This window comes from Staurois parvus, unplaced genomic scaffold (genome assembly GCF_062004578.1).
Source record: "Staurois parvus isolate SC_StPar_1 unplaced genomic scaffold, SC_StPar_1.0 ptg000308l, whole genome shotgun sequence".
Classification (NCBI taxonomy): Eukaryota; Metazoa; Chordata; class Amphibia; order Anura; family Ranidae; genus Staurois; species Staurois parvus.
Genome location: NW_028318104.1, coordinates 328380 through 472558, shown reverse-complemented (window position 1 = coordinate 472558; position 144179 = coordinate 328380). Strand labels below are relative to the sequence as shown.

At 46.6% G+C, this 144179-nt stretch overlaps 1 protein-coding gene across 1 annotated transcript; it reads left to right on the top strand.

Moving 5' to 3' along the window:
* The first annotated feature begins 88852 nt into the window (after positions 1-88852).
* On the top strand, positions 88853-126117 carry LOC149457647 (vomeronasal type-2 receptor 26-like). The gene is made up of 4 exons (XM_089683384.1): positions 88853-89028; positions 99193-99439; positions 113761-113884; positions 124586-126117. The coding sequence occupies exons 1-4, from the start codon at positions 88853-88855 to the stop codon at positions 125476-125478; spliced, it is 1440 nt and encodes a 479-aa protein (XP_089539510.1). The 3' UTR covers positions 125479-126117.
* Positions 126118-144179: the final 18062 nt, after the last annotated feature.

Sequence of the window (144179 nt, the reverse complement as noted above, 5' to 3'; positions counted from 1 at the left end):
CGTCTAACTTGCGAAGGACCTTGTAGGGCCCTTCCCAGGTGTGCTGGAGCTTATTCTGGGGGTTGGGGATGATCTTGAGCGCCTGCTGCCCTTCAGTGAACTCATGACCGCATGCCTTGCGGTCGTACCATAATTTCTGGCGTGTCTGGGCTTCCCGGAGGTGGTCGTGGGCCAGCCTCTCCCGCAGGTCGAGAACGTAGGGAACGACGGTGGTACCCGTGTCCTCTATCTGCTCTTCCCAATGCTCCCGAAGCAGGGATAGGGGACCACGGACCTTCCGCCCGTACAGGAGTTCGAAGGGGGAGAACCCCGTTGACTGTTGCGGTACCTCCCGATATGCAAACAGCAGGTGAGGGAGGAGCTTCTCCCAGTCCGCCTCCCCGTCAACGAAGGACCTCAGCATGCTCTTCAGTGTGCCATTGAAGCGCTCGCAGAGGCCATTGGTTTGGGGGTGATATGGAGTGGTCTGGAATGCCCGTACCCCGCATGTGCGCCAGAGGGATTGGACCACCTCGGACATGAACTGGGTTCCCTGACCGGTCAAGATCTTGCTGGGGAAACCCACCCTGGAGAAAACAGTGACTAGGGCCTTGGCCACTTTAGGGGCGGAGATGCTGGACAGGGGAACAGCCTCGGGGTAGCGGGTAGGGTAATCCACCACCGTGAGAATGTACCGCTTTCCGGACTTACTGGGTCGGGCCAGGGGTCCCAGGATATCTACAGCTACCCGCTGAAAGGGTTCGTCAATGATAGGTAAGGGGCGGAGCGGGGCCTTGGGGTGATCCATTCCTCTGACAGATGTCATAGGTCTGACAGAAGTGGGCTACGTCCTGGGTGATACCTGGCCAGTAGAAGGCTTGGGTCAGTCGCAGCCCCGTTCTTCTCTTACCCAGGTGGTCGGCTACTGGAATGTCATGGGCTATCTGGAGTAGCGGGAACCTGAACCGTCTAGGCACTATCAATTGTTTGGAGCTGGCAGAGGGTTGATCCGGGTGGCTTAGGCCTGCCTCGCGGTACAACAGCCCCTGCTCCCACCAAAGCTGGTCTCCACCCCCTTCCTGCCGCCCTGTGGCTACCTCCCGCTTGAAGGTTTCCCGGTCCCAGGTCAGGTGAAGGTCGGGGTCAGGTGGGGATTCACTCACCGAGTCCATGCTGGGGAAAGGTCCTGTGGTGGCTTCGTCTGTAGGAAGACCTCGACCTGCTTGGCTCCAGGTCACCGCCCCGATGTACTGGCATCGTAGCTCCCCTAGGTGATTGCCGAGCAGAACATCCACCCGGAGGCCGCCCATGATGCCGATCTGGCACTGTTGCTCCCCGAACCCAGAGTCGAGGTATACGGATGCTCTGGGGACATCATGTCTGGCTTCTCCCACCAGCTCGATGGCGAATCCAGGGCTGGGTTGGATGGCTTCTGGCCAGATCACTCGGGGGTCGGTGATGGTCAAGAAGGCCCCCGTATCCCGAAAACTGGTGGTGGGTTGCCCGTCCACCCGCATGACCTGCAGGTGGCGGCGTTTCTGGGCGGAGTATGTAGCCTCTGGGGGGTGGACACTGTAAACCCCCTGGAAGTGGTTGTCTTCTGTGAAGCTCATCCATTCGCTGGGAGGTGGGGCAGTGGTTCTTCTGCGGGATGGAGCTCCAGGTAGTGGACTGGGCAGGGGAAGCGGCGGCTTCGGGAGGTGGGGCAGTTGACTTGGAGGTGCCCCGGCCTTTTGCACCTGAACCGGGCTCTGGGTGGTGGTCCTGCGCAGTTGGCAGTGGTAGGTGGGGGGCCCGTTTTGGCAGAGGTGGTGGGGGGCGGGGCCCTTGGCAGCTCAGGGGCCCGCCGTTTCCAATGTGGTTTGATGGTCATGATCTCGTTGGCCAGGGCAGTGGCCTTTGCAAGGGTGGTAGGGGCTTTCTCTCTTACCCATCCGCGCACCTCCTCCGAGCATTGGTTGTAGAATTGCTCCTTCAGAAATGCTTGGATTATTTCTTCTGCGGTGCCACTCAGAAGAAAAAAACAAACCATAGTGCTCTCTATTGAATTCTTAAAACCAGATTGCTTATTAAAAATCCACTCAAAATCCAAGGAGCACCTTTGACCTTTACAGGAACATAAACTATGCATGTCATTTCCTGACTACCTTTCACATTAGTGGAGGCACTGGAGCACCAAGACAGAGGAAACACTTACAAAATTACCCCATTTTGGAAAGCAAATGTCAGGTTTCTATGGTAGTGAGCGGTAGAGTGGTAGAAATCCAACTCGGGGTTCCCAGTCTGCTTCTTCACCAGGGCCCCTAATGGTGGGGATGGACTTGCAGAAAACTGGAAACGGGTATGCCCAGCTGATGAAGCAAAGTCCACTCGCATGTGCAAAGTACAGATGGAAGGAAACAGAAGAAGATCCAAAGAGACATGCTGAACTCAGGAAAATGGTAGACAAAGCTGGGGTTGGTACAGGGGTAGTCAGGCACAGAATACAAGTGTATATAAGAAGCAAAGAGAGGGCGCACGGGCCTAGTGCATTACCTTTAAAAATGAGATTTATTATAAATAGTAAAATACTCACAGGAGAAATAAAATCAAATGGAAAGCATGTCGCAAAGGATGCAATGTGGTCCAAAACCCCTGGAAGTGGTCTGGTGGGGGACTGTAGACCTCTAGATAGCTGGTGGCTGATGCGTTTCGCGGTTGTACCTCTTCCTCAGAGCCAGTGGACACTAGGTAATGCACTAGGGCCGTGCGCCCTCTCTATTTCTTCTATACAGTTCTCTTTGGATATTCCTGGTCCATTGAGGGCAGCAAGGCTTGCATTCCTTTCATACTCGTGGGGATTTTGACATTGTGGAGTCCACTGTCCAGCGCAGGAGTACATGCATTCAGCTACATTATTCTTCTTTACAGAATACAGTGAGGAACAGAAGTATTTGAACCCCCTGCGATTCTGCAAGTTCTCCCACTTAGAAATCATGGAGGGGTCTGAAATTCACATTGTAGGTGCATTCCCACTCTGAGAGACAGAATTTAAAAAAAATTTCAGGAAATCACATTGTATGATTTGTAAAGAATGTATTTGTCTCGAACTGCTGAACAGAAGTATTTGAACACCTAAGAAACAGCAAGAATTCTGGCTCTCAAAGACCTGTTACTGTGCCTTTAAAAAGTCCACCTCTACTCCACTCATTAATCTAACTTAGTAGCACCTGTCTGAGCTCTTTAAAGACACCTGTCCACCCCACAGTCAGTCAGACACCAACTACTACCATGGGCAAGACCAATGAGCTGTCAAAAGACACCAGAGACAAAATTGTGGACCTCCACAAGGCTGGAAAGGGCTACGGGGCAATTGGCAAGCAGCTTGGTGAAAATAGATCAACTGTTGGAACAATTGTTAGAAAATGGAAGAGGCTAAAGACGACTGTCAGTCTCCCTCGGACTGGGGCTCCATGCAAGATGTCACCTCGTGGGGTATCACTGATGATAAGAAAGGTGAGGAATCAGCCCAGAACTACAAGGGAGGAGCTGGTCAATGACATGAAGAGAGCTGGGACCAAAGTTTCAAAGGTCACTGTAGGTAGAACACTACGCCGTCATGGTTTCAAATCATGCATTGCACGGAAGGTTCCCCTGCTCAAGTCATCACATGTCCAGGCCCGTCTGAAGGTTGCCAGTGACCATCTGGATGATCCAGAGGAGGCATGGGAGAAAGTCATGTGGTCAGATGAGACCAAAGTAGAACTTTTTGGTCTAAACGTCAATCGTCGTGTTTGGAGGAAAAAGAAGGATGAGTTACATTCCAAGAACACCATCCCTACTGTGAAGCATGGGGGTGGTAACATCATGCTTTGGGGGTGCTTTTCTGTGAAGGGGACAGGATGACTGCACTGTATTAAGGAGAGGATGAATGGGGCCATTTATTGTGAGATTTTGAGCAACAACCTCCTTCCCTCAGTCAGAGCATTGAAGACGTGTCGTGGCTGGGTCTTCCAACATGACAACGACCCGAAGCACACAGCCAGGAGAACCAAGGAGTGGCTCTGTAAGAAGCATATCAAGGTTCTGGAGTGGCCTAGCCAGTCTCCAGACCTAAATCCAATAGAACATCTTTGGAGGGAGCTGAAACTCCGTGTTGCTCAGCGACAGCCCCGAAACCTGACAGATCTAGAGGAGATCGGTGTGGAGGAGGGGGCCAAAATCCCTGTTGCAGTGCAAACCTGGTCAGGAACTACAGGAAACGTCTGACCTCTGTAATTGCAGACAAGGGCTTCTGTACCAAATATTAACACTGATCTTCTCAGGGGTTCAAATACTTCTGTTCAGCCGTGCAAGACAAATACATTCTTTACAAATCATACGATGTGATTTCCTGAATTCTGTCCTCAGAGTGGGAATGTCCTGCAATGTGAATGTCAGACCCTTCCATGATTTCTAAGTGGGAGAACATGCAAAATTGCAGGGGGTTCAAATACTTCTGTTCCTCACTGTACAAGTGATACAAGGAAAACAAGAATCACAGAGAAACTAGGAAGTCGCTCAGGAAACGCCAGCTGCACTGAGCATGCCTATATACAGGGGGAAGCAGGACAGGAAGTGATAGAAGGGAAGGGGATATAAATCCACAGTAGAGCAGGCGATGCCCATAGGTGAACACAGAAGACAGCAGCGCATGTGAATGAAATTGCAGGTTTAGCAGAACCACTGGAGCAAGGAGGTAATTTTTCACAAACTGGAAACTACAGGCTAGACCGTGACAGCGACAGTGCTGTGAAAAAGTATTTGCTCCCTTTCTGGTTTTTTTTTACATATTTGTTACACTTAAAATATTCATATTATCAAACAAATTTTAATATTACACAAAGATAACCCGAGTAAATACAAAATGCAGTGTTTTAAATTATGATTTCATTTATTAAGGAAAAAAAGCTGCCTAAACCCACCTGGCACTATGTAAAAAAAGTAATTGCCCCCCCCCCCCATGTTAAATCATGAATGTACTGTAATTAACCACATTTTTGGAAAGCTGAGATACATTTGCCACACCAAGGCCTGATTACTGCCAGGCCTGTTGAATCTAGAAATCACTTAAATAGACACTGTCTGACAAAGTGAAGCATGCTAAAAGATCTCAAAAAGCAAAACATCAAGTCATGATCCATGATGAAATAACAGACATGGTCAGAATAGCACCAGTTACACAACTCCCGATGTGCACAGGACAATGTCTTTTGGTACACTGACTTATGAAGGTCGGTGCTCCCTGTGACTGTGCATGCAACCTTGTGCTGCCATCTGTTGGAGTGTTATAAAATTAGTCTTGAAACTTTTTGATACCTTGTAGAAGAGAAATAAACAACAGAATAAAATAGAAATTTGAATTTTGAAAAGAATACATTCAAATTAGAATTCAATGCTTTTCGATTTGGTTGAATTAAATTCAGTTTGAACTAATTTGGAAAACTTCAATCGAATTTGAAAATGAATAAACTAAACTAATTCCAAAAACAAATTAAAGTTAACAAAAAAAAATATTTAAACAATGAATCAAAACCTCATGCTCTATTCTATTCTGTTCTATTCTTTTCTATTCTGTTTCATTATTTTCTTTTATTTTCTGTTCTATTCTGTTCTGTTTTCCTCCAATCTTTTCTATTCAATTTGACTTTACTCCTGTGTTCAAATTCAATTTTGTATTCAGATTCAAATTTCAGACAAAATTTTGAATTGCTGTTTCAAGTTCATTTAAATACATGACTATTGTAGTTCAGACATTTGGATACATCTGAATCTCCGAATAATGATTAATTGATCTGAATTTTGATTCGGAACAAAACGAACCACACATGTCTATAATGTGAAGTAAGCAATAATCAGGAGCATGTCATGTTCAGCCCAGTGTAGGGAGTGCTGTGATCAGAAGCAGGAAAAATGCCAAACAATTTATAGAAGTACGGGTGTACCTCGGTTTACCAACGCCTCGGTTACTGTAATTTTCAGTTTATGAATGAAATCCATTGAAAATAACTCCTCGTGTACAAATGTTTTATGGATTTTTTTCACAATACGAAGTGTATGTCGGTGCCGATTTTTAAATGCAATTGCTGTGACTTTCCCCGGAGTTACAGGAAACATTGTTTCTTTTAGCTGGGGGGGAAGTGACAGCTGAATCTCTGAGCTATAGTGAAGGGAGAAAAATCAGTAATTACATTTAATAACCAGCACTGACCTATAGTGACATCAACTTTTTTTCTACTTTTTTCTGACCTCCGGAACAGATTAATTGGTTTTCCCTGCATTCCTATGGGAACCACATTTCAGTTTAAAAATTGTTTGCAAAATGAAACGTCCCGGAAAACGCATTAAATTCGTAAACCGAGGTACACCTGAATGTAACATACAATAGTAGCAGCAATGTACTGTACAAAACTGCTCGCCCTTGTACCTCCTGCCTCCAACACTTCTCACCTCTGCACTCCCTGGAACCCTAATTCCACACTGCTCCCCCTGCAATCCTCCTCCAACGCTTCTCACCTCTGCGCCCCCTGGAACCCTAATTCCACACTGCTCCCCCTGCAATCCTCTTCCAACGCTTCTCACCTCTGCACTCCCTGGAACCCTAATTCCACACTGCTCCCCCTGCAATCTTCTTCCAACGCTTCTCACCTCTGCACTCCCTGGAACCCTAATTCCACACTGCTCCCCCTGCAATCCTCTTCCAACGCTTCTCACCTCTGCACTCCCTGGAACCCTAATTCCACACTGCTCCCCCTGCAATCTTCTTCCAACACTTCTCACCTCTGCGCCCCCTGGAACCCTAATTCCACACTGCTCTCCCTGCAATCCTCCTCCAACGCTTCTCACCTCTGCACCCCCTGGAACCCTAATTCCACACTGCTCTCCCTGCAATCCTCCTCCAACACTTCTCACCTCTGCGCCCCCTGGAACCCTAATTCCACACTGCTCTCCCTGCAATCCTCCTCCAACACTTCTCACCTCTGCGCCCCCTGGAACCCTAATTCCACACTGCTCCCCCTGCAATCCTCTTCCAGCGCTTCTCACCTCTGCACTCCCTGGACCCTAATTCCACACTGCTCCCCCTGCAATCCTCTTCCAACGCTTCTCACCTCTGCATTCCTTGGAACCCTAATTCCACACTGCTCCCCCTGCAATCCTCTTCCAGCGCTTCTCACCTCTGCACTCCCTGGACCCTAATTCCACACTGCTCCCCCTGCAATCCTCTTCCATCACTTCTCACCTCTGCACTCCCTGGACCCTAATTCCACACTGCTCCCCCTGCAATCCTCTTCCAACGCTTCTCACCTCTGCACTCCCTGGAACCCTAATTCCACACTGCTCCCCCTGCAATCCTCTTCCAACGCTTCTCACCTCTGCACTCCCTGGAACCCTAATTCCACACTGCTCCCCCTGCAATCCTCTTCCAACGCTTCTCACCTCTGCATTCCCTGGAACCCTAATTCCACACTGTTCCCCCTGCAATCCTCTTCCAACGCTTCTCACCTCTGCATTCCCTGGAACCCTAATTCCACACTGCTCCCCCTGCAATCCTCCTCCAACACTTCTCACCTCTGCACCCCCTGGAACCCTAATTCCACACTGCTCCCCCTGCAATCCTCTTCCAACGCTTCTCACCTATGCACCCCCTGGAACCCTAATTCCACACTGCTCCCCCTGCAATCCTCTTCCAACGCTTCTCACCTCTGCGCTCCCTGGAACCCTAATTCCACACTGCTCCCCCTGCAATCCTCCTCCAACGCTTCTCAACTCTGCGCTCCCTGGAACCCTAATTCCACACTGCTCCCCCTGCAATCCTCTTCCAACGCTTCTCACCTCTGCACCCCCTGGAACCCTAATTCCACACTGCTCCCCCTGAAATCCTCTTCCAACGCTTCTAACCTCTACTCCCCCTGGAACCCTAATTCCACACTGCTCCCCCTGCAATCCTCTTCCAACGCTTCTCACCTCTGCACCCCCTGGAACCCTAATTCCACACTGCTCCCCCTGCAATCCTCTTCCAACACTTCTCACCTCTGAACCTGCTGCAATGTTCCTTCAATACTGTCCCATTTTCCCCCTGAAATCATTTTTAAGTACTTTTGATCCAGCACTGCTCATCATGCAATTTCTTCCAAAATTGCTAGTTTTGCAACCCTGCTCTCCCCTTCCCCCCTCTGCACCCCTCTTCCAGCACTTTTCAACTCTGCACCTCCAGGGAACTGGAACATGTTTACAGGATATCATCAGCAGTCTACTGTTTGTCATTTATGCGATCTGCAGTTGCCTATCAAATTACATTTTTTAATAGTTTTCTAAGTGCTAAGCCTAGCACGCATGATCAGAAAATCGTACGGAAATTCCCGCTTTTTAAGCGATCGTACGATAATCTGATCGTCCGTACACAGCTATATGAAGGGGCGAAATGTGTCTCATACGATATCAGATCATAAGATTTAATGTGTACAGTTTTCATCAGAAAATACAATACAAATACATGACATCACTCCCGAAATTTCTTTCTGTTGTACAAGAATGTTCGTAACGTTGGCAGCCTCTTCACTTTCGATATGAGACTAGGATGCAACCCCCCAAAAAACCAGACGATCGTTCGTCCAATATTCTCATTGTGTATACGGGGCTTTAGTTTTGTGGGCTGTGGCCAAACTGTACTCTCAGAAGTAACCATTTTCATTTTTAAAACCTCTCATTATCTGGCAGTGTTGACATTGAAGAGTACAAAAGCATCTTGGCGATGATTACTGCTGTCGATGAGATAAACCAGAACTCCGATCTTCTGCCCAATGTCACCCTGGGCTATCATATATTTAATACTTGTTCTGATCCAATGAAAACTTTGGGATATGTCATGAAGATATTGTCTAGAGAGAAGGAAGCTCCCAACTATTACTGTAAGGGAGACGGAGAAGTGGCCGGTTTTATTGGTGACAGTACTTTCTATTCGAATAATGCGATGGCCCAATTGCTCAGTCTGTATCGGTATACACAGGTAAGTGATCACTTCCATATATCATTTATGTGCAGCACTACAGCAACTTTGTTGGGGTCTAGGGGTATGTGGGATGCCCAAGGAACTGTAGAACTTGAGGACAACTTCTTAGCACACACTGTACAAAATGTGGAACAAACATCAGCAAGAGCTAATTTAAGGAGCTCTGAATCCTCTTTGTTGTATCTCCTGAGACCCCAGATGAATCCTTCCTCTTGCACCCGGCTGTCCTGAGGGTATCTCTTGGGAAGGCATTCTAAGATCTGCAATTAAGTAGTCCCAGATGAGAAGTTCAGTGTTGCATCTGACCGTCCTCTCCCTTCTGTGGCCCAGGGGGTGGAGGAGTACTCATACTGACCTGTCCTGTAGCTCAGTGGGTTGGTAGCTGCTTTCAAGCCTTTCGCTGGGCTAGCTCCTTCCCTGCTGACAGGTTGTCCTCCCTAGGAGACTTGTGGCACAGTGGAGATCCTTCTGTCCAGCATCCAGCCAGTAGGTAGGCTCCACTCCCTGGGGCCTTCTCCCAGGCTCCGCACTCCAGCACCTTCTCAGTCCATCTTCCACCTGACTCGACTCCAACAATAAACTCTGCTGCTCAGGCTCTGCCACATTTAAGGGCTGTCCTTGACCACACTACCTGGCCTCTTGCCTGGGGATTGGCCAAGTTCCCCTAAATATGCAAATCTGGGCCTACTCCCCTCCTTCGCCCCTCTTCCAGAAAGTGCCAGAAGTTTCTGGAAAGATGGGAGAGCTCCAGAAGCCCTGACCTGTAGAGCCTCTCAGCTTGTCCTGAGGTGAACTCACTATCTCATTCCCAAGCTGGCTCATCCTGGCCGCTTCTATAACAAAAATCCTATCTAGCTAGCCTAGAAGGAACTACATATGTATTATGGCGTGTTCAATAGATGGCTCTGTACAGTCTGGGTGGAATATTTTAGATTTACTTTTCCAGAATGAGTGCAGATCAGAATACCGGAAATTTGAACATTTGGTGTACACAGAACATTGCAACTATGGAATTATTCAGTGATTATTATCCACAAATCCTTTTGGGTCCACCATTTTGCTTAACAGGTTTAGTTGCTTGAATGAGAGAACACTCCAGGTGGCATGAACTCAGCATGTTCGTTTGGTAGGTTTATAGAATTGCCTTTGGATCCAGTGCCCAAAATATTAGCTCAGCAATAAGGAGCTGTAAGAAAATAAGCTGTGCCATTTGTGGAAGTCTCCTTTATGTAGTTGTTTTAACACCGGTCAGAATTGTATGTATCTGGACATCTGCCGACATTATTGCTTTGTGTGTGGAAGATCTATACAGAAAGTATTTTAACTCAATAGATTAGTCAGTCACTTTGCATCCTCACCGGATGCCACCATTATTTCCAAATGGAAGCTCACCATCCATGAATGTTAGCTTTAAACAAAGTCTATTCTGAACTGTGAATCAGGAGACAGGCATAGGCCTGTCAGGGACTAGGTATGGGTTCCCGTTAGGAGAGGTGATCCACTCAAGAGAGAGCAGTCCATTCTGGAAAGGAGATTCCATGCCCATCAGGCTGAGGGGGTCAAGGCAGCTAAAAAAGTCTGAGAAAGCCAGGATGACTAGACAAGTCCAGAGGACTGAGGGAATCTGGTGATCTGAGAGGAGTGAGAGAGCCTGGAGTAGGAGAGCCTGGAGTGTCAGGAGATCCCGAATTAAGAGGCCAGGGAGTGGACATGTGCAGCCAAGTGCTGTAACTACAGACTGACTGAGCAAGGAAGAGCTAGGTGAAATGGTCTGAGGGAACAGTGAGGAGAACGTTGGTACTGCTAAAGAGGGAGCCAGGTGTTACTAGTTTTGATGATAGAACCCTGCAAGGGCAAGTTTACTGTTGAACCTTTACTTTGGGGTTTAATAAAAGTGGGTCAACAAGCCCTAAAATGAAGTTTTGATTAGCACAAAAATTACTACTATCACTGAAATAATCATCCCCCAAGACCATACTCAGTAGAGTAGTCAATGACTTCCATCACATTAATCATCCTCACAAGGTGCCATCAATATTTCCAATTTGAAATCTCACCATCCTTGGATGGAAGCTTTAAACAAAGTCCATCTCTCACCTTGAATCCCTTGCAGGTGACATATAGGGATGGTGGGACACAAGTGGTGGGTTCACAGATCCAAGAAGATAAAGTAGAAGTGCTTGCAGTAAAAATCTTAGCTTCCCTGAGGCATAGCACCAGTGTAAATTTGGGCAGCACAGGAACCCATTTATTGTACTGCGAAGCAATGTCCAAACAGTACAAGAAGTAAATTTAGCACAAATTGTGGGGGGGGGGTGTCCAAGATGGCATTCTGAGAAGGTGCACCTTCACAAAGCTCTGTGATATGATCTCAGCTCTTATTAATCCCTGCAATGCATTGTGTCCTCCGTAGCCTGTTTCTGCTCCTCTGTTCCCTGCTCCACAGATTTGCAGAGTGGGCACCGATCTCCGAGTCTGTAGTCTGGTGGGATACACTAGTGACTTGGTGCTGTGAGTCCCATTCAGCCTGTTCTGCCTCAATAACAAGCTTTATCCAGAGATCCTGGCTGGGAGGTGAAGGAAACTAGAGTCTTGTAGAGTGGGAATTGCTCCTCAGTCTAAAGCCCTGGTGGGAGACATTGGAGGCTCTGTGGAGTGGTCTCTGCTGCTCTCTATCCTCCTGAAGCAGTTAGTCCCCCTCGACCTGTGTCAAAATTCTCCTTACCCCACCTCCTCAAGAGACTAGTTGGGAGGGAAGAGACACTGCTGCCTTGAATTGTAGAGTTTCTGTTTAGAGATGGGCTGCATGTTCGAGTCGAACACAAGTTCGCCCGCCATGCCCCACAATGCACTGCGCCCTGACAGTGCATTGTGATTGGTCAAAGCAATGTACCTGACCACAGAACCCCACCCCCTTGTGACACCATGACAGTTTATAAGGATTGTCTTCGCGGGTGCAGCTGTCAGACAGCAGGGGCCGGCATGGAGAGCAGAGCGTTTTTTTTTCTTTTTTTTGGGTAGCGGTGGTGGTAGGCATAATAAAGGACTTTTCAAAAACTGTCGCCTGTCTTTTGTCTTTTTTTTTTTTTTTTTTAAGAGAAATTTTTATTGGCATTTTACAAGGTATGTACAACCATGACAAATCAAATATGACACCAATGTAACATTGACATGACCTCAAAAAATGGTCAGTAGAATAATGGTGATTGGGCGTGTGGTAAGAGATGAGACAATAATGTGTGTAGAGGGAAAAGCTAATAAGCAGAGATAGATGATGAGGATGTATACAGATGTCAGCCGTTAACCATCAGTAAAGAACCAAAGAAGAGAAAAAAAAAAAGGGAGGGGTGATAAGATAGGAAAAGTAAGGAAATGGAGATGTAAATGTTGTCCGGGGACCAGTTAAGGTCATAGAAAGGCGGTAAAAAAAAAGGATAACAAAGAGGAGAGAAGGGACAAAGATAGATGAGATGTGATAAGAGAAGAAAAGAGAAAGAAGTCGGTGTCCTCTGGTTCCATCACAGGTAAATTGGAATGAGGGATAAACCTCATTCCAGTTGCTTCTTGTGGGAATCTGAAACTAGCGAGAGCCTAGTGTATATACAAGGAAGTTGATCAAATGGTCAAAATGTACAAGAAGTAAAAGATAAAGGCAAATCATAATAAAGCAGAGAAGGAGCAAATATGGTAAAAATAAATCCACATATCAGCATAGTTATCAACCCCACATGTGAACAATCATGTTTGCTATGGCCCCTATGACTCAAGACTCATAGGAAAGTATTATGGGCGGCTCAGTAGACTAGAGTTCCGGAGAAAAAATGTTTGTTCAGTTGCAGACATGGATCCTGAGATGTAAGATTCCCATTTACCCAGATATTGGGTCTCTTTTGAGGAGGTCGGGGAGGAAATTAGATCAAGTCTGTCAAGACGTAGAAGAGAGTTGAGCTCTTGTTTGATGTCTAATATATTAGGGGGACAGTTGGAGGTCCATTTTCGGAGAATAGCCCGTCTAGCTATAAGTAGGCATGTGGATATCCAGGGTTGAGGATGATTGAGAAGAGAAGAGACCAATGGCAGGTTGATCCATGTATCCGAAAAGGAGAGGTAGCGGGTGAATGGGGAGTTGAAAGGCAGTGATGATTAATACAAATTTAACTACCTGCTTCCAGAATGCGGAGATATGAAGGCAGCTCCAAAATCTATGATGTAGAGAAGGTTTTTGCTTTCCACAGAGTGGGCAGGTAGACGGAGCCTGGTCATTTCTTGAGTATTGACAGGGCATGTAGGCACGGTGTAGGATCTTGAATTGCTGTTCACGCCAGAATTAGTTGTGGTTGAAGGCACATGTGGAGTTGAGGCCCGCTAGTAAGTGTTCAGCTGTAAATGTATTGTCAAATTCTTTGATCCAGGATTTTACAGCAGTGTATGACTCGAAGGGTTTGGCATACAATAGGTTCAAGGGTCTGTACACATTTGATATTGTATATTTTCGAGAGTTCGCTAGGACATCCAGAAACGTAGTACGAAATCTATTTGCTTTGATAGGTGCAACTGTATTAACATAGTTCCTCACTTGAAGAATATAGAAGAAGTGGTGTTATGGTAATCCATAGGTTTGCTGAATGTCAGTGAGAGATTTTGGGGAACCCGTAGAGGTGTCATATAAGTGTTGTACCAAAGTTAAATTTTGATTTGACCAGGTTACATAAGCATCACAGGATTGCGAAGGAGGGAAGGAGGGATTATGATGAATAGGTAGAAAGCGAGACAGCCACGGAGAGATCCCCAGCTAATGCCTGACTTCCCTCCATGTAATAAGAGTGTCACGGATGAGTGAATTGTATTTTAAGTGAGACGGGAGAGAGTTGACATTGGAGTGTAATAAGGCTGTGAGATCGTAAGGATGTGCTATTGCAGATTCAATGTGGTAGTTGGAAAATTTGGAGGAGTGAGTGAGGCAGTCTAGACCTACGCGTAGCAAGCAGGAGAGATTGTAAGCGCGTACATTCGGGAGACCAGAACCTCCTTCGCTTTGCGGTAAATATAATTTGGCGAGTGCAATACGGGACGCTTGGCTCTCCATAAAAATCTAGAAAGTGCTCGATTTAACTTATTTATGTCACTGTGTTTGAGAAGAAGTGGTATGGTTTGGAGTGGGTAGAGAAGTTTTGGGAAGCTTACCATATTGAATAAATGTGATCTGCCCAAAACAGAAAGTGGTAATTCCCTCCACATCCCCAGTACCTCAATGATTTTGACTATCGTTGGTGTATAATTAAGCGTGTATAAAGAAGAAGCTAATTTCCCTATTTTTATGCCTAGATAGGTGATATGTTTATGAGCAATTTTAAAGATCAAATTTTGAGTCCATGATGGGAGGCGTAATTGATGTAATGGGAGCACCTCACTTTTTGAAAAATTTATTCGGAGACCTGAGCACAGGCGGAAGGAGGAGAAAATATGCTGTATGTATGTCAAGTCCAGAGATGGGTTAGAGGTAAAAATTAAAATATCATCTGCGAATAAGGCAAGTCTCAACTCCTGTTGACCAATTATAATGCCATGGAGTTCAGAGTGAAACAACAGATAGCGTGCTAACGGTTCTAAGGCCAAGTTAAAGAGTAAAGGGGACAGAGGACAGCCCTGCCTAGTGCCCTTGTGTAGCCGAATCGGGTTGGATGTGAGGCCCACTGCTACCACTTGAGCTGTTGGTGACGAATACATGGCTTGGACCAAATGCATAAAAGGGCTCTGAAATCCAAATTTCCATAGTGCTAAGAAAAGCCATTCAAAATGAACGTTATCAAATGCCTTTTCGGCATCTAGGGAAACAATTGCAGCATCTTGGGAAGACTCACCCGAGGCCTGGTTCAGAACCGATATCACTTTACGAATATTAGATGCCGCCGAACGTCCCAGTACAAACCCCGCTTGTGAGGGATGGATGAGAGTGGGCAGTATGTTTGCAAGGCTATAATCTTGGACAGGAGTTTTGCGTCTAGGTTTAGTAGGGATATTGGCTGATATGATCCCGGGTCCGACGGATCTTTATCTTTTTTGGCAATCAATTTTATGTAGGCCTGGAAACCAGAGGGTAAATAACCCCCCCCCCCCTGAATTGATTGAAATACTAATTGTAAGGTGGGAGAAAGGGTTTTGGTCATAAGTTTGTAAAATTCGGCTGTGTAACCATCAGGCCAATGAGAGAGAGAGCTGTAATGGCTAGGGAAATGTCCGATTGCGTCATGGGAGCGTTTAGAGTTTGGAGTGCATTTGGGTCAAGACAAGGCAATGATATTTGATCCAGGAAGGAGGTGGCCCTATCGGTGTCTATAGGGTCCGAGCCGTAGAGATTTTGGTAGAATTTTTCTAATATGAAAATAATGTCTGAGGGGTCACTTTTCAACTTTCCCTGCGTGTCTTTCAAAGATGTAAAGAGGGTGGGTGTGAATGGTTTTTTGCAAAGACGTGTTAGAAGCTTGCCCGGCTTATTGCCAAATTTGTGAAATTGCAGGTCACTATAGGAGTGGCGCGTAGCTTCCTGAGCTGCTGCCCATGTATCAAAGCATTGTTTTGCCTCTGACCAAGCTTTCCTATGTTCATGCGAGATGAGACTTGCTAAATCTTGCTGTGCCTGTCTTAGACTAGCACTTGCTTCTGTGTAATTTCGAAGTAGGTTTTTCTTATAGGTAGAAGTAAATGCAATGATTCTGCCTCGCAACACAGCCTTGCCCGTCTCCCAGAAGAGATTTGGGTTATCTCGGTGCTCTGCGTTAGTTTCACAAAACTCGCTCCAGGCGGCATTTAACACCCGGAGCAGGTCCTGATTATTTGCTAAGTAGGAGGGGAAACGCCATGTAGTCGAGTGTTGATGAGGTTGTGTTAGCTCCACTGCTAAAGAGATCGGGGAGTGATAGGAAATTGCTATGTCATGTATGTTAGAGTCCTTAACGTTGTTTAATAAGATGGAAGTAACAAAGAAGTAATCAATTCTGGTCAAGGTATGATGAACGGGAGAAAAGAAGGTAGACTCTCTTCCTTCTGGATGGTTCAAACGCCATACGTCTGTGAGTTGTAGTGCCTCTGTAAAGTTGTTCAGTATCGTGTGCGCTGGGGGGGTTAGGGGGAGATATAGGATTGGAGGTGATGGATTTTAACTTATCTTCCTGTGTATTCATACACATGTTGAAGTCTCCTCCCAACACGAGTGGAAGATGTAAAAAATTTGCTATTCTCGAGGACAGATCTTGAAAAAAAGGTTTGGGAGAAGAGTTCGGGGCATATATGTTGGCCAGTACCATAGATGAGGAGCCCATTTTCACATGAACAGCAACATATCTCCCGATCCATTAATCGCGCTTCTTAACCTGCGACCACCTGGCATTGCTAAGGCGCATTTCAAACTCATTCTACAAGTCACCACCGCAGCCAAGCAGGTTATCGCTAAATCATGGAAATCTCCCTCGTTGAGTATGACTGCAGTTTCGAATAGGGTCACTCGGGCAATGATTCACGCAAAAATAGAAGCCACTATCCTAGATTCCATCCCTAAGTTCAAGAAGATTTGGAATCCCTGGGTAGAGCATTTCCTCCCATCCAATTTTGATGACTCCCTTCTCAATCCATAATCTGCATCTTTTGTTTGACGGTACCATTCCTTAACCATACTACGGTTTTCCCCCTTCTCCCTCTGCCGTGCAGCCTTATGCCCCTTCCCATCCTCCCCCCCCTCCCCATTTTGTTAGGCCTTAACTGCCATTTGATAGTCCTCTTTATTAGTGATGCCTGACCTTGTATTATTGGGTTTCTTACTGTGCAATTAATGTACACCTTCAATGACCCATACTTTTGCTTATTATTTTGTACTGTTCCATGTTAAGATAATAAAATTATTTGAACAAGAACAGCAACACATATCGTCCCTCATTGTCTGTAGCTAGGGTTATAATGTCTGGAGTGAGACGCTTATGTATGAGAATGATCACTCCCGCTTTACCTCTCTGTGAGGGAGATCCCAACACCTGACCCATCCACAATTTCTTTAACCGCAAAAAGTCTGATTGTGTCAAGTGTGTTTCTTGAAGAAAGGCAATGTCTGTTTTCAGTCTCTTAAGATGGTGAAGAATGGCCATACGTTTGTGAGGCGATCTCAGGCCCTTAACGTTCCACGATACTATACGAGTCATTTAGCTGAGTGGATGAGAGTGTTCAACAGAGAAGTGGAAGCGACGCTATGTGGTAGCAACTCTCTTAAGTTATCTTTGTATGTCCTGATCTCTCCGTGCGTTAATGAAGAAAGAGGCTTTGGAGGGCCCCAAGTACGTGGGAAGTAAAAAGAAGAGGGAAGAAAGAGGAATAGAAGGAGGGAAAAAATACACTTATCAGTGTGACCCAACAGGGGCCCATCAAAAAAATGCTACAATCAACAAATTGTCTAGGCATTAAGGACTTCACATTATTACGCATGTTTACTCCTTTCTTTGCCTGCGTTACCGGAAGTGATGGTGCGTAAATATTGCACCGGGAGCTTACATAGATCAATGCAGTAACAATAACTCGAGTAGACCCTGATAGTCGCGAAGACCATCCATGAAGGAGGGACGGTTCGTCCTAGCCTCATCCCCAGCACCGCAGTCAAAGATCGCACTAAAAATCAGTAGCTATATTAACATGTGATAGCTAGAGAAAAAACAAACATGAAAACCGAACCCATTCGGGTAGAATGAGAACATTGTAAAACACAAGGGAGCGTCAACCTGAGATATTAAATACCTGTAGGCAGATACCTAAGTGGTATAGGCGATAGACATCATGGCGGCCTTTGTTTTGCCAAGGTAAAATTGCGCATTGGCGCTCTGGCGGTTCCTTCCGTGGACTACGCTGATCTCTCAGTGTGTGATCTCGTGGTGAATGCTGTGTTGATTGAGTGCCCATAACATCGGAAAGATTGTTCTGTAGGTACAACAGGGCTTCCTCTGGGTGTGCAAATGATTTAGGTTCTCCTGTAGGCGTAGGGAAGAGGAGTGTAGCTGGATATGCTAGGGTGAATTTGATCCCTTTTTGAAATAGTGTACAACATATTTGTTGGAACGCTTTTCTTTTACGGGAGACCTCTTGAGAATAATCAGCAAATAGTAATAGTTTGTGACCGTCTAGCTGTAAGGAACGGGAGTTGCAAAATGAGTTGAGTATGGCCACCCGGTCAGCGTAGTTGAGATATTTGACAATTGTGGAGCGCGGTGTGCGTCTGTCGTTGGAGGGTGCGCCCAAGCGATGCGCCCTTTTAACTTGGCATGGAGTCATGATACCTAGAGCTGCAGGAATCCGTTTAGAACAGATATCGGTTAATGTGTCCGAATTGTAGGATTCTGGGAGACCTATGACACGCAGATTATTTCTGCGTGAACGGTTTTTAAGGTCATCTAGCTTGTCCAGAATACTCTGTTGCACTCGCTTAGATTGTGTGGCCCTCGCCTGTATAGCTTGAACTTCATCCTCCAAGTTGGGAATACGATGTTCTGCTTCGGTTACGCGTTTAACATTTTCACCCAGGTCCTTTCTCAATTGCTCTATGCCCTGTGTTACAGCCCTGTCTACTGCTTGTGTAATAGTAGGTAACAATAGGGATGACACAGCCTGTGCAATCCTTTCATATTGTTCCGTAGAACTACAGGTGTCAGCATGTCCTGGTGGAGAAGTGTATAATGGCTGTGTCACCCCCCTACCTGCTCCTGGATCTGCCCCTGGGTCTGCCTCAGGCTCTGTGTCCATATTTGGAGTACTGGCATCCACGCTGCTGCTGCTTCTGATAGAAGGAGCGTATGCGGCGGCCATCTTGGCTGCAGGAGGGGGAGAGCTGCTTCCCACTGATCGCATTGCGGGATCAGGGCCAGGTGCCGCCGGCCGCAAATACCGATCCATGGAGGATCGGATGGAGGAGGTTCAGGGGGCACTCCTGTGGTTACCAGGTAAGTCCCCCGGCGCAGGGGGCTGCCTTTATATGCTGAGGTTTCCGGAGCCGCGGGATCCCTTCCTTAGTGCATGCGGCGCCGGATCCGGAAGTCGCCTGTCTTTTTTTACACTACACTTTTTTGTGACTAGGTAGCGGTACCATGTACCCCATACTCATTCACATTAGGGGCGGGATCTGGGGGCCCCCTTGTTAAAGGGGGCTTCCAGATTCTGATAAGCCCCCCACCCGCAGACCTCCACAGCCAAAGGCCACGGTTGTGGGGAAGAGACCATTGTCCCCATCAATATGGGGACAGAGTGCTTTGGGGGGAGACCCAAAGCAGCCCCCCATGTTGAGGGCATGTAGCCTGGTATGGTGCAGGAGGGTGGGGTGCTCAACCCCCCCCTTTCCTGACCTACCGGGCTGAATGCTCAGATAAGGGTCTGGTATGGAATTGGGGGGCCCCTCAAAATTCATACCTGACCCGAAAGGGCTTGGTATGAATGGGAGGGGGGACCCCACGTCATTTAAGAAAAATAAATAAATAAATTGTTGGGCAATGCCGCCAATTCTTTTTCCATTCAGCTGTCAGCCGGGAACCCCACTGACAGCAGAGACATGAATGAATGTTTCTCTACTAGAATACCGCGTGACTTCATCATAGAACTCCTTCCAGATTTTAATAACTGAGCACCACATTCTCAGATGTGCTAAGATACGGCTCAGTTGTTCGGTTCATGTTCAAAGTTCATGGTTCTACATTCAATTGTTTTGGATGTTTAACCACAAACCAAACAGGGGGGTGTCCGGCCCATCACTACTGCTTTTTAGCTTAGGGACCTGTCCAGAATTGTTGGCAGCCACCCATTACAGCTACTTGGGCAGAGCATTATCTGGAGCTGCAGCCTGCTATCTCCTCCTGTTCCAGACCCCCCCATCCCCAGTGCTATGCTCATAGGGAATAGTGTGCTGCTAACCCACTGACAGGTGCCATGCTGAGTTTGGTGAGGGACTCTGCCATTCCTGTCCACGTGGACCCCAAGACTGTACCACCAGCCAATGCTGGGTGTCTGCACTGCACTTTCATCTGGATGCTCCGTGTCCTATATTACCTTGAATTGTTTTGCACTCGTCTGCTTTTTGCACATGGTGGTTTTATGCAATGTCAAGGGTTGGGTCTTAGGCCTCCCAAGGTTTTTGTGGGGGATGGCCAGGTCTGGGGAAGGTGGGATGTTTGGGTATTATATCTCCTGGTTTAGTTTATGTTGATCCTTTTATGCAGCATGTTTTGGGTTTGTTATGTATATTCCACTGTACCTTTTGTGGTCTGGGGCAGTAAGATTTTGTATTTACTGCATTTCCTACATTTGTGGCTACGTTCCAGGCACCCCTGAAGGTGAGAACAGGAGGCCGTGTAGCACTGTATCCTCACAAGCAGTTCCCGGTAGATGACCAGTGCTTCTTTGAGGTCACTTCAGTGACCCTGAGCTTATAGATGTACTATTCATCAGACTCTGATGCACAAAGCAAGCTGACAAGCCAATAATCGCATCCATTTACCTAAAATGTGACCCTCCCCCTCACTGCTGTCACCACTGCTGTGCTTCCCCCGCTTTTCTGTCATCTCCCTGACCGCTCTCAAAATTCCCCCTGCTGCTCTTATTCTCTGAACCTTCTATTTTTATCCTCTCCTTTGCCTCCAGTTTCTCCTTTTCCTCTGATTCCCCATCCCCCTATGGCTTTAGCTGCTGCAGGGGAGCCACAAAAAGATTGGTCTCTGAATATAAGTAACCCCACACTTCTCTGACCCCCTTTGTCCTCAATCTCCCCCAGCACTGATTCCACGCTGCCCCTTCCTCACAGGGCTGCTAGCCAGCTTCCCTTCCTCTCCCTGCTGCCGGCTGTCAGGAGCTGCTGCTGAGGCATTGGGATCATTCAGGATAGAGAGCTTCCTGAATGAACACAGTGAGCAGCTGGTAACAGTCACTCCTTTATTCATTTATTACTGTGGCATAGTATAATATGTGCCTAAACAAATTTATATCTGTAGCAAAGCTAAATCTCTCAACTTTTTTATAAATTGGTACAAGTTTATTAGTATAGTTTGTGAGATTTCCTTTCAAAGTAACACATTACTTCCCCTCCTCTGCCTCCCATCGGCTTTCAGATGCTGGTTGAGCATTGGGATCATTCAAGATAGAAAGCCGGGGGGATGGTAAACATGTCAGGTTTAACCAGCCCCCTTCCTGAATGAACACAGCGAGCAATCGGTACCAATCTCTCTTGTGTTCATTCATTGCTGAAGCACAGTAAACTGTGTATCTAAAGCTGTAGAAAAGCTAAATCCCTCAAATGTATATAAATTGGCCCTGCTACACAAGTTCATTAGTTGAGTTTGTGAGATGCAGTACCACGCTGCATTGTTTTACCAAAAAGCACAAAAACACTTCAGAAAGAGTTCTCCATTGCAAGCTTTTTAATGTATTTGCTTTGACAGCACCGCTGTGACCTGCAGTATCAACCATTGCAAAAGTCCCAGCCATTTGAGTACCACATGCATAATGAAACACGTCTGCTCAGGTGAAGCAAAACCTCAATGAGATCATCAGCAAAAGGACAGCATTCCTTCTCAGTGTTCCTCACTCTCCGCATCCACCCCCTACAACATCATAACATTCTCTATATGGGCTGTCTCTATTGACTGGGAGGGAAGTCTCACAGGAGGTTTCAGTGGCTTAAAACATGCCACAAAAAGCTGGAAAGGGGGCCTTTGGGGCCAGGCCGAGAACGGTCAATGGGCAAGAGAAGGCTTGAACTGCTGGATGATTCTTCTATACTCACCTCACCATTTCCAGAAGCATCATTCCCAAGATAAATTTCTCTTCTTCAGCTCCTGGGGTGCAAGAAAAAGTGTCCCCAATACACTACCATGCCCAACTGCTTCCATTCCAGCTTGTGAAATCAGCCCTTTTTAATGGGTTTTTGGTGTTGGAACAGGAAGAGGCCATCCCCAAACTGTTCCAAAAAATTGGGAGCATGAAAATGTCCAAAATGTCTTGGTATGCTGATGCCTTAAGAGTTCCCTTTAATGGAACTAGGGGGCCAAGCCTTTACACTTGGCACAATGCAGTCAGGCAAGTACTATTCTCCTGGCAACAGCTAAACCCTGACATGTCCATCAGATTGCAAGACAGACAAGCGTGATTGGTCACTTCAGAGAACACGTCTCCACTGCTCTAGAGTCCAGTGGCGTCGTGCTTTACACCACAGCATGGATACTGGTAGCTGCAGCAGCTGGTAGGGGTAATCTTCTTCCTCAGTTGGATACTGGTAGTTGCGGCAGCTGGCAGGGGTAACCTCCTTCCTCGGTTGGATACTGGTAGTTGCGGCAGCTGGCAGGGGTAATCTCCTTCCTCGGTTGGATACTGGTAGTTGCGGCAGCTGGCAGGGGTAATCTCCTTCCTCGGTTGGATACTGGTAGTTGCGGCAGCTGGCAGGGGTAATCTCCTTCCTCGGTTGGATACTGGTAGTTGCGGCAGCTGGTAGGGGTAACCTCCTTCCTCGGTTGGATACTGGTAGCTGCGGCAGCTGGTAGGGGTAACCTCCTTCCTCGGTTGGATACTGGTAGCTGCGGCTGCTGGCAGGGGTAATCTCCTTCCTCGGTTGGATACTGGTAGCTGCGGCAGCTGGTAGGGGTAACCTCCTTCCTCGGTTGTATACTGGTAGCTGCGGCAGCTGGTAGGGGTAATCTCCTTCCTCGGTTGGATACTGGTAGCTGCAGCAGCTGGCAGGGGTAACCTCCTTCCTCGGTTGGATAATGGTAGCTGCGGCAGCTGGTAGGGGTAACCTCCTTCCTGCTGGGGGTGATGGCTGATCTATCCGCTGTGCTGGTCTAAGGAGGAGCCTACTCACGCCGCGACGTCACGCCGTCGGAGCATCGTGGAGCTCTGGTGGCCATTTCTCTTTAGGGACAGTTAGACCCACGTTTTATTACTTTGGATGCATCCACTTTTTTTACCAATAAAATATTTGCTGTTCCTTAACCATACTACACTATGGGCTTCTTTCTGTTTCTGACCCCTTGCGGGGAGCATTTTTCACCCTAGACAACCACTACCCTGTGTATCCAGAGAGGGAACCTCCTGTCTTATCCTGTGAGAGCTGCACCCATTCATCCCTTAAGGGGAACTCTGGACACTCCTGGATTTACAACATTAAAGTCCCTGGATTCCATCATCCTCAGAGGGAGCCTGTTCCACTTGTAAAGCCAAGATGACTACATGTTGATACCAGGATAAATAACTTGCACATTTATAGTGCACGTCCGGTGAGTGCGCATTTCTCATATTTACATCAGATTCCAGCACCGGATTGAAATTTGTGAAACTATTTGCTCCAATAATATTATTAATTTTTGCTTCTGTTACAGACTTTGCTTTTTTACATATTTTATCCAGTTACCCTAATATTTTACTTGTCACCATTTGGGTATATTATAGTGAATTACTTTATCATTTTTCTCTATTTCTAGTAGCGCTGCAGTGTTTTATGTTATATTTGTACTAGGATTTATGTTGGTTTTCCTGAGTGTACAGTGGCTTACAGGGAAAGCGCTCACTTCCATTTTATTTATACCACTTCTGTCACACTGAAGGTTAACCATGGGGACACTAGAGAACTTCCGATGGTTAATCAACCAGAAGAGTCACCTTGTGCTAACCCAGAACCTGGTATACCTAGGCACAGAAATGAACACTTGGGCAGCATCAGTGGTGTTACCGGAGGACAAGATGTCAGGCATCCTGAAAACAATGTCAATAGCCCAGAACAGGCTCTACCTTCCTGCAATAGAATGTATGCAGCTGTTTTCCTCCCCGAAGAATACCAAACTACCTCAATTTTTCTCCAGGATCAGCCACCCACAAGCTATGGAGGTGGATGCGTTAACTATGGCGTGGAACTTCAGGACTGCATACGCTTTCCCTCCAATTCCAGTGATTCTCAGCTTGCTGCACAGAATACACCTGGAGAGGGTGACGGTTTTATCTGTAATACCAGATTGGCCAAAGAGACCCTGGAACCCACTACTCCATTCGTTGAACATCAGAGAACCACACCGTCTGCCAGTAACAATAGATCTGCTCATGCAGGGACTCATTCGGCACCCCGCTCCGGAGAAACTCAGGCTGACGGCCTGAGTCTTGATAGGCAAAGGCTGATGAATCTAGGCTGGTCGACTAAGGTCACAGATACCTTGATGAGAGCCAGAAAGGACAGCACCAACACAGCCTATAGCAGGATATGGGGCAAGTTCGTGGAATTTGCAAACAGGCATGGCTTTCCACCAGATACCCTTAGAATCTGTCACTTATTGGAATTCCTCCAGGTGGGGCTGAATATGTGTCTGTCTGTGAGTACTCTGAAAGCTCACGTTTCTGCCCTCTTGGCTTTTACAGGTACCCTATGGGCACCAGACTCTTTAGTGGTTCAGTTCTGTAAGGCAGCTATCGCGTACCTGGTGTTAGAGGCCAATGGAGAGAGGGCTTCCCTTGCGGCTAAGTTCCAGACTCCCCTGAGAGTGGGACAGCAGGAGTCAGGCCCAAAGTAGCACAGGTTACCTGTAGGAGTGCTTGTTGGTGGTCCACCCAGGAGCACAGCTGATGCACTAAGATCTGCAGACAGGTGGGGCCTATGTAAGGTATGCAAGCCTTCTGGGAAACGGGATCACAGGGTAGCCGGTTCAAAACTGAGGTCATGTACCAGGTGGAGATCAGAGCAGACGTAGTCAGATGGGATACACAGAGGAGCAAGAGAGAATATCCATTAGCAAAGCCAAGGTCAGATCAGGGTTAAGCAGAGAAGACAGGTCCAAGAGCACGCTGAGTCAGTATCAGGAAATCACAGATCACAATAGCACAGGAACAAGGTACTGGGAAGCCAGAGATCAACCAGCACCTGAGAGTAGGGCAGGGATTCCTTATAAAGGCTGTTTGGCACCAAATTAGAGCTGATGTGAACTTCTGCGGTCATGCAAGGTGCCAGGTCTCCTAACACCTCTGCCGAGGACAGAGCCCTGACAGTGCCTCCCCTAAAGGGCAGCATCCGGATGCCTACTTGTGCCATCTTGTCTGGATATTTGGAGTAGAACTCAAAGAGAAGTCTGTGGGCATGTATGTTGTCCTTTGGTTCCCAGGAGATTTCTTCAGGAGAATCAAGAATTGGATTTGCCTTCCCCATTTCCTGCAGTCCAGGATTGATTCTACCTCGTATTCTACCTCCTCCCCAACTGTTATTGGCAGCGGAGGTGGTTCCACTCTTCCTGGAAATGGGTCATGAACTGCTGGCGTGAGCAGAGAGACATGGAAGACTGGATGAATCCTATATGATTCGGGAATCATCTGAATTGATTTCTCATTTGATCTGAAAGGGGCCAATGTATCTTGGACCCAGCTTCCGTGATGGGCAAGGAAGTTTCAGATTCACTGTAGACGACCAAACTTTGTCTACAACCTTCAGAGAAGGATTTCCCCACCGTTTCCTGTCATAGTATTTTTATAGTCTGTTTGCAATCTTTGTATGGACTCTTGGAGAGCTGGATAGTTGTCCTGTATCCTGCTGACTCTGTCCTGTACTGCGGGTATCGAGGTTTCGAGTATGGTATCTGGCAGACAGGAAGGATGGAATCCGTAATTAGCCCAAAATGGTGACTGATTCATAGCTGAATGGACGGAATTGTAAGCAAATTCTGCTAATGGGAGTAGGGATGTCCAGTCATCCTGGGAAAAGGCAGAGAAACATTGTAAATATTGCTCTAACATTTGGTTCATTCGTTCAGTTTGGCCATTACTTTGAGGGTGGTAAGCAGATGATAGGCAGAGTTCCACTTTCAGGGTTTTGCATAGGGCTCTCCAAAACCTGGAGGTAACTTGCACCCCTCGGTCGGAATCAATATTACTGGGCAGTCTGTGTAGCCTACCGATTTCCTTGATAAAGGCATGTGCTGTCTCAGGCGCAGACGGAGTACCTATCATTGGCAAAAAGTGGGCCATTTTGGATAGCCGATCTATCACCACTAGGATGGTAGTAAGCACCTCAGAGTGCAGGAATTCCACAATAAAGTCCATTGCAATCATTTACCAGGGGCGATTAGGAATGGACAGGGGCCTCAGCAACCCCCATGCCTTGGGTTTTGTCTCCCTTGCTGCGTAGACACACTGCAGGATTTTACGTAGGCTCTGCAGTCTTAACTTAAGTTGGGGTACAAAGATCTTATCCTGGTGCTAAAGAAAGCCATCCTGCCTCCTTAATGAGTCCTGTTCAGGTTTGGTGCACCGTGCAGAGGCCTGTTCAATCAAAAACTTCAGACTGAGCTAGATTAACAAAAAATTTTGGCCAGACAGGATGGTATCGGGGGGTGAAGGTTCAACTGAATCATATGGGATAGAGCATCTGCCTTCAGATTTTTGGATCCTGGGCGGTAGGTGATATGAAAATTGAACCTGGAGAAATATAAGGCCCATCTACCTTGCCGAGGTCTTAGGCGCTTGGCGGATCTTAAATATTCCTGATACTTATGATCTGTGAAGATCATAATCGGGTGACTAGCTCCTTCCAAAAGGTACCTCCATTCTTCGAAAGCCATTTTGATCTCCATAAGTTCCCTGTCGCCTACATCGTAGTACCTTTCAGCTTGGCTTAGTTTCCTGGAGAAAAAGGCTACCAGATGTACAGAGCTTTTGGGCCTTGACATTGTGAGAGCACGGCTCCTGTAGCCACCTCTGATGCGTCCACCTCCAGGATGAAGAGAAGTGTTGGTTCTAGGTGTTGTAATACAGGAGCAGATGTAAATTGCTTTTTTAATTGCTCAAGGGCTATTTGTGCTTCCTGGCCCCAGAGAAAACGTGTATGTTGGTGAGTGAGTTGGGTAATAGGGGCAATAATGGTTGAAAAGCCCTTGATAAACTTCCGATAGAAGTTGGCAAAGCCCACAAATCTTTGGACCACTTTCTTGTCAGTAGGTGCAGGCCAATCCAAGATGGCATAGATTTTCTGAGGATCCATGGAGATTCCTTCAGTGGAGATTATGAGCCCAAGAAACTGGATGAACTGCTTCTCAAACTCACACTTTTGCGCCTTAGCGTACAGGCCATACATCCTCAACGTAGTCAGTACCCTCTTAACATGGTCTCGGTGGAGTTCCAATGACTTGGAGAAAATCAAAATGTTGTCCAGGTATATGATCAAGAAGAGGTCGAAATATTACCTGAAGATGTCATTCACGAAGTGTTGAAAAGTCGTAGAGGTGTTGTATAATCCAAATGGCATCACTAGGTACTCAAAGTGCCCAAAGCTCATTCTGAAAGCGGTCCTCCACTCATCACCTTCCCTTGTGCAAACTAAATTGTAGGCCCCTCGTAAATCTAGTTTTATGAACACTAGATTTGCCGAAACCTCTGAAATAACTCGGGAACGAGAGGGAGTGGGTACCGATTCTTAATAGTGTTCTTGTTGAGTTCCCTATAGTCGATGCAGAGACGGAGAGTGTGGCGCAAATGTACAGATTTGAGTAGCTGAAATGTGACCTGTAGCAATATGTAATCGTAAATTTAGTTCAGTCCTTGTTGTTAAAGAAATATTCAGTCATAGGTACTCAGAGACAGATGGTCATCAATTAGCATCTGAAAAGAGACAGAGCTTCCTCAGGCTGGAAGTGGCACCTGGGTGCTAATAAGATTTTGTCACCTATACATAATCAGACTTTGCCATTTTCCTGAAGCATAAAAGAGAAACATAGATGTTTCGGCTTCATGACACCGGGGGGGCTCCGATCTGTCTAGAGAACTCTAAAAGTATATACATACTGTAGATCAAAGGAGTATGTTTCATCCCTTATAAAAGCTAAAATATTAGTTGCAGAGAGATGAAAATACTTCCTTCTGATGGGGAACTCTGTAAGCTACATCGGTATATAAAAACTATATTTGTGGCCTATGTGGAATGCCAGAAAAATGCAGGAAATGGTTGTGTGGCACTGCAGTGCGATGGCGGAACAATGATTGGTACTGTTGCGATCGGACTGATGCGCTGGTGTCAGAAATTCAATCCCCGACTTTGTGATTCAAGCTGGTCTTGGTCCAATTGACTTTCGGCAGTTCAGCACCCAAGACATCCTGTGGGCAGGTATAGGAACACCCCCCAGAGTCAATTGGCCGAGAACTAATGTCCCACTTACGTCCATATCCCCATAAATTGAGGAACCTGACATTAGGACATTGTAGTTCGTATAGAGCTGGTTCGATCGACTAACAGATTACGGACTCTCTGACTTGCTCCAGTCGCAGGATAAATCTTGGTAAAAGTTTTATTTCTGTTTTATTCCCATTTATTTTATAGTGAATAGTCTATGTGTGTCTTCTTGTATTTTTTGTAACTTTTTATACTTTGTACATATTTTATGCACTGCCCACTTTCGGGATATTAAATCTTAAAATTAATAAGTGACTTCTGGGTATTTAAGCTCGGGCTCATATCTCCAGAGAGATTAGATTGCTTTGTATTTTAGTATTTTTATACACTCGGTCAAGTTCATTGCTTGTGTGTATGCAAGTGCACTGTGTGTTGGCAGATTGCGTGCAGATTGTAAAGGTAACAGATCTGCCAGACGGAGATCTGTGTGTGTATGGTGTCCCAACAGGCCAGTAAAGCTGTTGGATAGTGGAAAGCTACCGTTTGTGGTGTGTCTGGTGTGGGGGGGTGTGGACAGTGGAAGAGTGAATAACACCGGGGTTCTAGCTTGTAGGATAGCTGGAAATATTTTATTAGATGAAATCTTGCGACCAGAAACAAAATTTTCTTACAAAAAGGTATAAAATACATGTATACAAAATAAATAAATACAAAAAAAACATACATCTGGTTATAAACAAAGAAAAACCCTATCTAGTTACAACGTCCTCCTAAAATAAAAAACATGTCAGAAACCACAAAAATGCAGCAAAAAGGAATTTCAGGCCTTTATGGCCATACCAGCAAACATAACATAGGGCCCTTATGGCCTATATGTGCCTTAGCACAAAAATAATAAATACATTATCGCACAAAGAAATTAAACAATTCCGTAAATACATTAAAACATGAAAACCCTCATTAGCCTGGTCTTTCGGCCCATCCAAGCATATGACCAACCGTAACCTTTACGGCCATACCCCACTCTATACTAGCAAAAAACATACTACTAACAAACATACAGTAAAGACCAAGAAACAGATCTTCAGATGCACGTAGCCTTTCTTCAAAAAGCTCTTCTCATCAAAATCTAAAGGAGTGAAAACACAGAGGAAAAAAAGAACAGCATCCTCACCCAGAGTTCAACAGACCACGGCTACAGACCTGATATTCCTCCACGCCTCTATCTAGGTCCTTCACCGCTGCATGTCTGTCTCAAGACCCCAAATTTTCCCAACCTCACCAAGAATGTCATACACCACCACCGAGACAGGAAGAATTTTCTGCCGAATGGAAACCTGACACTGTAAGTTCCAAGTGTAGTAATGGACCACTAGACAAACTAGAAAAAGAGTGTCAAAATCAAAATCCACATGTCTTTTGAAAGCCCCATATACCCACTCTGCATAAGACATGCAGTGTAGGAAGGGGATGTCTAGAGCCCTCCCCACCTCTTTGTATACCTCTACATTGAAAGGGCACTGAAGCAAGAAGTGGTCCATAGTCTCCACTTCACCCCCACATTCCGTCCTAGGACAACCATGGTTGTCCAGAGAACGGTACTTCAAGTTTCCTCTCACATATAGCCTGCCATGGAACACGAGCCAGGCCTGGTCCCTAAATTTTAAGGGAATCCTTTCCATATTTATCAATAGACTATGGCCTGGGCAATCCTTCAAGGCCAATGGTGCATGAAAGGTGGAGGCCACGACCCTCTCCCTAAGAAATTTCCCAGGAAGCGATCTGACCTCCTCCGCTGTCACACACCACTGCCTAAGTATTTTCAAGCTCGGGGCAACATAAGCCGGGAGCTTACCGTGCTTGACTCTCAGGTTTCTCGCCGGCCCGCCAGTCTCCCAACAGCTCAGAAAGGGTTTAAACCATGCCTGAAACAAACCTACACATGCAGGTGGCTTCTCTTTCAGCATACTACCAAAATTATGTTTTACAAACATAACAGAAAAGAAAACAATCGGATTGACCATCCCTGGGCCACCCTCCCGCCTGGTAGGTCACATTCCACTTCACGAGGTTCAGTCTGTTCTCCCATAACAACTGGAAGAAACAGCAGTAGACCCTCGTATAGAGAGACTCTGGCAAGAGGCAAACGTAACTGATGTACAAAAAGACCGGAATCAAGTAGGTCTTAATCAGATCGACCCTTTCCCTTAAGGAGAGACGCCACCTCTTCCAGCATCTCACTTTAACCTCAGCATCAGACAACCTGGATTTCCAATTCGATTTACCATAATCATCAGGGCCAAATGTGATGCCTAACACTTTGATCTTTGACTGGGGCTCCGGGAATCCTACGCAAGAGAGAAGTTCTCACCTTCCCTACCCATCCTGAAAACTTCACATTTCTCACTATTGACCTTGGAGCCTGATGCCTCCTCATACTGCTCCATCTCTGAGACCACCTCCTGTGCCTCATCAGTCCCAGAGATAAAAAAAGATACATCATCAGCATAGGCCACGACTCTAAAAGGCGACTCACCAGTAGCACCCACCGACACCCTGCTCAATGCCCCGCCATCTAGTCTTCTGACGAAGGGGTCAATGGCAAAGGCATAGAGCAAGGGACTCAGGGGACACCCCTGGTGCACCCCAGAGCCAACCTCAAAGGGCTGCCCAACCCAACCATTGATCAACATGAAGCTCTCCGCCCCTCTATACAATGTTTTCAACCAGCCAATAAACCTCCCTTCCAGGCCATACCAGACAAGGAAATGCCAGAGGTACTTATGATCTACCCGATCAAAAGGCTTTGCCTGATCCAGTGCCAGCAAATACTTCACACTGCCATCAGCCCTGCATCGATCCAGAACCTCCCGGACAGCTAACACCGCTGTGAATGTACTTCTGCCCTGAACCGAGCAGTGCTGATGCTGTGAAAGTAACCCGTCTGCCACTGATGATAAGCGCTAGAAAAGGATCTTAGCCAGAATCTTCCTATCAATATTGAGAAGGCTAATGGGGCGCCAATTCTCAATCATCGAAGGGTCCTTACCCTTTGACAAGATCACAGCCGATTTCCTCATGGAGGGAGGGAGTGAACCCTCATCCAGACAGCTATTAAAGACCTCCACAAGGCGAGGTGCCAAGCTGGAGTTAAAAACCTTAAAGAATTCTGCTGTCAGGCCGTCTGGCCCAGGCATCTTTTTAATGGCCAGACTATTTCTGGCTTTGACAACCTCTTCAACTGTGATCTCGCTTGTCAAACTTGTGGGTGGAATGTTATTTTCCAGACCTGGCGTAGACTCCAAAAAGCTTGACAACCTTGCCTGGTCGAGGTGCTTCTCCCCAGGAGATCTTCAAAGAATGTCATTGAGACCTCCAAGATCCCTGGCCTGGATTTTGTCAGAGATCCCTTACTCTCTCTCAGACCGGTGACCGTCTTAATCGCTATATCTTGCTTGCAGTTCTGGTAAAGGTCAGGCGAATGGTACTTCCCATAATCCCTCTCCAGAACCAAGGAGGCATGCCGGTCATACTGATACTTCCTCAGGAGAAGCTTAACCTCTGAGATTGCCCCAGAATCTCCACTATCAGAGACAAGGCAATCGAGCCTCCTCCGCAGCTGTTGGTAGGCAACATACTTATCAAATAATTTTTTTCTTACCTAGGGCCTTGAAAAACCTGCCAATCTGCACCTTGGTAAGCTACCACCACTCCGATTTACTGCTGCAGAAATCCAGGATGGTCTCCTGAGCTTGAAAAAAATCCTCAAAGGATCGTCTCACCTCCTCATCATTCAGCAGAGTCAAATTCAATCTCCAGACACCCCTCCCCTTCAGTGGCGTATCTGAAACATTCAAAGACAAGGTCAGCAAAAGGTGGTCAGAAAACTCCACCGCCTGACACACAGGTGCCGAGAAGGCAGAGTCCCCCTTTTTAAATAAACCTATCTATCTATTCTACTCTCACTTCTACCTCGCCTAAAAGTGAATCCCGTACTGTCTGGGCTGCGCTTAATTAAGGCATCCTCCAGACCTGCTTCCCTAACTGTCGCGTTTAAAAAACGCTGTCATACTCCAGCCTGTCATTGGAGCCCTTCCTGTCCTTAAGCCTAGTGACAGTATTAAAGTCTCCTCCAAAGGGGGCGCATGCGCGGCCGGCTCGAGGATGGACGCGCGATAGTTCCCGCTCCGTCCACCCGCCAGCATTGAAGCGGCTCACTCAGACCCCAGGGAGAACTAAGAGCACACGGCAGCTCCCGTGGTGTGCCCGCAGCCCACTAGACATGCCCCGCAGGAAAAAGAGCCCGGGGTAGCCAGGGAAGCTAACAAACTTCTTCCCGGCTGTTATGCCGGGAAACCAAGATGGCGGCCGCCATACAGACATGCGGGGAGGCAGCAACGGCCAGGAGGAGGACTACAGGTCCCAGAGCATGGATCCCAGGCTGCAGCACCGACTTTACACAGGGGACCCTGGTGAGTTGTCACCCCCACTGTCACCCACGACCTGCAGCCCAGCCAAATCACGGCCACGGTTAGAGTGACCCTGAGGACTCTTGCCAGGCCCTAAACCTTCCACCCCAGCCACCACATTCCTCCTTGCCTGACATAGACGCATTTCCAGCGTCTGATCAACCACTGACCGAAATCTGCATGAAGAACATGCTGACATCACTGCGTCAAACTTTACATAATGATATCTCTGCGCCATTAACCCAAATTACTGCTTTAGTGCAAAGACAGGAACACAGAATCCGCCATATTGAGACCAATATAGCAGACATCATAGAAGCACACAATGATTTGACTGATGCTCATACAGATCACGTATCAGACATCGAACAAATTAATCTGAAATTAGCTGACATGAAGGACCGATCGCGACGTAACAATATCAAATTCAGAGGGGTCCCAGAAACAGTGTCTAATGAGGCATTGTTACCGTATCTGCAACACTTCCTCAAGCTTTTAATTCCAACACTCTCTGAAGTAGAGGCCACGATCGATCGGGCACATCGACTTCCTAAGCCTTCATTCCTGTCAGCATCCATCCCTAGAGATGTACTTGTTCGCATACATTTCTACCATGTTAAAGAGAGAATTATGATGGCGGCAAGAAACCCATCTCCACTCCCACCCTCTCATGCAAATCTGCGTCTCTATGCTGATCTGTCCAAGGCCACACTTTCCAATAGGAAAAAGATGATATCAATCACAAAAGCGCTCAGGAATCATGGTATGGCCTATCAATGGGGATTCCCAACAAAATTAATAGTGTGACACCAAGGCAGGATTTATACTATTAAAAATTTGGAGGCTGGATTGGACTTTCTTAAGGCCTGGAGCATTTTGCCTGCAGACTCTCAGAAGCACAAGCCTGATTCCATCCAAAATATGGAAGCGACTTGAAGGGCCTAGCGGCACGGAACGCGTCTATGTGCGCTTATGTTTTTCCCTGGCGGTTCTCTCTGAACACTCCTATTTCTGGCGATCTGCCTATACCTAATGACTTTCATTTGCAAAATTTTTTATAGGTATGACCCCTCCGGTGGTCAAAACCTGTTTGACTCCCCCATTTTTGAAGTAGCGATCTGGGCTACATTGGTTACTTGCGTTCTACGCAAGTTTTTTTTTACTCTTGTTCGTTCCTTTCCACCTATCCCTTCCCATGGCACCATCAGCTATATACCTCTGACACTGGATTTAAGTATTCTGACCCCGAATATTATCAAAGAACACCCCAAATATGCCTCCACTCCGAAAATCAGCCTATAAATGATTACCATTACATCTCTTAATGTACGAGGCCTCAACTCCCCATTCAAGAGATCGATGCTATCAAGAGAAATCTCACTTCGCCACAGAAAAGACTCCTAAATTGTATCTTCATCGATTCTCTCAACAATTCATGGCAACAAATGTTAAAAAGAAGAACGGAGTTATTATTGCTGTTAATGACGCTCTCCCTTTCCAACTCACCTCCACCATAATCGACCCACAAGGGCGATACCTTATTTTGATATGCCAAATTAATGAGCTTACGTATACATTGGTGAACATATACGGCCCGAATAGTAAACAACTAAGATTTTACCGCAAACTCTACAATCTCATCTCCCAACACAAGCGGGGTAGACTCATTATCGGAGGAGACTTTAATGTTCTTAGCAATTCACTTTTAGATTCCTCGTCTAACAAGAAACCCACCAATCTTGACTTCAACCGCTTCTTGCATGACCATGACTTATACGATATTTGGAGATGCCAATATGGTTCGGAGAGAGACTACACCTGCTTTTTGCCCCCACATCTCTCGTACTCTAGAATTGACATGTTCGTCACAGACAAATGGACTTTACAACATGTGTCCTCATCCAAAATCGGTACTATAACTTGGTCAGATCATGCTCCGATCAGCGTCTCTTTGGACGACAACCGACGGTCAGCGATTCCACCCATATGGAGACTTAATTCTACACTTTTGAAACTCCCAGAAAACCAAAAATTTATATTAGATGCTCATCACCTTTTTTTTTAAACTAACACCACTCCGGATATCTCTATTACCACACTTTGGTTAACATATAAAGCTTATATGAGAGGTATCCTCATCCAACTAAATTCTCGCATTAAAAAACAAAGGTCCCAGCAAATTGACCAACTCCTAGCTTCTATACGCAAAAACAAAGACACTAACAAACATAATCCGAACCCCACCACGACCGCGGCTTTAAACCGAGATAGGAATACACTACGTACTATTCTCTTACATGCTTATGATACGAACCTCCAAAAAACAAAATCCCAATTCTATGCGCTAGGCAACAAATCTAATTCTCTTCTTACCAAAATCATCAAACAAAAACGGCTTAAAAACAAAATTTCCACGATCCAACACCCAATCTCACGTACTCAGTTGACTAACCCACAAGACATAGCTAACGCGTTCGCGGATTACTATCATTCTCTCTATAATATAAAAGATGACTCAAATACGACCCAACCAACGACCTCATCGATTGAAAATTTCCTAAGTCATACCAATCTCCCCCATCTTACGCCTTCCCAATTAGCCTCCCTCTCTATGCCGATTTTACCCACAGAGATTGAGAAAACCATAAACAAACTCCCCTTGAACAAATCACCAGGTAACCACGGCTTCATCAATGAATACTATAAAACGTTTGCACCCACTCTCACAACACACCTCTCGGTTCTCTATAACTACGTTGCCTCTAAAGGGGAATTTCCCTCTGATATGCTGCAATCAATAATTTCTACTATCCCAAAACCAGGTAAAGATCTTCAATTAGTTCAGAACTATAGACCAATTTCGATGCTTAACACAGACCTAAAAATATATGCCAAAATAATAGCTCTACGACTGCTTCCATACCTTCCCATTCTAATCCACCCTGACCAAGTAGGATTCATACCAGGTAGACAAGCTCCCGACGCGACTCGACGAATCATATCACTACTACACCACCTTGAATCGGAAAATCAACCCTCACTCCTCCTATCACTGGATGCAGAGAAGGCATTCGACCGCATCCACTGGCAGTTCATGACACTTACTCTCCAAAAATTTGGAATTACGGATTGGATGCTGTCTGCAATTCTATCTCTGTACTCCAAACCCTCCGCTAGAGTTCTCACCAACGGCACGCTTTCACAACCGTTTCAAATCTCTAACGGAACTAGACAAGGCTGCCCTCTTTCCCCCATAATCTTCGCTTTACTCATTGAACCATTAGCATCTAACCTCAGAAATGACCCCAGTTTCTCAGGAATCAAATTTCTTAAGCACGAACACAAAATCAGTCTCTTTGCAGATGACATTATTCTAATGATTACGAACCCTTACAAATCACTTACTTTGATACGCTCTCACATACAAACCTACGCAGACGTTTCATACTATAAACTTAACGAACCCAAGTCTTCTATCTTGAACCTGTATACCCCTACTCCACTCCAAAACCGGCTTACAAAACAATTCCCTTTCCAGTGGGAAAATCACAATATCCCCTACTTGGGGATTAAACTGACTGCCAATACCAAGCAACTCTATACAGCTAATTTTAAACCGCTACTCGACATAATTCCACAGGAGCTTAGAAACCTACGTACGGCTACTTTATCAATGTTAGGCAGAATAGCGACTGTCAAAATGTGCATACTGCCTAAAATATTATATATCTTCCGTATGCTACCCATTCTGAACAAAAATTCTGAATAAATTTATATGGAATTCCAAACAGCCTCGATATGCTACAAACCTTCTGATACGCCCGCCCTCCAGAGGGGGAGCCGGTCTCCCGCATTTAAAATCCTATTACCAAGCTGTCTTATTGGATCAGCTCTTCTACTGGTGGCACCCCACCCAAGACAAAATCTGGACTATCATGGAATCCTCCTTGTACTCACCAGGTATACTAACAGATTTACTTTGTACCCCCAATATAGCTCAGACTAGACCTCTACATACGCATCCATGTATCCAGGCCTCTCTGATGGTTTGGCATGACTTCCTGACTTATACGCATTCCCATAAAGATAATCTACGAATCCCTACTCCTTTATCAACGCTGCACTTCCTTTCCCCCCATTTAAACTTGACATCTTGGAAAACGTGCGGTATATATCATATTGAAGACCTTTATAATACTCAAAAACCAGATTAGTTTCAGACCCTCCAAAAGAGATTCCGTCTTCCTGATAAGGAGCAATTCACTTTTATGCGAGTAATCCACTTGCTCCATAAAACAAACATACCACTTGAAATAGACTTTCCTGCTACAGCACACCATTTCTTTCATAAGACTATTTATCCAAAGAAGGGTATATCCACCTTCTATACATTACTAATTGAAGCGCAATTTACAACCCACACGTCCTCTCTGACTAACTGGGAGAGGATTTTACTTCTCCCAACAACTTCACAATCCTGGCAAACAACGTTTGCCATCACATACAAAGCCTCCAAATGTAGTTCCCACTGGGAATCATATTTGAAAATTCTCCACCAAAGTTATCTAACCCCTGCCAAATTATCTGTGTACTACCCACAACAGTCACACACCTGCTGGAGACATTGTGGCGAAACTGGCTCGCTCTTCCATTTGCTATGGTCCTGCAAATCCATCAAGTCGTATTGGAATAAAGTGTTCCAAATGATTTCTTCAATTATAGACTCACCAATGACCCCAAATCCTGGACTAGCCCTCCTTCATATATCGATAGAAAAAGTCCCCATACACTCACGCACTATCACCGTACATATTCTGGCAGCAGCAAAGCTAAACATCACTAAACTATGGCGATCTTCGTCACCCCCCCTATTGTCCCGTCTTGTTGCTGATCTCAACTTACAATGCGAGATGGAACGAAGAACGGCCCTCCGAAACTCCACCTATCATAAATTTACACTACATTGGTCTCGTTGGTTAAAACACCCCAATTGTTCAATCACCTGATTACTAGTTCTAAATATTATCGGATACTATATTCACAGCTCATTGGTGTCCTCCTTCTTCCCTCCCCCATTCTTCTTGCTCTTTCTCAACCCCCACCTAGTTCCTTATGTTTCACGTTCTGCAACATGGTTCATGAACCACGAGCATACCTCTCATGTAAACTTGATCACATTTAACAGGTCCCCAGCCAGATGGTAGGGATCTATTACCTCTTCTTTCTTCTCATGTCTTGAAAACTTGCATTTGTGAACCTTTTACTTGAATGTTCCTATATGATGTTATCCTGTTTAAGAAAACTGAAAAATTTAATAAAAAATTATTTGAAAAAAAAATCTCCTCCAAAGACAACTTGTCAGGAAGTAAAAAGGAAAGGCTTAATCCTTGTATAGAGGCATTTCCTATCCCATGTAGACTGGGGACCGTGCATCTTCACAAGGACGTCCAAGACCATACATCTTCCAATCTCCACCTCAATGACCCACCGAAACGTTACCATGCCAGAAAAAAGTACCACAACTCCACTGTAAGGCTCGGCCGCAAGAGACCAGAAGGAGGGACCACACCTCCACTCCCTCTTTGCCAGATGGACATCAGTCAGACTGCTGAGCCTGGTCTCTTGCAAAAACAAAACATCAGCACAAATACTGCTGAGCAAAAATAAGGCCGCACTCCTAGCACCTACAGACTTTATGCTGGCAACATTAATGGTTGTCACCTTTATCGGAGCGGGAACTACCATCAAGGTAATTGAGATGGTCGTTTCTTAACCTTTGTTTTCCTCTGCTTTGCAGGGGACCCAACTCTTTTTAGAGACCCTCCAGCCTCCCCCTTATCCATGGGAGAGAGGGTGCCCCCAGAGTTCCCTTCCTCCCCTGGAAGAATATCGAAACAATTTTTGGAAAAAACCTCCTCCACCTCAAAAGAAGAAATTGAGGATGCAGGAGATAACAATACCCTGTTCTTTCCACTCCCCACCACCGACCACCCTTCCCCCTTACCCTCTTTTTGTTCTCTTGACCCACTATCCTCAGGGGCAGGAACTGAAAGCTTCCCTTTCCCAACACCACCAGGAGCCACCCCATCCCCTACAGGATCTTGGCGACATAACGGGAGCAGAACTGGGGGCGGTACCACAGAAAGTGCTGCAAATGCCTTACTGGCCCTCACACCCCAATTTCTCTGGGCAGGGGGGACAGGAAAACTGGGGGCAGGGATACACAACACTGGGGGAGAAACATGGGGAGGCAAAGTTTCAGGGGGGGACTTCACAGAGGGGGGAGGCACAGGCACATTAGGGGTCACATTGGGTGCCTCTGGTGCCAAAGCACCTGAGGTGGCAGGATCACCAGGGGGTGGGGGAGATGGTACCACCTCCATCTCCTCAGCCTCCATCCTATAGAGCTCCTCCATTAATACTGGCAGATTATGAAGGGCCTCAGGACAACGATTATAAGAATGTCCCAGCTGTTGACATAAATTGCACCTACTTAAGTTACATTCACGGGCCGTATGCCCAACACCCTGGCATAGCGAGCATTTGAGCACTTCACAGGTTGCCGCAAAGTGCCCCTTACTGCCACATCTGTGGCATACCTTTGGCCACCCCGCATAGAATATAACTAAACGGTCCTTGCCAATGAAGGCTGAAGTAGGTAGGTGCTTAATTCTATCACCTTCCGTGTGCAGTCTCATTGTCACTGCCCACCCTCCTGTCCAAATCCCCCTGTCATCCAACATTTTCCTCAATGGAGCTAGCACATCACCATTCCTCCCCAGCCAAACGGTTATATCTGCTGGTGGGATCAATTCATTTTGCACCAGAATTGTAACACTCTTCACCAATGACTGCTTTGAGATGACTTTTGGGACTAGCCCCTCCCACCTTGGGGTCCCCTTGCAATCCTTCTCATAATGGATCCAAAACACATCTAAACTTTCCGCCCTCTGAAAGGATATATCATACTCCCCCGTGCCCGCCGGGGCTATAAAAGCAAAAATTTCCTGTGCTCTAAACCCCATTTCCATTATGCAGTCAACCACTTCCCTTCTTATAGGGAGAACCCCTTCCTTCCCAACTCAGTTGGACCACATTCCTCCTTTGTACACCCATACCTCCACCACTCCACTCAGATGACATTGCCACACTCCTTCCCCCTCTCACTGCAGCAGAGAAATTAAGCACCCTGCCACCCACAGGAGGGGGGCTCACCACATCCACCGGACTAGGCAGACTGGCTTTTGCATTAACTGGCAAGCTGACAAGGCTGATATGTGTATTAACCGGCAGCCTACTATCAGTATTAACCTCTTCTGCCCCAGCCACTGCATATATACGTTTGCAGGGCGGCACGGGCAGGCAAAACCACGTTTTAAAACGTAATTTTGCAAAACAGGTAGGGGCGTGCGCGAGGCGCATGCCCGCCCTACCTGTCCCACGGGTGTCAGCAGAGGGTCTCCGCCACCGGGTCACGGCCAGTCATTATCGGCTGTTTCCCCACGATTCACGGTGATCGCTGACACAGAGCAGGGCTGCATTGTTTATACACAACCCTGCTCTGTGTCAGGTCCCTGACAGCTCGTGACAAGCTGAAGAGGGAGAGAAGAGTTTCTCTCCCTCGATCAGCCTGTCCCCGTCCAGCACACACCCCCGTCCCCTAGTAAAACATTCCCCTCACACAGTAAACTCTAAACATGTTAACCCCTTCTTCCCCAGTGCCATTAGTACAGTGTCAGTGGGTTTTTTTTTTTCACTGATCACTGTATTGGTGTCACTGGGGATGTCAGTGACCCCAAGTCAGTTCCCCTCCAGTGTCAAAATGTCTGCCGCAGTCCCGCAGTCCTGCCATAAGTCGCTGATCGCCGCCATTATTAGTGTAAAAAAAATTAAAAATCCAAGTATCTTTCCCGCCATTTGGAAACGCTATAACTTTCATGTAAACCAATTAATTTACACGTATTGGGATTTTTTTTAGCAAAGACATGTCACAGAATGCTTTTTGGATGAAATTTGTGACAAAATTTGATTTTTAAATTTTTTTTTACTGGACATGTTTTATAGCAAAAAGTCCAAAATATTGTTTTTTTTTTCTCAAAATTGTCAGCCTTTTTTTTTATAGCCCAAAAAATTAAAAATGCACAGGCGATCAAATTCCACCGAAAGAAAGCTCAATTTGTGGGAAAAAAAGGATGTAAATTTAATTTGGGTGCAGTGTTGCATGACCGCGCAATTGTCAGTTAATGTAACGCAGCGCCGTAACACAAACCTCTTCTGTAACCGCTTCCTGACCACCCTACAGCAGAAATACTGCTACAGGGTGGCATGGGTACGCAAAATCACACATATATATATATATATATATATATATATATATATACGTGATTCACGCTCCCATGGTTTTCACACCCCTCCCAGATAGCGTCAGATTGCCCTTCAGTACACCAGTCATCACATTTAACCCCTTGATTGCCAGGACAATAAACCTCCATTGCTAGCATAGCGTCTGAACGGGTCAATATCTTTGATCAGATTAGCACTATACCAGCGTTCACATTAGTATAGTGTCCCCAAAAACGCAGCGTTAGCGGGATCAGCCCCGGCACCTTCCAACACCTGCGTTTAGCCCCTACGCTTACCCCCCCTTCTCCCCCAGCAAGTGCAGTGTCAGTAGGTCACACAAAACCTCAGTGTTGGCAGAATCAGGCCTGATCTCTGTTAGCACTTGCCGGTAAATTTTGATGACTCTCATATGCAGCAGAGTGCCAGTACTAGTGCCGCGCTACCTTTTGGTGAACTAGCGATTACCAGCGGTCTAGTACATCCTGGTCTTTCACATACCTCCTTGATTTTTGGAGCTGTTTTTCACAGAATATCTGTATGCGTTGATTGAGGATCAAAGCAGTTTATATGTACAACAATTTATTGCCGCCAACGCAAATTCAAACCTTGCCAGACCATTCGCATTACGGTTTTCAAATTTACATTTTTTTGGGGCCTAACCCTCAACATGGGCATTACTAAAAGAAATGAATTGTGGTTGTATTGGTCCGCAGACCCGATTCATCATATGCCGTGTTCTCTGCTGCCGTGGCCAGGCATAGATATGAGAGTATAATGTGTTTTATACATTTCAATGACAATACACTGTCATCCTCGGGGTGACCCTGAATTTGACCGGCTCCACAAAATTCAGCCCCTCGCAAATCACCTTAACCAAAAATTTGCAGATGTCTATACTCCCCAGCAAAACATCTGCGTTGATGAGTCCCTCATTCAATATTCTGGCCACCTTGCATTCAAACAATTTCTCCCCAGCAAGCGTGCCAGATATGGGGTCAAGATGTATAAGACCTGTGAGAGGACAACAGGCTATACTTCTAAGTTTCAGATTTACAAGGGAAAAGATAATCACGTGGAGCCCCCCGGATGCCCAGACTACATGGGGAGCAGTGACAAGATAGTTTGGGACTTGGCGTCATCATTTCTCCATATGGGGTACCACTTATACATGGACAATTTTTATTCAAGCGTGCCACTATTTAGACATTTGTACAATCTTGGAACTGGTGTATGTGGCACCGCGTGACCTAATGTGTGCCCACCATTAGAAGTGGGTGGATGCAGGGCGGTATATTCTAATGGTGGGCATACCACACACTTTTTCTGGCAGAGATTTCTTCTCATTTTTTCATTCAGTCCACAGGCTGCATACAAAAAAAAAAAAAGAACATAGCATATATGTCAGGGCAGGAACAATGGAATAAGCAGGCAGGCCTATGGTACGGTCACGCCGCAACTGACGACAGCCACTACCCTCAAGGCGCGGAGTCTAAGCCCCAGGCTACCCTTCACCAGGGCCCCTGATGGTGGGGATAGACTTGACGCAGCCTGAGACCAGTTTGCGGCCCCCGAGTTACCCCAGCTGCGGTAATGACTGCCGCCATGGCGTACAGCTGGTGGGAGCTAGATGGAAACACGTGTAGCGTAGTCAGACAGGCCGGGTCAATAACAACGGAGCAGACAGTACTAGATGGTAAGCAAAGAATACTCAGGTCACGGGCCGGGTTCCGCAATGGGAGGTCAGGTAAAGGGTTAAAGCAGCGAATAGTCTTGTCCAAGCCGAGACGGTTACCAGCAGAGCCACGAGAACAGAACAAGAGCTTGCAACAAGGAAACATACAGGACACTAATGCAGAGAGCACTTGCAGACAGCAGGTTCAAATGTGCTCAACCACACCCTTCTGAGGAGGAGCCGCAGAAGCCTGAAGGCATAAAGGTTCCCACCATCCTTTGCAGAAACCCAAGATGGATGCCAGCACATGGAGATGCACAAGCTCTGAAGAAAGGTAGGACTTTGACAGTACCTCCTCCTCAAGGGCCTCTCCCCCTCAACAAAAGGTTTCTGAGGAAATCGGGCGTGAAAAGCGCGGAGGAGGGCAGGAGCATGAACATCCGCGGAAGGAACACAGGAACGTTCCTCGGGACCGTAACCATGCCAATGGACCAGAAACTGCACCCGACCGCGGACCAACCGAGAATCCAAGATGCGGCTCACCTCATACTCCTCATGACTGTCAACCCAGATAGGACGGGGCCAAGACGGAGAGGCAGTAAAGCGATTACAGACCAGAGGTTTCAACAGGGATATGTGGAAAACATTGGAGATACGCATCCCAAGAGGAAGAGCAAGGGCGTAAGCAACCGGGTTCACTCTGCGGAGAATGCGGAAAGGACCAACAAAACGGGGGGCCAGTTTTGGTGCGGGCACCCAAAGATTGAGGTTGCGAGTGGACAACCACACCCGATCTCCGACCTGGTATGAAGGAGCGGCAACCGTCTACGATCAGCCTGGAGCTTCTGGCGCTGTGCTGAGTCCTTCAAGGACCTCTGGATCTGCCCCCACGAGGAGCGCAGGCCAGACAGGTGGTTATCCACAGCCAGAATGTCCTGTGGCGAGAACAACTCAGGGAATACAGTGGGTTTGAACCCATAGTTGACCATGAAGGGGGACATCCCGGAGGAGGAGTTGACAGCCGAGTTCTTCACAAACTCTGCCCATGGCAGGAGATCGACCCAATTGTCCTGATGATCCGATATATAGCAACAAAGGAATTGTTCCAGGGCCTGGTTGGAAAGATCCGCAGCCTCATTGGACTGCGGGTGGTAAGCAGAAGAGAAGGAGATCTCGATACCCAACTGGGAGCAGAAGGTGCGCCAGAACCTGGACACAAACTGGCTCCCACGGTCCGAGACAATCACCTTGGGCAACCCATGCAAGCGAAAGATCTCCTTGGCGAAAACCGTAGCCAGTTCTCGCGCAGTCGGCAATTTCTTGAACGGAACGCAAAGGCACATCTTGGAAAAATGATCGATCACCATAAGAATGACCGTATGGCCTTGAGACGCAGGGAGGTCCACAATAAAATCCATGCCCAGGTGTGACCAGGGACGCTCCCCATTGGGAATGGGTTGCAGAAGGCCCAATGGAAGATGCCGAGATGATTTATTCTGGGCACAAACCAAACAAGCCGCTACATATGAGGCGATGTTAGAACGGAGAGATGGCAACCAGAACAACCGAGAAATGACCCAAGACAATTGGTTACTACCAGGATGACCGGCAGTCTTGGAATTATGGTAGGTACATAGCAAGCGGGTACGCAATCCCTCAGGTACGAAACATCTTCCAGCCGGTCTCTCAGGGGAGTTAGTTTGAGCCGCCAAAATCTGCTCCCCAAGGGGAGAAGTCAAGTTGGTATGAATGGCAGCCAGGATCTGGTTTGGAGGAATGACCGAGGTCGGCTCAGTGTCCTCCCTGGACAGCTCAGAGTATTGCCGCGACAAGGCATCAGCCCTGACATTCTTGGAGCCAGGCAAATAAGAGACCACATAGTTAAAACGCGACAAGAATAGAGCCCATCTGGCCTGGCGGGGTGACAACCTCTTAGCCTCCGAGATATGTCAGGTTCTTGTGGTCAGTGAGAATTAGAACCGGAACCACAGAACCCTCAGGCATCATCCCGGTGTCCTTTTTTTTCAGCCGGTGATCGGCTTTCATGTAAAAGCAATCCTAGTGGCTAATTAGCTGCAGGATTGCTTTTACAAGCAGTGGGAGATGATGTCCCCCCTCCCCCGCTGCCTTCCATGGCCATCTCGGGCAGTCCCGTGCCATCGGGGGAACCTGAGAATGCAGCCAGTGTCTCTGCCAGCTGACCATAGAGCTGATTGGAGACCAGAATGGTGCCAATCATCTCTATAGTCTAAGAATTCGGAAGCTACAAGCATTTAATCACTTCAGTTTCACAGAATGTAAACAGCAGCATTTGTAAATTGGGAAAGCATCTGATCACACTGATCTTGGTGACATGAGATAATGTAAGAGCAGAGGAGATATCCAGAGTCTGATAGACCCCAGATTTCTCAAAAAAGAATATATGACAATGCCCATTGAAGTTATAGGGGATATTTGCATTCCCTCTGATAGCATAAAAAGTGCTAAAAAAAAAAAAATGAAAGGTACATTGTAAAAATGATAAAAAAAAAAATCAAAATAACTAAAAAAAAAAAAAAAAAATGCCCCTCCCATGCGCACAAGCCTTGACCCTGTGCTGTTATGTAAACAGCGGTTGAACCATGCATGTGAGGTATTGCCGTGAACGTCAGATCAAGGGCAGTAATTCTAATACTAGACCTCCTCTGTAAATCTAAAATGGTGGCTTTTAAAGCGCTGCCTATGGATATTCAAAATGTTTGCAGTTTGTCGCCATTGAACGAGGCATGCGCAGTTTTAAAGCATGTCATGTTTGGTATCTATTTACTCGGCATACCATTATGTTTTATATTTTACCAAACAATTGGCCAATATATTGTGTTTTTGTGCATTAAAAGTAAAAAAAGTATTTTATTTAAAAATATTGCTTTTGAAAAATCGCTGCGCTAGTACTATGTGCCATAAAAAATTGTAGTACCCACCATTTTATTCACTAGGGTGTCTGCTTTAAAAAAATATATAACGTTTGGGGGTTTAAATTAATTTTCTAGCAAAAAATACTGATTTTTTTCATGTGAACAAAAAGGGGTTTATTTACTAAAGCTGGAGAGTCCAAAATCAGACTCTCTTCTGCATAGAAACCAATTAGCTTCTAACCTCAGCTTGTTCAATGAAGCTTTGGCAATGAAACCTGGAAGCTGATTGGTTTCTATGCAGAAGGGAGTCTGATTTTGGACTCTCCAGCTTTAGTAAATAAACCCCAAAGTGTCAGAAAAGGCTTGGTCTTCAGGTGGTTAGAAGAGTGAGTGATGTGTGGCATAAACTTCTAATGCTGGGCATAAAACGCCCCCACCCTCCAAAATGACCCCTTTTTGGAAAGTAGTCACCCAAAACTATTTGCTGAGAGGCATGTTGAATCAATAGAAGAATTAATTTTTTTTTACACAAAATTGTCATTTAAATGATTTATTGCTCACACAAGCCATGGTTATATGTGGAATTACTCCCCAAAATACATTCTGCTACTTCTCCCGAGTATGGGGGTACCACACGTGAGAGACGTTTTGGCAGTCTAGCCAAGTACAGGACCCCAAAATCCAATAAGCACCTTCAGGCTTTTAAAGTCTCATTACACTTCCAGACTACATATCACAGTTTCGGAGGCCCTGAAATGCCAGGATAGCACCTAACCCCCCCCAAATGACCCCTTTTTGGAAAGTAGACGCCCCAAGGAATTTGATAAAAAGTATGGTAAGTATTTTGCAGATCTCATTTGTTGCCACAAGTTTTTGGAAAATGAAGAAAAAAAACAAAAACATATTTTTTCTATTTTTTTTATATTTCAAGAAAAAATGTGAGAAAAAATGAGATCTGCAAAATACTCACCATGCCTCTTTTTAAATTCCTTGGGGTGTCTACTTTCCAGAAAGGGGTCATTTGGGGGGAGTTGGGGCTATCCTGGCATGTCAGGACCTTCAAAACTGTGATAGATAGTGAGGAAGTGTAATGAGGAAGTTACGCACCTTCAGGCTTTCAAAGTGGTCATTGGATTTCAGGCTCCTGTATGTGGTTAGGCTCCCAAAAAGTCTCACACATGTGGTACCCCCATACTCAGTAGAAGTAGCAGAATGTATTTTGGGGTGTTATTCCACATATACCCATGGCCTGTGTGAGAAATAAATAATTTAAATGACAACTTTGTGTAAAAAAAAAAAACAACTTTTTGTCATTTTCTAGAAACTTGTGGAAAAAAAATAAATCTTCCATGGACTCAATATGCCTCTCAGCAGATAGCTTAGGGTGTCTAATTTCTGAAAAGGGGTCATTTGGAGGTGTTTGTACTGTCCTGGTATTTGGGGGTGTTTGTACTGTCCTGGTATTTGGGGGTGTTTGTACTGTCCTGGTATTTGGGGGTGTTTGTACTGTCCTGGTAGTTGGGGGTGTTTGTACTATCCTGGTATTTGGGGGTGTTTGTACTATCCTGGTAGTTGGGGGTGTTTGTACTGTCCTGGTATTTGGGGGTGTTTGAACTGTCCTGGTATTTGGGGGTGTTTGTACTGTCCTGGTATTTGGGGGTGTTTGTACTGTCCTGGTATTTGGGGGTGTTTGAACTGTCCTGGTATTTGGGGGTGTTTGTACTGTCCTGGTATTTTAGCACCTCAAGAAATGTGATGAGCAGTCAGAAAGTAAAAGCTGTGTAAATTGCATTATCTATCCCATAGTTTGTAGACACTATAACTTTCACAAAAAGCAATCAATATACACTTATTGGGATTTTTTAAACCAAAAACATGTAGCAAAATACATTTTGGCCTAAATTTATGAGGAAATTTTATTTTTTTTAGATATTTTTTATGACCAAAATGAGAAAATATTGTTTTTTTCAAAAAAAATTTTTTTTCTTCAAACTTTTTTCTAGTTATAGTGCCAAAAATAAAAAGTGCACAGGTGATCAAATACCACCAAAAGAATGCTCTATTTGTGTTAAAAAAAAGGACATAAAGTTCATTTATGTACTGTATTGCTTGACTGCGCAATTGTCCATTTAACTAGCGCAGCGCTGTATAGCAAAAAAATGGCGTAAGTTACCATCAGAATTAACCAGCGGGCTGACATTTGTATTACCTGGCAGGATACCATCAGTATTAACTAGAGATGAGCGAATCGAAGAAGGCGAAGTGGAATTCGTTTCGAATATTAGGAAAATTTCGATTCGCGTCGAATCCGAAAATAAGCAGACTTCGGATGCGCGAATCAAAATTTTTCCTAAAATGGCGGCGACATGTGCGGCGACGGAGCGGGGATGTCTGGGAAGGCGCGCAGACAAGGCGCGCTGACCCATAATGCATTCATTCATGACATGTGATCGCATTAGCCAATCAGCAGCCAGCCAGCCAGCACAGTGTAATGGTCGAGCTATAAATGGCGGCCATTTTAGAATTCTCCATTTGCCTCCAGTCATTCAACAGAGGCAGACCTGGCTGTATTCAGGGAGAGAGTTAGGGACATAGAAACGTTACTTAGGGACAAAGAAACGTTAGTTAGGGCCACAGAATCGTTACTTAGGGCCAGAGAAACGTTACTTAGGGCCACAGAAACATTACTTAGGGCCACAGAATCGTTACTTAGGGCCAGAGAAACGTTACTTAGGGCCACAGAAACGTTACTTAGGGCCACAGAATCGTTAGTTAGGGCCACAGAAACGTTACTTATGGACACAGAATTGTTACTTAGGGACAGACAGAATTGTTACTGAGGGATACAGAATTGTTACTGAGGGCCACAGAATCGTTACTTAGGGCCACAGAAACGTTACTTAGGGCCACAGAATTGTTACTTAGGGACAGACACAGAATTGTTACTGAGGGACACAGATTTGTTACTGAGGGCCACAGAAACGTTACTTAGGGCCACAGAAACGTTACTTAGGGCCACAGAATCGTTACTTAGGGCCACAGTAACGTTACATAGGGCCACAGAAACGTTGCTTAGGGCCACAGAATTGTTACTTAGGGACAGACACATAATTGTTATTGAGGGACACAATATTGTTACTGAGGGCCACAGAACCGTTACTTAGGGCCACAGAAACGTTACTTAGGGCCACAGAATTGTTACTTAGGGACAGACACAGAATTGTTACTGAGGGACACAGATTTGTTACTGAGGGCCACAGAAACGTTACTTAGGGCCACAGAAACGTTACTTAGGGCCACAGAATCGTTAGTTAGGGCCACAGAAACGTTACTTAGGGCCACAGAAACGTTATTTAGGGCCACAGAATTGTTACTTAGGGACAGACACAGAATTGTTATTGAGAGACACAGAATTGTTACTGAGAGCCACAGAACCGTTATTTAGGGCCACAGAAACGTTACTTAGGGCCACAGAATTGTTACTTAGGGACAGACACAGAACTGTTACTGAGGGACACAGATTTGTTACTGAGGGCCACAGAAACGTTACTTAGGGCCACAGAAACGTTACTTAGGGCCACAGAATCGTTACTTAGGGCCACAGAAACGTTACTTAGGGCCACAGAAACGTTACTTAGGGCCACAGAATTGTTACTTAGGGACAGACACAGAATTGTTACTGAGGGACACAGAATTGTTACTGAGGGCCACAGAACCGTTACTTAGGGCAACAGAAACGTTACTTAGGGCTACAGAAACGTTACTTAGGGCCACAGAATCGTTACTTAGGGCCACAGAATCGTTACTTAGGGCCACAGAAACGTTACTTAGGGCCACAGAATTGTTACTTAGGGACAGACACAGAACTGTTACTGAGGGACACAGATTTGTTACTGAGGGCCACAGAAACGTTACTTAGGGCCACAGAAACGTTACTTAGGGCCACAGAATCGTTACTTAGGGCCACAGAAACTTTACTTAGTGCCACAGAAACGTTACTTAGGGCCACAGAATTGTTACTTAGGGAAAGACACAGAATTGTTACTGAGGGACACAGAATTGTTACTGAGGGCCACAGAACCGTTACTTAGGGCCACAGAAACGTTACTTAGGGACACAAAATTGTTACTCAGGGACAGACACAGAATTGTTACTGAGGGATACAGAATTGTTACTGAGGGACACAGAACCGTTACTTAGGGCCACAGAAACGTTACTTAGGGCTACAGAAACGTTACTTAGGGCCACAGAATCGTTACTTAGGGCCACAGAAACGTTACTTAGGGCCACAGAAATGTTACTTAGTGCCACAGAATTGTTACTTAGGGACAGACACAGAATTGTTACTGAGGGACACAGAATTGTTACTGAGGGCCACAGAACAGTTACGTAGGGCCACAGAAACGTTACTTAGGGCCACAGAAACGTTACTTAGTGCCACAGAAACGTTACTTAGGGTCACAGAATTGTTACTTAGGGACAGACACAGAATTGTTACTGAGGGACACAGAATTGTTACTGAGGGCCACAGAACCGTTACTTAGGGCCACATAAACGTTACTTAGGGACACAGAATTGTTACTCAGGGACAGACACAGAATTGTTACTGAGGGATACAGAATTGTTACTGAGGGACACAGAACCGTTACTTAGGGCCACAGAAACGTTACTTAGGGCCACAGAAACATTACTTAGGGCTACAGAAACGTTACTTAGGGCCACAGAATCGTTACTTAGGGCCACAGAAACGTTACTTAGTGCCACAGAATTGTTACTTAGGGACAGACACAGAATTGTTACTGAGGTACACAGAATTGTTACTGAGGGCCACAGAACAGTTACGTAGGGCCACAGAAACGTTACTTAGGGCCACAGAAACGTTACTTAGGGCCACAGAAATGTTACTTAGGGCCACAGAATTGTTACTTAGGGACAGACACAGAATTGTTACTGAGGGATACAGAATTGTTACTGAGGGACACAGAACCGTTACTTAGGGCCACAGAAACGTTACTTAGGGCCACAGAAACGTTACTTAGGGCTACAGAAACGTTACTTAGGGCCACAGAATCGTTACTTAGGGCCACAGAAACGTTACTTAGTGCCACAGAATTGTTACTTAGGGACAGACACAGAATTGTTACTGAGGGACACAGAATTGTTACTGAGGGCCACAGAACAGTTATGTAGGGCCACAGAAACGTTACTTAGGGCCACAGAAACGTTACTTAGGGCCACAGAAACGTTACTTAGGGCCACAGAATTGTCACTTAGGGACAGACACAGAATTGTTACTGAGGGACACAGATTTGTTACTGAGGGCCACAGAACCGTTACTTAGGGCCACAGAAACGTTACTTAGGGACACAGAATTGTTACTCAGGGACAGACACAGAATTGTTGCTGAAGGACACAGAATTGTTACTGAGGGACACAGAACTGTTACTGAGGGCCACAGAACTGTTACTTAGGGCCACAGAAACGTTACTTAGGGCCACAGAATCGTTACTTAGGGCCACAGAAACGTTACTTAGTGCCACAGAAACGTTACTTAGGGCCACAGAATTGTTACTTAGGGACAGACACAGAATTGTTACTGAGGGACACAGAATTGTTACTGAGGGCCACAGAACCGTTACTTAGGGCCACAGAAACGTTACTTAGGGACACAGAATTGTTACTCAGGGACAGACACAGAATTGTTACTGAGGGATACAGAATTGTTACTGAGGGACACAGAACCGTTACTTAGGGCCACAGAAACGTTACTTAGGGCCACAGAAACGTTACTTAGGGCTACAGAAACGTTACTTAGGGCCACAGAATCAATACTTAGGGCCACAGAAACGTTACTTAGGGCCACAGAAACGTTACTTAGTGCCACAGAATTGTAACTTAGGGACAGACACATAATTGTTACTGAGGGACACAGAATTGTTACTGAGGGCCACAGAACAGTTACGTAGGGCCACAGAAACGTTACTTAGGGCCACAGAAACGTTACTTAGGGCCACAGAATCGTTACTTAGGGCCACAGAAATGTTACTTAGGGCCACAGAATTGTTACTTAGGGACAGACACAGAATTGTTACTGAGGGACACAGATTTGTTACTGAGGGCCACAGAACCGTTACTTAGGGCCACAGAAACATTACTTAGGGACACAGAATTGTTACTCAGGGACAGACACAGAATTGTTGCTGAAGGACACAGAATTGTTACTGAGGGACACAGAACTGTTACTGAGGGCCACAGAACTGTTACTTAGGGCCACAGAAACGTTACTTAGGGTCACAGAAACGTTACTTAGGGCCACAGAAACGTTACTTAGGGCTACAGAAACGTTACTTAGGGACACAGAATTGTTACTCAGGGACAGACACAGAATTGTTACTGAGGGCCACAGAAACGTTACTTAGGGCCACAGAAACGTTACTTAGGGCCACAGAAATGTTACTTAGGGCCACAGAATTGTTACTTAGGGACAGACACAGAATTGTTACTGAGGGATACAGAATTGTTACTGAGGGACACAGAACCGTTACTTAGGGCCACAGAAACGTTACTTAGGGCCACAGAAACGTTACTTAGGGCTACAGAAACGTTACTTAGGGCCACAGAATCGTTACTTAGGGCCACAGAAACGTTACTTAGTGCCACAGAATTGTTACTTAGGGACAGACACAGAATTGTTACTGAGGGACACAGAATTGTTACTGAGGGCCACAGAACAGTTATGTAGGGCCACAGAAACGTTACTTAGGGCCACAGAAACGTTACTTAGGGCCACAGAAACGTTACTTAGGGCCACAGAATTGTCACTTAGGGACAGACACAGAATTGTTACTGAGGGACACAGATTTGTTACTGAGGGCCACAGAACCGTTACTTAGGGCCACAGAAACGTTACTTAGGGACACAGAATTGTTACTCAGGGACAGACACAGAATTGTTGCTGAAGGACACAGAATTGTTACTGAGGGACACAGAACTGTTACTGAGGGCCACAGAACTGTTACTTAGGGCCACAGAAACGTTACTTAGGGCCACAGAATCGTTACTTAGGGCCACAGAAACGTTACTTAGTGCCACAGAAACGTTACTTAGGGCCACAGAATTGTTACTTAGGGACAGACACAGAATTGTTACTGAGGGACACAGAATTGTTACTGAGGGCCACAGAACCGTTACTTAGGGCCACAGAAACGTTACTTAGGGACACAGAATTGTTACTCAGGGACAGACACAGAATTGTTACTGAGGGATACAGAATTGTTACTGAGGGACACAGAACCGTTACTTAGGGCCACAGAAACGTTACTTAGGGCCACAGAAACGTTACTTAGGGCTACAGAAACGTTACTTAGGGCCACAGAATCAATACTTAGGGCCACAGAAACGTTACTTAGGGCCACAGAAACGTTACTTAGTGCCACAGAATTGTAACTTAGGGACAGACACATAATTGTTACTGAGGGACACAGAATTGTTACTGAGGGCCACAGAACAGTTACGTAGGGCCACAGAAACGTTACTTAGGGCCACAGAAACGTTACTTAGGGCCACAGAATCGTTACTTAGGGCCACAGAAACGTTACTTAGGGCCACAGAATTGTTACTTAGGGACAGACACAGAATTGTTACTGAGGGACACAGATTTGTTACTGAGGGCCACAGAACCGTTACTTAGGGCCACAGAAACATTACTTAGGGACACAGAATTGTTACTCAGGGACAGACACAGAATTGTTGCTGAAGGACACAGAATTGTTACTGAGGGACACAGAACTGTTACTGAGGGCCACAGAACTGTTACTTAGGGCCACAGAAACGTTACTTAGGGTCACAGAAACGTTACTTAGGGCCACAGAAACGTTACTTAGGGCTACAGAAACGTTACTTAGGGACACAGAATTGTTACTCAGGGACAGACACAGAATTGTTACTGAGGGACACAGAAACGTTACTTAGGGCCACAGAAACGTTACTTAGGGACACAGAATTGTTACTCAGGGACAGACACAGAATTGTTACTGAGGGACACAGAATTGTTACTGAGGGCCACAGAATTGTTACTGAGGGACACAGAACCGTTACTTAGGGCCACAGAAACGTAACTTAGGGCCACAGAAACGTTACTTAGGGCTACAGAAACGTTACTTAGGGCCACAGAATCGTTACTTAGGGCCACAGAAATGTTACTTAGAGCCACAGAAACATTACTTAGTGCCACAGAATTGTTACTTAGGGACAGACACAGAATTGTTACTGAGGGACACAGATTTGTTACTGAGGGCCACAGAACCGTTACTTAGGGCCACAGAAACGTTACTTAGGGACACAGAATTGTTACTCAGGGACAGACACAAAATTGTTACTCAGGGACAGACACAGAATTGTTACTGAGGGACACAGAATTGTTACTGAGGGACACAGAATTGTTACTGAGGGACACAGAATTGTTACTCAGCGACAGACACAGAATTGTTACTGAGGGACAGACACAGAATCGTTACTTAGGGCTACAGAATTGTTACTGAGGGACACAGAACCGTTACTTAGGGCCACATAATCATTACTTAGGGCCACAGAAACGTTACTTAGGGCCACAGAAACGTTACTTAGGGACACAGAATTGTTACTCAGGGACAGACACAGAATTGTTACTGAGGGACACAGAATTGTTACTGAGGGCCACAGAATTGTTACTGAGGGACACAGAACCGTTACTTAGGGCCACAGAAACGTAACTTAGGGCCACAGAAACGTTACTTAGGGCTACAGAAACGTTACTTAGGGCCACAGAATCGTTACTTAGGGCCACAGAAATGTTACTTAGAGCCACAGAAACATTACTTAGTGCCACAGAATTGTTACTTAGGGACAGACACAGAATTGTTACTGAGGGACACAGATTTGTTACTGAGGGCCACAGAACCGTTACTTAGGGCCACAGAAACGTTACTTAGGGACACAGAATTGTTACTCAGGGACAGACACAAAATTGTTACTCAGGGACAGACACAGAATTGTTACTGAGGGACACAGAATTGTTACTGAGGGACACAGAATTGTTACTGAGGGACACAGAATTGTTACTCAGCGACAGACACAGAATTGTTACTGAGGGACAGACACAGAATCGTTACTTAGGGCTACAGAATTGTTACTGAGGGACACAGAACCGTTACTTAGGGCCACATAATCATTACTTAGGGCCACAGAAACGTTACTTAGGGCCACAGAAACGTTACTTAGGGACACAGAATTGTTACTCAGGGACAGACACAGAATTGTTACTGAGGGACACAGAATTGTTACTGAGGGCCACAGAACTGTTACTGAGGGCCACAGAAACGTTACTTAGGGCCACAGAAACGTTACTTAGGGCTACAGAAACGTTACTTAGGGCCACAGAATCGTTACTTAGGGCCACAGAAACGTTACTTAGGGCCACAGAAACGTTACTTAGGGCCACAGAATTGTTACTTAGGGACAGACACAGAATTGTTAATCAGGGACAGACACAGAATTGTTACTGAGGGACACAGAATTGTTACTGAGGGACACAGAATTGTTACTCAGGGACACAGAATTGTTACTGAGGGACACAGAATTGTTACTGAGGGACACAGAATTGTTACTCAGCGACAGACACAGAATTGTTACTCAGGGACAGACACAGAATTGTTACTGTGGGACACAGAATTGTTACTGAGGGCCACAGAACTGTTACTTAGGGCCACAGAAACGTTACTTAGGGCTACAGAAACGTTACTTAGGGCCACAGAATCGTTACTTAGGGCCACAGAAACGTTACTTAGGGCCACAGAATCGTTACTTAGGGCCACAGAAACGTTACTTAGGGCCACAGAATTGTTACTTAGGGACAGACACAGAATTGTTACTGAGGGACACAGATTTGTTACTGAGGGCCACAGAACCGTTACTTAGGGCCACAGAAACATTACTTAGGGACACAGAATTGTTACTCAGGGACAGACACAGAATTGTTGCTGAAGGACACAGAATTGTTACTGAGGGACACAGAACTGTTACTGAGGGCCACAGAACTGTTACTTAGGGCCACAGAAACGTTACTTAGGGACACAGAAACGTTACTTAGGGCCACAGAATCGTTACTTAGGGCCACAGAAACGTTACTTAGGGCTACAGAAACGTTACTTAGGGACACAGAATTGTTACTCAGGGACAGACACAGAATTGTTACTGAGGGACACAGAAACGTTACTTAGGGCCACAGAAACGTTACTTAGGGACACAGAATTGTTACTCAGGGACAGACACAGAATTGTTACTGAGGGACACAGAATTGTTACTGAGGGCCACAGAACTGTTACTGAGGGACACAGAACCGTTACTTAGGGCCACAGAAACGTTACTTAGGGCCACAGAAACGTTACTTAGGGCTACAGAAACGTTACTTAGGGCCACAGAATCGTTACTTAGGGCCACAGAAACGTTACTTAGAGCCACAGAAACATTACTTAGTGCCACAGAATTGTTACTTAGGGACAGACACAGAATTGTTACTGAGGGACACAGATTTGTTACTGAGGGCCACAGAACCGTTACTTAGGGCCACAGAAACGTTACTTAGGGACACAGAATTGTTACTCAGGGACAGACACAGAATTGTTACTCAGGGACAGACACAGAATTGTTACTGAGGGACACAGAATTGTTACTGAGGGACACAGAATTGTTACTCAGGGAGACAGAATTGTTACTGAGGGACACAGAATTGTTACTGAGGGACACAGAATTGTTACTGAGGGACACAGAATTGTTACTCAGCGACAGACACAGAATTGTTACTGAGGGACAGACACAGAATCGTTACTTAGGGCTACAGAATTGTTACTGAGGGACACAGAACCGTTACTTAGGGCCACATAATCATTACTTAGGGCCACAGAAACGTTACTTAGGGCCACAGAAACGTTACTTAGGGACACAGAATTGTTACTCAGGGACAGACACAGAATTGTTACTGAGGGACACAGAATTGTTACTGAGGGCCACAGAACTGTTACTGAGGGCCACAGAAACGTTACTTAGGGCCACAGAAACGTTACTTAGGGCTACAGAAACGTTACTTAGGGCCACAGAATCGTTACTTAGGGCCACAGAAACATTACTTAGGGCCACAGAAACGTTACTTAGGGCCACAGAATTGTTACTCAGGGACAGACACAGAATTGTTACTCAGGGACAGACACAGAATTGTTACTGAGGGACACAGAATTGTTACTGAGGGACACAGAATTGTTACTCAGGGACACAGAATTGTTACTCAGGGACACAGAATTGTTACTGAGGGACACAGAATTGTTACTCAGCGACAGACACAGAATTGTTACTCAGGGACAGACACAGAATTGTTACTGTGGGACACAGAATTGTTACTGAGGGCCACAGAACTGTTACTTAGGGCCACAGAAACGTTACTTAGGGCTACAGAAACGTTACTTAGGGCCACAGAATCGTTACTTAGGGCCACAGAAACGTTACTTAGGGCCACAGAAACGTTACTTAGGGCCACAGAATTGTTACTCAGGGACAGACACAGAATTGTTACTCAGGGACAGACACAGAATTGTTACTGAGGGACACAGAATTGTTACTCAGGGACACAGAATTGTTACTCAGGGACACAGAATTGTTACTGAGGGACACAGAATTGTTACTCAGCGACAGACACAGAATTGTTACTCAGGGACAGACACAGAATTGTTACAGAGGGATACAGAATTGTTACTGAGGGACACAGAACCGTTACTTAGGGCCACAGAAACGTTACTTAGGGCTACAGAAACGTTACTTAGGGCCACAGAATCGTTACTTAGGGCCACAGAAACGTTACTTAGGGCCACAGAAACGTTACTTAGTGCCACAGAATTGTTACTTAGGGACAGACACAGAATTGTTACTGAGGGACACAGATTTGTTACTGAGGGCCACAGAACCGTTACTTAGGGCCACAGAAACGTTACTTAGGGACACAGAATTGTTACTCAGGGACAGACACAGAATTGTTACTCAGGGACAGACACAGAATTGTTACTGAGGGACACAGAATTGTTACTGAGGGACACAGAATTGTTACTGAGGGACACATAATTGTTACTCAGGGACACAGAATTGTTACTCAGGGACACAGAATTGTTACTGAGGGACACAGAATTGTTACTCAGGGACACAGAATTGTTACTCAGGGACAGACACAAAATTGTTACTGAGGGACACAGAATTGTTACTGAGGGCCACAGAACTGTTACTTAGGGCCACAGAAACGTTACTCAGGGACACATAATTGTTACTCAGGGACAGACACAGAATTGTTACTCAGGGACACAGAATCGTTTAATTAAAGAGTATGTCAGACAACATGCAGAGGAGTGGCAGAGGAGGCAATGTTTTAGGAGCGAGCAGACGTGGCAGCAGAGGAGGGGGTCGAGGCAGCACTAGTCGCAGCCAGAGGCCAGTGCTCCCGGTGTCATCCAGTGGTCGTGTCTCCACCGACAACCCTGCCGTCATCGATTGGTTGGCTCGGTCGTCTTCCTCTTCCCAGGTCACCTCTGACACCTACAGCCAACGGTCGGTGGGTACGTCAGACACAACCGTTAGTTGGCATGGCCCGGGAGCAAGCCCACTGAAATCACGTGTCCTCTACCTGCCCCTGTCCTTTGGTGTTCCCTCACCAAGCGAAGTATCGCATGCTGTGGGTTCAGCCCCACTGTACAGTGAGGAAGAGCTAACAGAGGGCGGTCAGGAACGGGGGGAGACATCCGCCTCTTCAGCAGTACAGGCGAAGAAGTAGTGGCGAGGAGAGTGGCTCGGTAGCCGGTCTAGAGACAGGTCTGTCTCCTGACCCACACGCAGCCGAGGGGGCTAGTACTGAGGCGGAGACCCTAATTGATGATGATGAGGCTGATCGCACTTGGCAGCCTCGTCGTCATCAGGCTATTGCTTCCGCATCATCAGGAGAAGAGGGTTCCAGCTTGGCAGCGAGCAAAACAGTCGGTGGGATGTCTCCATCGCCACACTCTGCCATGTGCCACTTTCAGGTCTCCTCACACACTGCTGGTGTGTTCCATTTTTTGTCATAGGGTGCTGGCAGATTACGGGCCTCCCATAGCTGCTGCCAGGCCCCTAATCTGCCATGGGCCCCTGTACCGCCTCCTCATGCTGCTGCCAGGTCCACAGTGTCTCATGCCATGTGCCACTTTCAGGTCTCCTCACACTGCTGGTGTGTTCCATTTTTTGTCATAGGGTGCTGGCAGATTACGGGCCTCCCATAGCTGCTGCCAGGCCCCTAATCTGCCATGGGCCCCTGTACTGCCTCCTCATGCTGCTGCCAGGTCCACAGTCTCTCATGGGTCCCTGTACGGCCTCCCATTGCTGCTGTTTCCATCGCCACACTCTGCCATGTGCCACTTTCAGGTCTCCTCACACTGCTGGTGTGTTCCATTTTTTGTCATAGGGTGCTGGCAGATTACGGGCCTCCCATAACTGCTGTCAGGCCCCTAATCTGCCATTGGCCCCTGTACCGCCTCCTCATGCTGCTGCCAGGTCCACAGTGTCTCATGCCATGTGCCACTTTCAGGTCTCCTCATACTGCTGGTGTGTTCCATTTTTTATCATAGGGTGCTGGCAGATTACGGGCCTCCCATAGCTGCTGCCAGGCCCCTAATCTGCCATGGGCCCCTGTACCGCCTCCTCATGCTGCTGCCAGGTCCACAGTGTCTCATGCCATGTGCCACTTTCAGGTCTCCTCACACTGCTGGTGTGTTCCATTTTTTGTCATAGGGTGCTGGCAGATTACGGGCCTCCCATTGCTGCTGCCAGGCCCCTAATCTGCCATGGGCCCCTGTACCGCCTCCTCATGCTGCTGCCAGGTCCACAGTCTCTCATGGGTCCCTGTACGGCCTCCCATTGCTGCTGTCTCCATCGCCACACTCTGCCATGTGCCACTTTCAGGTCTCCTCACACTGCTGGTGTGTTCCATTTTTTGTCATTGGGTGCTGGCAGATTACGGGCCTCCCATAGCTGCTGCCAGGCCCCTAATCTGCCATGGGCCCCTGTACCGCCTCCTCATGCTGCTGCCAGGTCCACAGTGTCTCATGCCATGTGCCACTTTCAGGTCTCCTCCCACTGCTGGTGTGTTCCATTTTTTATCATAGGGTGCTGGCAGATTACGGGCCTACCATAGCTGCTGCCAGGCCCCTAATCTGCCATGGGCCCCTGTACCGCCTCCTCATGCTGCTGCCAGGTCCACAGTGTCTCATGCCATGTGCCACTTTCAGGTCTCCTCACACTGCTGGTGTGTTCCATTTTTTGTCATAGGGTGCTGGCAGATTACGGGCCTCCCATAGCTGCTGCCAGGCCCCTAATCTGCCATGGGCCCCTGTACCGCCTCCTCATGCTGCTGCCAGGTCCAGAGTCTCTCATGGGTCCCTGTACGGCCTCCCATTGCTGCTGTCTCCATCGCCACACTCTGCCATGTGCCACTTTCAGGTCTCCTCACACTGCTGGTGTGTTCCATTTTTTGTCATAGGGTGCTGGCAGATTACGGGCCTCCCATTGCTGCTGCCAGGCCCCTAATCTGCCATGGGCCCCTGTACCGCCTCCTCATGCTGCTGCCAGGTCCACAGTCTCTCATGGGTCCCTGTACGGCCTCCCATTGCTGCTGTCTCCATCGCCACACTCTGCCATGTGCCACTTTCAGGTCTCCTCACACTGCTGGTGTGTTCCATTTTTTGTCATAGGGTGCTGGCAGATTACGGGCCTCCCATAGCTGCTGTCAGGCCCCTAATCTGCCATGGGCCCCTGTACCGCCTCCTCATGCTGCTGCCAGGTCCACAGTGTCTCATGCCATGTGCCACTTTCAGGTCTCCTCACACTGCTGGTGTGTTCCATTTTTTATCATAGGGTGCTGGCAGATTACGGGCCTCCCATAGCTGCTGCCAGGCCCCTAATCTGCCATGGGCCCCTGTACCGCCTCCTCATGCTGCTGCCAGGTCCACAGTGTCTCATGCCATGTGCCACTTTCAGGTCTCCTCACACTGCTGGTGTGTTCCATTTTTTGTCATAGGGTGCTGGCAGATTACGGGCCTCCCATTGCTGCTGCCAGGCCCCTAATCTGCCATGGGCCCCTGTACCGCCTCCTCATGCTGCTGCCAGGTCCACAGTCTCTCATGGGTCCCTGTACGGCCTCCCATTGCTTCTGTCTCCATCGCCACACTCTGCCATGTGCCACTTTCAGGTCTCCTCACACTGCTGGTGTGTTCCATTTTTTGTCATAGGGTGCTGGCAGATTACGGGCCTCCCATAGCTGCTGCCAGGCCCCTAATCTGCCATGGGCCCCTGTACCGCCTCCTCATGCTGCTGCCAGGTCCAGAGTCTCTCATGGGTCCCTGAACCACCTCCCATTGCTGCTGTCTCCATCGCCATACTCTGCCATGTGCCACTTTCAGGTCTCCTCACACTGCTGGTGTGTTCCATTTTTTGTCATAGGGTGCTGGCAGATTACGGGCCTCCCATTGCTGCTGCCAGGCCCCTAATCTGCCATGGGCCCCTGTACCGCCTCCTCATGCTGCTGCCAGGTCCACAGTCTCTCATGGGTCCCTGTACGGCCTCCCATTGCTGCTGTCTCCATCGCCACACTCTGCCATGTGCCACTTTCAGGTCTCCTCACACTGCTGGTGTGTTCCATTTTTTGTCATAGGGTGCTGGCAGATTACGGGCCTCCCATAGCTGCTGTCAGGCCCCTAATCTGCCATGGGCCCCTGTACCGCCTCCTCATGCTGCTGCCAGGTCCACAGTGTCTCATGCCATGTGCCACTTTCAGGTCTCCTCACACTGCTGGTGTGTTCCATTTTTTATCATAGGGTGCTGGCAGATTACGGGCCTCCCATAGCTGCTGCCAGGCCCCTAATCTGCCATGGGCCCCTGTACCACCTCCTCATGCTGCTGCCAGGTCCACAGTGTCTCATGCCATGTGCCACTTTCAGGTCTCCTCACACTGCTGGTGTGTTCCATTTTTTGTCATAGGGTGCTGGCAGATTACGGGCCTCCCATTGCTGCTGCCAGGCCCCTAATCTGCCATGGGCCCCTGTACCGCCTCCTCATGCTGCTGCCAGGTCCACAGTCTCTCATGAGTCCCTGTACGGCCTCCCATTGCTTCTGTCTCCATCGCCACACTCTGCCATGTGCCACTTTCAGGTCTCCTCACACTGCTGGTGTGTTCCATTTTTTGTCATAGGGTGCTGGCAGATTACGGGCCTCCCATAGCTGCTGCCAGGCCCCTAATCTGCCATGGGCCCCTGTACCGCCTCCTCATGCTGCTGCCAGGTCCACAGTGTCTCATGCCATGTGCCACTTTCAGGTCTCCTCCCACTGCTGGTGTGTTCCATTTTTTATCATAGGGTGCTGGCAGATTACGGGCCTACCATAGCTGCTGCCAGGCCCCTAATCTGCCATGGGCCCCTATACCGCCTCCTCATGCTGCTGCCAGGTCCACAGTGTCTCATGCCATGTGCCACTTTCAGGTCTCCTCACACTGCTGGTGTGTTCCATTTTTTGTCATAGGGTGCTGGCAGATTACAGGCCTCCCATTGCTGCTGCCAGGCCCCTAATCTGCCATGGGCCCCTGTACCGCCTCCTCATGCTGCTGCCAGGTCCAGAGTCTCTCATGGGTCCCTGTACGGCCTCCCATTGCTGCTGTCTCCATCGCCACACTCTGCCATGTGCCACTTTCAGGTCTCCTCACACTGCTGGTGTGTTCCATTTTTTGTCATAGGGTGCTGGCAGATTACGGGCCTCCCATAGCTGCTGTCAGGCCCCTAATCTGCCATGGGCCCCTGTACCGCCTCCTCATGCTGCTGCCAGGTCCACAGTGTCTCATGCCATGTGCCACTTTCAGGTCTCCTCACACTGCTGGTGTGTTCCATTTTTTATCATAGGGTGCTGGCAGATTACGGGCCTCCCATAGCTGCTGCCAGGACCCTAATCTGCCATGGGCCCCTGTACCACCTCCTCATGCTGCTGCCAGGTCCACAGTGTCTCATGCCATGTGCCACTTTCAGGTCTCCTCACACTGCTGGTGTGTTCCATTTTTTGTCATAGGGTGCTGGCAGATTACGGGCCTCCCATTGCTGCTGCCAGGCCCCTAATCTGCCATGGGCCCCTGTACCGCCTCCTCATGCTGCTGCCAGGTCCACAGTCTCTCATGGGTCCCTGTACGGCCTCCCATTGCTTCTGTCTCCATCGCCACACTCTGCCATGTGCCACTTTCAGGTCTCCTCACACTGCTGGTGTGTTCCATTTTTTGTCATAGGGTGCTGGCAGATTACGGGCCTCCCATAGCTGCTGCCAGGCCCCTAATCTGCCATGGGCCCCTGTACCGCCTCCTCATGCTGCTGCCAGGTCCACAGTGTCTCATGCCATGTGCCACTTTCAGGTCTCCTCCCACTGCTGGTGTGTTCCATTTTTTATCATAGGGTGCTGGCAGATTACGGGCCTCCCATAGCTGCTGCCAGGCCCCTAATCTGCCATGGGCCCCTATACCGCCTCCTCATGCTGCTGCCAGGTCCACAGTGTCTCATGCCATGTGCCACTTTCAGGTCTCCTCACACTGCTGGTGTGTTCCATTTTTTGTCATAGGGTGCTGGCAGATTACGGGCCTCCCATTGCTGCTGCCAGGCCCCTAATCTGCCATGGGCCCCTGTACCGCCTCCTCATGCTGCTGCCAGGTCCAGAGTCTCTCATGGGTCCCTGTACGGCCTCCCATTGCTGCTGTCTTCATCGCCACACTCTGCCATGTGCCACTTTCAGGTCTCCTCACACTGCTGGTGTGTTCCATTTTTTGTCATAGGGTGCTGGCAGATTACGGGCCTCCCATAGCTGCTGCCAGGCCCCTAATCTGCCATGGGCCCCTGTACCGCCTCCTCATGCTGCTGCCAGGTCCACAGTGTCTCATGCCATGTGCCACTTTCAGGTCTCCTCACACTGCTGGTGTGTTCCATTTTTTGTCATAGGGTGCTGGCAGATTACGGGCCTCCCATTGCTGCTGCCAGGCCCCTAATCTGCCATGGGCCCCTGTACCACCTCCTCATGCTGCTGCCAGGTCCAGAGTCTCTCATGGGTCCCTGTACGGCCTCCCATTGCTGCTGTCTCCATCGCCACACTCTGCCATGTGCCACTTTCAGGTCTCCTCACACACTGCTGGTGTGTTCCATTTTTTGTCATAGGGTGCTGGCAGATTACGGGCCTCCCATTGCTGCTGCCAGGCCCCTAATCTGCCATGGGCCCCTGTACAGCCTCCTCATGCTGCTGCCAGGTCCACAGTGTCTCATGCCATGTGCCACTTTCAGGTCTCCTCACACTGCTGGTGTGTTCCATTTTTTGTCAGGGTGCTGGCAGATTACGGGCCTCCCATAGCTGCTGCCAGGCCCCTAATCTGCCATGGGCCCCTGTACCGCCTCCTCATGCTGCTGCCAGGTCCAGAGTCTCTCATGGGTCCCTGTACGGCCTCCCATTGCTGCTGTCTCCATCGCCACACTCTGCCATGTGCCACTTTCAGGTCTCCTCACACACTGCTGGTGTATTCAATTTTTTGTCATAGGGTGCTGGCAGATTACGGGCCTCCCATTGCTGCTGCCAGGCCCCTAATCTGCCATGGGCCCCTGTACCGCCTCCTCATGCTGCTGCCAGGTCCACAGTGTCTCATGCCATGTGCCACTTTCAGGTCTCCTCACACTGCTGGTGTGTTCCATTTTTTGTCATAGGGTGCTGGCAGATTATGGGCCTCTCATAGCTGCTGCCAGGCCCCTAATCTGCCATGGGCCCCTGTACCGCCTCCTCATGCTGCTGCCAGGTCCAGAGTCTCTCATGGGTCCCTGTACGGCCTCCCATTGCTGCTGTCTCCATCGCCACACTCTGCCATGTGCCACTTTCAGGTCTCCTCACACACTGCTGGTGTGTTCCATTTTTTGTCATAGGGTGCTGGCAGATTACGGGCCTCCCATTGCTGCTGCCAGGCCCGTAATCTGCCATGGGCCCCTGTACCGACTCCTCATGCTGCTGCCAGGCCCGTAATCTGTCATGGGCCCCTGTTGTCGCTTGTTGGCATATTCCGCTCGTTCAGATGCTCCTTCTCCTGCTACTCCTCTTCATGGATTCCGTCAGCAGTCTTTCTTGGAATCCGTTTCCAAGAGACAACAGTTTGCGAGCACGCACCCGACGGTGCAGAAGCTGAACGTCCTCCTGTCCAAGTTGCTGCTGCCAGGCTCGTAATCTGTCATGCGCCCCTGTACCGCCTCCTCATGCTGCTGCCAGGTCCAGAGTGTGTCATGGGCCCCCGTACCGACTCCTCATGCTGCTGCCAGGCCCGTAATCTGTCATGGGCCCCTGTACCGCCTCCTCATGCTGCTGCCAGGTCCAGAGTGTGTCATGGGTCCCTGTACGGCCTCCCATTGCTGCTGTCTCCATCGTCACACTCTGCCATGTGCCACTTTCAGGTCTCCTCACACTGCTGGTGGGTTCCATTTTGTCATAGGGTGCTGTATGGCCTCCCATTGCTGCTGCCTCCACCGCCACACTGTGGCTCCACACTCTGGTTTTGGCCCCGTGACTGCCCAAATGAGTGAAGTGTGCGGTGATTCTAAGATCGACGGCACTCATCTGCATGTCATACTGACTGACAGTATTATTTCTCTTCCCCAGCAGACTCCAAGGGCATTTAAATTAAAGGTACAGTGTTCTGCACTAATATAAAGGCTCTCTGAAGCCTAGAAACACCCTTTTATAAGTTAAATTCGCAGCGAATATATTCGCATCGAATCAAAATTTTTTCACGAATTCGCCGAATCAGTCGAATCGAATTTTTGAATACTTTGCTCATCTCTAGTATTAACCAGCGGGCTGACATTTGTATTACCCGGCAGGCTGCCATCAGTATTAACCAGCGGGCTGACATTTGTATTACCTGGCAGACTACCATCAGTATTAACCAGCGGGCTGACATTTGTATTACCTGGCAGGCTGCCATCAGTATTAACCAGCGGGCTGACATTTGTATTACCTGGCAGGATACCATCAGTATTAACCAGCGGGCTGACATTTGTATTACCTGGCAGGATACCATCAGTATGGACCAGCGGGCTGACATTTGTATTACCCGGCAGGTTACCATCAGTATTAACCAGCGGGCTGACATTTGTATTACCTGGCAGGATACCATCAGTATGGACCAGCGGGCTGACATTTGTATTACCCGGCAGGTTACCATCAGTATTAACCAGCGGGCTGACATTTGTATTACCCGGCAGGTTACCATCAGTATGGACCAGCGGGCTGACATTTGTATTACCCGGCAGGTTACCATCAGTATTAACCAGCGGGCTGACATTTGTATTACCCGGCAGGTTACCATCAGTATTAACCAGCGGGCTGACATTTGTATTACCCGGCAGGTTACCATCAGTATTAACCAGCGGGCTGACATTTGTATTACCTGGCAGGCTACCATCAGTATTAACCAGCGGGCTGACATTTGTATTACCTGGCAGGCTGCCATCAGTATTAACCAGCGGGCTGACATTTGTATTACCTGGCAGGATACCATCAGTATTAACCAGCGGGCTGACATTTGTATTACCCGGCAGGATACCATCAGTATTAACCAGCGGGCTGACATTTGTATTACCTGGCAGGTTACCATCAGTATGGACCAGCGGGCTGACATTTGTATTACCTGGCAGGATACCATCAGTATGGACCAGCGGGCTGACATTTGTATTACCCGGCAGGTTACCATCAGTATTAACCAGCGGGCTGACATTTGTATTACCCGGCAGGCTGCCATCAGTATTAACCAGCGGGCTGACATTTGTATTACCCGGCAGGTTACCATCAGTATTAACCAGCGGGCTGACATTTGTATTACCCGGCAGGCTACCATCAGTATTAACCAGCGGGCTGACATTTGTATTACCCGGCAGGCTACCATCAGTATTAACCAGCGGGCTGACATTTGTATTACCTGGCAGGCTGCCATCAGTATTAACCAGCGGGCTGACATTTGTATTACCCGGCAGGATACCATCAGTATTAACCAGCGGGCTGACATTTGTATTACCTGGCAGGTTACCATCAGTATGGACCAGCGGGCTGACATTTGTATTACCTGGCAGGATACCATCAGTATGGACCAGCGGGCTGACATTTGTATTACCCGGCAGGCTGCCATCAGTATTAACCAGCGGGCTGACATTTGTATTACCCGGCAGACTGCCATCAGTATTAACCAGCGGGCTGACATTTGTATTACCCGGCAGACTGCCATCAGTATTAACCAGCGGGCTGACATTTGTATTACCTGGCAGGTTACCATCAGTATTAACCAGCGGGCTGACATTTGTATTACCCGGCAGGTTACCATCAGTATTAACCAGCAGGCTGACATTTGTATTACCCGGCAGGTTACCATCAGTATTAACCAGCGGGCTGACATTTGTATTACCTGGCAGGTTACCATCAGTATGGACCAGCGGGCTGACATTTGTATTACCTGGCAGGATACCATCAGTATGGACCAGCGGGCTGACATTTGTATTACCCGGCAGGTTACCATCAGTATTAACCAGCGGGCTGACATTTGTATTACCCGGCAGGTTACCATCAGTATGGACCAGCGGGCTGACATTTGTATTACCCGGCAGGTTACCATCAGTATTAACCAGCGGGCTGACATTTGTATTACCCGGCAGGTTACCATCAGTATTAACCAGCGGGCTGACATTTGTATTACCTGGCAGGCTACCATCAGTATTAACCAGCGGGCTGACATTTGTATTACCCGGCAGGCTACCATCAGTATTAACCAGCGGGCTGACATTTGTATTACCTGGCAGGCTGCCATCAGTATTAACCAGCGGGCTGACATTTGTATTACCTGGCAGGATACCATCAGTATTAACCAGCGGGCTGACATTTGTATTACCCGGCAGGATACCATCAGTATTAACCAGCGGGCTGACATTTGTATTACCTGGCAGGTTACCATCAGTATGGACCAGCGGGCTGACATTTGTATTACCTGGCAGGATACCATCAGTATGGACCAGCGGGCTGACATTTGTATTACCCGGCAGGTTACCATCAGTATTAACCAGCGGGCTGACATTTGTATTACCCGGCAGGCTGCCATCAGTATTAACCAGCGGGCTGACATTTGTATTACCCGGCAGGTTACCATCAGTATTAACCAGCGGGCTGACATTTGTATTACCCGGCAGGCTACCATCAGTATTAACCAGCGGGCTGACATTTGTATTACCCGGCAGGCTACCATCAGTATTAACCAGCGGGCTGACATTTGTATTACCTGGCAGGCTGCCATCAGTATTAACCAGCGGGCTGACATTTGTATTACCTGGCAGGATACCATCAGTATTAACCAGCGGGCTGACATTTGTATTACCCGGCAGGATACCATCAGTATTAACCAGCGGGCTGACATTTGTATTACCTGGCAGGATACCATCAGTATTAACCAGCGGGCTGACATTTGTATTACCTGGCAGGATACCATCAGTATGGACCAGCGGGCTGACATTTGTATTACCCGGCAGGTTACCATCAGTATTAACCAGCGGGCTGACATTTGTATTACCTGGCAGGATACCATCAGTATGGACCAGCGGGCTGACATTTGTATTACCCGGCAGGTTACCATCAGTATTAACCAGCGGGCTGACATTTGTATTACCCGGCAGGTTACCATCAGTATGGACCAGCGGGCTGACATTTGTATTACCCGGCAGGTTACCATCAGTATTAACCAGCGGGCTGACATTTGTATTACCCGGCAGGTTACCATCAGTATTAACCAGCGGGCTGACATTTGTATTACCTGGCAGGCTACCATCAGTATTAACCAGCGGGCTGACATTTGTATTACCTGGCAGGCTGCCATCAGTATTAACCAGCGGGCTGACATTTGTATTACCTGGCAGGATACCATCAGTATTAACCAGCGGGCTGACATTTGTATTACCCGGCAGGATACCATCAGTATTAACCAGCGGGCTGACATTTGTATTACCTGGCAGGTTACCATCAGTATGGACCAGCGGGCTGACATTTGTATTACCTGGCAGGATACCATCAGTATGGACCAGCGGGCTGACATTTGTATTACCCGGCAGGTTACCATCAGTATTAACCAGCGGGCTGACATTTGTATTACCCGGCAGGCTGCCATCAGTATTAACCAGCGGGCTGACATTTGTATTACCCGGCAGGTTACCATCAGTATTAACCAGCGGGCTGACATTTGTATTACCCGGCAGGCTACCATCAGTATTAACCAGCGGGCTGACATTTGTATTACCCGGCAGGCTACCATCAGTATTAACCAGCGGGCTGACATTTGTATTACCTGGCAGGCTGCCATCAGTATTAACCAGCGGGCTGACATTTGTATTACCCGGCAGGATACCATCAGTATTAACCAGCGGGCTGACATTTGTATTACCTGGCAGGTTACCATCAGTATTAACCAGCGGGCTGACATTTGTATTACCCGGCAGGTTACCATCAGTATTAACCAGCAGGCTGACATTTGTATTACCCGGCATGTTACCATCAGTATTAACCAGCGGGCTGACATTTGTATTACCTGGCAGGATACCATCAGTATGGACCAGCGGGCTGACATTTGTATTACCCGGCAGGTTACCATCAGTATTAACCAGCGGGCTGACATTTGTATTACCCGGCAGGTTACCATCAGTATGGACCAGCGGGCTGACATTTGTATTACCCGGCAGGTTACCATCAGTATTAACCAGCGGGCTGACATTTGTATTACCTGGCAGGATACCATCAGTATTAACCAGCGGGCTGACATTTGTATTACCCGGCAGGTTACCATCAGTATTAACCAGCGGGCTGACATTTGTATTACCTGGCAGGCTACCATCAGTATTAACCAGCGGGCTGACATTTGTATTACCCGGCAGGCTACCATCAGTATTAACCAGCGGGCTGACATTTGTATTACCTGGCAGGCTGCCATCAGTATTAACCAGCGGGCTGACATTTGTATTACCTGGCAGGATACCATCAGTATTAACCAGCGGGCTGACATTTGTATTACCCGGCAGGATACCATCAGTATTAACCAGCGGGCTGACATTTGTATTACCTGGCAGGTTACCATCAGTATGGACCAGCGGGCTGACATTTGTATTACCTGGCAGGATACCATCAGTATGGACCAGCGGGCTGACATTTGTATTACCCGGCAGGTTACCATCAGTATTAACCAGCGGGCTGACATTTGTATTACCCGGCAGGCTGCCATCAGTATTAACCAGCGGGCTGACATTTGTATTACCCGGCAGGTTACCATCAGTATTAACCAGCGGGCTGACATTTGTATTACCCGGCAGGCTACCATCAGTATTAACCAGCGGGCTGACATTTGTATTACCCGGCAGGCTACCATCAGTATTAACCAGCGGGCTGACATTTGTATTACCTGGCAGGCTGCCATCAGTATTAACCAGCGGGCTGACATTTGTATTACCTGGCAGGATACCATCAGTATTAACCAGCGGGCTGACATTTGTATTACCCGGCAGGATACCATCAGTATTAACCAGCGGGCTGACATTTGTATTACCTGGCAGGTTACCATCAGTATGGACCAGCGGGCTGACATTTGTATTACCTGGCAGGATACCATCAGTATGGACCAGCGGGCTGACATTTGTATTACCCGGCAGGTTACCATCAGTATTAACCAGCGGGCTGACATTTGTATTACCCGGCAGGCTGCCATCAGTATTAACCAGCGGGCTGACATTTGTATTACCTGGCAGGTTACCATCAGTATTAACCAGCGGGCTGACATTTGTATTACCCGGCAGGTTACCATCAGTATTAACCAGCAGGCTGACATTTGTATTACCTGGCAGACTACCATCAGTATTAACCAGCGGGCTGACATTTGTATTACCCGGCAGGTTACCATCAGTATTAACCAGCGGGCTGACATTTGTATTACCCGGCAGGTTACCATCAGTATTAACCAGCGGGCTGACATTTGTATTACCTGGCAGGATACCATCAGTATTAACCAGCGGGCTGACATTTGTATTACCTGGCAGGTTACCATCAGTATTAACCAGCGGGCTGACATTTGTATTACCTGGCAGGTTACCATCAGTATTAACCAGCGGGCTGACATTTGTATTACCTGGCAGGATACCATCAGTATTAACCAGCGGGCTGACATTTGTATTACCCAGCAGGATACCATCAGTATTAACCAGCGGGCTGACATTTGTATTACCTGGCAGGCTGCCATCAGTATTAACCAGCGGGCTGACATTTGTATTACCTGGCAGGATACCATCAGTATGGACCAGCGGGCTGACATTTGTATTACCTGGCAGACTGCCATCAGTATGGACCAGCGGGCTGACATTTGTATTACCCGGCAGGATACCATCAGTATTAACCAGCGGGCTGACATTTGTATTACCCGGCAGGCTACCATCAGTATTAACCAGCGGGCTGACATTTGTATTACCTGGCAGGTTACCATCAGTATGGACCAGCGGGCTGACATTTGTATTACCTGGCAGGCTGCCATCAGTATTAACCAGCGGGCTGACATTTGTATTACCTGGCAGGTTACCATCAGTATGGACCAGCGGGCTGACATTTGTATTACCTGGCAGGATATCATCAGTATTAACCAGCGGGCTGACATTTGTATTACCCGGCAGGCTGCCATCAGTATTAACCAGAGGGCTGACATTTGTATTACCCGGCAGGCTGCCATCAGTATTAACCAGCGGGCTGACATTTGTATTACCTGGCAGGTTACCATCAGTATTAACCAGCGGGCTGACATTTGTATTACCTGGAAGACTACCATCAGTATTAACCAGCGGGCTGAAATTTGTATTACCCGGCAGGATACCATCAGTATTAACCAGCGGGCTGACATTTGTATTACCTGGCAGGTTACCATCAGTATGGACCAGCGGGCTGACATTTGTATTACCTGGCAGGTTACCATCAGTATTAACCAGCGGGCTGACATTTGTATTACCTGGCAGGTTACCATCAGTATGGACCAGCGGGCTGACATTTTTATTACCCGGCAGGTTACCATCAGTATGGACCAGCGGGCTGACATTTGTATTCCCTGGCAGGCTGCCATCAGTATTAACCAGCGGGCTGACATTTGTATTACCTGGCAGGATACCATCAGTATTAACCAGCGGGCTGACATCTGAATTAGCTGGTGGGCTGACATCTGCACACACCGGCAAACCATCCCTTCCCTACACACTCCGGCAAGCTATCACCTGCATTCACTGGCAAGCCGACACCTGCACTGACCGGCAGGCTAATGTCCGCACTCACAGGCAAGCCGGCACCTGCACTGACTGGCAGGCTAATGTCCGCACTCACAGGCAATCCGGCCCCTGCACTGACCGGCAGGCTAATGTCCGCACTCACAGGCAAGCCGGCACCTGCACTGACTGGCAGGCTAATGTCCGCACTCACAGGCAATCCGGCCCCTGCACTGACTGGCAGGCTAATGTCCGCACTCACAGGCAAGCCGGCTCCTGCACTGACTGGCAGGTTAATGTCCGCACTCACAGGCAAGCCGACACCTGCACTGACCGGCAGGCTAATGTCCACACTCACAGGCAAGCCGGCCCCTGCACTGACCGGCAGGCTAATGTCCGCACTCACAGGCAAGCCGGCCCCTGCACTGACCGGCAGGCTAATGTCTGCACTCACAGTCAAGCCGGCCCCTGCACTGACCGGAAGGCTAATGTCCGCACTCACAGGCAAGCCGGCCATTGCACTGACCGGCAGGCTAATGTCCGCACTCACAGGCAAGCCAGCCCCTGCACTGACCGGCAGGCTAATGTCCGCACTCACAGGCAAGCCAGCCCCTGCACTGACCGGCAGGCTAATGTCCGCACTCACAGGCAAGCCGGCCCCTGCACTGACCGGCAGGCTAATGTCCGCACTCACAGGCAAGCCGGCCCCTGCACTGACCGGCAGGCTAATGTCCGCACTCACAGGCAAGCTGACACCTGCACCCACCGGCAGGCTAATGTCCGCACTCACAGGCAAGCCGGCCCCTGTACCCACCGGCAGCCTGACATCTGCAATTACTGGCAAGCTGACTCCTGCACTAACCTATATGCTGACATCTGCCCCCACCTGCACCGCACACTGATCAGGTACATTACTAACAGTCCCTGCATGTGACTCTCCTGCCGGATTCCTTGGGAATCAGCTTGGCAGGCTTTGGGCAGGTATCCTCATCCTCCCCGGACTCCTCAGAAGTGAACACAAACTGCCTTCCACTGAGCGGGGACTCCATTTCTGCAACGAATTGTAAGCTGCCCGCTACTTCATTGGGATCCTCCTGGGTCCCCCCCTCCGGCTGTTTCTTCTGCTGCTGCTGATGAGCAGGGATGGATCCCTGCAACTCCTCCACGCTCGCTGGTCTCCTCCCTCCGGTACACTCCACTGCAGGGGATGACACACCAGGCGGATCAGATTGATCCCCGGACGAGGTCTCTCCTCCAGGCTGTCCCCTGGCCGCGGCTAATGACCGCTCCCGAGCAAGCCTGAAGCAGTCCTCATTCACATACTTTTTGCGGAGGATCCCGCTTGCCTGCTTCAGCGATGTGACAAGGGAGCTCTGCTGGCGGACAACAAGCTCCAGCGAGTCTAGCTCGGGTCTTATTGCCTGTCGCTTGTTGCTCCACACACGGTCATAACTGGCCTTCATCTTCCGTATCTTCAGCTTCAACCTTGTCAGTCTGTCTTCCTCCCTCCCGATACGGGCCACATGAGCTGACACTCATGATAAGAGGTGTACAACTCACCTCCTTTTGGCACATTTCCCAAGTCCTCGATAGCATTAGGACTGGTACTCTGCCCTGGGGGGGTCCCCCACCTGGGTCACGGACCGGCTCGGTCATCCAGCCGAGGGCTTAAACAATAAATCTAGCTTGGTTTTAGGCCTAGAAAGCTGCAGAGCCTCACTCTCTGCTTCACAAGCCGTCTGTGCATCAGCCACACCCACTTCCTCCTAACAAAGCTGTAGGATAGCTGGAGATATTTTATTGAAATAAAATATTGCAACCAGCTTACATTTTATACAAACATACAAAAAGAATACATAAATACATACAGTATTCAATTATCTGGAAACAAGCAAAAACAAAAACAGAATACATCTCCCTAAATCAGATATATACTATTAAAAAAAGGAAACTTTAGCCTTTATGGCTTTACTATCTGGGCAGGTAAGAAAGCATTAATAGAGGCCTTTATGACCTCCAGCCCAACAATATTTGTATATAAGGTCTACTTGACCTTCCATCAGAAAAATCAAACTAAAAATACATTAAAGATTAAACATAAAAACCAAGGCTTCTGCAGCCTCATGCATCTTCATATTTTGGTTATGGCCTTTATGGCCTCCTCCAACCATCAAAAAAATTACATAAAGCAGAAAACAAAAAGTAAAAAACATCACCAAGACCTTTATGGCCCACTTATCAGGCATTACATTTATCCTCCCCTTGCAGGGGAAGCAACTTCCACTGAATAACAGCAGCCTTTATGGCTTTAAAAACACTACTTATCTACACAACCAAAGCTAAGGAACCTAGACCTTCAGGTACACAGAGCCTTTCTTCAAAAAGACTTCTAACCAAAATCTAGGGGATTGAATGAAGAGGAAAAACAGGAAAGCAACCTCACCAAGAGATCAAAAGATTGCAGCTACAGGCCTGATGTTCCTCCACACCTCTATCCAGGCCTTTCGCCGCAACCTGTCTTTCTTTAGACCCCGAATCTCCCCTACCTCACCAAGGATGTCACACACCACCACCTGAACAGGAAGGACCTTCTGCCGCAGGGAAACATGACACCGTGCATTCCATGTGTAGTAACGGGTCACTAGACAAACTAGAAAAAGAGTGTTCAAATCAAAACCAGTATGACTTTCCAATGCCCCATACACCCACTCTGCGTAAGACATGCAGTGCAGGAAGGGGATGTCTAGAGCCCTCCCCACCTCTTTATACATGAAGGGACACTGAAGCAAGAAGTGGTCCATAGATTCCACCTCGCCCCCACACTCCGTCCTCGGACAACCACGGTCATCCAGAGAACGGTACTTCAGATTTCCCCTCACATAGAGCCTGCCATGGAATGCAAGCCAGGCCTGGTCCCTAAACTTCAAGGGAATCCTTTCCATATTTAACAAACGTAGCCCCTCCCAAAAATATGGCCTGGGCAATCCTTCAAGGCCAATGTTGCATGAAACGCAGAGGCCACGACCCTCTCCCTCAGGAGTCTCCCAGGGAGCGATCTGACCTCTTCCGTAGTCACACACCACCGCCTCGGTATCTTCAAGCACGGAGCGACATAAGCCGGGAGCTTACCATGCCTGACTCTCAAGCTTCTCACTGGCCCGCCTCTCTCCCAACAGTTCAGAAAAGGCTTAAACCAGACTTGGAAAAGGCCTACACATGCAGGCGGTCTCTCTTTGAACATGCTACCAAGATTATGTTTAATAAACATAAGAGAGAAGAAAAAAAGTTGGGATGACCATACCTAGGCCACCCTCCCGCCTGGATTGATAAGTCACATCGCGCTTCACAAGGTTCAGTCTGTTCCCCCATAATAGCTGGAAGAAGCAGCTGTAAACCCTCGTGTAGAGAGACTCTGGCAAGAGGCAAATGAAACTGACATATAAGAAAACAGGGACCAAGTAAGTCTTGATTAGGTCAACCCTTTCCCTTAGGGACAGCCGCCACCCCTTCCAGCATCTCACTTTAACATCAGCATCTGCCAACCTGGACTCCCAATTTTGTTTTGTTGTAGTCATCAGGGCTCAAAATTCATCATCAAATTCGATGCCTAGCACTTTTACCTCTGGGAAGACGTCCGGAAGCTCGAAGCCTTCACCTTCCCTGCCCATCCAGAAAACTTCACACTTGTCATGATTAATCTTGGAGCCGGATGCCTCCGCATACTGCTCCATCACCGAGACCACCTCCTGCGCCTCAACGGTCCCAGAGATGAATACAGATATGTCATCGGCATAAGCCACGACCCTCAAAGGTGGCTCACCAACAGTGCCCACTGGCACCCCGCCCAACACCCCGCCATCTAGCCTTCTAATGAAGGGGTCAATGGCAAAGGCATAGACCAGAGGGTTCAGTGGACACCCCTGGTGCACCCTCGAGCCGACCTCAAAGGGCCGCCCAATCCAACCATTGATCAACATGAAGCTCTCAGCCCCTCTGTACAAAGCCTGAAGCCATCCAAAGAACCTCCCTCCAGGCCATACCTGTCAAGGAGATGCCAGAAGTACTTGTGGTTGACCCAATCAAAAGCCTTAGATTGATCCAACGCCAGCAAGTACTTCCCACAGCCATCAGCCCTGCATCACTCCAGAGCCTCCTGGACAGCTAACACAGCTGAAAAGGTGCTCCTGCCCTGAACCGAGCAGTGCTGCTGCCATGAAAGTAACCCGTCTGCCACTGATGACAAGCGCCAGAAAAGGATCTTGGCCAGGATCTTTCTATCAACATTGAGCACGCTAATGGGGTGCCAATTCTCAGTCATTGTAGGGTCCTTACCTTTTGACAGCAAGATCACAGCTGACTTCCTCATGGAGGGAGGGAGTAAACCATCATCCAGACAGCAGTTAAGCACCTCCGCTAGGTGAGGTGCCAAGCTAGATTTGAAAGTCTTAAAAAACTCCACTGTCAACCCATCTGGCCCTGGTGTATTTTTAATGGCCAGACTGTCTATCACTTTGGCAACCTCTTCAGCTGTGATCTCACTTGTCAAACTTGTGGATGGGGTGTTATTCTCCAAACCTGGTGTAGAGTCCAGGAAGCTTGACAACCCTGCCCGGTCAAGGTGCTTCTCTTTCAAAAGATCCTCAAAAAAATCCCTTGAGACCTCCAAGATCCCTGACCTGGATTTCATCAGGGATCCTGTACTATCCCTCAGATCGCTGATCGTCTTAATTGCTATGCTTCGTTTACAATTCTGGTAAGGGTCGGGTGAATGGTACTTCCCGTAGTCCCTCTCCAGAACCAAAGAGGCATGCCGATCATACTGATACTTCTTCAAGAGAAGCTTAACCTCTGAGATTGTCCCAGAATCTCCACCCTCTGAGACAAGGCGGTCAAGCTTTCTCCGTAACTGCTGATAGGCAGTGTATTTATCTTGTTGTTTCCTCTTACCTAGGGCCTTGAAAAACCTGCCAATCTGCACTTTGGTAAGCTCCCACCACTCCGACTTACTGCTGCAGAAATCCAGGATGGTCTCCTGAGCCTGAAGAAACTTCTCAAAGGATCGTCTCACCTCTTCGTCCTGCAGCAGAACAGAATTCATCCTCTAGACACCCATTCCCTTCAGCGGCGTATCTGAGGCATTCAAAATCACAGTTAACAAAAGGTGGTCGGAAAACTCCACCGCCCGACACTCAAGTGCTGAGAAGGCAGAGTCCCCCTTTAAAAAAAACAATCTATTCTATTCTCACTTCTACCTCGCCTAAAAGTGAATCCCGTGCTTTCCGGGCTGCGCTTAATTAAGGCATCCTCCAGACCTGCCTCCCTAACTATCGCATTTAAAAAACTGCTGTCATACTCCAGCCTGTCATTGGAGCCCTTCCTGTCCTTAAGCCTAGTGACAGTATTAAAGGCATTTCCTATCCCACGTAGACTGGGGACCGTAGATGTTAATGAGCCTTAGCTCTTGCCCCTTCACAAGGACGTCCAAGACCATACACCTTCCAATCTCTACCTCAATGACCCGCCAACACGTTACCATGCCGGAAAAAAGTACCAGGGCACCGCACCCTCCTCCTCTGCATCCATCCTGGCCGACTCCTCAGCAATACTAGATAACGAGCATTTCAAAACCTTGCAACTTGAGGCGAAGTGCCCCTTGTTGCCACACCAGTGGCAGACTTCCTTCTGCCCGGAGTAAAAGACTATTAGTCTATCCTTCCCAAGGAAGGTCGAAGGGGGAGTGCGCATGCGCGGCCGGCGGGACGGACATGTCCCGATAAGGCTCCGTCTCCCCGTCGGGTGACAGTGCCTTTTGAGCAGCGGGTCCCGGCCCACAATATATCCTGGGGGGGACCCGATCCCCGAGGCAATCCATCCAGGGTCTGATCCGCCCTGGTTCGCGGCGGATCACCTGCTGCAGAGCGAGGATCTCTGGCAGGGGACTCGTGTCCCCGTGGTGAGCCGCACACAGGCCCACCCACCGCTGCCTACACTGTGCCCAGGCAGAGGAGAGGGAGAACAGGGGGGCTGAAATCACTATAACAGCCCCCCCCACAAACTACACAATGGTTAAGGGGGCACCTTGGCACCAGGTCCCCCCTTCCACCAAAACAATCAAGGAGGCCCTGGCAAAGGCCTCCACAAAGATGGCCACCGCCCCAACACGTGGAAGCAAACAAGCAGCAGGGGCATATGCAGCCCTGCAGGATCCGCAGCCCAGCCATCCCTGCACGTCTGAGGGTGAGTCTGACACTGAAACTGATGTCCCTGCACAAGCCCTGACGCCTGACCTTACATCCCCTGACCTGTTATCACGCTTTGAAAAAATGCTACACAAAGCTTTGAAGCACACCTCGGACCGCATCACTGCCACGCTATCTAGGGAAATCGGTGAACTAGGACAGCGCACCGCGGACCTAGAACAGAGGGTAGATGGTCTTGACACCTCGCTTCAGACACTTACGGATGACCTGGATCTCCTGTGTGACGAAAACGCTACATTATTGATAAGATTGGAGGACTTTGAAAACCGGGCACGGCGCTCAAACCTGCGTATCCGTGGCCTTCCGGAAACGATCGTCGATGTCCAATCAACGGTTACAGCTCTGTTCCAAGAGCTTGCCCCAGCTATCCCAATCGAGAGATTAGAATTGGATAGAGTCCACAGGGCATTAGCGTCACGACGCACAGATGGTCCTCCACGCGACATTATAGCCAAGCTCCACTTCTTCCGCACCAAAGAGCAACTCCTACAAGCTGCCCGTAACGCAGAATCTCTACAGTTCCAGGGACATACCTACCAATTATTCCAAGATCTATGCCCCACAACTATCGCCAAGCGCAGGGCTATGAAACCTCATCTACTAGTGCTCCAACAACACGCTATTCAGTATAGGTGGAGCTTCCCCTTCGCAGTGCGGTTCCGATACCAATCCCGAGATTACACCTGCAAGACTCCAGAAGATCTCCTAGACACCTTGCGGATCCTGCAACTACACTCCCCAGCGATGCCTTCGGAGAGCGCCAAGCGGAGGTCTGCATCCTGCTCACCGCGGAAATCCCTCCCCGCGCGTGCTACTGAAGGCCCACTCAATCTCCACAAATGAGGACGTTTTTTGTCTCCGGGTCTGTCTTCACAAGATACCATGGACTGAACTATATCCCACGATTATTCTTCTTTTTCCCTCATTTTGTTTTGGCTACATACACCAAACGGTGTACCCTCTTGACTGTCGTTGTGGTTACCCCTCTTTCTCCCTCTACCTGGTAATTCTCCCCCCCGGGCTTCATTCTAGCTTAATTTATATTTGGGAGCCTGGGCTTCGACGGCATGTGATGCCACAGCCCTTCCCCCATGATATCTCACTAGTACAGCTACTGCCGTCTGAACCTAGGATACCATGATTTTCTTTAATAAGTTTTTTTTTTTTTATGCACCTGTTCTACCGGGACCTCGCCATCATTTATCAATCTCGTTGCTGTCATCCTTACGGTCCGTGTACCTGCACACTCCAACCTAGCCCCTGTGTTATTGGTTATTTCATAGCACTTGGGCTACTATTGTTCCCTAGCCCGCCCTGACTCGGTGTGTCCTTGGGAACCCACCCTCTAGGCCTTAAATGGCCTCTTATACCCTTTTTTTCCTGTTGCCTCTCACATACCGTACCCCTCCTCCCCTTCTCCAGCGTGACTCCATGACTCTGCACAACACACTCCGCAGCGTTCTCATCTCCCACAGTAACCATCATGCTCCACCCCCGGAGGTAGTGACATGCTACTCTAACCACTATGCACTTTTCCCATGGGCTCGTTAAATATCCTTACCCTGAATGTACAGGGCCTCAATATTCCACAGAAGCGTAATAAGGCCTTCCGAACCTTTGCTACACTCAAAGCACACGTGGTCTGTCTACAGGAAACACACTTCACTCCCAACTCTACTCCTAAGTTTTTCGGCCCCCGATTTCCTCAGGTCTATACAGCCTCTGCCTCCACCAAACGTAGGGGGGGTACTGATTGCCTTTCATCGCACAACACCTTTCACTCTACGTACCGAAATCAAAGATCCGGAGGGTCGTTACCTCCTGTTAGTAGGGCAACTCCTGGACGTAGATGTCACCATTGTTGCATACTATGCCCCAAACCAAGACCCTTTACCATTCCTTTCCCACATACTCTCGGTTATAGACCACCATAAACGCGGAACTTTAATTGCTAGCGGAGATTCTAACAGTGTAATATATCCCTTTCTCGACAAATCCCCTCAACCATCTCCTATCCCTGCCTCTAAACAAACCTTCCAAGCCATGTTATTCTTTGATAGATACATGGCGAGAACTCAACCCGGCTAAACGCCAATACACCTTTTATTCTCATCCCCACCAGTCATTCTCCAGGATAGATCATATTTCCATTACCACCGCCTCTACCTCCCGACTCCTGACTTCTGAAATAATTCCAATCCCCTGGTCTGACCGTACTCACGGCCATGACCTCGCTAGCTCCATCCCCTGCTGAACCCTCCTGGATCATCAATGATAACTTGCTTGCAAACCCAGCTCACTGTCTAGAAATTGAAGCAGGCCTTAAAGACTATTTTTCTCTTAACCAATCGCCTGATATTTCTCCTCTCCTGTTATGGGAAGCACATAAACCGGTATTGCGAGGGTTTTGCATTAGCAAAGCATCCTTCTTAAATAAAACCAAACGGCGACAACGTCTCTCCCTGGAACAGGCCTACGATTGCTCCCACCCAGCTTTCCAGGCGGCTCCCACGCCTGCCAACCGTGAGGCCCTGGAGCGATCTAGATTGGCTCTAGATCTCATTCTCACAGATCAAGCGGAACTCTCACTCTGCAGATCTAGGCACAAATATTACACTAGGGCAAATAAACCCAATACATTCCTGGCCCTCTCACTCCGCAGGCTTGACCAGCTTACTAAACCTATCCGACTACGCACCTCTTCTGGCAACCTCAATAGCAACCCAGAACCCATTCTACAGACTTTCCAAAAACACCTGGCACAGCTTTACTCCTCTTCCACACCTTTTGACCCCGCACAAGCAGAGGCCCTTTCAACTTCCATTTCCTTCCCAAAACTTTCGGAGTGCCAATTAGTGGCACTTGAGCGACCCATCTCCCCAGCCGTAAACGCCCAGGACCAGATGGCTTCTCAGCCACTTATTATAAAAAATGTGCCCATCTCCTTACACCTATCCTCACTAATGCTTTTAATGCCTTACTGTCTGGCCAAACCTTCAACCATGAAACAGTACAAACGAACATATCAATGATCCCAAAGCCGAATTCTGATGACCCGCAGTGGTCCAATTATAGGCCAAGCTCTCTTCTCAACATTGACATCAAACTGTTAGCCAAGATCCTCTCTTCCCGTCTTAACCTGTGTATTGGCTCTCTAATACATAACGACCAAGTGGGCTTTATCCCAACTAGGCAAGCGGGGGATAATATTAGGCGCGCATCTCTATTGGCTGACTTAGCCAGGTCCCGTAATATCCCAGCCTGTTTCCTGTCCCTGGATATCAGGAAAGCATTCGATACAGTCTCATGGCCTTACCTCAGATATATATTGCATCGTTGGGGTTTCGGCCCACATTTTTTAACCTGGGTCTTCTCGCTGTATCGAGAGCCTTCGGCCAGAATTAGGTATCTGGGACATAGTTCAGCTCAGTTCCCAATCTCCAGGGGCACGAGACAGGGCTGCCCTCTGTCCCCTTTGCTCTTTGCCCTGGCTATAGAGCTTCTCGCCCTCTTAATCAAAGCTAATCCGGATATCAGGGGACTGGAGATAGGAGGCATGCATCATAAACTATGTCTCTTCGCGGATGACGTCTTGCTTTCTTACATCTCCACTGACCTCCTCTCCATCCCTACTCCGGCTTCTCAAAGCGTTTGGTTCGCTGTCTGGACTAGTAATAAATCCCCATAAATCAACAGCACTCAACATCTCTCTCCCCCGGTAGAGTTGACGCATCTAAAGCAGATTTTACCATTTCCTTGGTCACAGTGTCATATCCCTTTTTTGGGAATCAAACTGACCCCTAAGTTTTCAGACCTTTTATGCAGCTAACTATCTTTCGATGCTAAACCATCTTTCGGCCCTGTTGACCAAATGTTCTTCCCTACCTCTCGCATGGCTAGGCAGAATAGCAGTTATCAAAATGTCAATCCTCCCAAAAATCCTATATCTACTTAGAGTCCTCCCAGTCCCAGTCCCCCCTCACTACATCCGCACACTGCAGTGTCGCATTTTTTCCTATGTATGGGGCAAAACTCGCCCTCGTATACCTCGCTCCATCCTATACCGTTCTAAGCTCAATGGTGGTCTAGGTTTACCCGACATCAGCAAATACTATCAAGCAGCGCATTTAGCCCAATTACCTAAATATCATGCAACCTTTGAAATCCCACAATGGGTGGCACTAGAGTCGATAGAATGTGACCCCTTATCTACGGCTAACTTACTCTGGTTGAGGCCAATAGACCGCCGCTCTATAACCAACCCCATCACTTCTCACTTTTTATCCATGTGGGACAAGCTGAAAACCCGATATCCCCTTCAATCACTACATAATCCCCTGCTTTCGTTCCTGCGAAACCCAGCTTTTCCCCCGGCCTGGCAGACACCCCTTTTATTCAAAGCCTGGTCCTCTGCTAATTTGCTCCGCACACATAATTTCCTACAGAGGAATAAGTTTAAATCCTTTGCCTTGCTGCGTGAAACGCATAGCCTCCCAGCTTCCGAGATATTCAGATACTTGCAGCTACAACACTTTTACGCCCCCTTAGCTACAACAACTAATCGGCCAGAGGCCATGACTCTCTTCGAACGAGCATGCTACAAAGACCCTCACAGACGTGGGCTTATCTCTTGCTTATATTCACTCTTCACAACTTCGATCACCATGTCCCCCCCTCTGTATACCCATAAGTGGGAAGTGGATTTAGGCAAGAAACTTGACCCATCTGATTGGGATCGCATTTTGGCCGACACAAAATCTTCATCACAGAACATTGTAGCATTGGAAACAAATTATAAAGTTTTAACCCGCTGGTACTTGGTCCCAGCGAGAATCGCAAAATGTACCCCTAATTACTCTCCCAACTGTTTTAGAGGCTGCACAGACCTAGGAACACACTACCATATGTGGTGGAACTGCCCAGTAGCCCAAGTCTTTTGGGATGAAATTTTCACCATGATATCATACACTTAGCACTATCACTCTACGACCCGACCCAACAACAGCCCTACTCAATAGGTGCCCCCCTGGAGTTTCCAATTCACAATTCAAGCTCCTTATGCAAGTTACGACGGCAGCTAAACAAGTTATAGCTAAATCCTGGAAATCCCCCACCCTAAGTGTTGCGGCCGTCAAAACCAGAATAACACAAGCCATGATACATGCAAAGGTGGAAGCCACAATTCTAGACAAGATTCCTAAATTTTTACGCATATGGAGCCCCTGGGTAGAGGATTTCCTCCCGCCTAACTTCGATGAATTACTCCTTCTCCCTTGATTGGTATACTGTGCGCCAAGGCTACTGTCAGTAGCCCTTCATAGGCAGCACCTGAGGTCTGCTGCAAACTTGCTGAATGCTCATGGAGTCACCGTTGCTGTTCCTCTTTCCCTCCCCTATTTTCCACTCCAGTCTGATCCCCCTCCAAACTTTGACCTATTTCTTTTTTGCACCTGGGAGACAATACTCTGATTGGCAGGGACAATGATGTTATCTGTAGTCGACTTTTATATACCTGTTTCCGCTAGAACTATATAGACATTTGTAATGCGATCCTCATTAATTTTTTCTATGTCCTACTGCCACCTCAATGTCCAATGTACCCTAACAAAGTCTCCCTGTTTGTAACATTTGTAACATTATGGTTTATTGTTAATAAAATGTTTGAACAAGGAAGGTCGAAGATGGGAGATGCATTACCATGTTATGCTCCACCCGCAACCTTACGGTCGCCAACCGTCCCCCAGTCCAGATCCCACCATCATCCAAGATTTTATTAAAGGGGGCTAACACTTCCCCAAACCGCTTTAGCCATACTATAATGTCTGCCGAGGGGATTGACTCATTCCTGACCAGAATTGTAATGGTTTTGACAAGGGGCTGCCTAGAAACAACTTTTGGGGTAAGGCCCTCCCACCTGGGGGTCCCCTTCCACTCATTCTCATATTTTTGCCAGAACAAGTCTAGGCACTCCGGCTTCACAAATTATACGTCATATTCCCCGGTCCCTACCGGGGCTATAAAAGCAAATCTGTCAACTGCTTTGAAGTCCATATCAAGAATTCTGTCAACAACCTCCCTTCTATTTGGGGGGGGGGGGCTTCCTCCTTCCCATTTTAGCTGGACAACATTTCTTCTTTTGATGGTTGGTGGTGATCCCCCTGCCTGACCTTCCGGTGGTCTTGCTACCCCCTGTCTATTTTTTAAAGCTGCTGCATAGCTCAGGGCTCCCTTGGCAACCGGGGCTGGGACTGGGCCTGGAGTTGGGGCTGAGACTGGGCTTTGAGCTGGGGCTTGGGCTGGGACTGTGCCTGTAGCTGGGGCTGATACGGGGCCTGTAGCTGGGCCTGAGGCTGGGCCTGTACCTGGGGCTGAGGCTGGGCCTGTAGCTGGGGCTGAGGCTAGGCCTGTAGCTGGGGCTGAGACTGGGCCTGTAGCTGGGGCTGAGGCTGGGCCTGTAGCTGGGGCTGAGGCTGGGCCTGTAGCTGGGGCTGAGGCTGGGCCTGTAGCTGGGGATGAGACTGGGCCTGGAGCTGGGGCTGAGACTGGGCCTGGAGCTGGGGCTGAGACAGGGCTTGGAGCTGGGGCTGAGACAGGGCCTGGAGCTGGGGCTCAGACTGGGCCTGGAGCTGGGGCTGAGACTGGGCCTGGAGGTGGGGCTGAGACTGGGCCCGGAGGTGGGGCTGAGACTGGGTCCGGAGGTGGGTCTGAGACTGGGCCTGGAGCTGGGACTGGGCCTGGAGCTGGGACTGAGACTGGGCCTGGAGCTGGGGCTGAGACTGGGCCTGGAACTGGGGCTGAGACTGGGCCTTGAGCTGGGGCTGAGACAGGGCCTGGAGCTGGGGCTGAGACTGGGCCTGGAGCTGGGGCTGAGACTGGGCCTGGAGCTGGGGCTGAGACTGGGCCTTGACTTGGGGCTGAGACTGGGCCTTGAGCTGGGACTGAGACTGAGTCTTGAGCTGGGGCTGAGACTGGGCCTTGAGCTGGGGCTGAGACTGGGCCTGGAGCTGGGGCTGAGACTGGGCCTGGAGCTGGGACTGAGACTGGGCCCGGAGCTGGGGCTGAGACTGGGCCCGGAGGTGGGGCTGAGACTGGGCCCGGAGGTGGGGCTGAGACTGGGTCCGGAGGTGGGGCTGAGACTGGGCCTGGAGCTGGGACTGGGCCTGGAGCTGGGACTGAGACTGGGCCTGGAGCTGGGACTGAGACTGGGCATGGAGCTGGGGATGGGGCAATGCTGGCCGCAGCAGATACTGCACCAACCAAAGTGGCATCACATGAAGAACCCATATTATTCACATTTGCATTTGCTGCAGATATGTCACAAACAACCAAACAAATGTCGGACACTTCTCTGCCTCATCACCGGTGTCATCAGATGAAAACACAAACTGCCGTCCATGCAGGGGGGACTCTAATGCGGTCACAAATTCCAGGGCACCAACCTCCTGCTCCACCTGGGATCCCCAATCTAGCTGCTGTTGCTGAAAGGGGGATGGGTTCCAACTCACCCTCCGCTATCAAACATTCTCCAGCACGCTGAGAAGTAACTTTGCTTCCTTCCCCGACCTCACATGGGGGTCTGACAGGTCCCCGGATGACACCGCCTCTCCAATTTGGCCCCTCGCGGCCGCTAACGATCTGTTACGGGCCTGCCTGAAACGCTCCTCGTTCATGTATTTCTCCTGCATGAACCCGCTGGATGCTTTCAGGGTCTCCACTAGATCACATTGCTGGCTCCATACACTCCAGCTCAGGCTTCATAGCGGGGATATGATCACCATGTATAATACATAAGGGGGGATATGATCTCCATGTATAATACATAAGGGGGGATATGATCTCCATGTATAATACATAAGGGGGGATATGATCTCCATGTATAATACATAAGGGGGGATATGATCACCATGTATAATACATAAGGGGGGATATGATCTCCATGTATAATACATAAGGGGGATATGATCTCCATGTATAATACATAAGGGGATATGATCTCCATGTATAATACATAAGGGGGATATGATCTCCATGTATAATACATAAAGGGGGATATGATCTCCATGTATAATACATAAGGGGGGATATGATCTCCATGTATAATACATAAGGGGGGATATGATCTCCATGTATAATACATAAGGGGGGGATATGATCTCCATGTATAATACATAAGGGGGATATGATCTCCATGTATAATACATAAGGGGGATATGATCTCCATGTATAATACATAATGGGGGGATATGATCTCCATGTATAATACATAAGGGGGGATATGATCTCCATGTATAATACATAAGGGGAGGATATGATCTCCATGTATAATACATAAGGGGGATATGATCTCCATTTATAATACATAAGGGGGGGATATTATCTCCATGTATAATACATAAGGGGGGATATGATCTCCATTTATAATACATAAGGGGGGGATATTATCTCCATGTATAATACATAAGGGGGATATGATCTCCATGTATAATACATAAGGGGGATATGATCTCCATGTATAATACATAAGGGGGATATGATCTCCATGTATAATACATAAGGGGGGATATGATCTCCATTTATAATACATAAGGGGGGGATATGATCTCCATGTATAATACATAAGGGGGGATATGATCTCCATTTATAATACATAAGGGGGGGATATGATCTCCATGTATAATACATAAGGGGGGATATGATCTCCATGTATAATACATAAGGGGGATATGATCTCCATGTATAATACATAAGGGGGGATATGATCTCCATGTATAATACATAAGGGGGGATATGATCTCCATGTATAATACATAAGGGGGGATATGATCTCCATGTATAATACATAAGGGGGGGATATGATCTCCATGTATAATACATAAGGGGGGGATATGATCTCCATGTATAATACATAAGGGGGATATGATCTCCATGTATAATACATAAGGGGGATATGATCTCCATGTATAATACATAAGGGGGGATATGATCTCCATGTATAATACATAAGGGGGGATATGATCTCCATGTATAATACATAAGGGGGGGATATGATCTCCATGTATAATACATAAGGGGGGGATATGATCTCCATGTATAATCCATAAGGGGAGGATATGATCTCCATGTACAATACATCAGTGGTTCATATAGTGACACTGTACTAGTAATGGGGGGATCAGTGACCTATAGTGTGCGGGTATTCTAACACTGGCTGACCCTGGCTGGGAGGGGCGATAACTGACCCTGACATCATCTGATGTCACTAGTGGCAGGAATACAGTGATCAGTGAAAAATTCTATATACTGACACTGTACTAATGTCAGTGGCTGGGTGACGGGGGGATCAAAGGGTTTATGTACTAATCTACCATGTGTGTGTAAATTGTAGCGCTTTTCCTCACAGTGCGGTGTTCTCTCTTGTTTCCCTTGTCTGACGGGGGGGACAGTGGGGGCGCAGATACACCCCAAAATAGAAAGTGACGTAAGGATACATCGCTTTGCCCAGACCCACCACTGGCCCGCAGATTGTAGGCAGGCAGTTGGCAAGTTGTTAAAAAAAAAAAAAAAACATAAAAAAATGTTTAATTCTCAATACAGTATTTTTTATATTATTTTTTTTTCATTTTTAAATGCAGTTGGTAACATTGTACTTCTCTGGGGGGGGTGATCAGTGATCTTTTATTTTACACTTTGCTTTGCAGGAGCAATAACAATTATTGGGTCCCTCTAATGCTCTGCACAGCCAGGCAACACGCATTTTCTTCCACACTCTGCACACTGGAGTCAAAAAACATTCTTTGATCTTGGTTTTGTAATTTTATTTAGGGGTTTAGAACTCGGAGGGGTTGAGGGGTGTATGGGATGCCCAAGGGAACTGTGAACTTGAGGACAAACTCCTTAGAAACTATGTACATATGGGGACAAAAATAGTTTCTCCTTTAAGAGCATTCCAGCTCTCTCTTCAGCTTTCCAAAAAGGTGTCATTTGGGGGGGGGGGGGGTTTAGTACTTTCCTGGAATTTTAGGGCCTCACGAATTGAGACAGGCAGTCAACTGGACTGATCATTTTCAATGCTACGAAGTATAGCTGGTAGACTGTTTCATTCCGACTTCCTCCAGATCAACTGTGGGTGTAGGATTAAAACATTCTTTTTTTTTTTACTTCCATGGTTGAACTGGATGGACTTTTGTCTTTTTTCAGCCAGACTAACTATGTAACTATGTAGCCTTAGAATGAGCAGTTCTGTAGGTGAATTAAGGGCTGAATGTGAGGGTGTAGAAGGTAAGTAGGCATTGTGTGCCGTCATCTACTTAGATCTCTAGGATATAAATTCTGGCAAGTACTTCTTTTTATTAGAACAGAAAAAACAAATATAGTTACATAGTTAGTCTGGTTGAAAAAAGACAAAAGTCCATCCTAATATGATAGAGATCTTTGTGTGTCATTTATATATTTTCTTTGTTTGAATAATAATAATAATACCATCCCATGAAAATATCTCCCAACGTATCATCCAGCTTAGTTATCGAGTCACTCACCCTCCCCGGAGTGATGGAAGAATGTATCCAACTTTATTCCGTATGACACCGGACAGTCGGGCCTATTATACGGCTGTTGTACATTTCTTGAAGCATTTTGGGTGGAACTGGGTTGGAATAGTAACATCAATGGATGGCAGTGGTGTCGATGAGGCCCAAGAACTGAGCAGGATGATGAGCCAACACGGGATCTGCAAAGATTATATCTTTCAAATCACTTCAAATGCTAAAGATAATTATCGACAATTAAAGGATATTAATGAATCAACAGCTAAAGTCGTGGTAGTTTGTGGAACTTCCACAACGTACTTTTCTTTTTTTGCTGCTGTTATGCCCTCTGTTATAGAAAATATCACATTTATTTTCCCGCCGTCGTGGAGTAAAGTCTTAGATACCGGCTATGGTGATTTTATACCAATCAGCTGCAGCTTCATATTTCAGTGGCCACAAATGAAAAGCGTGAACTTCAATCATCGTGGTGTTGGTGTCAGCTTCTCCAGCTGCTTAACTGACCCAATACTGCAAGATATTTGGATTTCTTTGCTTCTGTGTCTTTCCCCAAATCCGGACAAAAATAACCTTTTTCATTTATATACTCAGCTCTCTCTCAGACATTGTACAAATGTAAATGATATTTCTGAAGTATTTTTTAATTATACATCTATACCTTCCTATGCATACAGGGCTGTGTATGTTCTGGCCCACGCTCTACACGGAATGTACACCAAGAAAATACAATCTGAACAAACTGGATTCCAGCACAGAGTGAGTTGGATAATAAGTGCTTATGTTACTCGGGGGGCGTATTTACCACAAGGTAAACAAGACATTTGCCTAGGGTGGCATTTTTTAGGGGGGGGGGGCAGCACTGGCCCTCAGAGGAGGGATATGGGGACCAGGTGGGATCTGAGAGAGGCTGTGGGCTGCTTGATGGTGTATGCAGAGTCCCACTGTCATTCCTGGGGATAGCCAGACCTGTGAAGGTGAGTGTCTTTTTTTTCTGTCGGGGGGTGTTAGTGGAAGGCTCTCTCGGGTGGGGTTGGATCAGGAGTGTTGTTGGTCACCATCAGGCTCTCTCCATGGGGGGGATGTCTAGAGCTGTGTAGGAGCAGTTAAACACAGCAGTTGAACTAAAGCAGGAGAACTTAAGCAGCAGGAAGACACAACAACAGCAAGAAACTCTACTGCATGCTGGACAGACTTCAAGGAAACATCTTTTACATACCTGAGTCCCACTCCATGTACCTTTTTATATAATACACCCCTCTTCTCTTCATATTACTATCCTCTGTTTCCAAATCTAATTTCTTTACCCCTCTGCTCCACCCCAAAACTTGTACATCTACCCCTCAATGCTATCATCTCCCTACTATTGCTTTCATCACCTCCCCAAAATGCCTCTTCCACTACTCCTTCTCATCTTCCTCTCCTCTGTTCCCAAAATCCATTCACTATATCCCTCTGCTCCTCCCAAACATTTGTATATTGTGCCCTCACTGCTTCCCTCACCCCTCTATGGCACCTACCACCTCCTCCTATTACTCCACTCTCCCACTGACCCAAACACCTCCACTAGTAGTTTCTCACGCTCCTGCACATCCCGCTCCCATGCCACCTTTCTCACCCTTCTCCTCCTCATAACCGCGGGGGACATCTCCCCAAATCCTGGCCCTCCACCACCTCCCTCACCCGCACAAAACCCTCCCGCCTCCACGTCCTGCCGCAACCCCTGCAACTTAGTATCTGTCCCCCTGCTCCCTAAAATCTCCCCCCCGTTTTCATGTGCACTCCTGAACGCCCGATCGGTGTGCAACAAGCTTACCGCCATCCACGACCTCTTTGTTTCCCGCTCCCTCAACCTCCTGGCGATTATGGAAACCTGGATCCAGGCCACTGACTCTACCTCCCCTGCTGCACTCTCCTACGGAGGTCTCACTTGGACCCACTCACCCAGGCCCAACGGTCGTAAAGGTGGTGGGGTTGGTCTGCTCCTGTCACCGCTGAGCACCTTCCGAGTCCTCCCAAACCCCCCTCCCTATCCTTCTCCTCCTTCGAGGCCCACTGCGTCCGACTATTCTCCCCAACCCCCCTGAAGATTGCTATGATATACCGGCCTCCTGGATCCATACCCCGCTTCCTGGAAGACTTCTCCTCCTGGCTACCCTTCTTCCTCTCCTCTGAGCTACCCACTATCATCCTTGGGGATTTCAACATCCCTGTCAACCTCGACAACCCGGACACAGCCCGTCTCCTCCACTTAACCTCCTCCTTTGCACTTGCACAGTGCATACAATCCACCACCCACTCCGACGGTAATATCCTTGATCTTGTCTTCTCCAACCGCTGCGCTCCCCACAACCTCACTAACACCCCCTTCCCTCTCTCTGACCACAACCTGATTACCTTCTCTATCTCCTCATCCTTCAACGCCTACCCCTCCAACTGTCACACTTCTACCAGCCGTAACCTCCGCAACCTTAACCCTGCCTCCCTCCACTCCGCAGCTGATCAACTCCACGACCGCATCCTCCCCCTGTCCTGCCCCGACTTGGCCATGACTGCCTACAACAATGCGCTGTCAACAGCCCTTGACTCACTAGCGCCTTTAACCACACGCAACATCAGACCCCGACCGCTCCAGCCCTGGCAGACTGATCACACCAAAACCCTCAAACGACACTGGAGCGACTATGGCGCAAAACCAAATCCCAACAAGCCTTCACCCGATACAAATCTACCTTCCACACCTACACCTCCTCCCTCCATACTGCCAAACAAGCCTACTTCCTGACCCTCATCAAGGCCCTCTCCTCCAATCCTCGCCGACTCTTCTCCACCTTCAACTCTCTACTCTCGCCACCCCCACCTCCACCCAGCACCTCACTCACTGCCCTTGAGATTGCCAATCACTTCAAAAACAAGATTGACACAATTCGCAAGGACATTGCCGCAACTCACACGCCTTCTCAACCCGCCCCCTCTCACACAGCTACCCCCTCATCCCCCCTCCCCCTCGACATAACCCACAGGGACTTCGTCGCTGCTCAAACTCCCTCCAACCCCCTTCCCCCTCACTCAGCTACCCCCTCATCACCCCTCTCCCACGGCCCCACCACTGCTCTGACCTCCTCTCCCACCCCACCCTACATTCCTCATACTGAAGCTCCCCCAACACTCCGCACCTTTGACCTTACTACCATCGAAGAAGTCTCCAAGATCCTCTCTGATGCCCGCCTCACCACCTGCCCCCTCGACCCTATCCCCTCACAACTCCTACAACCTCCCTCCCCCTCCATCCTACGCTCCCTCACCCACATCTTCAATCTCTCCCTCTCCTCCGGCACTTTCCCTTCCCCTCTGAAACATGCACACATCACCCCCATACTTAAAAAGCCCTCCCTGGACCCCAATGACCCGAACAACCTCAGACCCATCTCCCTGCTCCCATTTACATCTAAACTCCTCGAGCGCCTAGTCTACGTCCGCCTATGCTCTCACCTCAACGACAACAACCTCCTCGATCCCCTACAGTCCGGCTTTTGTCCCCTACACTCCACCGAAACTGCCTTACTCAAACTCTCCAACGACCTGCTAACCGCCAAAGCTAATGGTCACTATTCAGTGCTCCTACTCCTTGACCTCTCTGCGGCCTTTGACACAATCGACCACCCCCTCCTCCTCAAAAAACTACACTCCCTCGGCCTCAGAGATTCTGCTCTCTCCTGGCTCTCATCCTACCTGTCACAACGCTCTTTCAGCGTTACCTATAATGCCACCACCTCCCTCTCACTCCCCCTCTCTGTTGGGGTCCCTCAAGGCTCTGTCCTCGGGCCCCTTCTCTTCTCCATCTACACCTCCTCCCTTGGCCAACTCATACACTCTCACGGCTTCAACTACCACCTCTATGCTGACGACACACAAATCTATCTCTCAACCCCCCACCTCACCCCCTCGGTCTCAGCCCGAATCACACACCTGCTGAGCGACATGTCAGACTGGATGTCGCTCCACTTCCTTAAACTGAACCTCTCCAAAACCGAATTTCTTGTCTTCCCTCCAGCCCGGACACCACCCCCCATTGACTTCTCCATCATGTCCAACAACGGCACCATCAAACCCGCCCCGCAGGCCAGAATACTTGGTGTCATTTTGGACTCCAACCTATCCTTCCAGCCCCAAGTCCACTCTTTAACAAACTCGTGCAGACTCCACCTCCGCAACATCGCCAAAATCCGCACGTTCCTAACTCCAGAAACCACTAAACAGCTCATCCACTCCCTCATCATATCACGACTCGACTACTGCAACTCCCTCCTCACTGGCCTGCCTCGCCGCTGGCTATCCCCGCTTCAGTCCATCCTGAATACGGCTGCCAGACTCATTCACCTTTCCAACCGCTCTGTCTCTGCCACCCCCCTCTGCCAATCCCTCCACTGGCTTCCGATTGCGCAACGGATCAAATTCAAAATCCTAACGCTGACGTACAAAGCTGTCCACCATACTGCCCCAAACTACATCACTGACCTAATATCCAAGTACCGCCCAGCACGCACACTCCGCTCCTCACAAGACCTCCTTCTCTCTAGTTCCCTGGTCTCCTCCTCCCATGCCCGCCTCCAGGACTTCTCCAGGGTGTCACCCATCCTCTGGAACTCCCTGCCCCAACCCATCAGATTATCACCTACTCTCCTCTCCTTTCGGTGCACCCTGAAAACCCATCTCTTCAGGGAAGCCTACCCCGCCCCCTGCTAACTTGCTGACCTCCTCCACTCTTCCTACCACTCCATCCCCCACAGCTATCTCCTCCTGTGCCACCATCCCCTCCCTCCTAGATTGTAAGCTTGAAAGAGCAGGGCCCTCGATCCCCTCATGTTTTGCATTGTATTGGTATTGTTCTGTCACATGTTCTGTCCCCCTTTGTAATGTACAGCGCTGAGCGAACTATTGGCGCTTTATAAATACTGTATAATAATAATAATAATAGGTAAGTGTCTTTTTTTCTTTCGGGGGGGGTGTTAGTGGTAGGCTCTCTCGGGTGGGGTGGAGAAGGGGTGCTGTTTGTTCACCATCAGGCTCTCTCCATGGGGGGGGATGTCCAGAGCTGTGAAGGTGTCTTTTTCTGTTGGGGGGGTGTTAGTGGAAGGCTCTCTCAGGTGGGAGTGGAGCAGGGGTGTTGTTGGTCACTGTCAGGCTCTCTCCATGGGGGGGATGTCTAGAGCTGTGAATGTGAGTGTCTTTTTTTCCATCGGTGGGGTGTTAGTGGAAGGCTCTCTCGGGTGTGGGTGAAGCAGGGGTTTTGTTGGTCACCGTCAGGCTCTCTCCGTGGGGGGGGATGTCCAGAGCTGTGAAGGTGAGTGTCTTTTTTTCTGTTGAGGGGGTGTTAGTGGAAGGCTCTCTCGGGTGAGGGTGGAGCAGGGGTGTTGTTGGTCACCATCAGGCTCTCTCCATGGGGGGGATGTCCAGAGCTATGTAGGTGAGTGTCTTTTTCTGGGGATGGGGCAGGGGTGTGGTTAGTCACTGTCAGGCTCTCTCCACGGGGGGGTGCCTGGAGTTGATTGGTGGCAATCTCTCTCCGCGGGGGGGGGTCTGGTGTTGGTTGGTGGCAGGATCTCTGCACCGGGAGGGGGGTGTCCAATTTTTGTATTACCTAGGGCAGCACAATACCTAAGTACACCTCTGCTGTTACTACGATCCTATCATAGATTACATAGTAATTGTGTGACCAAAGTGAGATGGACCGCGATCTCCGACCTCCCTCTCACTGTCCGCAAAATTGCCGGCAATACAATGTTTGTTTCTCCTATACAGTTTTTAAATATAATTAAATAAATGGTTGGCTATTAAAAGGGGGGGATTTTTTTTTTATTAATTGTATATGCCATGTTATGAGACACATTCAAATAGTCCAGGTTCATATATAATTGATATACATTATATATATACAAAAAATATATGTGTTCAAAATAATAGCAGTGTGTTGAAAAAAGTGACTAAAGCTGAAAATCCTTCTAATAGCTTTTATTTCCATCCACACAAATGCATTGGGAACACGACACATTCTATTCCAAATCACAACATGAAGAAAAATACATCAAATGTGTGTTGTTCCTCTAAAATAATGGAATAAAAGTGAATATTAGACGGTTCAAAAAAATGGCCGTGTTTGTATTCTTCTTTACAAACTCAAACATTCACTATATAAACTGAGAAATGTTTGAAGATTTTGCTTTCCTTTGAATGACTTCATGAATATTTGGTTGTAGTCGCACTGTTTCTGAGAACTGCTGTACATCTGTGTTGCCAACTTCTGGCTCCTGTGATCAGGTATTCCAGCCCAGGATGATTGGACCACATTCCACAGTTCTTCTCTATTTCTTGGTTTGGCCTCAGAAATGGCATTTTTGGTGTCACGATGTCACAAGTTTTCTATTGGACTAAGATCTGGGGATTGGGCTGGCCACTCCATAACGTCCATCTTGTTGGTCTGGAACCAAGATGTTGCACATTTACTGGTGTGTTTGGGGTTGTTGTCTTGTTGGAACACCCATTTCAAGGGCATTTCCTCTTCAGCATAAGCCAGCATGACCTCTTCAAGTATTCTGATGTATTCAAACTGATCCATGATCCCTGGTATGTGATAAATAGGCCCAACACCGTAGTATGAGAAACATCCCCATATCATGATGCTTGCACCACCATGCTTCACGGTCTTCACAGTGTACTGTGGCTTGAATTCAGTGTTTGGGGGTCGTCTGACAAACTGTCTCCGCCCACTAGACCCAAAAAGAACAATCTTACTTTCATCAGTCCACAAAATGTTCCACCATTTCTCTTTAGGCCAGTCAATGTGCTCTTTGGCAGATTGTAACCTCTTCAGCACACGTCTTTTCTCCAACAGTGGGACATTGCGGGGACTTCTTGCAGATAGCTTGGCTTCACATCGGCGTCTTCTAATTGTAACAGTCCTCACAGGGAACGTCACACCTTCTTTCATCTTCCTGGAGCTGATTGTTGGCTGAGTCCGCCCCATTTTGGCTATTTTTCTATCCATTCCAATGGTAGTTTTTCGCTTTCTTCCACATCTTTCAGGTTTTGGTTGCCATTTTAAAGCATTTGTGATCATTTTAGCTGAGCAGCCGATCATTTTCTGCACTTCTTTATATGTTTTCCCCTCTCCAATCAGCCTTTTAATCAAGGTACGCTGTTCTTCTGAACAATGTCTGGAATGACCCATTTTCCTCAGAATTTCAGAGAGAAATGCACTGTAACCAGCATGTCCAACATTTGCTGCCTTCCTTCCTTAAATAAGGGCAATAATTGCCACCTGTTTCTCAAAGAATGAATGACCTCACTAATAGAACTCCACACGGCTATTATTTTGAACACTCCCCTTTCAATGAGTGATTCAATGACACAGAATCAGCAGCATGCATGTCATGACTGTTGGGTCTGTTGGATTTCTATGACTCTACTACACCTGCTAGGAAATTATTTGCCATGTAGAAATATCATTTCCACCAAAAACAGTGATTGATCCGGTTAGTGATGTCTGACTGCTATTATTTTGAACACAACTGTATCTGGAGTATATATATATATATATATATATATATATAAAAATATATATCGTATTTTACATTCCATAAGACACACCTAGGTTTTAGAGGAGAGAGACAAGAAAAAAATATTCTGAACCAATGGACTGCAGACACAGTACAGGGGATGACCAGAGACTGCGGACAGTACAGGAGATGACCAAAGACTGCAGACAAAGTACAAGAGATGACCAGAGACTGCAGACACAGCACAGGAGATGACCAGAGACTGCGGACATAGTACAGGAGATGATCAGAGACTGCGGACACAGTACAGGAGATGACCAGAGACTGCGGACACAGTACAGGAGATGAGAAGACACTGCGGACACAGTACAGGAGATGACCAGAGACTGCAGATACAGTACAGGAGATGAGCAGACACTGCGGACACAGTACAGGAGATGACCAGAGACTGCAGACACAGTACAGGAGATGAGCAGAGACTGCAGACACAGTACAGGAGATGACCAGAGACTGCAGACACAGTACAGGAGATGACCGGAGACTGCGGACACGGTACAGGGATGACCAGAGACTGCGGACACAGTACAGGAGATGAGAAGACACTGCGGACACAGTACAGGAGATGACCAGAGATTGCGGACACGGTACAGGAGATGAGCAGAGACTGCAGACACAGTATAGGAGATGACCAGAGACTGCGGACCTTCGGGGAGCGGGTATCCAAATTTGACAGGTACCCACTCCCACTTCTGCTGCGATCGCCTCTCTCCCTGTAGTTTTCTAGGACACGTGACAAGTCCCAGAAGACTAGGGGGCCATTCACAAAGTGCAGCATTTCTCACGCATGCGCAGTGGGCTCCCAGCAGTGAAGCTGCAAGCTGTAACAGCCGGGTGCCCACACTGAAGATGATGAGGTGATGAGGACACAGCTGGACCGAGGAGCAGGATCTGCTGCACAGAAGAGCCGAGCGGCCAATCCCTCTACTGGCCTCCATCCCTCTCTGCCAATCCCTCCACTGGTCTCCACTCAGTGTCCTCCATCCCTCTCTGCCAATCCCTCCACTGGCATCCATTCAGTGTCCTCCATCCCTCTCTGCCGGTCCCTCCACTGTCCTCCACTCAGTGTCTTTCAACCCTCTCTGCCAATCCCTCCACTGGCCTCCACTCAGTGTCCTCCACCCCTCTCTGCCAATCCTTCCACTGACCTCCACTCAGTGTCCTCCACCCCTCTCTGCCAATCCCTCCACTGACCTCCACTCAGTGTCCACCACCCCTCTCTGCCAATCCCTCCACTGACCTCCACTCAGTGTCCTCCATTCCTCTCTGCCAATCATTCCACTGACCTCCACTCAGTGTCCACCACCCCTCTCTGCCAATCCCTCCACTGACCTCCACTCAGTGTCCTCCACCCCTCTCTGCCAATCCCTCCACTGACCTCCACTCAGTGTCCTCCTCCCCTCTCTGCCAATCCCTCAACTGGCTTCCTGTTGCCCAATGGATAAAATTCAAAACATTAACAATAACATATAAAGCCATCTATAACTCCGCCCCCAAATTACATCACCAATCTTGTCTCCAAATCTTTCTCCAAAATCTTTTCTCCCATGCTCATCTCTAGGACTTCTCCAGAGCCTCCCCCATCCTCTGGAACTTTCTACCCCAATCTATCAGACTATCGCCTACTCTGCTCACTTTTAGGCGATCTCTGAAAACTGATCTCTTCAGGGAAGCCTATCCCGCCTCAGCTAATAATAGAATCTTCTATTCCTCCTTCCAGCCCATCCCCCACAGTTATTACCTTTTGTACCACTAGCCCCTCCCTCCTAGATTGTAAGCTCCCAGAATCAGGGCCCTCCTATCCCTCTTGTATTGATCTGTATTGTTGCTGTATTGTCTCTCGTTATATTGTAAAGTGCTGAGCAAACTGTTGGCGCCATAAATCCTGTATAATGATAATAATAATAATAATAATAATAACTGGAAAAGCCCCAATTTCTGGGGAAATTGTGTGAAGTGTTCTTGCCTCCACCAGTAGTCTACAACTCACACTCTAGCTTTTGTCACTCTGCTGGCTGCTCACACACCTGGGTTCCTATGGCAACTCACTCTACAGCAAGGGCAGAGAAGAGCGGTTAAAAACAAACTGCTCCAACTTGCTCACTTCACTGGCGGTTGCCATCTTCAAACGGTTGTGGTTTAACAATTATAAATCCTACAGCGAAGAGCTTTATATTGTGAGAATCACAAGACCCAGACCTACATTTTGATGCATAGCATAGTATGTCTCTGAAATATTAAAAATGAAGGTACAGTCGTAGTTTAGAATTTGCCCTTCAAATTTGAGGTGTCTAGAGTGGAGTTTCAATGAATGTCAATGGGCGGCGTGAGTTGCAAACAAATAGTCATATTGTGAAAACTATCAGGACTATGGCTTAGCTGTGGACATTTTTAGCGGCAGCAGGGATAGCTGAACGTTTGATATAAGATTTGTGTAGGTGGGATGGAAAATGAGGGAGTGATGGCAGTTTAGAAATCATGTCCTGATTTTTCAGCTCACACTCTAGTTTTGAACATTCCGCCATTCATTCCTATGGGACCAATTTCACCACAAAAACGCCGATATTTCTTGAACCATTCGGCGAAATGTTCCACAAAGTGATAGCACACCAATCGGGAACAATCCGCACGTTTCCGTATATCACTGTCTATGTAGTGTAAACACTGTAGGAGGAGTTAGGGTGGTGAATGTGGGAGGAGTTAGAGGAGTAAATTTGGCTATAATAATAAGAATATATATGTGAGATAACAGGAAGTGGTCGCCATGCAGGAACACTTAATATCTTGGATCTAACCACTTTGTATTTTTTAATTAGACTTTAATTTCAGAACCTTTATACCTGTATATAGTAATGTGAGTATTTCTGTCTTCCATGAAAAGCTGCACAAATATGTGAGAAATGTTCATTACACCGACCCAGACGGAGGCGAGATCTACTTCAATGAGAGAAGAGAAATTCCCACCGATCTTATTGTACAGAGCGGCCTTTATATAAACAATATATCTTTTCCTCAAAGCAAAATTTCCGTTATTCAAGGCCCGGATTTTGTACCCGAAACATTTGATATGAGTAACATCTTCTGGAAACATGGCAATGTAAGAAATGACTTCAATGTTTTCTGTTCATATCATTTGCTGAGGAGGCTCATAATTAGGATTTATAGGAATTTGTATCCTTGTTTTAAGATATACCAACAAATACGTATTATCACGGTATAGGAGCCCGGCCAATTATCAATTCCTGCTTATTGATCCGGAGTGTCACGATATGAGTTCTCTGCCAGCCCAGTTATTAATCCCCAGGTATTAATTCCTTGTTCCTAATCCCTCCTGGCCATAGGAAGAGCTTCCTCCAATTAGTATTCACTCCTGTGTGCCAAAAGCCTCTAGCTGTAATTAACTCGCCCCTCCACAAAAGGTCCCAAATTCAATGAGTGTATATATCCCTAATTAGTGCCTTACGTTTGTATTAATGTATTTCCCCCACTAATTATCCGGCCCAACCAGTCCTTTCTGTGTACAGCTACAAATTAAATTACTGTAGTTCCATTCTCTTCATTGTCACCTGCTAATGACCCCCCTCCACCTCTCTTCCTGCTCAGGGGGTTTAAGAGGCCAGTGCTGGTCTCTCTTGTTGTGCCATTCTGCTGGGCAACCACTTAGGGGTCAAGCTGGACTCTAGTAGCCCCTCGGCTCTGCCTGAGCTCCATTGGAGGAAGGGGGATCCTAGAAGCTACATCAGCCCTGCCTGGAACGCTGTCAGCTCTGCCTGAGACTATCGCATCAGCTTTGCATGAGTGTATGCTCCCCTTGTGCTATCTGACTGCTTATGAACTGCCTCTTGGATTACAAATTGCTGTGGAGCCTTTAACTTTGCCCACCGGGGCTGTTTTACAAGTGACTGTTGTCTGTTTTAATAAAGCTTTAAGTGTTTGCCGTCTGCCTTGTGTGTTCTGTCCCTCTTACCCTCCGTTACACGTATGTTCATGAATGTGGTCATTCTTGGAGTCGCTGAAGGCTTTTAACTGCCATAATTTTGTGCAAAGTTTCCTATAAGTGATCTATTTTCTATTTTGAGTATATATGTGTTATGAAATAAAGTTGGCATGGTGCGCATGCGTGGCCAGCGGGGACGGACATGTCTCTCTGAGGCTCCTCTGCACCGCAGGGAAGACAGCCACCCTGACCCATGATCCTGGCCCGCACCATCATATAAATGGCCCCAGTTGCCATAGCAACCCCCTGCCACACGCTAATATGGTCAGGGGAGCGTCCCAGCACCAGACTCTGCCACCCGGCAAACCAATCGAGAAGGCCCTTGCTTGTGCCTCCTCCAAGATGGCCGCTGCACCCTCTCACAGCAGCAAGCCAGCAGCATTGAAGTATACAGCCCTGCACACGGAGCAGCCAAGCCATCCCTGCACTTCTGAGGGTGAGTCTGATGCTGAGACTGAGACTCCCATACATGCTTCAACACCTGATCTTACTACTCCTCACCTCACACGTTTTGGAAAAATGCTACACAAAGCCCTGAACACAGACCTCTGACTGCACCACAGACAAGCTGTCCAGAGAAATCCGTGAACTAGGGCAATGCACTGCTGACCTGGAACAGAGGGTGGATGACCTGAACGCCTCATTTCAAACACAAACACACGAACTTGACCTTTTGCGTGACGAAAACGCTACATTACAAACACGCTTAGTGGACTTTAAGAATCTGGCTATGCGCTCAAACGTGTGAATTCGTGGCCTTCCTGAGTCGATTATTGATGTCCAATCCACTGTCACAGTGTTATTTCAAGAGCTCTCCCCTGCTATTCCCATAGAATGCCTAGAAATGGATAGGGTTCACAGAGCACTGGATCCAAAACACCGGCGGCCCACCATGAGATATCATAGCCAAGCTCCACTTCTTTCTCACTAAAGAACAATTTCTACAAGCAGCCCATAGCGCAGAATCCAGGGTCACACTTACCAGCTATTCCAAGACCTCTGTCCCACTACCATCGCCAAACGAAGTGCCATGAAGCCACATTTACAAGCTCTTCAACAGCATGACATACTGTATAAATGGTGCTTCCCCTTCGCAGTACGTTTCCAGTACCAGGCCCTAGACCACATCTGCAAGACCCCTGATGAGCTTCAAGACACCCTGAGGAACCTCCAGCTGCACCCTCACACAACACCATCAGAAAGCTCCAGACGACAATCAGCAGAGGCGTAGCTAGGATATTTTGCGCCCGGGATGAACAGCCACCTCATGACACCCCCCCGCTTCATATGGTCCATGTAGACACCCCCCATCCCAATCACATTGCCCCCCCTTTATCCATGGCACTAAACACCCGGCTTGGCTCTCCCCTCGTCCCCTCCGGTACATGCCCGGCTCACTGCCCTCCTCTCCGCTCCTCTCCCGGCCGCTCACTGTAAATGGCAGACGTATCAGATGACATGTCTGCTGCAGCCGCTGCAGTGATCTTGTGACCTCATTTTGGCGCCACTTTACCTTGGTGCCCGGGTACATATGTACACCCCTGCCCCCCGAGCTACGCCTCTGACGATCAGCATCATGCTCACCGCAAAAATCTCACCCGACACACCTCACCAACAGTCAACTCAACACCCACATATGAGGGCGTTTTTCATCACCTGCTCCATCTCCACAAGATTCCATGGACTAAATCTCATCAATCATCTCTCGCTTTACAGCCTACATTCAACGAAGTGGAACTCCGCCACCCTCGTAGTTGACACCCATGGTGTCTGTTCCTCTCATCCCTCACCTGAATGCAGATGCGAAGTATCCGTATCCTTATGTTAGCCCCCAGGGCTCATACTGTCCTTCTGACTTCTTCTTCTGTTCTCCCCCCTTTTTTTCTTAAAACAATGTTATAACCTGTATTGAGGAAAATTTCTTGCTGCACCGTATATCAAGGGCCGTCCTACTCTCTCTCCTCTATCGTTAAGAGCTTTTTGTGCCTTATATATTACTCGTTGGTTTAATCTTCAATCGATTATGCCTGTATTTTATGTATAGGATCCTCAGTTCTGGCGGCATGGAAGATTTCACCCCCCATCTCTGCAGACCTACCTGGATGACCGATGCCACCCGACCCTAGGATCCCTTGACTCTCCTGTATGCCAATCCTGATGTTCTTTCTCCCCCCAGGATTACACTACTACATTCATGTTTATATGCTGTCTTCCCCACGACCAGCGTAACTGCACACTCACCACTAGCCCCTTTGGTATCGCATTTTTGATACTACTTGGGCTATTACCGCTCCCCAGACCACCCGAGTCCTGGGTGATCCCAGGGACCACTTCTTTGCCTAATTATGGCCCCCTATAACCCTCTCCTGATACCCTTCCCTAGCCCTATCCTCCTCCCCTCTCCCCTACATGACTCCACATCTTTGCCTAACTCCTTCTCCCACACAACAATCTTACATCTAGACTGCCAGATTCTCTCTCAGCTGGTACCACTCTATTATCTGAATCACCACACGCTCTCCCCATGGGTTCCCTAAACATTCTCACCCTGAATGTTCAGGGTCTTAACATACTGCAGAAGCGCAACAAGGCATTCCCGCTCATTCGCATCATACAATGCCCTCCAGGAGACGCAATATACTCCTACCTCCACTCCAAAATTCTTTGGCCCCCGCTACCCACAGGTCTACACAGCCTCCGCCACTACCAAACGTAGAGGGGTACTCATTGCCTTCAACCGTGCGATGCCCTTCACATTGCATACTGAGATTAAAGACCCTGAAGGTCATTATCTCCTGCTCACCGGGCAACTTCTGGACTTTGAAGTCACCATCACCACGTATTACGCCCCAAACCAAGGTCACTTACCATTTCTTTCCCACCTATTATCAGTTATCGGCAATCACAAACGTGGCACGTTGTTAGTCTGTGGGGATTCAAATTGCACGATATACCCCTTCCTAGATAAGTCCCCTCAACCCCCTCCTCTGGTCACCTCTAAACAAACCTTCTAAACTATATTACAATGTTACTCAATGATAGATACATGGAGAGAACTCAATCCCATGAAACGCCAATATACCTTCTATTCCCACCCTCATAAGACATTCTCAAGAAGAGATCACATCTTTATGACTGCTAGCTCTTCCCCACCGAGTACTGGCCTCCGACATCCTCCCAATTCCCTGGTCGGATCACTGTGCTGTTGTCACGTACCTGATGGGAGACTGAATTGACGAGGTCGTCCTCACTTGTGCCACTAGCCCTGACCCGGCTGAGGTTGAAACAGAGGGAGTCTAGGGACCAGGGGACAAGAGCGCCAGTGGTTGTTGCTTGCAACTCTTGCAGATGATGACCTTGGTAGGCAGGCTATCCTCTGATTTGGGAACCGTAGAAATAAACCAGGCAGGTTCAGTGGATTTGCCAGATGCATAGCAGAGCAAGGTAGGTAGCAAGGACACAGGACTGGAGCGGAATCGTAGGATAGCCGCGGTCATAACAGTCAGGCAGCACAGTACAGGATCAGAAGGAAAAGCCAAAGTCAGGATCAGAGCCCAAGTCAGGAACCAGGAACCAGGAGCAGGAGAGTAATCAGAGTCGGGTCATGAACAAGCCGAGTCAGCAACAAAGGAATCAAACAGGAGCAAGCAGGACACGTGGGGGAGCTGAAGACCAGTTAGCACTGAATCTGAGCAGAGGCTTAAAAAGCCCGTCTGGTGCCAATCTTCGCCGTGCATGTGCACTCGTGCGTGCATGTGCGTGATTGTGCATTTCTGCACGCCTGCGCACAACCGGAAATTCTTCTGCAGGATCTCCTTTGCGCGTATGCGTTCCCGATCGTGATTCTTGCTGGAAATCCCTTACATTGCCCCCCCCCTTAGGGGCAGCCTCCAGATGCCCACTAGGGCTCGTTTCTCAGGATGACGATGGAGGTAGGCTTGAACTATCTGTGAGGCATGGACATTAGTGGACGGTTCCCAGGAGTTATCCTCTGGTCCATAACCCTTCCATTTTATGAGGAACTGGGTCTGTCCGCCCCTCTTCCTACAAATCAAGATAGCCTCAACCTCGTACTCTTCATTTCCCTCAACTAGCAGTGGAGCAGGTGGCTCCGAATTCCGGTTGGGAAACCCACTTGGGATGTGTGGTTTTAATAAAGAGCAGTGGAATACCGGGTGAATCTTCAAGTTAGCCGGTAGTTGCAATTCAAATGCCACAGGGTTAACCCTTCTCTTGATGGTAAATGGTCCCAGGTATCTTGGACCAAGCTTCCTTGATGGACAACTTAATTTCAGATTAGTCGTGGACAGCCAGACTTTATCCCCTTGTTTCAGTTTCAAGTTGCCCGTTCTCTTTCTATCAAAAAATTTGTAGTTGCTCACCTGAGCTTCATTAATTGTTTTCTGTAACACTTTGCCGTTCCTCCTGAGGAACTCCATCCTTTCTTGTACCGCCAGAACAGCAGCCTCCACTGGTATTTCTGGAAGAAAGGAGGGATGGTATCCATAGTTAGAGTAAAAGGGGGATTGCTTGGTGGTGGAATGGCTGGAATTATTACACGCAAATTCCGCTAAAGGAAGGAGTGATGCCCAGTCATCCTGTGAATATGAGGAGAAGCATCGGAGATATTGCTCCAGAGGTTGATTTGTCCTTTCCGTTTGTCCATTTGTCTGCGGGTGATAAGCAGAGGAAAAGCGTAACTCGATCTCTAATGCCTCACACAGAGCTTTCCAAAATGTGGATGTGACCTGCACTCCTCGATCAGACACAATATTCAGGGGAACGCCATTGTTAGAAGCTTTCCTTAACCTAATATCTAATATTTGCTTATTAACAGTACTAACATATGTATGGATGAGTTGGATCTTAATAGAATAATTGAGTTATTATATTTCTATTTGTTCTAGATTGGGAAAAGTACGTTAAAAAGACTTTATATAGTCTGTGTATACATATATGAACATATATCTTGGTTTTCTCTACATTCAAGCAATGTGGTAGTAATTAGCCATTCCTCCCCCCATCCTCCCCCATGTAAGAGATTATGTTTCACTAACTAGAGAATTGTAAAAATCTATTTCATACATTTTAGGTTTACAAGATTTATACTGAAATATTTCTTGATTATGATATTTATACATGAGATAAATCTTAAGATTACTTTTAGGAGATTATATATATATATATATATATATATGTGTGTGTGTGTGTTATATATCTAATTTATCCTAATTGATGGAATGTCAGTGGAGTTTTGTCTAGACCTTCTAAAGTTACATTCAGACTCCAAGGGGAGGAGAAGTAGACTGGAGGTTTTGTTCTAATACATCTGTTGGTGTAAATTATCTTTGTGGGACTACACGAGAATACCAACCCACTTTTAGGAGATGGTGGGGGCTAGAGCTCTTTATACAACAGAACAAAGACTTTTTAAACCCAGTTTCATTTGGGAGCAAGGCGAAGGGAGCTTGCTCATACACACACAGTTTCATATTATACACACACAATTACATACAATTTTATTATTAAGAACTTAACTATACTTTTTGGACTTTATTTAAACATTCTGTATTCCAATATATTATTTCTAATTTTATGCAACATTATAATTAAATAATCTTTTTGAGTTTATATAAGAGTTGGAAGGACTTTCTAATTTGGACTTTTCTCATCAATACAAGTTAACAAAATATCGAGACAATACGATATTTTACAGCCATGTAGCCTTACGATCTCCTTAATGAAAGCGGAGGCAGTTTCTGTGGCGGAAGGAGTCCCTTTCAAGGGAATGAAGTAGTCCATCTTGGACAGGCGATCAACTACTACAAAAATAGTGGTGAATCCCTCAGATGGGGGAAGTTCAACAATAAAGTCCATGGAGATCATGCTCCAAAGTTTTTCTGGTACGGGCAAGGATTCCAACAGGCCCTAAGTCTTGGCTTTATCAGACTTACTCCTCAGGCAGACTGCAAGATCTCACATAGTCCTGGCAATCCTTAACTGTGTTTGGCCATCGGAAAGAGCGAGAGACTAAATCTGAAGTCTTGTGAATCCCAAAGTGACCTGCTAAGGGATGGTCGTGACATCTCTGGAGAATAAGAGTTTGAAGTTCTTCGGGCACAAAGATTTGTTCCTTGTGGAATATATATGCAGGTGCATATTTATGTGAGGTGGATGATTATCCACGGCTTCTTTTATCTGCATTACAAGGTCTGTCTGTAGAAGTAAGAAGTTCTTGGCTGGCAAAATTGTGTCTGGTTCGGACTGCACAATTGGGTCAGGAAACATACAGGACAGTGCATCGGGTTTACCATTTTTTTGATCCCGGTCGGTAAGTCAGATGGAAGACGAAGCGGGAGAAAAATAGTGCCCATCTTGCTTGTCGTGGCCTGAGGCGTTTTGCCGTTCTCAGGTACTGTAGGTTTTTGTGGTCAGTAAAAATAAGAATAGGATGGGCTGCTCCCTCCAGGAAGTAGTGCCATTCTTCCAATGCTGCCATGATGGCTAGTAACTCTGTTTCCCATGTCATAATTCCTTTCAGAAACACTTAATTTCCGGGAGAAGAAAGCGATTGGGTGCAGAGGAGATTTGAGTCCCTGTCTTTGTGACAATATGGCTCGTACCGCGCTTTCTGAAGCATCTACTTCAAGGACAAAGGCTAGAGCAGGGTCTGGATGGTTCAGGATGGGGGCGGTCGTGAACATGGTTTTTAGTTGCTCAAAGGCTATTTGGGCCTCAGGAGTCCACTTGAAGGGAATATGCTGCCTGGTGAGCTGTGTCACTGGTGCGATGATTCCAGAGAAGTCCTTGATAAATTTCCTATAGAAGTTTGTGAACCCTATAAAGCACTGCACTGCTTTCCTATCTCCTGGAATGGGCCATTCTAAGACGACGGACACCTTTTGGGATGCCTTCAGAAGTGATCACAAGCCCAAGGAATTGGATTGATTGCTTCTTGAATTCTCATTTCTCGGCCTTTGCGTAGAGATGATGCTGGCGTAGTCTATCTAGAGTCTTTTTTACGTGATCTCAATGACTTTCTATGGAACAGGAAAAAAACAGGATCTCGTCCAGATAAACAATTAAAAATAGATCCAGATAGTCCTGAAATATATCATTTACCAGGTGTTGGAAGGTTGCTGGGGCATTACAGAAACCAAAAGGCATTACCAGATATTAAAAATTCCCAAATCTGGTTCAAAAGGCCGTCTTCCATTCGTCACCTTCCCGAATTCTCACTAGGTTGTAAGCGCCCCTCAGGTCAAATTTTGAGAAAAACCATGTTCCTCGTAGCCTTTGAAAAAATTTGGGGATCAGAGGAAGGGGGTAACGGTTTTTGACCGTTATTTTGTTTAGATCCCGGTAGTCTATACAAGGTCTCAAAGTGCAATCCTTTTTCTCCACAAAGAAGATGCTGGCTCCTGCTGGTGATGTAGAAGGCCGAATAAACCCTTTTTCCAGGCTTTCGTCTATATACCCCCGGAGGACCTCTAATTCGACTTCGGGTAAGGGGTAAATTCTGTGGTCTCCAAAAGCTACTCCTAGCTGGGTTGGTGGGCGATTCTGATGAGACAACAATCGTAGAGGGCCCAACTTCAGAGCATATCAGAATTTTCCCATTAGTCTTCTCATTCAGTCTTTCCCGAATCCGACAGTCAATTATTATTATTATAATTATTATTATTATACAGTATTTATAAAGTGCCAATAGTTCGCTCAGCGCTGTACATTACAGAGGGGGACAGAACATGTGACAGAACAATACCAATATAATGCAAAACATGAGGGGATCGAGGGCCCTGCTCTTTCGAGCTTACAATCTAGGAGGGAGGGGATAGTGGCGCAGGAGGAGATAGCTGTGGGGGATGGGGTGGTAGGAAGAGTGGAGGAGGTTGGCAAGTTAGCAGGGGGTGGGGTAGGCTTCCCTGAAGAGATGGGTTTTCAGGGTGCGCCTAAAGGAGAGGAGAGTAGGTGATAATCTGATGGGTTGGGGCAGGGAGTTCCAGAGGATGGGTGACACCCTGGAGGAGTCTTAGAGGCGGGCATGGGAGGAGGAGACCAGGGAACTAGAGAGAAGGAGGTCTTGTGAGGAGCAGAGTGTGCGTGCTGGGTGGTACTTGGATATTAGGTCATTGATGTAGTTTGGGGCAGTATGGTGGACGGCTTTGTACGTCAGTGTTAGGATTTTGAATTTGATCCGTTGCGCAATCGGAAGCCAGTGGAGGGATTGGCAGAGGGGGGTGGCGGAGATGGAGTGGTTGGAAAGGTGAATGAGTCAGACAGCCGTATTCAGGATCGACTGAAGCGGAGATAGCCAGCGGCGAGGCAGGCCAGTGAGGAGGGAGTTGCAGTAGTCGAGTCGTGATATGATGAGGGAGTGGATGAGCTGTTTAGTGGTTTCTGGAGTTAGGAACGTGCGGATTTTGGCGATGTTGCAGAGGAGGAGTCTGCACGAGCTTGTTAAAGATTGGACTTGGGGCTGGAAGGATAGGTTGGAGTCCAGAATGACACCAAGTACTCCGGCCTGCGGGGCGGGTTTGATGGTGCCGTTGTTGGATGTGATGGAGAAGTCAATGGAGGGTGGTGTCCGGGCTTGGGGGAAGACAAGAAACTTGGTTTTGGAGAGGTTCAGTTTAAGGAAGTGGAGCGACATCCAGTCTGATATGTCGCTCAGTAGGTGTGTGATTCGGGCAGAGACTATTCGTCGGCATAGAGATGGTAGTTGAAGCCTTGAGAGTGTATGAGTTGGCCAAGGGAGGAGGTGTAGATGGAGAAGAGAAGGGACCCAAGGACGGAACCTTGAGGGACCCCAACAGAGAGGGGAAGTGAGGGGGAGGTGGTGGCATTATAGGTAACGCTGAAAGAGCGTTGTGACAGGTAGGATGAGAGCCAGGAGAGAGCAGAATCTCTGAGGCCGAGGGAGTGTAGTTTTTTGAGGAGCAGGGGGTGGTCGACTGTGTTGAAGGCCGCAGAGAGGTCAAGGAGTAGGAGCACTGAATAGTGGCCATTAGCTTTGGCGGTTAGCAGGTCGTTGGAGAGTTTGAGTAAGGTAGTTTCGGTGGAGTGTAGGGGACGGAAGCCGGACTGTAGGGGATCGAGGAGGTTGTTGACATTGAGGTGAGAGCTTAGGCAGGTGTAGACTAGGCGCTCGAGGAGTTTAGATGTAAATGGGAGCAGGGAGATGGGTCTGAGGTTGTTCGGGTCATTGGGGTCCAGGGAGGGCTTTTTAAGTATGAGGGTGATGTGTGCATGTTTCAGAGGGGAGGGGAAAGTCCCGGAGGAGAGGGAGAGATTAAAGATGTGGGTGAGGGAGCGTAGGATGGAGGGGGAGGGAGGTCGTAGGAGTTGTGAGGGGATAGGGTCGAGGGGGCAGGTGGTGAGGCGGGCATCAGAGGATCTTGGAGACTTCCTCGATAGTAGTAAGGTCAAAGGTGCGGAGTGTTGGGGAGGCTTCAGTATGAGGAATGTAGGGTGGGGTGGAAGAGGAGGTCAGAGGAGTGGTGGGGCCGTGGGAGAGGGGTGATGAGGGGATAGCTGAGTGAGGGGGAACGGGGTTGGAGGGAGTTTGAGCAGCGACGAAGTCCCTGCGGGTTATGTCAAGGTAGAGGGGGGATGAGGGGGTAGCTGTGTGAGAGGGGACGGGTTGAGAGGGCATGTGAGCTGCGGCGATGTCCTTGCGAATTGCGTCAATCTTGTTTTTGAAGTGATTGGCAATCTCAAGGGCAGTGAGTGAGGTGCTGGGTGGAGGTGGGGGTGGCGAGAGTAGAGAGTTGAAGGAGGAGAAGAGTCTGCGAGGATTGGAGAAGAGGGTCTTGATGAGGGTCAGGAAGTAGGCTTGTTTGGCTGCGTGGAGGGAGGAGGTGTAGGTGTGGAAGGCAGATTTGTATCGGGTGAAGGCTTGTTGGGATTTGGTTTTGCACCATAGTCGCTCCAGGGCATGACTGTGTCGTTTGAGGGTTTTGGTGTGATCAGTCTGCCAGGGCTGGAGCGGTCGGGGTCTGATGTTGCGTGCGGTTAAAGGCGCTAGTGAGTCAAGGGCTGTTGACAGAGCGTTGTTGTAGGCAGTCATAGCCAAGTCAGGGCAGGACAGGGGGAGGATGCTGTCATGGAGTTGATCAGCTACAGAGTGAAGGGGGGCAGGGTTAAGGTTGCGGAGGTTACGGCTGGTAGTAGTGTGACATTTGGAGGGGTAGGCGTTGGAGGATGAGGAGATAGAGAAGGTAATCAGGTTGTGGTCAGAGAGAGGGAAGGGGGTGTTAGTGAGGTTGTGGGGAGCGCAGCGGTTGGAGAAGACAAGATCAAGGATATTACCGTTGGAGTGGGTGGTGGATTGTATGCACTGTGCAAGTGCAAAGGAGGAGGTTAAGTGGAGGAGATGGGATGTGTCCGGTTGTCGAGGTTGACAGGGATGTTGAAATCCCCAAGGATGATGGTGGGTAGCTCAGAGGAGAGGAAGAAGGGTAGCCAGGAGGAAAAGTCATCCAGGAAGCGGGGTATGGATCCAGGAGGCCGGTATATCACAGCAATCTTCAGGGGGGTTGGGGAGAATAGTCGGACGCAGTGGGCCTTGAAGGATAGGGAGGGGGGGTTTGGGAGGACTCGGAAGGTGCTCAGCGGTGACAGGAGCAGACCAACCCCACCACCTTTACGACCGTTAGGCCTGGGTGAGTGGGTCCAGGTGAGACCTCCGTAGGAGAGTGCAGCAGGGGAGATAGAGTCACTGGCCTGGATCCAGGTTTCCATAATCGCTAGGAGGTTGAGGGAGCGGAAAACAAAGAGGTCGTGGATGGCGGTAAGCTTGTTGCACACCGATCGGGCGTTCAGGAGTGCACATGAAAATGGGGGGGAAATTTTAGGGAGCAGGGGGACAGATACTAAGTTGCTGGGGTTGCGGTAGGACGTGGAGGCGGGAGGGTGCTGTGCGGGTGAGGGAGGTGGTGGAGGGCCAGGATTCGGAGAGATGTGCCCCGCAGTTAGGAGGAGGAGAAGGGTAAGAAAGGTGGCATGGGAGCAGGATGTGCAGGAGCGTGAGAAACTAATAGTGGAGGTGTTCGGGTCAGTGGGAGAGTGGAGTAATAGGAGGAGGTGGTGGGTGCCGTAGAGGGGTGAGGGGAGCAGTGAGGACACAATATACAATTATAATAAAATGCATATACTGATACAATGTATAATAGAATGTATATAATGATACAATGTATAATAGGATGTATATAATGATACAATGTATAATGGAATGTATATAATGATACAATGTATAATAGGATGTATATAATGATACAATGTATAATAGGATGTATATAATGACACAATGTATAATAGAATGTATATAATGATACACTGTATAATAGAATGTATATAATGATACAATGCATAATTGAATGCATATAATGATACAACGTATACTAGAATGTATATAATGATACAATGTATAATGAAATGTATATAATGATACAATGTATAATAGGATGCATATAATGATACAATGTATAATAGAATGTATATAATGATACACTGTATAATAGAATGTATATAATGATACAATGTATAATGAAATGTATATAATGATATAATGTATAATGGAATGTATATAATGATACAATGTATAATAGAATGTATATAATGATACACTGTATAATAGAATGTGTATAATGATACAATGTATAATGTAATGTATATAATGATACAATGTATAATAGGATGTATATAATGATTCAATGTATAATAGGATGTATATAATGATACAATGTATAATGGAATGTATATAATGATACAATGTATAATAGGATGTATATAATGATACAATGTATAATAGGATGTATATAATGATACACTGTATAATAGAATGTGTATAATGATACAATGTATAATGGAATGTATATAATGATACAATGTATAATAGGATGTATATAATGATTCAATGTATAATAGGATGTATATAATGATACAATGTATAATGGGATGTATATAATGATACAATGTATAATAGGATGTATATAATGATACAATGTATAATAGGATGCATATAATGATACAATGTATAATAGAATGTATATAATGATGCACTGTATAATAGAATGCATATAATGATACAATGTATAATAGAATGTATATAATGATACAATGTATAATGGAATGTATATAATGATACAATGTATAATAGGATGCATATAATGATACAATGTATAATAGAATGTATATAATGATGCACTGTATAATAGAATGCATATAATGATACAATGTATAATAGAATGTATATAATGATACAATGTATAATGGAATGTATATAATGATATAATGTATAATAGGATGTATATAATGATACACTGTATAATGAGATGTATATAATGATACAATGTATAATAGAATGTATATAATGATACAATGTATAATGCGATGTATATAATGATACAATGTATAATAGGATGTATATAATGATACAATGTATAATGGAATGTATATAATGATACAATGTATAATGGAATGTATATAATGATACAATGTATCTTTCTCCACCATTCATAGAGAAAGGAAAAAAACAAGGGGGACGAGCTGCACAGTGACTGATCACTGTGATAGCCAATCAGAAGCTATAACAGTGATCATGTGACCCGGAATCGGGAGTCCCGTATCCCGATTGCTAGAATGGGACCCGGGGCTCTTGGTGACACCAAGGTCTTTGTGACTGGGAGCACGCCGTGCTGCACGCTCCCAGCAAAAAGACAGGTACACAAATATGCGGCCCCATGGAAAACAGCCCAGTTCTGTGAAGCAACGTATTTGTGTGACATCGGAGTCAAGGGGTTAAAGGGAAGCTTTGCACTAAAAAAGCAGTTTAACCTAAAATAGAGGTCCCATCAGCATGCCATAAGTCCTCCTGCATACGGGGCGTTTTTACAGCGGCTGTTTTTGGCTTTTGACGTTTTTCTCTACAGCCAGTAACCCCCCCAGCATGTTATCCTATGTGTCCGTACACACAGACTGGAATCAGCATTGTTTGGCTGAAAAAAAAACAGGACTAGCGGGTTTCTAAATGAGTTTTTTAGCTGTAAAAACCCCGTAACACTGAAAAATGTGCCAAAATGCAGTAAAACATCGCAAACCGGTGTTTTTGATCACCAACATTTTTTTGTAAGAAACGCAAATGCGGAAAAACGTTGCTAAACTCTAATGCAAAAATTCTAAAAAAAAGCTGAAAAACTCCAGTTTTTAACGTGACTGAATGCCCCAGATGAATGAAAACCCCGAAATACTGCCCCCCAAGAGGATCTCAGATATGCAGATTTTGACCCATATTAGAAGCAAACCTGAACTTCATTCCTATTTGTAACACTTAGATTGTATAGTCTCTTGAGGGATGACGGACATTTACATTTAAAAATGATAATAATAATGATGATAATAATAATAATATCTGATTTCAGGTTCCGGTATCTCGATGCTCAGATCCCTGTTTACCCGGCAGCAGAAAAAAGTTTGGCTCTTCCATACATAAATGCTGCTATGAGTGTTCCCCGTGTCCAGAAGGAGAGATATCCAACATTTCCGGTACAGTTTGTATTTCTTAGTTATTGTTTGACTCGGCAGACTTTACCAATGTAATACTGCTACAGCTCGGAACGGGTGCGCAAATCATGTGTGTGTATGTATGTGTGTATATATATATATATATATATATATATATATATATATGTATATGGGATTTTGCAGTTCCAGGTAGCGCCACCATTCGCAGCCTCACCGAGTCCTGGCGGATGATTACTTGCCGCCACCCGGTGATCGCCGAGTATCTCCGACAGGAGAGAGACCTGTGTATAAACAACACATATCTCTCCTCTGTCAGCTCCTGCACACTGCTTTGTATGGCTCTGCATAGCAGTGTGCTACAGTGAAACACACAGCACACAGTTAACCCTTCGATCGCCCCTCATGTTAACCCCTTCCTGCCCAGTGCCATTAGTCAGTGCTTTTTATTAGCATTGATCACTGTATTGGTGTCATTGGGGATGTCAGAGACACTAAGTCAATTCCCCCCCAATATCAGAATGCCTGCTGCAGTCTATAAATCACTGATCACCGCCAAAGACACGAAGCAGAATACATTTTGGCTGAAATTTATGACAAAATTAGATTTTTAAACATTTTTACTGTCTTTTTTCTCCAGTTTATCTGAGGATTGCAGTCATTTACCGGCCTCCTGGCCCTGTGTCACACTTTCTCAATGATCTGTCCACATGGCTACCCCACTTTCCTCTGAAGTACCCGCCATCATCCTTGGTGACTTTAGCAGTCCAATCAATGTTAACACCTCAGCCACTTCTCAACTACTCAGCTTAACCTCTACATTTAACCTAACACAATGAACACAAGCCACCACTTACTCCAATGGCAACACCCTCAACCTCGCATTCTCCCACTTATGCACTCCCTGTAACCTCTCCAACATCCCTTTCTCTCTCTCTGACCACAACCTTCTCAGTTTCACACTTTCCCTGTCTCCTACCTCCCATGCCTCCAACCATCAAACGGTTACCCGCAGGAAACTTGGCCACCTCAACCCTTCCCTTCTTCATCCTGCTACTGACTGCCTTTATGATAAAATTGCTCCCCTGTCCTTCCCAGACCTGGGCACTTCTGCCTACAACAACATTCTGTCATCTTTCCTGGACACACTCCTCTCACTACACGCAGAACCAGGCCTCACCTGTCACAACCCTGGCAAACAGATAAGAGATGCAGCCCTGCTCTTGAGCAAGTATGGAGTAAAACTAAATCCCTGAAAGACTTCACCCTCTACAAATCCCTCCTTCTCAAATACAGCTCCTACCTCCATACTGCTAAACAAACCTACTACACAAGTATCACCAAAACCCTCTCATCCAAATCCTGTCAACTCTTTTCTACCTTTAATTCCTTACTTCACCCCACACTGCTTCCAGACACCAACTAGCTTACTGCCCAGGATATTGCCAATCATTTCAATAACAAAATCAACACAATTCGTCATGAGATAGCCAACATCCAGCTTTCTCTCCCAATCAACACACCAAGTACAACACCATACTCCTCCTTCAACCCTGTTACCACTGAGGAAGTTGCCAAACTCCTTTCCTCTGTCCACCTCACCACCTTTCCCCTGGACCTGTCCTCTCTCAATTACTATGACCATCTTCCTGCTCCATCCTAAACTCTCAAACCCACATCTTCAACCTTTCCCTCTCTTCAAGTACATTTCCCTTCACGCTCAAACATGTACTGACCACCCCCATACTTAAAAAATCCTCACTGGACCCCACCTGTTTGAATAACCTAAGACCCATCTCCCTGCTCCCATTTGCCTCCAAGCTTTTTGAATTCCTTATCCACAGTGGTATGAGTTGCTACCTCCTTCACAACAACCTTCTCAATCCCCTACAGTTCTGCTTCCTCCCGCAATGTTCCACTGAAAATGCTCTATTAAAACTCACCAATGATCTGCTAACTGCTAAATCCTACGGCCATTACTCCATACTCATACTCTTAGACCTTTCTGCTGCCTTTGACACAGTTGACCACCCACTCGTCCTCACCAACTCCACTCAATTGGCCTCCATGACTCTGCTCTTTCCTGGTTATTCTGGTACCTATCTCAGTGCACTTTTAGTGTCACATACAATACCATCTACTCTGCTCCTCTTCCTCTTTCTGTTGGGTTCCCCCAAGGCTCCACCCTTGGGCTCCTCCTCTTCTCTCTCTAAATCTCTTCCATAGGCAAGTTGATAACCTCCAGTGGCTTTCAATGCCACCTCTATGCTGATGACACCCAGATCTATCTCTCAACTTCTCAGTTCACCCCCTCAATCCCCTTACAGATCACAAATTTACTAAGTGACATATCAGTATGGATGTCACACCACTACCTCAAACTCAGTCTTTCTAAAACTGAGCTTGTAATAGTTCCTCTTTCTGTATCCCCTCCCCATGACTTTACCATTGAGATCAACGGCACAACCAATGGTCCCTCCACACATGCCAGGTGTAATCTTAATGGTGCTAGGTGTAATCCTAGACTCTGACCTCTCCTTCATCCCCCACATCCATTATCTGGCTAAATTTTTTTGCCTCAAACACCGAAACATTTCTAGAATTTGCCCCCTCCTGACTAAAGACACCACACAACAGCTTATTCACTCCTTGATTATTTACCAACTTGACTGCAACTCCCTTCTCACTGGCCTACCCTTACACTGGCTATCCCCCCTTCAGTCTGCTATGAATGCTGCTGCCAGACTAATGCCTCTTACTATCCAAACCATGACTACTGCCCCTCTGCCTATCTCTTCACTGGCTTCAACTAACCCAACACATACATTCAAAATACTAACCACAACATGCAAGGCCATCCACAACATCGCCCCCAGCTACATCACCAACCTCACCTGCAAATATTGTCCTCTCCTCCCAAGACCTCCTGCTCTCCATTTACCTCCTCCCACACTCACCTCCAGAACTTCTCTAGACCCTCTCCCATCCTCTGGAAGATGGCCACCTAAAAGCAAAGGATTTGAGTCTCTGTAGCATGACCTCCGACAGGTTCAAGCTGAGTGCCTCAGACTTCTGATAATTTATTTGAAAATTAGATAATTCACCATAACGTCTAAATTCAGCCATCAAGTTGGGAATGGTGACATCCAGTTAACTGCTAAAAAAGAGCAAATCATCTGCATAGGTAGAGACCTTATGGCATTTATGCCCAGTCAAGATATTATGAATGTTCTGCTTACTCCTAACATAGTGTAGAAATGGTTCACACATTAAAAGGAAAATGAGGGGTGAAAAGGCACAACCGTGTCTTGTACCATTTGTAACAGGGAAAGGAGACAAGAGCAATCCATTAGCACCTGTGCTGTGACTCAGTCCACGTTCTCATAGTCGGACTAAGGCCTGTGTCTTCCAGTGTGACCCTGATGAAGGACAAATTCACCCTGTCAAAGGCCTTTTCACATCAGTAGAACGAAGGAGAGTTGGAGTAGTCTCTGGCAGGACAGAATGTATAACATTAAGTCTTCGGATCATACCATCACATGGCTCTCTGTCTGGCATAAAGCCCACCCGGTCATAATGGATAATGTTCTTAAGATAAGGAATCAGATGGGTAGCTAAGATTTTAGTGAATAGTTTCGGATCAAGCTTGAGCAGAGAAATAGGCCTTTAGTTGGTGCATCGAGTGGGATCTTTCCTTTCTTTGGTGATCACTGAGATATGGGCTGTTAATGTTTCTGGGTGTACAGTGTGTTCATGAGAACACAATGGACATTCACTCTGATGGTAATACGCTTGGCCTTGTATAACCCCATCTCTGCACTCCTGGCAACTTCACCAACACCTCCTGTCCTTTCTCTGATCACAACCTCATCAGTTTCACAGTATACTTGTTTTCAACCACCTATCCCCCCAAGCAGCAAATGTTTACTTGTAAAAACCTTCACCCTTCTCTTTTCTATTCTGCTACTGACCACCTCTATGACAAAATCTCTCCCATTTCCTGTCCTAACCTGGCCTCCTCTGTCTACAACAGTTCACCGGTTCTTTCTCTGAAGATGTGCTTGGCACGTAACGCGTAAGGAGGAGCCTGCGCACGCCTTGACGTCACGCCGTCGGAGCATTGTGGAGCTCCGGTGGCCACTACATTTGACAGGACGGTTAGTCCTGTTTGTTTTTGCCGCTAGCTTTCATACTTTGCTAGCCGTGTGTTATTTCATCGTACTGCCTTTTATTGGATGCATCCTGTTTTATCCTATTAAACCAGTTTTAACTGTACTTCACTATGGGCATTTTTTCTTGATCCCTTGTGGGGAGTATCTCCTCCTAGATACCGTTGATGTGCAGTGGAGGAGTGGTGGCTTTCTCCGGTGGAGCTGTGATTTTCTTCCTTGCTGTTTAGTGGATCCTTTTGCTGCTTGTTTGAGGATCTTCACTTATCAAGGGATTACATCTATCCTTTTCCCGTGATGACTACATCCTGAACTCCATCTTTTGCCACATTACATGCACCTCTGGTCAGTGTGCACTGCCGTCTGAAGTCACCTTTACTGGGAACTTTCTTTATTGGGACCCATATATATGAATATGAGTTAGAATCCTTTTTTATATATTCATATTGTTACTTTATGTCACATTTATAACCTTTTAGCGCTGCACTTTTTATTGTATATTCATGTGAGGATTTTTTTGGTTGTCCTATGTGTTTCAGCTGCTTGTCCACCTAAAAGCGCTCACTTTTTTGCTCTCTGTTTCTTACAACAGTTCACTCTCATCCTCAGTGGATGCACTTGATCCTCTAACTAATGAAATGACTAATGAAACCACCAAGCTACTCATTCACTCCCTTATTATATCTTGCCTTGACTTTTGCAACTCCCTTCTCATATACCGATCTCTCCATAGGCTATTCCCTCTCCAGTCTATCATGAATGCTGCTGCCAGGATCAACTACCTTACCAACTGCTCACTGTTTGCCACCCCTCTCTGCCAATCCCTCCACTGTCTTCCAATTGCCCAATGAATGAAATTCAAAATGCTAACAACAACAACATACAAAGCTATTCACAACTCTACCCCCAGCTACATCACCAGTCTTGTATACAGATATCTCCCAAACCATCCTCTCCGCTCCTCTCATGATCTCCTGCTCTCAAGATCCCTTGCCTCCTCCTCTCCCATCCTCTAGAATTCTTGACCTCAATCTGTTTGGCTATCCCCTACTCTAGATGCCTTTAGGTGATCCCTGAAAACTCATCTGTTCAGGGAGGCAAAAAATTGCAGAACAAACCTCCAAAAAAATTTCAAATATATTAATAGTAAAAAGGTCCGGTCCGAGCATGTAGGCCCTTTACAGAATCATCTAGAGGGGGTGACTGGGGACAAAGAGAAGGCCAATGTATGAAATCCCTTCTTCAGCTCTGTGTATACAAAGGAACATGGGGGGGCTCCTGTTCATAATGGGGGATGGTACTGACACAGCTCCAGATGATTCACATTGGCTCACAATTTAAATGATCCAAAAATATTTAGACAGAATAAAGGTGAATAAAGCCCCTGGACCGGATGGCATACACCCACGGGGCCTTACAGAATTGATCTCTGTCATTTCACAGCCATTGCTTCTCATTTTTAGAGACTCTTTAATGACTGGCATAGTACCACTGGATTGGTGTAAGGCCAATGTGGAGCCAATATTTAAAAAGGGCTCAAAATCTTTCCCAAGTAATTATAGACCTGTTAGTGTAACTTCTATAGTTGGGAAGATACTGGAGAGTTTAATAAAAGACCACATAGAGGAGTTCTTGCTGGAAACAAATATTGTAAGCAACAGACAGGATGGATTCATGAAAGGCAGAAGTTGTCAAACAAATCTGATTTCTTTTTATGAGGAGGTGAGCAAAACCTTGGACAGAGGGGTGATGGTGGACATGGTATACATGGACAGAGGGGTGGCTGTGGACGTGGTATACTTGGACCTTGGACAGAGGGGTGGCGGTGGACGTGGTATACTCAGACAGAGGGGTGGCGGTGGACGTGGTATACTTGGACAGAGGGGTGGCAGTGGACGTGGTATACTCGGACAGAGGGATGGGGTTAACCTGGTATACTCGGACAGAGGGGGCGGTGGACATGGTATACTCAGACAAAGGGGTGGGGGTGGACGTAGTATACTTGGACAGAGGGTTGGCGGTGGATGTGGTATACTTGGACAGAGGGGTGGCGGTAGACGTGGTATACTTGGACAGAGGGGTGGCAGGGGATGTGGTATACTTGGACAGAGGGGTGACAGTGGACGTGGTATACTTGGACAGAGGGGTGGCAGGGGAAGTGGTATACTTGAACACAGTTCCCCACACACGGCTAATGTGTAAGGTAAAGTCTACGGGCTGGAAAAATCAGAATGTAAACGGATAGAAAACTGTCTAAAAGATCGTATTCACAGAGTAGTGGTTAATGATTCATAATCTGAATGGTCTAGGGGTGTCAGTGGTGTACCCCAAGGTTCACTGTTATTAGTGGGGTACCCCGAGGTTCAGTGTTATTAGTGGGGTCCCCCAAGGTTCAGTGTTATTAGTGGGGTACCCCAAGGTTCAGTGTTATTAGTGGGGTACCCCAGGGTTCAGTGTTGGGGCCCTTACTTTTTAATATATTTATAAACTATATAGGATTTGGGATTATAACTCCCATTTCAGTGTTTGCAGATGACACCAAGCTGTGCCGGGGAATAACGTCCTTACAGGATGTCTCCAACTTACAAGCCGACCTCAATGCTCTGTGTAATTGGGGGACTATGTTGCAAATGAGGTTTAATGTTTATAAATGTAAGGTTCTGCACTTGGGGGCTAAGAATATGCATGCATCATACATACTAGGGAGGTACAACTGGGGGGGTCAATGGTGGAGAAGGATCTGGGGGGGTCAATGATGGAGAAAGATCTGGGGGGGTCAATGATGGAAAAGGATTTAGGGGTTCTGGTAGATCACAAGCTTAATAATGGCATGCAAGCTGCGAGTTCTAAAGCGAGCAAAATCCTCTCTTGTATTATTATCAATATTAACACCTCAACTAGAATATGCAGTTCATTTTTGGGCACCAATTCACAAAAAGAACATTGGGGAACTGGAGGAAAAAAAAGCGAATGGAAACCAAACTGATACGAGACATGGAGGAGCTCAGCTACGAGGAAAGATTAGACGAATTGAATGTATCCTCTTCTTAAAAGAGGAGATTAAGGGGGGATATGATCTCCATGTATAACACATAAGGGGGGATATGATCTCCATGTATAATACATAAGGGGGGATATGATCTCCATGTATAATACATAGGGGGGATATGATCACCATGTATAATACATAAGGAGGGATATGATCTCCATGTATAATACATAAGGAGGGATATGATCTCCATGTATAATACATAAGGGGGATATGATCTCCATGTATAATACATAAGGGGGATATGATCTCCATGTATAATACATAAGGGGGGATATGATCTCCATGTATAATACATAAGGGGGATATGATCTCCATGTATAATAAATAAGGGGGATATGATCTCCATGTATAATACATAAGGGGGGATATGATCTCCATGTATAATACATAAGGGGGATATGATCTCCATGTATAATACATAAGGGGGGATATGATCTCCATGTATAATAAATAAGGGGGGATATGATCTCCATGTATAATACATAAGGGGGGATATGATCTCCATGTATAATACATAAGGGGGGATATGATCACCATGTATAATACATAAGGGGGATATGATCACCATGTATAATACATAAGGGGGGATATGATCACCATGTATAATACATAAGGGGGGATATGATCTCCATGTATAATACATAAGGGGGATATGATCACCATGTATAATACATAAGGGGGGATATGATCTCCATGTATAATACATAAGGGGAGATATGATCTCCATGTATAATACATAAGGGGGGATATGATCTCTGTGTAAAATACATAAGGGGGGATATAATCTCCATGTATAATTCATAAGGGGGGATATGATCTCCATGTATAATACATAAGGGGGGGTATGATCTCCATGTATAATACATAAGGGGGGATATGATCTCCATGTATAATACATAAGGGGATATGATCTCCATGTATAATACATAAGGGGGGATATGATCACCATGTATAATACATAAGGGGATATGATCTCCATGTATAATACATAAGGGGGGATATGATCTCCATGTATAATACATAAGGGGGGATATGATCTCCATGTATAATACATAAGGGGGGATATGATCTCCATGTATAATACATAAGGGGGGGATATGATCTCCATGTATAATACATAAGGGGGGATATGATCTCCATGTATAATACATAAGGGGGGATATGATCTCCATGTATAATACATAAGGGGGGATATGATCTCCATGTATAATACATAAGGGGGGGATATGATCTCCATGTATAATACATAAGGGGGATATGATCTCCATGTATAATACATAAGGGGGGGATATGATCTCCATGTATAATACATAAGGGGGGATATGATCTCCATGTATAATACATAAGGGGGGATATGATCTCCATGTATAATACATAAGGGGGGGATATGATCTCCATGTATAATACATAAGGGGGATATGATCTCCATGTATAATACATAAGGGGGGGATATGATCTCCATGTATAATACATAAGGGGGATATGATCTCCATGTATAATACATAAGGGGGGATATGATCTCCATGTATAATACATAAGGGGGATATGATCTCCATGTATAATACATAAGGGGGGATATGATCTCCATGTATAATACATAAGGGGGGGATATGATCTCCATGTATAATACATAAGGGGGGATATGATCTCCATGTATAATACATAAGGGGAGATATGATCTCCATGTATAATACATAAGGGGGATATGATCTCCATGTATAATACATAAGGGGGGATATGATCTCCATGTATAATACATAAGGGGGATATGATCATCAAGTATAATACATAAGGGGGATATGATCTCCATGTACAATACATAAGGGGGGGATATGATCTCCATGTATAATACATAAGGGGGATATGATCTCCATGTATAATACATAAGGGGGGATATGATCTCCATGTATAATACATAAGGGGGGGATATGATCTCCATGTATAATACATAAGGGGGATATGATCTCCATGTATAATACATAAGGGGGGATATGATCTCCATGTATAATACATAAGGGGGGATATGATCTCCATGTATAATACATAAGGGGGGATATGATCTCCATGTATAAATACATCAGTGGTTCATATAGTGAACTCGGTGTAGTTATTCACCCTGAGGTCATCACAGAGGACAAGGGGGCGCTCTTTACATCTGGAGGAAAAGAAATGTCATATCCAAACACGGAAAGGTTTCTTCACAGTGAGAGCTGTGAGAATGTGGAATAGACTCCTTCCATAGTTGGTTGTGGCCAGCTCAGTGGATTGCTGTAGGAAAGTCCTGGATCCTTTCTTGGATACACAAAATATAACTGGATAGAACATTTATAGGGAAAGTTGATCCAGGGAATATCCGATTGGCTCTTGGGGGGGTCAGGAAGGAATTTTTTCCCTGCAGGAGCAAATTGGATCGTGCTTTGCTGGGTTTTTTTTTTGTCTTCCTCTGGATCAACTGTAGGTATAGGATTATAACTTTTTCTTTTTTTTTTTTCTATGGTTGAATTGGATGGACTTTTGTCTTTTTTCAGCCAGACTAATTATGTAACTATACGACTCCAATCACACATTTATCACTTCCATCAGCTCTACCCCCACAGTTATAACCCTTTGTACCACTTGCCCGACCCTATTAGATTGTGAGCTCTTATGTGCCGGGCCCTCTTAATACTCTAGTTTGTATTGCATTGTAACTGTATTGTCTCCCTTTATAATGTAAAGATCTGTGCAATCTGTTGTCTCTATATAAATCCTGTATAATAATAACAGGACAGCTCTGAATTTCTGACATAATCAACAGGTATTATTTTTTTATTTGCATTCATTATTAAAACAAAATGTTTACAATGGTATATTTAACAGGCCAAACGGTAGGAAAAAAGAGATGTTCATTTTCAGGGTTTTCAGACAATTAAATTGAAATTCCCCATTGTCACTTTTTGCCTATTTATTTTACATATCTTTTTTTTTTCTTTTTGTGTTTTTTTAAGCACATACTAATGTACATAATGTGCAGCCTCTACACATAGGAGTTCAACTGTGTGATATCTATCTATCTATCTATCTATCTATCTATCTATCTATCTATCTATCTATTATCTATCTATTATCTATCTATCTATCTATCTATCTATCTATCTATCATCTATCTATCTATCTATCTATCTATCTATCTATCTATCTATCTATTATCTATCTATCTATCTATTATCTATCTATCTATCTATCTATCTATCTATCTATCTATCTATCTATCTATCATCTATCTATCTATCTATCTATCTATCTATCTATCTATCTATCTATTATCTATCTATTATCTATCTATCTATCTATCTATCTATCTATCTATCTATCTATCTATCTATCCATCTATCTATTATCTATCTTTCTCCCACAATTAACTGATGGAGATCCCATTGCTAGCTGGGAGACAACACAAGACAGTTCATTTCCTCAGAAGCTCTGACTCCGATGCTCATTGTGTTTGTATTGTTCTTCCTGCAGACAGTGAAAACTGCATGAAATGTCCTGATGATGAATGGCCAAATGAGAAGAAGGATCGGTGTGTTCCAAGAGTGGTGGAATTTCTCTCCTACACTGTTGACACCATTGTTGCCATATTTTCAGCTGTCTCCATCCTCTGTTGTCTTCTAACTGGTTTAATATTGGGGATATTTATATATTACCAGGACACCCCCATTGTTAAAGCCAATAACCGGAACCTGAGCTATCTTCTCCTGGTCTCCATCATGCTGAGCTTCCTCTGTGTCTTCTTGTTCCTCGGCCATCCAGTAGATGTAACCTGCATGCTGCGTGTCACCTCTTTTGGTGTCATCTTCTCAGTTGCCGTCTCTTCTCTACTTGCCAAAAGTATCATGGTGTGTATTGCCTTTAAAGCCACCAAACCTGGGAGTCCCTGGAGGAAATGGATGGGAACCAAACTGCCCAATTGTATCATTTGTGTCTTCTCACTGGTCCAAGTCATAATCTGTGTCACTTGGTTGTCTATTTCTCCCCCCTTCCAGGATCAGGACACTCACTCTTATCAGGGGAAGATCATCATTCAGTGTAATGAGGGTTCAGTTATCGGCTTCTACTCTGTCCTGGGATATATGGGGCTTCTGGCAGCTGTGAGCTTCATTATAGCTTTTATAGGCAGGACATTACCGGACAGTTTTAATGAGGCCAAGTACATCACCTTCAGCATGCTGGTGTTCTGCAGTGTCTGGATTGCCATGATCCCGGCCTATCTGAGCACCAGAGGGAAATACATGGTGGCTGTGGAGGTTTTTGCTATAATGGCCTCAAGTTCTGGACTTCTTGGCTGTATATTCTTCCCAAAATGTTACATAATTCTGTTCAGACCTGACCTGAATACAAAGACAGTTATCCGCTAATATGTGAGGAGCAACACTGGGTTACCTGTAGTTATGGCATTATCTCTATTATTGTTCATTTTAGTATTTTCTAGTGTAATGAGAATGAACATTGTATAGAAAACATTTAATACTTACTGTACTTCTCTGGTGGATGGTCCATTTAATTTTTGCTCTGCACACCGTTGGTATCAGACACTTTGGATTTGTTGGAAACCATGTCCCCTGCTGGGTGTAGTGGTTCCTCCCACTGGACATTACATCACTACAGAACAACTAAGTCAATTTGTGAGGAGGAACCACAGTGAACAGAGGGGGACAAAGTATCTAATACTTCGTAAAGTGTCAGATACCAGAGCCACCCATTACTCTTCAAGAGAGGGAAGATTTCACTCACCACCTTCCTGGAAGCTAAATATTATACATGTTCTTTTATAACCTGATTGTAATATGATATACATAGTGTCAGGGTCACTTTAATTATATTGTATATGAATGTATCCTGCTATATTAATAAATACAATTTGCTTTGGGCAATTTAAAATCATTTTTAATATTAGGTGAAGTTGATAGGAGCTCAGTAAGTTCACATTTTAGGCTGACTTCATTTTAAAGAATATTTTCTCTGTAGGACTCAATAAAAGAATATTTCTCCATGTATACTTTTTTCTTTAAACTGCTGCCACAAAGGAGTATTTGGCTTCCCCATACAATGCTGGAGGGACAACACTCCTACCCCAGACCTAGCTGAAAGGCTAAGCCAGTTACTGGTCCAGGCTCCTGGAAATGGGGAAATGGGTGTAGTCCACCTTCTCGAGGGCCTCTGGATTTTTTGGGATCTCCTAAGCTCTGCACAGCCAGGCAACACACATTTTCCACCCTTTCTTCTAAACTAAGTAAAACAGTCCTTGAGCTTGGTTTTGTTGTTTTTATTACAGGTTAACAACTTGGATAGGGTCTAGGCATATATGGGATGCCCAAGGACCCGTACAACTTCAGAGGACAACTTCTTAGCAAAAATGGACAAAAACAGCAACAGTTTTAGTAAGGATCACTGGGTCCCCTTTGGTGAACCTCCTCAGACCCCAGATGGAAATCTCCTCATCCACCCGGCTGTCCTGAGGGTTTTCCTGGACAATGGATTCCAAGATCCACAGTAAAGTAGTCCCAGTGAGAGCTAGTTGGATATTGCACCTGCCCTTCCTCTCCCTTTCATGCCTGGCTTTTTCCCTGCTAACAGGCTGTATTTCCTAGCAGACAGTGCAACAGTAGAGCTTCTTTTGCCAAGCTTCAGCCTGTAGGTAGCCCCCCTCTGCTGGGGCCCCCTCCCAGGCTCCATACTCCAGAACCTTCCTTCACTCTGTCTTCCACCCGACTCCCCTGTTGTTCTGGCTCTTTCACATTTAAGGGCTGTCCTAATCACCAAGCCAGGTCTCCTGCCTTGGCATTTTCCAGATTCCCTCAAACATGCAATTCCAAGCCTCCTCCCCTTCTCCACCCCTCTTCTAGAAATTTCCATCATTTTCTAGAAGGGTAGGAGGGCTCCAGAAGCCCTGACCAGTAGAGCCTGCCAACCTGCCCTGAGGTAACCTCACTGCCTCATTCTCAGGCTGGCGCATCCTAGGCATCTTGCAAGCCCCTGACTAGCACACAAACAAATCCTAACTATAAGGCTCTACAAAGGTAATAGGAGTGCTGAACAAACTGCACTAGTGCGATCCATAGAAGAAGACAAACTAGCCTTGGCTGTACTTCTCTTTTAAGTGAGGTCCCATCAACACAAAATAATAAACAATATACTAGAAAAGAAATGCAAACAAAAAAATACCCCCCTCCTGAATCAAAAGCCAGAAGAAAAGAAAGCAATGCAATAAAAAATATTGATACTTGCCTGGCAGAGGTGATGGCTACAAGGAATGCCACCTAGGTGAGAGGGGTGTCTGTGATGGGTTACAAAGACCATTTCTGAAGGCCAGAAAGAACCAGATTTCCATGGATGAACTGAATAGTGGACTCTCTGTGCTGTCTGCACATTGGAGAGGGTGTGAGCCTTTAAAAGGACTGAGGAACAGAGTCTATAGTACATAGACCAGATCTTCACCAGAGACCCCACAAATGGCAGAAACTTCGCCTTCAATAGTAGTGAGAGCCAAACCCTGGTACTGTTTCTGCAATTTTACCATCTCACTTATTCTCTTGCTGATAAATATAATACGTGAATACCACCTTTTGCCTATACTGGACTCCAGTTTTCCAGTATCTCTTACAATAGGATTATTAAAACAAATATTAAATGATTAAAACTGTTTTCAAATCTGACAGACAGTACAGGGAAACTTCTCACCATACTGTCGGGGGAGGCGGTGGGCGTGGCTTACACCCTACAAATGGGTGGAAAATGTAACATGTTCCAAAGGTGAACCTATCCTTTAATCCTTTGGACAAGCTACTATATGTTGGCCATAGAACAAGCAGATTGCATCAGGTGAGTTGCCCTCTGAAACACCAGTCCCCCAAAAGTGTTCAAAAGACTATGCAATGGCTTTAGGCAAAATGCCACCATGCAGTGCCACAGCTGGTATGTCTAGGCAACAGGAACCACACTTGGCAGGGGCAGGCCCTGAGGTGGACAAGTCATGTATGACAACAGCACCAACCTGCTATCTGCCACACACGTGACTTGTCTTGCACACATCCTCAACCTGGTGGTACAACTATTCATATGTAGGTACCCTGACTTACAGGATCCTTTGAATCTGGCTAGAATAGTTTGTAGCCATATGATGCCATCCTGCATCCTTTTGCTGTATCCTATTCATTGCCAGCAGAGTTACCCAGTGGGTGATGAATAATATATAACAACTCTTCCATTACTTGCTGGACCAGGGGCGGACTGACCATTTGGGTACTCGGGCACTGCCCGAGGGCTCGGAGTCAGTAGGGGGCCCCATGAGATGCCCTTGGTACCTTTCATAGGCTTTTTTGGGTGTGGTTTGAGTGTGGGCAAGGACACAGGGGCCCCATCATCCCCTATTGCCCGGGGGCCCCATAAGTTATCCTGTGCTGGACCATGTGTCTGTGGTCAGGTGGACCTTCCTGCTTACCACATGATCAAGTGACTTGGAAATATTACCTGCTACATGATGGTGGAGGGCAGGGGTGGTCTTATGGGATAGAGAAAAAAAATGTAGATACAAAGAAATCTACCAAAAGGACCATATAACTGAGTCTCCGGGGCATAAATTGGCAGATGAATCAATATCTCATTGATTTAGTAATTTTCATGAATTTTTACTTTTTTACACCCGGAGATCCTGTTATGCTTCCTGTTACCGTATTTTTCGCCGTATAAGACGCACCTGACCATAAGACGCACTTAGGTTTTAGAGGCAGAAAACAGGAAAAAAAAAATTCTGAACTAATGGACTGCAGACACAGTACAGGTGATGACCAGAGACTGCGGACAGCACAGGGATGACCAGAGACTGCAGACAGCACAGGGATGACCAGAGACTGTGGACAGCACAGGGATGACCAGAGACTGCAGACAGCACAGGGATGACCAGAGACTGCGGACAGCACAGGGATGACCAGAGACTGCGGACAGCACAGGGATGATCGGAGACTGCGGACAGCACAGGGATGACCAGAGACTGCGGACAGCACAGGGATGACCAGAGACTGCGGACAGCACAGGGATGATCGGAGACTGCGGACAGCACAGGGATGACCAGAGACTGCGGACAGCACAGGGATGACCAGAGACTGCGGACAGCACAGGGATGACCAGAAACTGCGGACAGTACAGATGACTGCTGACCTTTGGGGAGGTGGGGAGCGGGTACCTGAATTTGACAGGTACCCGCTCTTACTTCCGCAGTTTTTGTTTGATCTTACCTGTTCCTCGATCCAGCCGCGCGCTGTCTTCCCAGCTTCTGTAATGGTGCTCGGCATGACAACCGGGTGCCCAGTGCGCATGAGCGAGAAGCACTTGCGCTTTGTGATTGGTCCGGCGGCTTCTGGGATCTGTCATGTGTCCCAGGTACCGCCTTACCATTCACAAAAAGCACCGCTTCTTGCGCATGCACACTTGGCACCCGGCTGTCATGCCCAGTGCCCACACTACAGAAGCCGGGAAGACAGCACGCCGCTGGATAGAGGAACAGGTAAGGTCCCGCTGCAGGGCTGAGCGGCCGGCCCGGTATTCTGACACGGCCGCGGTGGAAATACCGGACCGGCCGCTCCATATTTGCCCCATAAGATGCACTGACATTTCCCCCCCAGTTTTGGGGAAGAAAAAGTGCGTCTTATACGGCGAAAAATACGGTAATCTTGAATGAGTTGTGTTGCGTTTTGGTTGCCCAGAGCTATTGCAGCATTGTGATTATTCACCTCTGGCTCATTTAATTGATATGGGTCACCATGATCCTACAGTCCCACCGATAGGACCCCCTCAGGTGGAGGATACATACAGTCCCACTGATAGGACCCCCTTAGGTGGAGGATACATACAGTCTCACCGATAGGACACCCTCAGGTGGAGGATACATACAGTCTCACTGACAGGTCACCCTCAGGTGGAGGATACATACAGTCTCACTGATAGGACACCCTCAGGTGGAGGATACATACAGTCCCACGAATAGGACACCCTCAGGTGGAGGATACATACAGTCCCACTGATAGGACCCCCTCAGGTGGAGGATACATACAGCCCCACCGATAGGACACCCTCAGGTGGAGGATACATACAGTCTCACCGATAGGACACCCTCAGGTGGAGGATACATACAGTCTCACCGATAGGACACCCTCAGGTGGAGGATACATACAGTCCCACCGATAGGACCCCCTCTGTTGGAGGATACATACAGTCCCACTAATAGGACCCCCTCAGGTGGAGGATACATACAGTCCCACCGATAGGACACCCTCAGGTGGAGGATACATACAGTCTCACCGATAGGACACCCTCAGGTGGAGGATACATACAGTCCCACCGATAGGACACCCTCAGGTGGAGGATACATACAGTCCCACTAATAGGACACCCTCAGGTGGAGGACACATACAGGGCACACATTTGGTGCTCAGTTTATGAAGTTCCCTTCTTTTTTAATTTTTGATGTGGTCTTATGGGAGAAGAATAGGGATGAGCCAACATTTTGGTCCGAATTTAGATTTGGACCCAACTGTGGCTGTTTGGACAATCACCCTAATGTCTGAACTTTTGCCCATTCAGCCCCCAATCAGCAGGAGCCAAACATCATATGCAAGCGGTATTTGTACCACTACAATACTTTTATCCTGGAGTTGGGCTTTAAGTTCAGATACTTTTTTGTCTCTGGATTACATAAAAAAATCATTTTTGCAAGGCAATATAAACAAAAAAGTGTTTCTGTTCTAAGAAAAGTGATATATATATACAGTTGTGGCCAAAATTATTCAACCCCCACTGAAATTGAGTGTTTTGGCCAGTTTGACATTGCTTTTGATCATTCAGTCATCTTGCTTACATTTACATTAAAGAGGCACTTGTAGGTCAGACAAATATAACATAACAGTTATAATGAAATAACCACAAATGTCTTTTCTGTGCTCACAGCATTATCAGTTTTATTCAACCCCCAAGTGACATTCAATCTTAGTACTTAGTACAGCATCCTTTTACAGTTATAACAGCTTTTAAACGTGAAGCATAGCTTGACACAAGTGTCTTGCAGCGATCTACGGGTATCTTCGCCCATTCTTCATGGGCAAAGGCCTCCAGTTCAGTCACATTCTTAGGCTTGCGCACTGCAACTGCTTTCTTTAAGTCCCACCAGAGGTTCTCAATCGGATTTAAGTCTGGTGACTGCGATGGCCACTCCAAAATGTTCCAGCCTTTCCTCTGCAACCATGCTCTAGTGGACTTGGAGGTATGCTTGGGATCATTGTCCTGTTGAAAGGTCCAACGTCTCCCAAGCCTCAGGTGTGTGACGGACTGCATCACGTTTCCATCCAATATCTCCTGGTACTGAAGAGAATTCATGGTACCTTGCACACGCTGAAGCTTCCCTGTACCTGCAGAAGCAAAACAGCCCCAAAGCATGATTGACCCTCCACCATGCTTCACAGTAGGCAAGGTGTTCTTTTCATCATAGGCCTTGTTCTTCCTCCTCCAAACATAGCGTTGATCCATGGGCCCAAACAGTTCTAATTTTGTTTCATCAGTCCACAGAACACTATCCCACAACTTTTGTGGTTTGTCCACATGGCTTTTGGCATACTGCAGTCGACTCTTCTTATTCTTTGGAGACAGCAAGGGGGTACGCCTGGGAGTTCTGGCACGGAGGCCTTCATTACGCAGTGTGCGTCTTATTGTCTGGGCTGAAACTTCTGTACCCACATCTGACAAATCTTTTCTCAGTTCCTCAGCAGTCACACGGGGACTTCTCTCCACTCTACGCTTCAGGTAGCGCACAGCAGTCGAAGTCAGCATCTTCTTTCTGCCACGACCAGGTAGCGTTTCAACAGTGCCCTTTGCCTTGAATTTGCGAATGATGCTTCCTAAGGTGTCTCTTGGTATGTTTAACATCTTTGCAATCTTCTTATAGCCATTGCCCTTCCTGTGAAGAGAAATCACCTCTTCTCTTGTCTTCCTGGACCATTCTCTTGCCTTCACCATGTTTGTAACCACACCAGTAAATGTCTAGAAGGAGCTGAGTATCACAGTCATTTTAAAGCTGCCTAATTGGTGCTTATTATGCTTGATTGCTGCTCGGTGACATCCACAGGTGTTTTCAATACCTGATGGAAAGCACCTGTATGAACCTCTGTTCTTCAGAGTGGTAGTCTTTAAGGGGTTGAATAATTGTGGCAATGAAGAAACCACATAAGAACCATTTACTACTGTATTACATAAACAATTGATGTCATTTTAGTTGCATTTGGGTAGTTACAACGTCCTTGTAGGATTTGATTCTGAATACAATTCCAAATGTACACTATAGTCCCTAAACCCCTTTACAGCATTGGGGGTTGAATAATTTTGGCCACAACTGTATACAGTTATGTTCAAAATAATAGCAGTCAGACATCACTAACCGGATCAGTCACTGTTTTTGGTGGAAATGATATTTCTACATGGCAAATAATTTCCTAGCAGGTGTAGTAGAGTCATAGAAATCCAACAGACCCAACAGTCCTGACATGCATGCTGCTGATTCTGTGTCATTGAATCACTCATTGAAAGGGGCGTGTTCAAAATAATAGCAGTGTGGAGTTCTATTAGTGAGGTCATTCATTCTTTGAGAAACAGGAGGCAATTATTGCCCTTATTTAAGGAAGGAAGGCAGCAAATGTTGTACATGCTGGTTACAGTGCATTTCTCTCTGAAATTCTGAGGAAAATGGGTCGTTCCAGACATTGTTCAGAAGAACAGCGTACCTTGATTAAAAAGTTGATTGGAAAGGGGAAAACATATAAGGAAGTGCAGAAAATGATCGGCTGCTCAGCTAAAATGATGGCAAATGCTTTAAAATGGCAACAAAACCTGAAAGACGTGGAAGAAAGCGAAAAACTACCATTGGAATGGATAGAAGAATAGCCAACATGGCGCGGACTCAGTCAACAACCAGCTCCAGGAAGATGAAAGAAGGTGTGACGTTCCCTGTGAGGACTGTTACAATTAGAAGACGCCTATGTGAAGCCAAGCTATCTGCAAGAAGTCCCCGCAAAGTCCCACTATTGGAAAAAAGACGTGTGCTGAAGAGGTTACAATCTGCCAAAAGAGCACATTGACTGGCCTAAAGAGAAATGGCGCAACATTTTGTGGACTGATGAAAGTAAGATTGTTCTTTTTGGGTCTAGTGGGCGGAGACAGTTTGTCAGATGACCCCCAAACACTGAATTCAAGCCACAGTACACTGTGAAGACAGTGAAGCATGGTGGTGCAAGCATCATGATATGGGGATGTTTCTCATACTACGGTGTTGGGCCTATTTATCACATACCAGGGATCATGGATCAGTTTGAATACATCAGAATACTTGAAGAGGTCATGCTACCTTATGCTGAAGAGGAAATGCCCTTGAAATGGGTGTTCCAACAAGACAATGACTCCAAACACACCAATAAACGTGCAACATCTTGGTTCCAGACCAACAAGATGGACGTTATGGAGTGGCCAGCCCAATCCCCGGATCTTCATCCAATAGAAAACTTGTGGGGTGACATCAAAAATGCCGTTTCTGAGGCAAAACCAAGAAATAGAGAAGAACTATGGAATGTGGTCCAATCATCCTGGGCTGGAATACCTGATCACAGGGGCCAGAAGTTGGGTGACTCCATGCAACACAGATGTACAGCAGTTCTCAGAAACAGTGCGACTACAACCAAATATTCATGAAGTCATTCAAAGGAAAGCAAAATCTTCAAACATTTCTCAGTTTATATAGTGAATGTTTGAGTTTGTAAAGAAGAATACAAACACTGAGAATGACAGCAGCAGCAGCGGAGGAGGCTGGAGGAAAGGGGGGGAGAGGGACCTGTTCGCGATCTACCAGTCACCTGCCTGTGGTCGACAGACCGCAATTGATGGGTTGCCGACCCCCTCTGTAGTTGCATTTCATGAACAAACCATCCATATACAGTATATTATTTGGTCCTGTAGATTATTATTATTATTATACAGGATTTATATAGCGCCAACAGTTTGTGCAGCACTTTACAATATAAGGGCAGACATTACAGTTACAATACAAATCAATACAAGTGGGATCAGAGGTCCCGGCTCGTTAGAGCTTACAATCTAAAAGGGGAGGGTCAAGTAATACAACAGGTAATAACTGTGGGGGGGGAGGGAACTGATGGTGGAGGCAGGATAGGCTTCTCTGAAGAGAAATGTTTTCAGGGATTGCCTAAAAGTGGACAGAGTAGGAGATAGACACATTGAGGTAGGGAATTCCATTGGATCGGAGAAGCTTGTCAGAAGTCCTGTAGGTAAGCATGGGAGGAGGTGACAAGGGTACTAGAAAGCAAAAAGGTCTTGGGAAGAGAGGTTTGGTTGGGATTTTGAGACTAGGTTAGTGACGTAGCTGGGGGCTGAGTTGTGGATGGTTGAATTTAATTTGTTGGTGAGTTGAGTGGCAGTCAGTGGAGGAATTGGCAGAAAGAGGGGAGCAAACACTGAATGGTTGGTAAGATGGATGAGCCTGGCTCATGGAGGGGGGAAAGCCTATGTAAAGGTAAGCCAATGAGGAGGGAGGTACAGTATTCAAGGCGAGAGATAACCTGGGGGTGAATTAGGAGCTTTGTGGTGTCATTGGTAAGGAAGCAGCATATTTTGGAGATGTTGTGGAGGTTGAGGCGGCAAGCTTTGGACAGTGATTGGATGTGAGGCCAAAAGGAGAGATCAGAGTCCAGGATTACACCTAGCACCCTGGAATGCAAAGACGGGTTGATGGTTCTGCCATTGAACTTGACAGAGAAGTCAGGGAAGGGGCACGTGGGGGAGGAAATATTAGCAGCTCGGTTTTGGATAGATTGAGTTTGAGGAAGTGCTGTGACATCCAGACTGATATGTCGGTCAGTAAGTTAGTGATGCGTATGGATGTTGTGAGCTGAGGGGTAGAGAGATAGATTTGGGTGTCGTCAGCATAGAAATGGTATTGAAAGCCATGGGAGGCGATCAGGTGACCCAGGGAGGAGGTATGGATTGAGAATAGGAGAGTTCCAAGAACAGAACCTTGGGGGACCCCAATGGAAAAAGGAAGAGGAGAGGAGGAAGGAGAATTGTAAGTGACACTGAAGGTGTGGTGGGATAGGTAGGACTAGAACCAATGAAGCAGCAGTAACGTAAATGCAGGTTGACCTGTGAATGGAGAGAAGAAATGTCCAGATGAGCAAGAATGGAAGTGCAACTTAATTAACGAACCCCACTTTATTAGAAGAACCCCAACATGCATCAACCTGGTGTGTGCACCTCAGCATGATGCATTGAAAAACATCTGTATATACAATGTTACATATTCTTTCTTTACAAATCATAAGTCCATTGTTTATAGTATTTCTTATAATCATTATTATTATTATTGATATTTCATTGAACAGGACATTTTATCTTTAATTTTAATATACATGTTCTTACTATTTTACATTCTAATATCAATTACATTATTAAGATACTTGCATATGAATTTTATATACAATATATACTGAATATACAGCAAACAACACTATTAAATGTTATAACTTTCACTTCTCAGCATCGCTCGTACTGGAAAGCAGTTCTGTAGTAAAGTATTATTAGACTTCTTCTTCAGGGAACAGCCGGAGTTTGTTCTATTGGATGGAAGTTTAGAGACACATTTAGACTTTTGTATTTCTTGTGTCTTATACAGTAAAATCTTTAATCTCCCCGCTGTGTTGGGTTCCCCTGATAGGTCCTATTCTGGAGGCCGGTGACCAGATGATGACAATATTTCACATATGGCAGCAGATTGTAGAGAATAGTAAAGCCGGTGACATCATTCTTCATTATTAGAGGGATTGTAAACCTTCTGTGTGCCGTTCTCCCGGGACTACCGACACCTGAGCTGAGCGGGCTCTGGAGACCCCACAAGACCCACACATGATTACAGTGGTGGGACCGCGCCATTCACAATACAACAACAGAGTCGCCAAACAACAAACCTGACAGTTTATTGGATGAAAGTTTCTGCCGGATCCCCCCAGGAAGCAGATGCTGAATTTACCGATTGCCATCTGCTTTCCAATACAGACTGTCATCATACAAGTCTTACTATGTCTCCTTCACTTTAACTATTCATTCACCCATCTAGCTTAGGTGAATAGTAATAAAATATAAATAATAAAATAATAATGATAATAATAATATAAAAAATGAATACATTAATTTAAATTAAAAACATGAATAAATAAAATAACAGTAGCAACAATATTATTATTATCCATTTTTTTCTTTTAATAACTAGCACTATGCAAATAATTGATACAATTGCACGGTGAAGTTTAATGGGTGCATTGCAGCACTAGTTTACTATTGGTGTTGAACATCTGATTATTGATGGTTTGGGACATTTTGCTTTCATAAGTTGCAGTACAAAATGCAGATCAATACTTTACATAAGATGAATTTATTAAATAAATAAATAAATGAATGAAGGTGACGGGTTATCTGTGTGGTAAATTGTACTAAGCTAAATGATAGGTCAGAACCAATCTTGCACACTACGCTGTCATATAAAAAAATACAATAAATATATGAATGTTTATCAGACACCGGCTATTGTATAGCACAAATATACATGCATGAGCCATATAATATGCTTCACATTTGATTTATTAGAACAATATATGTGCAGAGACTGTCAAATAGGATTCAAGATGTGAAAAAAAACCTAATACTGTATGTACTATATATAACAATATCTGCATAAAGCAGAAAAAATATTATAATGGTGAAAATAAATAATAATAATAATAATAATAATAAATAAATACAATCCCAATGCAGGATATTGGATAGCGTTCACTGGTGCCTGGAAAAGCTTCCACCTTAATTCAAATCACCCCACCGCTTGTGACAAAGTGCTAGTGCCATAGTCATCAGCTCCTATACTGCCAAGACTGAGCAGCAAACAGCGCTTGAATGACAAAATACAATCATCCGGCTCCTTCAGTACTCCATCGGTGCCTGGTGATCCGCTACTGAAAGGCATCACATTGGCTGTTAGGAAAGTGCCCACCACATGGAGCCATGCTGAAGGATCTCATAAAGTGTGATATTTATTAAAGAACTTAAAGTGTACATTAAAAATGCATCCAGATGCCAAAATGCAGCAAGGATAAAAAAAAAAAAAAAACAACTGTAAAGAGCACTTACTGAGATGGTTGACAGTTCTGGGACTGGAAGTGGCAATGTGACGTCAGCGCGCAACCCCACCCTAATGCGTTTCATGTGAGCCCTCTGAAGACATACACTTGCATGAAACGTGCTATAATGGGGCTATGCAATGACATCACACCGCCACTTTAGGTCCCGGGACTGGTGGCCATATCGATAAGTTGGTTTTTATCTTTTGCATTTTGGCATCTGGATACATTTTTAATGTACATTTTAAGTTGTTGAATATTTACAGCAGGCTTCCTTTTAAGAAAATTGGCAAAAATGACTTTATATGTTGTACAATGATGGAAAGATATAACAAACTGTTTAAAAAAAATATATATACACACATACACTGCTCAAGAAATGAAAGGAACACTTTTTAATCAGAGTCTAGCATCAAGTCAATAAAACTCCTGGGATATGGATCTGGTCAGTGAAGTAGCAGAGGGGGTTGTTAATCAGATTCAGCTGCTTTGGTGTTCATGAAAGTAACAACAGGTGCACTAGATGGCGAGATGGGCAACAATGAGATGCAAGTGTATGATCCAAACGCACACGTTCCTGCGTTAACAATGGCTGTGTGTATAAGTGGGTGCTGCAGTGACCGTCGGCTGGAACCGAACAAAATCAGCAAGGAAAAAATGTCACCAGCACACCGAGGATCACCAATATGGGTCCAAAGGTTTTAATAAACCATCACATAGTTACAGCAAGGCAACGTTTCGGAGTCTCGCAGGACCCCTTCATCAGGCAGGCGGTGTGCTGGTGACATTTTTTCCGGGCAACAATGAGATGACCCCCAAAACAGGAATGGTTTTACAGGTGGAGGCCACTGACATTTTTTTTCCCTACTCATTTTTTCTTGTGCATGACAATGCCCGGCTACATGTGGGAAGAGTATGCAGGCAGTTCCTGAAAGATGAAGGAATTGATACCATTGAATGGCCCCCACGCTCACCAGATCTAAATCCAATAGAACCCCTCTGGGATGTCATGTTTAAGTCCATCCGATGCTGCCAGGTTGCACCTCAGACTGTCCAGGAGCTCAGTGATGCCCTGGGTCAGATCTGGGAGGAAATCCCCCAGGACACCATCCGTGGTCTCATTAGGACCCTCCGCCGACATTGTCAGGCATGCATACAAGCACAAGGGGGCCACACAGACTACTGAGGACCATTCTGAGTTGCTGCAATGGAATTTCAGAAAAATGGACTCGCCTGCTGCCTCATATTTGCACTTTGATTTTCAGGGTGTCTTTGAATTCAGTCCTCTGTAGGTTGATAATTTTAATTTCCATCAAACGATGGGGTATCCTTATGTTCCTAACACATTACCCCATCCATGTCAGTATAGGCAACAGCTACTTAACTGACCAGATCAATATCCCAGGAGTGTAACTGACTTGATGCTAGACTCTGCTATTCCTTAAATTTTTGAGCAGTGTGTGTATATATATATATATATATATATATATATATATATATATATATATTGTGATACCTTGGTTCACAAACTTAATTTGTTCCATGACTGTAGCTGCGAACTGAATTGGTTACGAAATGAATCAAATTTTCTCATAAGGTCCAATGTTAATAAGGTTAATCCGTTTTGACCCCTATGAACGTGGTCGCAAACTGAGTTTGGGCGCCAACCGATTCAAATTTTCTCATAAGGTTCAATGTTAATAACGTTAATCCATTCTGAACTTTTATTTTTTCTATGTTTTTGAACCATAAACATATGAAACAAAGTACAATGCAGTACAGTATGAAGAGAGAGAACCCTAACCTTCCTTGAGATGACTTCTGGCATGGAGGACAGGAAGGTGGGTGGGAGGCAGTTATTGTTTGTTGGGAGAGTCCCCCTCCATAAGGACACGGTATTGTTCATCAGATTCAGCACTCTGTTCACTACAGTGATGTTGGGGTGGTGCTTCTCAAAAAAACCATGGTACTCATTCCATTTTTCCATAATGGATTTTATGGCATCACTGCTAACCTCCTCCCTTTCTTCCTCTTCTTTGATAGAATGCTCCTCAGTAAGCGCCTTCTGCTGCTCACTGTTGAGTTCAGAAAGTTCTTCCATGGTCAGCTCCTCCTTATGTTCCTCAACAAGCTCCTCTATGTCTGCACCATTGACGTCCAGACCCATACTCTTGCCCATGGACACAATCTCTTCCACTACCACTGCATCAGACCCTTCAAAGTCACATTCAGTGACACATTCTGGCCACAGTTTCCTCCAGGCTGAGATTAAGGTCTCTTACTTGACATCTTCCCAGGCTTTGTCAATGAGTTTGATGCAGTGAAGAACATTGAAATATTTCTTCCAGAACTTTTTCAGACTCAAGCATGTCTCTTTAATGACATTAAAACATCTAGTGAAGAGTGCATTTGTGTACAGCTTTTTGAAGTTGCAGATCAATTGCTGGTCAATGGACTGCACAAAAGGTGTTGTGTTGTGGGGGGGGGGGGGGACTTTACCTTTATGAAGTCATACTCAGCATCCATATCATCCACCAAGGCTAGGAAGGTGTTCTGGGGCATTGTCTGTCAGAAGAAGGCACCGTTCAGCAGGCAGTTGGTTGTCAGAAAGATATTTTCTTACGGTGTCATCTTGTCACCTTCATTACCGCTCTGCATGTTCATGTCACCTTCATTACCGCTCTGCATGTTCATGTCACCTTCATTACCGCTCTGCATGTTCTTGTCACCTTCATTACTGCTCTGCACATTCTTGTCATCTTGTCACCTTCATTACTGCTCTGCACATTCTTGTCATCTTGTCACCTTCGTTACCCCTCTGCATGTTCTTGTCACCTTCATTACCCCTCTGCATGTTCTTGTCACCTTCATTACCCCTTTGCATGTTCTTGTCACCTTCATTACCGCTCTGCATGTTCTTGTCACCTTCATTACCCCTCTGCATGTTCTTGTCACCTTCATTACCACTCTGCATGTTCTTGTCACCTTCATTACCCCTCTGCATGTTCTTGTCACCTTCATTACCCCTCTGCATGTTCTTGTCACCTTCATTACCACTCTGCATGTTCTTGTCACCTTCATTACCACTCTGCATGTTCTTCTCTCCTTACCACCTTGCTTGCTGTGAATCGTCTTTGGCGCCATACTGGACATCCGGTACAGTATTTGCTAAAAAGCACACAGCTTTACAAAAGCACACAGCTTTACAGCAAGTGTGCACAGGGATGTATAGTACAGTATGTGCTAAAAAAAAGCACACGAGAAAGCTTCTCAGTACTGTGTCTTCCCAGTACACTTTCAGTGTCTTTCTGTGACTGACTGTGATCTCGCCTTCATGAAGTCACGGCCACGTGTCAGAGCAGGGAAGATGGCCGTGGCTTGTGTTCATGAACCAAAGGAGATTTTTGCTGAATCAAGGTATCACCGTGTGTATATATATATATATATATATATATATAGTGGGGCAAAAAAGTATTTAGTCAGCCACCAATGGTGCAAGTTCTCCCACTTACAAAGATGAGAGAGGCCTGTAATTGGCATCATAGGTAGACCTCAACTATGAGAGACAAAATGAGAAAACAAATCCAGACAATCACATTGGCTGATTTGGAAAGAATTTATTTGCAAATTATGGTGGAAAATAAGTATTTGGTCACCTACAAACAAGCAAGATTTCTGGCTCTCACAGACCTGTACCTTCTTCTTTAAGAGGCTCCTCTGTCCTGCACTCATTACCTGTATCAATGGCACCTGTTTGAACTTGTTATCAGTATAAAAGACACCTGTCCACAACCTCAAACAGTCACACTCCAAACTCCACTATGGTTATTCTGACTCAGATTGTTGTGATAGCGATTTATCCCTTGTGAGACCTCTCTGCCTAGCCTGTATAAGCAGATATAATCACTGTGGACAATCCTTATCAGATAGCTGAACTCACCAATACTGTGTTCATCCAGAAGTTGCTTTATTCTGTACATGTGAAACAGGATACAGCAGAATGAATGGTTTCCAGTAATATGCGTTCAAAAGATGATACTTTCTGTAGCGTACTATTCAGAATACATGTGTCCCTGTTACATGTGGACTGTTAGCTGCCTCCATGACACAGGAAGTGCTGAACTCAAGAAGAAGGGAGGAGCTTCATATACAAAGGATTTGTGTCATAGATCTCAGGGAGGCAACATGAAAAACAAATGCATTACCAAATAAGACCACTGGATGGCAGCATAACTAACTATAGAAATGTCCATAGGAAATGGTACAAAGAATAAACTATATGAATTCTCATGTACATTAACATAAATATTAACTGTGTAACAGCATACTCCCCGTCTGGCAATAAATTGTAAATGTCACTATTTAAACCATAACGGTAGTTATACAATTGCAAATAAACAACAGTGCAATTTGCTTGATGCCTTGAAGACCTGAAATACATAAAAAAGAGAACATGCATATAGTGCAACAATTATAACGTAAGGCTTCAAGTTGTATCAATTAAAGTTCAAGACACTTCCTTCTTAAAGTCACAGGTTGGATCCAGCAGCATACGCAAGCAAGTTCATTCTCCAAAGGGTAAGAGCAGAACAAGTTCTGTGATAGGTCTGCTGAAAGTCTTTACAGTCCCTTGTCTTGCAACTTTCACCTCCACCTTGCGTACCTTACCGTCATGCACTAGGAATGCTCTTTACAATGAGTCCCATAGGCCACTCGATTCTTTCAGCTTGCTGGTCCCTCAGCAGAACGAGATCTCCAACATAAATGTTAGGGTTCAGGCGTTGCCATTTTCTGCATCCTTGCAGAGTAGAAATATACTCCATTCTCCAACGATTCCGGAAGCGGTTAGAGAGGTATTGTACTCGCTTCCAATGGTCATAGCACAGATTTCCTGCTTTAAAGTTTCCAGGTGGAACAGGAACGGACCCAAGCTTCTGGGTAAGTAGAGTAGCTGGGGTAAGGATATTTGGGGTCTCTGGATCTGTAGAAACTGGAACAAGTGGTCTTGAATTGATTATGGCAGATGCTTCTGAGAAGATGTGAAGCTCTTTTCCCTGACTTGTAGCAAGGGAAGCTGAGGTGTAACAGCGTGGTATACTGATTCCATCTAAGGCATGTAGAGATTGTTTCCAGGACTCCCACTTTTGAAGCTTGTCTGTAGGCAGCAGAGCATCCCAATCTTTAATAGACTCTGAGAACTGTCTAAGTAAGGCTTTACCTTGTATGGTGATGGGAGCCACAAATCCCAATGGATCATATAAGCTGTTCACCACTGACAGAACACCACACTTGGTAAATGGTTTGTCTGCAGAGCCGACTTGAAAGCCGAAGGTATCTTTTAATAAGTCCCACCGTAGGCCCAGACTTCTCTGTACAGGTGGCATGTCCATCCCAAGATTTAAATCTTTAAACCCAGCGGCATGATCGCCAGGTTGAAAGGCTTTCATAACAGCGACACTATTCGAGGCAATCTTGTGTAGTCTGAGGTTAGCCTAGGAAAGCGTACCTTGTGTCCTTTGGAGCAGGTCTATGGCTTCTTCGTCTGTAGGTAAAGACTTAAGTCCATCGTCGACATAAAAGTCTCTCTCAACGAAGTGTCGAGCATCCGCACCATACTCCTTTTCTCCATCAAGGGCAGTCCTTCGTAAACCATATGTTGCAACAGCGGGTGAGGGACTATTTCCAAAAACATGTACCTTCATGCGATATTCAATGATCTCATTGTCCATGTTGTTGTTACGGTGCCACAGAAACCTTAGGAAGCTCCTATGGTCTTCACGTACCATGAAGCAATGAAACATTTGCTCAATATCAGCAGTTATGGCAACTGGTTCTCTTCTAAATCTCATAAGTATACCTACAAGGTTGTTGGTTAGATTCGGGCCAGTGAGAAGAACATCGTTCAGGGATACGCCTTGATGCTTGGCACTGGAGTCAAATACTACCCTGATTTGTTTTGGCTTACGTGGATGATACACTCCAAAGAAAGGCAGGTACCAGCACTCATCGTGTCTTTGAAGTGGTGGTGCTGGTTCGGCGTGATCATTGTCAAAGATCCTTTTCATAAAAGCAATGAAATGTTCCTTCATTTCAGGCCTGTTCTTTAGTGTTCGTTGAAGTGAGTTAAATCTGGATAGAGCCTGTTCACGATTGGTTGGAAGTGTGGCCCTTGCAGCACGAAGAGGTAATGGTGCGATCCAGCTGTTAGACTCATCCTGGAAGAATTCTTCGTCCATTATTTTGATGAACTCTCTATCTTCGACTGGCAAGGCTATTTTGTTGTCATCACTTGTAGTACAAAACACTGTGATACCTAGGTTGTCATCACAAAGAACAGGAGTAACATCAGGTACTTGGATGATGTCAAGAGGCTTCTCCTTTACTTCATAATGGTGAGGGCACTGTTTGAAGTGGGATGCACATCCATTTCCCAACATGTAAGTTTTGAAGGAGTGGATCTGAGATGACATTCTGTCCAGGCATACATCGCCCACTATTACCCAGCCTAGGTCAAGTCTTTGTGCATAAGGGGCATTGTCAGGTCCATCGCATTGGTCACGTACTTTATGTACTCTGAGAACGTCTCTTCCTAGCAGGACCAAGATTTCAGCACTCTTGTCCATCGCAGGAATCTCATCAGCAAGGTGCCTTAAGTGAGGATGATGATATGCAGCTTCTGGAGTAGGAATCTCTTCTCTTTCGTCTGGTATCTGATCACACTCAACTAATGTTGGGAGGGGTATGCCTTCTCCATCCTTGATATGAGAGACCATGAATCTATCGACCCTTCTGCCAAAGGTCTCTACACGACCAGAACAGGTTCTGAGAGTATACGGTGTGGCGTG

Bases quoted from the DNA above. Each gene is read 5' to 3' on its own strand.
- LOC149457647 (XM_089683384.1), top strand. From the start codon at position 88,853: ATGGATGGCAGTGGTGTCGATGAGGCCCAAGAACTGAGCAGGATGATG. The intron at 89,029-99,192 runs GTACTTTTCTTT...ACCTGTATATAG, and splicing joins GTTTGTGGAACTTCCACAAC to TAATGTGAGTATTTCTGTCT. The intron at 113,885-124,585 runs GTACAGTTTGTA...TTCTTCCTGCAG, and splicing joins AGAGATATCCAACATTTCCG to ACAGTGAAAACTGCATGAAA.